Source organism: Jaculus jaculus, chromosome 14, assembly GCF_020740685.1.
Source record: "Jaculus jaculus isolate mJacJac1 chromosome 14, mJacJac1.mat.Y.cur, whole genome shotgun sequence".
Lineage (NCBI taxonomy): Eukaryota > Metazoa > Chordata > Mammalia > Rodentia > Dipodidae > Jaculus > Jaculus jaculus.
Genome location: NC_059115.1, coordinates 33923964 through 34068142, shown reverse-complemented (window position 1 = coordinate 34068142; position 144179 = coordinate 33923964). Strand labels below are relative to the sequence as shown.

General features: G+C 43.8%; 1 protein-coding gene across 2 annotated transcripts; it reads left to right on the top strand.

The window, feature by feature from the left end:
- The first annotated feature begins 46291 nt into the window (after positions 1-46291).
- Positions 46292-114861, top strand: Lmcd1 (LIM and cysteine rich domains 1). Of its 2 annotated transcripts, none has more exons than XM_004651482.3 (6): positions 46292-46422; positions 86603-86691; positions 90917-91172; positions 97264-97599; positions 111482-111697; positions 114246-114861. In XM_004651482.3, exons 1-6 carry the CDS (start codon positions 46381-46383, stop codon positions 114402-114404), a joined length of 1098 nt encoding a protein of 365 aa, XP_004651539.2. In that variant the 5' UTR covers positions 46292-46380; the 3' UTR covers positions 114405-114861. The 2 variants fall into 2 exon arrangements, with proteins under 2 accessions (XP_004651539.2, XP_044989754.1); XM_045133819.1 differs by lacking the exon at positions 46292-46422 and adding an exon at positions 82143-82181.
- Positions 114862-144179: the final 29318 nt, after the last annotated feature.

The window sequence follows — 144179 nt, the reverse complement described above, 5'->3', positions numbered from 1 at the left end:
CAGTCTAGCCCAAAACTAGCAAGGTCCAGGTTCAGTGAGAGACCATGTTGTAAAGAAATAAGGCAGAAAAGGAGTAGAGAATACCAACATTTAATCCTCCTCTGGCCTCTGAACACATGAGTATGGGGTACATACATAGGTAACATAGGTAGATAACACACATTCACACCACCACCACCACCACCATCACTCCTGAGAAACCTTGAGGATTTCAAACATGTTTATTTGCTCAAAGAAAAATATGGAGATCCAAAGCTGACTACTCTGAGGTAGTACTGTACATGACTTCTGAGTTTTGTGCTTAGTGACATTTCCCTTTTTCTTGCTATGCTATGCAGTCCTTCAAAGGAATACCCTCTCACCTGAATCTCCAACAAGCAGCTCAGTGTGGGGTCACAAGCACAGTATGTGCTTAGCACATTTTCTATACAGAGTTCTAGTCTTATCACACATCCAGAATCTAGGTGTTGCAGGTGTTACATCTTAACATGAGTCAGCAGGTGATTTTTTTCAACTCTAAACAACAGTGCACATTGTGCAAATGTTCTAAACACTTTAGGTGCACAAATTCATTTAATCATCACAAGAACACTATGATGTAAATATTATCTTTGGGGCTGGGAACTTGGCTCAGTGGGTAACAGCACTTGTAGCACAAGGATAAGGGTCTGAGAGAAGCTGAGTTTGATCCTCAGCACTCATATATGAAGCTTGGAGTGGCCACACATGCCCATGGCAGGGTAACAGACAGGAGAATTGCTGGGGCTAAATAGTCAGCCAATTTGACAATAAATAAATGACAAAATAAGTGTCGAATCCAGGCTCAGTGAAAGACTCGTTCTCAAGAAAACAATGTACAATAGTAATAAAAATGGACACCAGATGTTCTCCTTTGGCTTCTGTATGTGTGCACTCTGGGCACATGCACCTGCACACACATGTACATCATTATACCTTCACCTATCACTCACATACTGATAAATAAATATTATCCTCTTCACTTTGCAGATGATTAAGTTGAGATTGAAAGTTCCCTTTAGAAAACAGTATCACAAGAGAGCCTCAGTCAGGTTGCTCCTCAGCCAGGACAGTGCTTGCTTGTTCATGGTTGTAAGCTGGCTGCCTAAGCACAAGGAGATCTTCAAGGTCAAAACTAATTTTCATGACACAACATGATGCATTTTTCATTCTCCAGGATGCAACACCTACGTGATGTTCCATGATGACAGTATTACTGATGTTAATAAATGGTGCTGTATGTATAGTTTTGGATTTTCTCAGATGGCTGGTAGGTTTAGGCATGAATATTTCTAGTTATAAATCAACTCCCATTTTAGGTTAAGTCTTAAATAATTTATGTAGCGTCAATGTCATGAAATGGTTTTTTCAAATTCTGTAGCTTGCTTTGTGACCAGAGGTAATATAAATATATTTGGGGGCTGGAGAGATAGCTTAGCAATTAAGGTGCTTATCTGCAAAGCCAAAGGACTCAAGTTCAGTTCCCCAATACCCACATAAATCCAGATGCACAAGCTGGCACATGCATCTGGAGTTCATTATCAATGACTAAAGGCCCTGATGTGCCCATTCTCTCTGTCTCTTTCTATAAAATAAATAAAGAGTGACTTGGAATAATTCATCAAACTATTAAAAAAAGAAAACAGTATCATTACTCACAATACCTGTTGTCCATCCTGGAGTGGTCCACTCTTTGGGAAACAGTATGTTTTCAGTTATATGACTTCATTTGTCCTGTGAAAATAATAAGCGATTTTTGTCATTTCCAAAGCTTTATTTCTTTTCCTTCTGGCCTAAGAGTTATCTCTGTTTCATCATCCCAGAATAAATATTCTGCAGAAAATGACTATATATGACCCATTAGGCTATATAACACAGCAAAGAAAAAACCTTTAGTGTGGAAATCATTGAGATTTGGGGCTCATTGTTACCTCAGCATAGCCTAGCCTAGGCTGACTAATGCACTCCACAAACCTGGTCTTTTTGTAATTTTCCATATCAAATGAACAGATTAATATCCATTTCTCTCTTCTGTGTATATGTGTGAGAATGGATATGCAGACACATGCATACAGATATGTTTATTTGGAGTGTGTGCATTCGTGTGTATCTTCATATGTGTGGGGGTGTGTTTGCATGTGTGTGTCCACAGGTGGGGAGGCCAGAACTTGACCGGATGCTTTTAAAAATCCCTTAAACACTCTCCCCTTTATTCTTTGAGATGGGATCTCTCACTGAACCTAGAGCTCACTGATTCAGCTAGATTAGCTAGCCAGTGAATCCCAGTGATTCCCTGTCTTGCTTCAGAGTGCTGAGATTACAAGTGTGCACCACCACACCTGGCACTTTACATTGGTACTGAGAATACAAATCCAGGTCCTCTTGCTTGCACTTTGCCCACTGAGCTGTCTCTTCAGCCCCACATTCATCTCTTAATACAATTAATGTATTAATCCATGATAAACAGCATCAATCATGTGCTTGAAGTCATTAATACCTTCTTATTGATTTACTTTGGTCACAAGGCCTCCATAAGGCCTGGCTCCTACCTCCTAACCAATCTCTTCTTAGCCTACCATCACACTTGAACACAATAGTCCAGCATTCTCATCTTCCCATTCTCAAACAAGCCACACTGTCTTGATCTTAAGGTTTTGCTATGCTTCCCCCTGGGATTCTCCTACCTCACTGTCTATTACATTATTAAACAGCACTTCTTTGAAGCAGTACCCCCAGGATCCTATACTCTGGGTCAGGGTCAGGCCCCTTATTTAAGTGCCTTATTAAGGCAATGTGCTTTTTTCCATCATAATTCTCACATTTGCATTATTAGATGTATTTTTAAAAAACATGTTATTTATTTTATTTTGCAAGCAGATAGAGAGCAGAGGCAGACAAAGAGAGAGAGAAAGAGAGAGAAGAGAGAGAGGAGAGAGAGAGAGAGAATGTGTGTGCCAGGGACTCTAACTTCTGCTAAAGAACTTCAGGTATATGCACCACTTTGTGCGTCTGACTTTATGTGAGTACTGGTGAATGGAGCCCAGGCCGCTAGGCTTGGCAGGGAAGCACCTTAATCACTGAGCAACATCTCAATTCCCATTAGATGTATTTATAGGGTTGTTTAAATTAAGCCAGCTCTCCACCTAGACCATGAACTTTGTGGTAATGGGCATCGTGTCAAATTCATCCCATCAGCTGGACAGCCAACACTTCTGTAACATGGCAGATACTCAAATACTATTTGATGAATGAAAAAATGAGTGAATAGTGAATGGAGAGCCTTTTCCAGTTATATAATCTAAGATTCTTGCAAGACTTAAAAAAAAATAAACTGGATGACCATTCCCATTAACCAAGAATTAAAATCACCTCTCCTCTGTTCCTTTTGTTAGGTCAGAAACCCCAAGTTATCACAGTTGTAATATTTCTGCCAGTGTTTACAAAGGTGCTCTGCACACCCTCTCATCCACTAAGGCTCTCTGGCCATGCAGATAAGAAGTTCAATCCATAACTGTTCTGAACATAGACCCTGGGCAGAAAGCTAATAAGACATACATGAATCCTGACAAGCAGTCTTGGCTCACTGCAATCACAAAGTTAATGTGGACATGAGCAAAAATGGACTGTTTGTCTTTTGGAATGTGCACTAGTGGTGACCTGAAATGAATTACTAGATGCTATTTTTCCTCAACAACTGACTAGGGCTTTGGGCATCCCAGGGGAATGGTCAGAGTTTAACATAAACAGCTCCAGAGGCCCACAGCAAGGCTTCTCTGTTTTTCTAGGCCACCAGTCAGGACCATTGGTTGTGCCACTGTTCATATAGATAGGGGGAGGGGTGTCAAAGGGAAAGGGTTTGGCTAGCTGCCAAGAGGCTCTGTGATTAGTGAGTCTCTGTTTCTTCATAGTGCTATGGGCTAAATTCTAGAAAATATCCCCTTCACCTTCACAAGACCAGGGATCTCAGGTGTGATGGGATGGTACTAGGAAAAGAGCTGCATTCTCCTTGTTCTTTTTAGCTCAAATCCTAGCATTGCCATTTACTAGTGATGAAATACTTGGCTTGCCATTGCATTTGTCTCAACTATGTTTTCTTTATCTGTCAAGCAAAGATCATCCTTTCTGCTCTGGGGAAGGTGAAATGCATCAATGCTTATGATGCACCCACCATGCAGAAGATTCTCATCAGCCATCCACGTCTTCCCACCAGTGTTAGTCACTTTCCTCATCGTTGCAATAAGGAACCTGATGGCAGCAACTCAGGGAAGAAAGGACTAATTTGGACTCATGGTTTCAAATGGTGAGGAAGGCATGATGGGTAGAAGCAGGTCTGTCCATGGTGACCCAAGCATGTAACAGCAGCTTGTTACAACTTGGCATACCATGTAGCACAGAGCCTAGACCAGCACCAGAAGATGATAAAACTTTCAGGGCCCAGCCTCAACAACCCAATTCTGCTTGGTAGACACCACTCCCTCATGGTACCATATCCTTCTGAAATTGTACCACCAGCTGGGGACAAGTGTCCAAATATATGGACCTATAGGGAACACTTTAGACTCATACCATCCTTTTACCCCTCCTCCAAGTAGAAACATGGTCAAATATTCAATAACCAAGAGAGTGAGTCTTTGGACATGATTTTCTCATCCTCACCTTCACAGACAGGATCAAGTTTTGTTTCTTAGATTCTTTACAAGTATGACAATTAGGGGTGGACACTATGAAAACCAATAGAACATTGTAGACACGGCAAAACATTCAGAAGTCTTCCTGTTACAGAAGCAATAGACTCAATACCCAGCTCTGCCAACATGTCCCCTGTGCACCAGACATTGAAAGGAGTTATTCACTGTGGTGGTTTGATTCTGGTGTCCCCCATAAACTTAGGTGTTCTAAATGCTAGGTTCCCAGTTGATGGAGATTTGGGGGATTAACACCTCTTGGAGTCAGTGGGTTGTTGGGGGCAGTTTTATGGGTATTAATTATAGTCAGTGTCCCCTTGATAGTGTTTGGCACACTTTCCTGTTCCTGCTGTCCTCCTAACATTGGCCAGAGGGTGATGTCCACCTTCTGCTCATGCCTTCACTTGTCCTACCATCATGGAGCTTCCCCTTCAAGCCTATAAGACAAAACAAACCTCTTTTCCTCACAAGCTGCTCTTGTTTGGGTGATTTCTACTAGCAATGTGAACCTGACTGCAACATTTATATTCTTCAGCAAATTACTTATCTTTACATCCAGTGAAACTGCTAGAGTAAGAATAATAATGGTGTCCTTATCATGTTGTTGGGTTAAATAAAGTGCTCTATTTCATGTAGGTTCCCTCCGTGCTAAATGCATAAGAAGTATTCAATAAGTGGTAGATATTATCTTCCTTCCTGAGTTTTCTAGATTCTGCCCATACTAGCTCCCAAGAGCAGACTGGGCACTGTTTCTCAAGCCCGCAGCTAGTGGCATCATGCAGATGGCTTGAGATTAGCTATAGGAGGTGCATTTATCAAATAGAAACCAGAAAACACAGCTAACATTGCTTTTATTTTCAGAGAGCCAGTTTTCACCAGCTACCACCATACCACCTAATTACCTTTTCTGTTTACTCCATGAAGAAAAGCTGATACAGTCAGAATCACACAGCCAGTAAATGGCACAGTTGGGGTGAAAGCAGGTTCATTTGTTCCAAAACTCTTAACAATTTTTTTTCACATTAGAAATATACTAATACTGCAAGTAAGGAACAAGGAAGTAACTTGTATTGTGAGCAGGTACTATGGTCTAAATACAAAGTGTCCCCACAGGTTCATGTGCTCAGTGTTTGGCCCCAGATAGTGGTGCTGTGCAGGGAGGCCCGGAAATCTTAGGATATGGGGCCTCGCTGGAAGAAGTGAGTCTGTAGTATAGAAAGCTGCCTTTGAAGGTTCTTCCTGGTCCCTAGACCACCTCCTTAACTTCTGCTTTATGTTTGTCCTGAGATGAATAGCTTCCCCTCCACATGTTCCCACCACCATGATGTTCCACCTCACCACAGGCCTAGAACCAGCAAAGCCAAGGATGGCAGGCTTAAATCTCTAGAACTGTGAGCCAAGATAAGTCTCTCCTCCTTTAAGATGTTTAGGTCACATTTTGACACAGCAAAGAGAAAAGACTGACACAATAGATTTCTTATATGTTACAAGGTTCTTAATGAGAATCAAAGTATCTAACCTATAATCAAATTACCAAACACTTTACAGCACGTTTTTTCACTCTCAAATGGTGCTTTACAAGTGTCAACTGAGTTAATCCTCTTAACATCTTAGAATGTGGATTTTCTGTTCCACTTCATAGATGAGAGAAATGAGGTAATTACCCAGCACAGAGTCAAGCCTAGAGATACTAACTGCAGCCTCTGTGTTCTTAGCCAAGATGACAGGCAGTGTCTCCATGTTAATAAGTGTTTCCTTCAAGTACCAACACAAAATCTGTTCCCTCTTTTGCCCTGGGAACTTAGTGGCACATTTTCAAAATATTTATGGATGGCCACAGTTGCACCATGGGAGCAGAAGTCAGCTCATACAAAGTTCTAGTTTGTGGATTTCTTTAAACAGTGAAATTCTAATTATCCCCTGAGACTCTGTTTCAAAGTAGCTAAGTGTTGATAGCTGGAATCTCTAAGGAGGCAGTCCCAGGGGGATGTGTGGGAAAGCTCTACACAGCTTTTTTTTATATAGAACATTTAATTTTAAATAAAATATCTACAATGTAGTACAATATGAACGGTCTCACAGAAAGTAATGGCAGATAGATATTAAACATCTGAAAGCGAGGCACATTCTATACATATTTAAAATGCTACCTTTTAATACCCCTAACTGTATTAAGCATGATACCCATGATACCAGTTTTATCCCCACATTATGATAAGAAAACTATGCTACATAGTCAGAGAACCTTCCCAAATCAAACAGCTGTCAAGTGGCACCACTTGGACTTCAGTCCAGTTTGGTTCTAGAACTGGTACAGCATTTATTAGCTGGTGCTCTATTCCATTCTGGTGCTTTAGGTGGTGTGGCTTTACAAAAGGTCCATATTAAAAAAAAAAAAAAAAAAAAAAGGTTTTTAAGGAGAGTACAGGTTTATAAGATTGCAGACTATGGAACAGTTTTAAATGACATAAACACAGTGCCAGGGATAGGATATCTTCCTGTGAGTTGCTGGCCAATGAGGTCCCTGAAGCCTCCCCAAAATTACAGGCTATTGCCAAGGCTTTTGGTTTCCCACCAGGAATAGATGATAAGATACTATTGCTGAAGACTCCACATACTTGGGTTGCAAGGCCACTGAGAAATCCTGCTGGAACTGAGCTGAAAACCTCCTCCAGGTAGACCAGCTGACAGAAAGCTGGAAAAAGCCATGCTGCATGCAGATCCATGGGAGAGAGAGAAGTCATCAGTGGAAATAAATAACAGTGGACTCTGTAAACCATACATTGGGCCAACCAGGACAAAAAGCCAATGGGTACAATAGTGGCACATCTGTTATGGGGGAAGCCAACTGCTCTCTAATTAGATTGGAGGCCCACTCCATGGAAAGGAATGCATGCCTGAAACAAAAAACCTATGACAGGGGAAGTCATGAGCCCTAGGAGTGTAACGCCTGCTGGTGTCTGACCAAAGGCACATATTATGCTCACCAAACTTCCCAGTAACCATTTTTCTTAATGCTCATACCCATATATTAATACTGCTATCACTTTTGGTTAGAGTTTCTTCTCTTTTCAGATGGCAGTGACCTTGGGATGACTCAGAAGGCACCATGGTGCTGGAAAGAAGTGATAGAAGAGTACTCAGCACTGAAAAATCTCTATTACACCTTCCAAGGCTCAGGGTCCACTGAGGAAGAGGTGACAGGAAGAATTTAAGAGCCAAAGTAAGGGTAGGACTCCTTACAATGCACTCTTCCAGGCACAAAATGGCCTGGATATCCATGACCTCACAGTGTCTGACACTACCTACACAAGACCATCATAATAGGAGGAAAAAAGATCATGACATCAAAATAAAGAGAGACTGATTGAGAAAGGGAGTGGATATTATGCAGCATGGAGTTGTGAAGGAGAATGTAAGGGGGGAGGAAATTATCATGGTTTATTGTCTATAATTATGGAAGTTGTCAATAATAAAAAATTAAAATTAAAAAAAAAATTTTTGAGGGCTAGAAAAAAATAAAAAATAATATAAACATATCACTCATATAAGCAGCTATCATTTCTTTAACTACCAGACAGATTTTTTTTTGCAACATAGGAATTGTTTATAGCTTTTTAAACCTTGCTTCATGAAAATCTTAAGACATTCACAAATTAAAGAATTTGATTATTGGATTTAAGCCCCCCCCAAACAATTCCTTCCTGCTGCTGCTACTTCTTTTTCTCTTCTTCCTCTTACTCCTCTTCTTCCTTCTCCTTCTCTTCTCTCTCTTTCTCTTCTATCTATTTTGTTTTTGAGACAGGGTCTGGCTGGTCTCAAACATGCTACAATTTTCTCTGCAGCCAATGTTGACTTTGAACTCCTGCTCCCTGCCTCAGCCTCCTAAATTCGGAGATTATAGGCATATGTCACCACACCTGACTAAAGTCTAATTTCTTTATCTAGTAAGCCTCTAGAGAGTTTTCAATTTACAATGTTGGGAGAAAAATGAGGCAACCCCAAATACGGTTCAATTCCAACCACTTCTTGGCCTACTGTCACTTCCTGAACCAAGCCCAGAGCACCTCTACAGAAACTTGCTGGGTCTCCAGGGTTTCTCTCACATGCCCTCAACTCTGTTCTTCATAAAGTAACCACAGTAAACTTAGTAAGATATAAATTAGGTTACACAGTAATCACTGCTGAAAACCCTCCCTTGGTTTCTCATTGCCCAAAAATCAAATGCAAGCTCTCTGCCACAGCCATATGGCCATAGGCTTACCTATGTCCTCAACCTTTGCTTCCTCAGCTTCCTGTGTCTGTCAGTTCCAGCCCAAGGGCTTCTACCTCCTCAAGCAGGTCAAGTTCCATTTCTTCCTCAGGGCTTCTATACTTCTTGCTTCCTTACCTTCAGAGATCTTTCTTCACTGCCCATTTAAAGCCTTTCTCTGACATGTTCTATTTGTACTTTATGATCCATGTAACATGTCCAGTTACTTGCACATTTCTTTATTTGGTTTATTGGTCTATTATTGTTTCACTCACTTATCTGGAATATTAATTCCAGGAGAGCAGGAACTTTGCCAAGCTCACAACTCTCTTCCCACAGTCTAGAATGGTGACCAGTTCCAACAGGTAATCAGTTAATATATTGTGACCAAACTAACAAGAGATGAAAATCCCATATACAAGCCAGAGATGGTGGTGCATGCCTGCAATCCCAGGCCAAGAGGATGATGGCCCAAGGCCAACTGGGCTACATAGACAGTTTTAGACCAGCGTGAACCAAATAGCAAGACTCTGACTTGAAAAACAAATAGAAAGAGAAAAGGGAAGGAAATGAAAGAGGAAAGATGGGGGTAGGGAATGAAGGGAAAGGAAGGAAAAGAGAAAAGAGAGAGAAAGAGAAAAGGAAAAGAAGGAAGGAAGGAAGGAAGGAAGGATGGGAGGAAGGAAGGATGGGAGGGAGGGAGGAAACAGCAGAAGAGAAGGGAGGGAGGGGAAGAGAGTCCAATACACAAGAGTGACCTACCCACCTAATGTCCCCAACAGCAAGGTCATGGTGGAAATGCCCCTTTAGTGTCATGGCTCCATGGAAGACAAGAGGTCTCTAGAACTAAGTGACAGCCAGTGGAGGTCCCAGAACTGCCAGCTAATTTTGGAAACTTAGAGATACCTATTGTTCTGCCTTGGAGGATGAATCATAGACCAGCCCTCCTACCATTCAACCTTTCTGGAACTCCTGGAAAGGGTGGCAGACTCTGTCAATTGCTTCTCACCAACACAATGTGGCAAACCTACTTCCCCTTGTTACCATGGTTACACAGCAGACAGGAGTGAGAAGATCTAACTCCATTGCTGGCCACCACACCACATGCGAAGCCATGCTCAAGAACTGCAGGTGGCCAGGCATGGTGGTACACGCCTTTAATCCCAGCACCCCGAGGCAGAGGTAGCAGGATCACTGTGAGTTCAAGGCAACCCTGAGACTCCATACTGAATTCCAGGTCAGCCTGAGCCAGAGTGAGACCCTACCTCAAAAAAATAAAAAAAGAACTGCAGGTGGTCTCTGGGAGAAACCAGAGAGAAAACTAGACCTCCACTCTCCAACCTCAGAGATGAACTTTGTCAGCAGCCTCAGGAATCTCAGAAGTGGCTCTTTCCACAGGAGAGATTCTGAAGAGACCAGAACCTGAACAATACAGGCAGTCAGTTCTGATTTAAATAGTTCAGCATAGAATGCTCTGGAGTTATAAATGTGTGAAAGTGAAATGCATTTAGGAAAAACACATACTTGCAATTTGATCTTTTAAAATATTTAATTTTTTATTTGTTTATATGTTGTGTGACTATGTGTATATATAGGTGTGTCAAGATCTCTAGCTGCTGCAAACAAATGCCTGTCTTGTTTTACATGGGTGGGTGGGGAATTGAATGCAGGCCAATAGGCCTTGCAAGCAAGCACCTTTAACCATGGCACCAACTCCTGTACCTCTGGAATTTGGATTGTTGGCTGGCCTCTCAATGTAAGTTTGTATATCTCTGTATCTGTTTCTCTCTCCTCTTCTCTCAGACCCTCCCCTCTCCTTCTCTCCATACCTATCTAGGCAGGACAGTGAGTTAAGGCCCCCAGTCATCCACAGGATCGAGACCATAAATAACCAAGATTGTGGCTACGGTCAAGTGTTCAGTAACTTAAGTGTGCTGAATGGGTTTTGAACCTAGGGCATTTTCAACACATGTTGAGTGCATACCAAGTAATGTAACACCACAGTGATCTGAGGAACATCTCCCCTGTCCTCCTATGTGGGATCTCTGAGTAAAGGAACCAGTTAGACAAGGCTCCAAACTCATAGGGACTTGGAGAAAGTCAACTTTTATGCTTTCTTAAGTCATTGACTTTGTGGTCCATTGTTCTATAACAGAGTGCCAATACAGAGGGGTTAGACTCAACCATGCACTTACAGGAAGGAAGGCCTTCTGTAGGCAGGTTCTCACTAAGGCCAAGCCGGAAGACCTCACGGAGCCTTGAGATCAAGAAGAGAGAGTGCCATGCCAGAAACTGCGGCCATGGTGGGGTGGCTTCTACAGCACAGGAAGCAAAAAGGCTCTGGGAAAAAGAGTATGGAGACCGCTGCTCTTCCCAGCCAGACTGGGGGAGGGAGTGTCCCGACGGATGGGTATGAAGCAGCAGCTCCAGGACTTGTGGGTAAAGGAAGCAACAATTCTTTTGGTGGAATATACTCCCAAAGTAAACGGGGCACGTACCCATAAAAGAGTCACTAGCGGGCTCAGTGCAGCAGGCAATCTTCCCCCTGCGTTCCTCTGGGAAGAAGCTATGAACCTCCTCAGACAACCAAACTGTCTGGCATAGGAGTTCAGAACATGCTTGGGGCACCCATGATTTTGGTGTCCATGGCACCTCAGTTTAGTAAGTTAAACTGGGCTCCCTGGTAGCCATGCCATGGGCCTAGATGTTGCTGACAATGGCTCAAACTCTGAGGGCAAGATGGGCTGCCAAACTCTTGGGTAAGTTTAATGACAGGCTTGTGATGGTTCCATGGGAACCGCTTTTATTCTTCACAAGTTATTAAAGCCAATGTCTTGTGATGGATGCCTCCAGACACCAAACATAGTTTGGAAATAAAACTACAGAGATACAGCACAGATTCAAGAAATACTACATAAACCACAAGGGAGCAGCATCATGGGACTCACATGCTTCCTAGGAAGCCATCTTCATGTCAACTGTTCATCTCGTCCCAAGCGTGGGATGTTTTCCACTGTGGCAGTGACTCAGCTGTCAAGATTGTGACCAGGCTATCTGCTGAATACACCCCCAACCTCACCCTGGGTCCCAGCACCTTCTGAGAGCAAGGAGGAGGGGAGTCCAAGTCAGGATGCTGGAAAGCAGGAAAGAAGGGGTCTTGGGACAGCGCTGGAGAAAGGGGAAGAGTGACTCTGGAGAGACATGAGTCATAATGAGAAGCAGAAGATGCTGGAACAGGACACATGTGAAATGAAAGGGAGAGGTCAAATGCTGTCCGGCAAAACTCAGGACCAACACTAATGCAAATGGGCTTGCCTCCAGACACACTTGTGTTCCTTGAGAAGTGTATCTCCTGAGATGTATTGTGTAAGAAATGCTGAAAGTGATCCTGATTTGGATGCATGTTCAAGGGTGCAGTAGCAGCTCTTAGGTGTTTGGTCATTTCACATTGTCTCCAGGTGTCTTACCTCAATGTCCCATCTAGAGAATCATATGGCCTTGCCTATATTCTTCTCATTCCCACTTGTAATTTTAGTGAGTCCTTCTTACCAGGCTCTCCCACCCCTGCTGTCTGTGGACTGAGCCACCTAATTCCTGCTCAGGTGCCAGTGGTTGTCATGAATTGAATTACTGGCCCCAGTTCTTTAACCTTCCCTGGTTCTGGAGCAATTTTCCATGAAGCCATGCAGTCCTACGAGGGGCATACTAGGTGACCCTAATCCTTCTCTTTGAGATTTGCTTTGCCAAAAGGATATTGACAGGTACGAGGTGAGCAAGGGCTTCATATGTGTTTGTGTCCTTGATCCTACTCCCCCAGGCACATATCACCCCTTTCAGCCTGCTCCCAGAACAAACCCATGTGAAACAACCAACCAACAACCTGAGCCATGCAATGCTCCTTGTGGCATCCCACAAGGCTCTCAGTTTATTCGATACCCAGTACTAGCTACATAATACACTGAGCACCGGTGGGGTTTGCTGTTAGTCTGCTGAGATAGCCATTTGTCCTACAATGTGGGCCATCTAATGTCCCAGTGTCTTGTGGCAAAGGAGGACCTTCAAGCCCTTTCAAGAAGACGGTGGGGAATATATTTCAAGGAGGTCATTTTGAAAAATGAGAAGGACTCTACTTCTCTCCAGCCAAATGTGTACAAGGCAGCCCTGAGGGTCAGTCTGAGGCCAGATGAAGATGACAGATGATGAAAATTACACTGAGGGCAGAGCTGGAGACAGGAGGGGAAGAAAAGGCAAGGATGAGCTTGAGCAGAAAAGCTACCATAGTCTAGGGTGGGAGGAAAGATCAGTGATGAGGGTCGTGTCATACCTCACACTCAATGCTACTGGTCTCCAAAAGATTCACAAATGTCTCCATCCCTGCAAAGCCACATCCAGTCATTCTTGCTCTGACCACGGCCTCCATGGGATTTGCCCTTTGTTCAGCAAATGGGGAAGGAGCCAGGCAGGGCAAGGTTACAGCGGCCCTCTCTGGATGGGAGGTGGCAAGGTGTTCTTTGCACAGACAGAACTACTTGTTCCAACCCAGAACTGCCACCCTTATTAGCTGTTCAGAAAGTGCTTTGTTTTAGATAGGGTGCCTCACAGCAGTAAAATGCCTTGTGCTTCTAAGCATCTGCGTGGGAACTTGGATGATGAGATAGGGAAGGTGGGTTTCATGCAGTCTTGCCATAGCACAACCCTGTCCATACAGGGAAAGAGGAGGTTGCTGGAGATCATCTAGAACACGGCTTCCACTGGGCACAAAGTGGACGTTTGTCCTACAAAAGAGGAAGTAACTTAACAAGCATGTTCTGGGTACCCAGAGGCTGGAGGGAGGCATTTTCAGTCCTGATGCAATGGAGTCTGACAGCTGCAGTTAACCTGGCTTCTTGGGGAAATACTAACACTACCCAGAGCAAGGAACAGGGCTGTCCCCAGCTTCAAAGGGAAGAAGGAAGGACAACAGAGTGAGGAAGGCAGTGAGGGGCAGGCACTATTGACTGAGTACAGTGCTGGGTACAGTACCTAGTGGTTCACATAAATCATTCCTGACTGCAATCTTATACCCATTTTATAGGTGGGAAGTATAAAAGTCAGAGAGTTTGAAGAAACTTGTCCTAATTCTACACAGTTGCCAAACAGGGAGACTTGGGTGAGAGTCATACTGACCCAGAAGTTGTGGTATAATCCATGACCAAGTTCTTATGCATTTTATTATTATTTTACTGTTAATTTTTTCAGGTAAAGAGTCATTCTGGTCTCCCTGGGCTATGTTTTACACACACTGGCTCATCTGATCTTCCCAATACTAATATTATCCTCATTTTGTGCATGAAAAATAATAGAGCACAGACAGGTTAATGACTTGCCTAATGAGTAATAAGAGAAAGAATCAGAATTTAAACCCAAGTCTGATTCCAATCTCTGAATCTCAAGTCATGTTGTTATGTTCCGATCGCACAAGTCACAAGTGGTTATGAGTCAGAGCTTTTTCAGAGCCACAGTGGACACCCAAATCTCATAGGCACATGAACTTTGGTATTATGGATGTCTCTGCAGCCTCGAAGCTCTGAAGTGACTTTGGGAATGCTCTCTGGCCCCAATACAACTGTGTTGCCCTAGCCTTGGAGTTCTGCAAACTGACTGCAGTAGACCTGAGGAAGCATCTCAAAAAGTAACTCACAGGCAGTCATAGTGGCCCATGCCTGCACCTAGGTGTCTGCAGCAGGAGGATCACAAGTTCAAGCCCACCCTGAAATACAAAAGGCCACGCTGTCTCAGTAAACCAAAGGCCAGGAATGTGATATGGCACTATGAAAGCAAACAAAAATGTAGATCACTGTTTGGGTGAGAATATTAAATACTAAAAATACATTCCAAAAAGTCACATTCCTTGGCTCAAAAACATCTGGAAATTGAGTTAGAGAGACAAATGGGAAAGTCACATCCCATCATAGTTTGCCTGATTCATTGGCATTCTTCATGAACTGAGTGGTGTTTCCATGTGGACGAGCCACGGTGGGTTCCACATCTGGACTCAGCGTACATGCTGCCATTGAAAGGCCCACACCCTCTGCTCCGAAGCTGTGCTCTTCTCAGAGCACGCTTTGCTGTCACCTTTCACAAGGGCAACCTCTGTCTCCCATTCCTGTCCCATCCCTGCATAAGGGAGAGCTGCCCTTCCCATCCCAAGGGATCCACAACAAGCTGATGAACACATGGCACTGCTCTGACCAGCGCGACCACATCTCGGTGGAGTCAGGCTTGTCCGCACCGCTCTCAGCAGTCCTGGCTCCTTCCATACTTCTGTCTCCCACAGACAGAGCCCTGTGATGTTTTGTCTTCATTGTCAACTTGACTGGATTTGGAATCACCTAGGAAACACACCTCTAGATATGTCTGTAGGACATTTCCAGAAAGGTTTAATTGAGGAAGGCCCACTCTGGATATGTTATCATTCCATGGACTACAGTTTCAAACTAGATAAAAAGGAGAAAACCAGCCAAACACTAGCATTTCTCTCTCTCTCCTCCCTGACTGCATACACATTACAGCCAGCTGCTTCATGCTCCTGTTGCCATGAGTACGTGATGGACTGTGTCCCCTCCAGCAGTGGGCCAGAATAACCCATTCCTTAAGTTTTGTCAGATACCACGTCACAGCAATGAGTTACTAATACAGCCCTAAGGTTCTCTAGCAGGGTATCCCGAACATTCACACAATGTTCAGAGTCATTTATTGTGGTGAGTCTCACCTGCTCAATGTGTTGAGACCCAGGCCACATTTCAGGAAATCTTTGGCCATTTTTGTAGTTAGAAGTTTCTGCATCCTGGATAAGAATTAAATGTTATTTGATTCAGAAAAATAACTCCCTGGAGCATCACTAATCCTAAACATGCCCACAGATCTCTAGTCAGACTTTTAATTCCCATCTGAGAACCAGAAGTTGCTTCAGCATGCTCTCGGTGTCCCAGAGAGGGTTGCTACCAGCTTTGTGTTCTGTGCCTCCCTCTGTCACGCTGTCACCATGGGGACACACCTCCTTTACCCCAGCAACCCAGCAACTGACCCACCTGCATCACACCTCCCTTTCCCCTCTCAACACGAAGGGCTCCACATACCAACTCCTCTTTCTCTAAGATACAGTGAGGTCAGACAAGGCAGATGGAGGAGGCCACCCTCAGGGCAAGCACATTCCACCCACAATGGGATCTCTGAAGACTGTCTTTCTGTGATGAGGTGGACATTGTTTATAGTATGAGCTCCTCACATTTACTGAGCCCCATCCAATACTGGCAAGAACACATTCATCCATTCCACAGACTATGGCAAGGATGTGGCCAAGCTGAGCAATTAAACAATCAGTATGGTGTGCTGTTGGGCTCCTGAGCTTATCCATATTCTTATCTATAAAATGGGAATGGGAGCTGGAGCCTGAAGACCCAGATTCGGTTTCTCAGTACCTGTGTAAGCCAGAGGCACAAAGTGGCACATGCATCTGGAGTTCATTTACAGTGGCTGGAGGCCCTGGTGTACACATTCTCTCTCTCTCTTTCTCTGTCTCTCAATCTCTCTAACTCTTTTTATGTCAAACAAATAAAATACTAATATGGGAATGGGTTAGTCCCTCCCTCAGGAAGTTGCTGTAGGAACACCAGGACAGTGCATCTGAAGTAATTATGACGGGAGCAGTGATGGTGCTGATGATGATGAGCATCTGCCACACACCGGACACTGCTCAAGACCTTTGAACTTATGTACTTTGCTCTTCTGATTTGTGAGACAAGAATCATCATTGGCCAGATTTTCAAGATGAGAAAATTAATGTGCAGACACTGCATGATGTACAGAGCAGGAAGGACAGAGTTGGGATTTGGATATACGTACTGTAGGTATGAAGTGCTTACATCTTCTTTCTTAACCAGCATTTTCCCAACTCACTGTAACAACAGCAGTTATGGGACTGAGGAGACATTTCAGTGTGTAGAGTGCCAAGCTGAGTTTATACCCATAGAGCTCGCATAAAAACACCAAGTATGACAACATGTGCATGTCATGCCAGTGCTGGAAACATGGAGATAGGATGATCCCCTCGGACTGGCTGACTAGCTTGCATAGCCCAGCTGGTGAGCTCTCAGTTAAGGGAGAGATGCTGTCTCAAAAAAATAACAATGGAGGGCTGCAGAAATGCTTTAGTTGTTAAGGAAATTGTCTGTAAAGCGAAAGGACCTAGGTTTGTTTCCCCAGGACCCACGTAAGCCAGATGCACAAGGGGGTATGCATCTGAAGTTCTTTTGCAGTGGCTGGAGGCCCTAGCTTGCCCATTCTCTCTATATCTGCCTCTTTTTCCCCCTCTCTCTATTTCTCTCCTTTCTATCTCAAATAAATAAATAATAATATTAAAAATAACATGGAGAACTATCAAATAAGATATTCAACATCATCAACCTTTGGCTTCCACACGTGTGCACCATCACACATACATTCATGTTTATAACACACGCGCACATGCACACAAACACACACAAACATACACACACACACACACACACACACACACGTAGTCATAAGATTTCCCTAAGGAGAGGTTGCAAAGATAAGACAGGAGGAGCTCCTTTACACAAAGTATTGGCCTGCTCACCACCCTCCCCTAGCCTGGTCTGGACTCATTGCTTCTGGGGTGACTTAGTTTCAGATTTACAAACCATAGCTGCTCATCACACAAACTTCTTGCCTTAGAATATTTGCAAAACACAGATGTGAAATTGAAAAGACTAAGAAACACAGTCTGGAACCTAGAAAATCCCGCTTGCTAGAAGCCTCCTAGCCCTCATCTTGCTCTGTTGTTTTTGGCCCTCTGAGATCTCCTCATTTACTGGCATATTTGCATGCTCATTCTTTGTGTCTCCCCAATGGAACAGAAGCATGATGAGAAGATATTACTACCTACTCACCATGAGTCTCAAGGCCCACAGAGTGTTTGCTGTTAAGGAAGCTGAGGCCTCCAAAGACTAAGTGACCAAGTCCTCAGAGCTAGCAAAGGCTGGAATTACAAATGCTTTCTCAATCATGTAAAAAATGGAAGATATTCCAAGCATCCCCTTGTTTATCCAATTTTCTGATTACAGCCATTATTAGAATGTGATGGTTAATCTCCATTATCAACTTGACTGGGATCACCTATGAGATATACCTTGTGTGTATGGGGGACACATTTCCATTTAATTGAAGAGGGAAGACCCCACCCTAAATGTGGCAGTACCATCTCATGGGCTAGGGTCCCAGGTGAATAAAAGGGAGAAAGAGGAAGCTGAGCACTACCATTCCTTTCTCTCTGCTTCCTAACTGAGAGCACAACGTGACTAGCCATCTCCTGCCCCCATGCCTTCCTAGTCATGATACGCTACCTTCCCCTGAGCCTGAAGCCATAATAAACACTGCCTCCCTTGAGGTGCTGTTTGCCAGGTCTCTGGTCACCCAAATGCTAAAGACATCAAGGATTCCTCTTGCAGGGAAGCTGGGAAAATTCAGAACAGGTAGCCTAGCACCTCCTCACTGCTGTAACACACAGGAAGCCCATAATAACAGCCAGATATGGGGTGAGGTATTGCATGAATAACAACTCAAAAACAGCTTCAGCTTGCTGTAAGTTAGAAAACAAGCCTCTTTTACACTCTTTCCTTCTGCTTGTGTCTCCCCTGAGTTTATGAGTAAATATGATTTCTTCACTCCCACAAGGTGCATGCTTTTAAACAGTGAACATCTCACCTCATAGCTGGCTAAAAAGACCCAGTTACTTGCAAAGCAGGCTGTTTTTCACAAGGAGCCCTTGGAGTTGCTGAGATGTGTTGACCCTACCCTTTCCTTCCTACCACACTTGCTCCAAGCCTGCTTTCTCACCCTGTTCTTCAGAGAGATTTCACCTGGCTTGGCCTCTCTCTTCCACCAGGCTGTTGGTAAAAATTCTCTTGCTCCTCCCACATGACCCCAAGAACAGAGAAGCCATTTAAGCCTTATAAACACTGGCAGACTCAAAAAGCGAGTCGCCAACCTTAAAAACATGTCTCTGTTTCCTTTGGCAAATTGGCAAATCCAGTAATATTTTCAGATAAGAAGGTAAACAGAGGGTGGAGGGGATTAAGGCAGCCTAGCTAGAGCCCTGTGTCTTTACAGAGAGATGGAGAGAAGAAATACTCCCCAGTCTTTCCCTTTCAGGGAAAAGGAAACGGCCAAGCCCTTGACAGTCCCCCAAACTGGAGAGGAGTGAAGTAGGCACTTTTCTCTGTAACTTCAGGAGAAAAAGGAGGACCAGAGATGGGGTTTCAAGACTTATTTTCAGCAAATCTAAGCCACAGGCTTGGAGACAAAGAACAGAGTCAGAAGGTGATGAACTGTAGAGGGAGAAAGACCCTTTTCCCTCAAAACAAATAAAAACCTATGCTTTGTGTTAACTCTTCTTTGACAAGGAAGCTGGGCAACAAGGAGGATAAAATCTGAAACAGGAGAGCCTACATAGCTGAAGTGACAGTGCACGCAAAGCTTCCACAGGAATCTCACAGAAATGCAGTAGCTGGTAGGGTAGACGACCTTGAGAGTTCCTTCACACAGACCCTAGTCCTCAGACCAAGAATCCTGCACATTCCTAAATTCAGACAGAACAGGTATTTTTTTAAAGATATATTTAATTTATTTATTTGCGAGAGAGAGAGAGAGAGTATGTGTATGGGGGGGGGGGTGTCAGGGCCTCTTGACACTGCAAATGAGCTCGAGATGCATGTACCACTTTGTGTATCTGGTTTTATGAGAGTACTGGGGTATCGAACCTGGGCCAGTAGAATTTGCACGCAAGTACCTTTCACTGCTTAGCCATCTCCTCAGCCATGAACAGACATTTTATGAGGCTTAAAGATACACAGGGCTGGAGAGATGGCTTAGCAGTTAAGGCACTTGCTTGAAAAGCCAAAGGACCCAGGTTCAATTCCCTAGGACCCATGTAAGCCAGATGCACAAAGTGGTGCATGTGTCTGGGGTTATTTATAGTCTCTGGAGACCCTGGCAGACCCATTCTCTCTCTCTCTCTCTCTCTCTCTCTCTCTCTCTCTCTCTCTCTGTCACACACACACACACACACACACACACACACATAAATAAAAATAAAGTAGTTTTTTAAAAGATACACCACACTTGGAAGGTTGGCCCTAGGAAGGCAAGTGATTTTGTATGCCCTATTCACTGTCTGTATATCTGCACACATACCAAATATTTGGAATAAACTATCTGTGGAGTGGATGGATGACCCCAGCAAAAGCCTACATATGTTTTGGCTTATCATAACCCAGAGACAAATGATGCTTCATCTGACTGACATCAGAGGTGGCAGGGTCTTAGCAGCTACTCATATTGGGATTTTATCAGAATAGAGTCAAAGAGTAACATCCAAAATTCTAATAACCCTACCTAAAATATAATGGAATTCCCCAATTTTTTAACCTAATAGAGCACTCCCGAAACGTTACCACATCTCCAAAGCAAAGCCACTTTCTCCAGTGTAGAAAGAAAGGTTGTAGCTGTGGACCTGACAGGCTTCCACTATCCTGGACTTGCAACCCATTGTTGGTACTAAGACCTACTTGTGTTGACCCTGGTCTCCAAGGTAAACAAAGCTTGACAGAGAAATGTTTGGACCTAGAGATTCCTGTTTCCCCCAACTGGAGCCTGATGGCTGGAATCACAAGCATGTCCTTTTAAAGTGCTCTTGGTCTACAACAAGTAAACTGTCCCAAACCTTACCTATTGGCCATTTTCAAAATCAATCTCCATCTGAGTGTGGTGGTGCATGTCTTTAATCCCAGCACTAGGGTGGCAGAGGTAGGAGGTTCACTGAGAGTTTGAGGCCAGCCTAAAACTACATAATGAATTCCAGGTCAGCCTGAGCTAGAGTGAGACCCTATATCCAAAAAACAAACAAACAATAGTCTCTGGCCTCCAATCACTTCCTTCTCTTGTGAAATTCTACTTAGAATGAAAGTTGAAGATCCTGAGTAAGAGCAAAGATGATACAAAGAAGGAGGGGAGGGGAGGAACAAGAGTATGAGGGTCAATAGTTGATAATTTTGTTGTTTTTTCCTTTGTTTTGTTTTTTACTGATGCGGAGAGATTGAACCTTGGGCCTTGTACAAATTCTCACTCATCTGAATGCTTACGGTATTTGAGAAAAAATTAAGTCTTCTTCATATGAATAGTTTCTATGAGTCCTTTCTCCAGCCCAAAGAGATAGGTTTAATTTCCCACACTTTACAGATGAGAAAACTGGGGTCCAGAAAGAAAAGTTAGACCTTAACCACTTGGTAACACTGCCTATCCAATCTTGTTCCTCCTTACCCCTTACCATAGAACTCTTTCTCCAGAATACCAGGATGGTTTATTTATTTTTAAAAAAATATTTGCCTTTTATTTATCTATCACAGAAAGAGAGAGAGAGAGAGAGAGAGAGAGAGAGAGAGAGAGAGAGAGAGAGAGAGGGAGAGAATGGGTATGTCAAGGCCTCTAGACACTGTAAACAAACTCCAGACTCATGTACCACCACATGTATCTGGCTTGTGTGGATTCTGGGGACTCGGGCCTGGGTCCTTAGGCTTCACAGGCAAGCCACCAGGATGGTTTCTTAACTAAACTTGTCTGAAGAGAAGAAGCAATGGCACAGAGTCTATCTTGGTATGTTGAAGATGTCAAAGGCTGGAGATGGATGTGAAGCTTTGAGGACAGGCCACTGAGCATGACCTTCTTCACAGGGCTGCAGGGACCAGGGTGGGTTTGGATAGGGGCAGTGAGTGCATGGCAGGACTGTGTGTAGTAGATGACATGCCAACCGTGGCGTGTACCAGGTCTGCTGGTGTCCCAAGCAAGATAGACATGCTGGGCTGAGGAAGTCGTCTAGCCCACAACTGGCACTATCAGAAGAGGTGTGCCTGGCAAACCTTGGCCTCCTTGTAACCCAGCCTGGGAAGCCAGCCTCTGTTGTGTTTGGCAGAGAGCCCTGGATGAGGTCAGCCACAGAGAATGCAGAATGTCACTGGTTTCCAGAGCAGAAGGCTCTGCTGGACCACAACCACAGTATGGAAAGGCTTGGCAATGTGTCCAGGGTCACCTGTGTTTTCAGACACATGTGTTGTCACAGTCAAACTGGAGTTGGGCTCATTTTTGGGGCACACTGGGACTTAAACTAGACACTTGCTACTCCACATGTGGTCAAGGGGCTGGCAGAAAGAGCATCTTCAGGAAGCTCACCAGAAATCCGATCCCAGGTTCCTCCCAGACCCACGGAAGCAGAATGTGCTTTACTAAGCTCCCCTTGTCATGAGAAGTTGAGACACATTGTCCTTGACTATGCCCTCACCTAAATAATCAGAATTTCTGAAAGCTGCATTCTTCAATCTGTGTAACTGATAAGCTCCTCAGATGAATCACATGCTTATTAGAGTTGGGTAACTGGTACAGAAAAACTTTGAGACATCCCAAGAAAGTTAATATTATAGCATTTAAGCCAATCACATGCATTTCCCTTTGAGAAGACATGGAAAGCATCACCGGTTGATCTGTAATCTATCTTCTTGTTTTAATTTATTAAGTTTTAATCTTTAAATTTAAATTTAATGTAATGTATTTAGGAGATAGATGGGGGAGAGAGAAGAGGGATTCCAGGGCCTTTAGCCACTGTAAATGAACTCCAGATGCATGCACCACCTTGTTCATTTAGCTTACATGGGTTCTGGGGAATCAAACCTAGGTCCTTTGTCTTTGCAGGCAAACACCTTATCCACTAAACCATCTTTCCAGCCCTATCTTATTCTTATAAAGGTCCTGTGATAGCTTATTAGCAATGCAGGTCCTAGGGAAACTTCACCCCCCCCCCAAGCCCACTAAGCCACTCTGGTGGGCAGACCACCTTCTCAGCATGGGTTACCCCTGTGATTGCTTTAAAAAAATGAGTTAGCTTTTGTTTTGCTTTCTGGACAAAAAAGCACACTTGCCCTAAAACTAAGCTGTTGGTGACTCTGGCCTATTTTTCTTTGTGACTATCCATTGGCATCTGTTGTCACTCTACACCCATAGGAAATCCTAAAGGCTCTACTTCCCTCTACCTTCTTGCTGTCATACTGGGTCTGCATGCCTACAAACCCTCCATCCACCCTCTGCTTTCTCTTCCACATAGCACCCCAAGTGGTCCCTGAAGAACAGAAATCAAATCATGCCTGAATCTACCCTAAAGCCAAGAAGAGCCAGAATCAGCTTCCTTCTACCACTAGAAAAAAATGACTACAGGCATGGGGTCAAGGTGATATAACTCCATTGACTCTCAGGTCTGGGCAGCTGAAGGTAAAAAATTAGTCTCACTGGACTGAAATCAATGTGGCCTTTCCAAATGCTCCAAAGAAGCCTTACCTCTTCCAGCTTCTAAAGGTTTCAGCATGGATTGGCTTCAGTCAACCTCCCTCTGATCTCTGCCTCCATAGGCACATGGACTTCTCTTTATTCTGTGTCATCTCTCTGATAGGGATGTGTTTGATGACATTTAGGGCACACATTTTAAGCTCTTTAACAATCACCACCCCAAAACCAGTTTTTGTCTGGTCCTATGACACTTACTGGTACTAGGGACTAGAATGTGGGTCTCTTGAGGAGAGTATCTTTCACTACCAGGTAACCTTTCCATTGCCCATAATGAAACCTAAACACTTTACTATATCCTGAAGGATATAATATGATCTAACCGCTGCATACCTCTTATTAGCCCACCTGCTTCCTCTTCCAGCATACCCTTCTATGCTACTTTCAGATTTTCTAAAAAGGACATGCCTGCCACGGGGCTTTGTGTTTTTTGTTGTTGTTGTTGTTATTGTTGTTTTGTTTTTTTACAGGTTCTTTTGACTCATTTTTTAAAGATTACTTAAATGAGCAAATAAATCAATAAACAAGGTAATGTCTTATTCCCAGGAATTGCAAACAACAGAAGTAGCATCATGGGTAGTGATTAACTTCATCTACTCAGTTTTGCCTCAAGTGTTGTCTAATTAAAGATATCTCTACCTAATCTTCTTTTAGTTATCAAGTGCTTAGAAATACTGTTCTTAGTTATCAGGGGGCTTGTTAGAAAGGAGCCACATAACACCATCATTGAAGTCTGACCTGGGAAATGACAGTGATAATGCCCTGGGTAACCATGCCTTTGTATATATTGACAACTAGTAGCCATTGGGATGAGGCTTCTTCTAGTGGCTGGAAACTACTCTAAGTTGAGAGTGGTCACAGTAGAAGGCCTGCCCACTGCTAAATGACTTTTAAGTTCCTCCCAACTCAGAGAGCAGGCCTATCATAAATGGAATTTCTAATAGACCACTAAGATGTAAACAAACACTTTTTGCCTCCCCAAATAAGAATTTTTTTTAATTTGTTGTTGTTGTTGTTGTTTACTTATTTGAGAGTGACAGAGAGAGAGAGAAAGAGGGGTAGAGAGAGAATGAAAGAGAATGGGAGCACCAGGGCTTCCAGCCACTGCAAACGAACTCCAGATGCATACACCCCTTGTGCATCTGGCTAACGTGGGTCCTGGGGAATCGAGCCTCGAACTGGGGTCCTTAGGCTTCATAGGCAAGCATTTAACCTGTAAGCCATCTCTCCAGCCCCCCAAGTAAGAATTCTAACTGATGTCTAGATATACAAATCAGTAGCAGTCACGAGATCAGACAGTGGGTGGTCTAGAGAGACCAGTAGAACTCATTCTGGCTTGACTGGAACTTTCTCTACTAACATGTTAAATCCTGCATCCTGGGGAAAACCCCTGAGTCCCAAATATACCAGGACAGCTGATCACTCTGGAGGTAATTCACCGACCCATCCCTACCACTTGAGGGACCCAGGGCAAAGGAGATAAGCTAAAGCCCATGCAATGTATGTCTAAATATATAGAAGTTATAAATCAAGCTCACATGCTAAACAAAAATATTCTCTAGCCTCCTACCCATGAGGAATGTTTTCAAAACAACGTGGGAGGCCAGGTTTGAATTCTGAGTTCATGGGCACCTCTATGGTTCTTTGTCCTTCTTCACATTCTCTTCCCAGGCACAGCTCTGTAGTACACCAGAATACGTTTTGCACATGTAAGTGGGGATGCTAGAACTCCACCTATACCTTCAAACATCCATCCCTTGGTCACTCCTTGTTCTTAGGAATAAACTGTGATTAAATCCATTCATGGAGAAGGATAAGCTCATAAGTGGATCAGACTGAGCTGTGCATGACCTCACACATCTGCAATCCCAGTCCCACAGAGGAGCAGAGAACAGAGAATCAAGTTTAGGAATCAGTAAAGGGATTCCAGCTCAAAACAAAGAGCAGGTGGAAAAGTGATAGAGTGGGACACATGACATTCTGCTCCAGCCTCTGTAGATGACCCCGCACCACACTCTGCTACAGATGCGTACCTGGGATGCCACTCCACACACACCCCACATGTATGCACAGTTTGCTCTGGAAATGGAATTAGGAACTTTCACAGGAGTTATGGAGTCTGAAATTCCCAGAGTCTGGCCGAGGAGAAGCAGGTAATCATACTGACCTTCAGAGCTGAAACCACTCTTACTTGGGGCTTGGCTGGTAGTCACCAATCACCAGAATGCCCTCATAGTTGGACACCATGGGGAGAAATAAAATTTTCCAATACTCTACCAGAAGCATGAGGTCAGTTATTCAACATAGAGAAATGAAGTTTGCACAAAACCTGATGGTGAGACACAGCTTCAATGAGGACTGGGATGTTGCATAAAGCAATCCCATGGGACATAAAGCTGATGTATGGATACATCTGCTGCACAACAACCCAGCAGAATCCATGGGGAGACATACAGAGGCATGAATTGTTCACACCTTCCCTGGTGGCACTGTGTCAGCAGTGGCCAGGAGCACAGATACATCCTAGATCATGTGAGGAACACAAGAACAGCTACGAAGAGAGATGACCACGACATTCAGACATACACTCCCCCTGAGTCATTACAGCTAGTCAGTCATACCTCAGCAATCGGAAGGCAGGTCACTCTTGAGCAAGCCTGATTCACCATCTCTTTCAATGACTGTCCCCATCAAACTTAGGAACTACTCAATTTGTGGGTGAATCACTTCTAAGTTAAGTAGGAGTATCTCCAAATTAGCTCAAAATGATCAAACATATCACTAAGATGAAGGAAAGAGACGTGAGGAGTTAGGGGAAAAAATAGAAGGCTACATTCTTTGAGAAAATTTATTTTCTTTTGAAATGCAGGACTATTTTTGTAAAAGTTACTGACTCACCTACTATTTTTTAATCATTGAAAAGGGAAGTGAATGAGTGTAATGAATTGCTTTACAACCAAATAAAGATGCCATGTGGATATTCAGCTTTCTAATTTGGCTTATATTATTCTAGCTACATCCAAAACGCATACGTGAGCCTATGATTGATTTGTTTCTGGGTTGGATTGCTTAAGGGCTTTCCATAGTTACAAGTAATTTCCAGCAAAGCTTTCTCAGGCTTTCTGGGAGGTAGCAGCATAACTTGCCCCAAAATACTCTCTGGCCTGGTCACCCTGAGTCTTTTTCTTGCTCTCATGGGCTAGGAACTGCACTATGGGCTCTTGGAAGTACACCACAAAAGTCCAAAGACCCTTCTTTTGTGTGTGTGCATTTGTGTACAGGGTGCACATATACAATGTCAGGTGTGTGTGTGTGTGTGTGTGTGTGTGTATTGACATGTGGAGGCCAGAGGGCAATATTGGATTTCATCCTTTATTACTCTCTATCTTATTCTTTGAGACAGGGTCTCTTCCGGAACCTAGAACTCACAGATTCAGCTAGAATGGCCAGCTAGTAAGTCCCAGGGATTCCCTGACTTGCCCTTCCCAGAGCTGGGATTATAGACATGCACCACCACGTCAAGTGTTAACCATGGATTCTGGTCTTATTGCTTGTGTGGTAAGCATTTATCCAGTGAGCCATCTCCCTCACCCTTCCTGTCCTGAGTTTCCAGTATCTTTTGTCAAGGTTTTCAGTTCCAGGAAATGGGAGGGAAAGGCGTTCACAGCTACCTCTGTGAGATGTAGAGTCAGGCCCACTGTGGCTTTTCTAGCTGAGATAAATACATGGCTGTGCCTGACTGCAGACAAGCTGTTCAGTCTCTGAACTTCAGTCTCCCTATCTGTGAAATGGGGATACTCAGAGGCCCTTGCCTGGAGGATTATGGGGAGGATTAAGTGTGACTATCTTTGTAAAAGGCTTGGCTCCATGCCTGGCCACATGGCAAGAGCTCCACAAATGTTCACTCTCCTTTCTAATGGAGGACTGTTCGGAGTTATTTATGTCGACACTCTAGAAGTTAAGCCACTGGAATCTGAACGTTTTGGTAACAGAAAACTTTAAGCTCTAGGCAAACTGAACTTTTTCTTTTTATTTATTTATATTTTTGCCACAAAGCCCATACTTCTCCTGTCACAATGTATCCCATTCATCACCTTTCATTCTAGTTCTTTGTTTAAGGTCTGTATTCCCCAGGATCCTGGGTGCATGTCTCACTTTACTGCTGCTTGTCCCACACTTAGCTGAGCAAGGTATATAGAAATAAAATACAACATTTGTCCATTGACTGAAAGACTGAACAACCAATGGACCAATGGAATGTCAGACTGAATGAGTGAAACGTAGCAAACAATAGAATATCTGGCTATCTCAATGAATGGTGAGTGAATGAGTGAACTAGGGATTGAAATTGGCAGTGTATGTCAACTGGGTTTTATGAAGACTGCATTTATGACACAAGAAGATGGGACTAACCATACTAGATATTAGCTTGGAAACAATGAGATCTTCTGGGAAAAGAAGGTAGCTATTTTTGAATAACTTGAAGCATCGTATTCTTTTTCATTCCCATCAATGATAGGATGAGTGATAACACCCTACTGGAAAGCATTACTCACTCCATCCTCACATCCCTCCCATCTTCCATCACAAGCCAGGATCTATCTGGCAGCTGCTAGCCTCAGTGTATCTATTCATGTCAGATGACATCACCACCAAGTTGTGTGTCTTAGACTGTGACAACAACTGGGGACATCAACAGAAAGGTCCAAAGCATTTATTACCTAGTTTCTGATAACTAAGAATCCTTCCTGAAATCTCCCACCCACCCCTCTCCTCTAGGTGAGCTCATCCACGTTTTCCAGAAAGGTTGGATAGTGAGTGGCAAGGCATCGCTGGACTTCATCAAGTGGACTTGGCATATGCAGAGCTTGTGCACCAGCTACTGACATACTCATCTTTCAGTGGCTCTGGAGCCCTGCCTGCAGCTGACTGGATGATTCCTCTCCCTCCACCCCACACAGACCTGGACAATGTGCAGGGTGAATTGGAGGAGATCTGAATTGTGTTTTTCACTGACAACCTATTTTGAACTGACACACTCAAAAACATTATGGAACACCATAATTGCTATCATAGTCTCCTCCAAACATGTGTAACTGAGATGAAATATGCAGATGACATTCCTACTGTAGCAGAGGAAAGTACTCTTAAATTCACCTTAAAGGTTTCTGGGAAGATTTTCTAAGATGACCAACCATGATCACACCTACAACTAGCTAACAATATGCCTCCTTTGTGCCAGGTACTACATTACACACTTTATAGATGTCCACACATGGGACCTGTGTGCCCAGTACCAGATGGTTGGCAACATCATCCCCTCTTATAGACAAGCAAACTGAGTAAAAATAGCAAACCAGGGATTTGATCCAGATTTTTCTGGCTGCAAATTAGGTATTCCTACCCCTCTACTGGCTATACTATAGTCCAATAGACTCAGATATTAACCTGGATTTCCAGAAGCCTAGCTGAAGGAGGTGTCACTGGGGGCAGATCTCATTTCTAGCTCATGTCTGTGTCCCTGCTGGTTGCTGCCCATGTGTGCTTGTTTGTGGTTCTGGCTGGTGTTGGTCTCCTTGTGCTTGGCTCTGTGAAAAAGGGACAGTTCTTCTGTCATTATGAAACTTCCCCTGGATCTGTAAGCCTGAAATAAATCCTGTTTCTCCCATAAACTGTGTCCATTTGGAAATTCATCCTACCAATGTGTAGCTGACTATAATACCCACCAAGACAGGAGGTAAGAATGACAGCCTGTAGGGCCAGAGAGATGGAGCGATGAGTGAAACCCTTGCAGCACAAGCATGAGAACATGACATCATATTATATAAATGGTGGGTATGGCAACCCCCATCCCAGTGCTTACGATGTGGAGACAGGATCCCGGGGAAAGCTGTCTACCTAGAATAGCCAAATTGGCAAACTCTGGGTTCAAGTGTGACCCTGTCTTCATAAATAAGGTAGGGAGCAATTGAGGAAGACACTTAACATCAACCTCTGGCCTCTAAAACCACATGAACATACACCCCCTAAACACACTCTCTTTCTCTCTCACACACACACATACACACAAATACATATACCACACACACACACACACACACACACATGACAGCACAAAGAGTGGGACATACTGTAGAACATAAAGTAGGTGGGAAATGATAGGGCCTAAAACTAGAGGGAAGCAGAGGAGGAAATCTTGTGAAAATACAATCATGGTTTTCTAAGACTCAATATAATCCATCTGTATCCATTATTTTCGTATTGCTGCAAATAAATTCCTAACCAGAAACAATTCAGGGAAGTAAAGATAATTGTTTCGGCTTACAGTGACAGCAGAGTCCATAACGGCAGGGAAAGCATGGCAAGCAGGAAGCCAGCATTACACGCTCACAGCAGCAGGGAGAGAACAGCAGGTGGAGCCAGGCTAAAAATAAATAAAGCCTGCTCCCAGTGGCTCACTCCCAAAGCTTCACCTTCTGAAGGCTCTACAACCTTCCAGAATAGCACCACCAACTGACAATAAAGTATCCAAATACATGACCTTATGGTAGACATTTTATGCCATCCAAGAAAGTTTACTTTGGCTACAAAGAGCCGCTACTTGTTATATACACAAATGCAGCAACATCTTTGCAGAATCAGGCTCAGGTGACAGAGTCATCTCCCAGGGAGAGAGAAATCATTATAGGGAAATTTTAGTGAGAACCTACTCATGGTCAAGGAAGAATGGGGTAGACTTTACAAGGGAGGGGAACCTTGGGAGAGGCAGGACACTATGGGTGTCTCTGTGCGACAAGAAAACAAACAAACAAACAAAAAAAACCTCAACTGAGACACTAGCAACCATTGTCTGGGTGTCAGCCATGTGCCAAGCAAGCACATGCTGCAAGGGTATGGCTCCTTGGTTTAGAAATAAAACGTGCATCATCTCTCACCTCCTTTCCACTTAGCACCTATGAGCTAATTTTATGTGACTCTCCACAACTTAATTATGGGGACTATTTGGGATAACATTCTATTTTAGAGTAATCTTCTGCACATCAGATAATGGGGAATTAAGCTTGTTCAACTCATGAAGAGATCCCTCATTAGTGAAGGGTAGAGGGATGTATTATAGTCTCATTCCCAGGAGAACTGAAGAGACAGAAAGGAGATAAGAATCAGCATATTTAACACCTTCATTAGCATCTTTCCCCATTATCACATTTTTCCATCCTGCTTGCCATGCTGGCATTTTAACTTTCCAAGGCTTGCTGAAACGGGGTTACTTGGTAATGTCACCCTAAAGGATATTGAATTCATTCTCTTCTCTATAAGGAAAAGAATGCCTGGAGAAGATGCATAGGTACATTACCTGGGGAGCAAGAGTGACATTTGTGGACTTTGTTCAGATCAAAATGTGTAAGTACCTGTATAGTCTCACCTATCTGATTCTGTGGTTTGGTTGAGGTCAAAATTAGACTCTGGTGTGAATGAGGGGATGTATGAATTGATCCATGTTAAGATGTGGCTCTGAAATATTCCCTTAGTCTCACTGAACACTTGGTCCCCAGCTGGTGGCATTTTGGGGTCTGGCTGGTGAAGGCTTTGGGCTTTTGTGGTTCAGCCCTGCTTCCAGCCTGTGCTCTCTGTTTCTTGATTCACCAGGATGTGAAGAGCCACTGTCTCATCCTTCCACTGCTGTGGATGAAGGTGTTCTACCACATGCCTTCCCTGCCATGTGGACTGACCCCTCTGAAACCATGAGCAAAAATCAACTTCTCTTCCCTTTGGTAGTTTCTGTCAGGTTTTTGTTATAGTGATGAGACAAGAAACTCATGCATTCATCTCCTGTCTATTGCCTTTCTGGCAGGATTAAGTTCCCTTCTGAGAACCCCACATTGACCTAGTAGTCCTTTTTGATTCAGCCTTGCTCATCTCTTTCTGTCATCAAAGCCTATATGTCCTGAGACCTGCCTTTACTGCCTCCTCTGTGTCCTGAGTGGTAGAAGGTATAGGGAAAATGTAATGAGACTTTACATGTTTAAACAGATCCTGTCAAGTCAGTCAGTGGTAGCTCAAAACAGGCACATGGTATTGAATGCCCTGTATGAGTTGTTTAAAGCTGGGCTGCCTCTTTAACAAGCCATTGCAAACCTATGAAGCAGCCCCTTCCAAGCTAGCCCATGCACACAACCACCCCTTGTTACACCAAGGCTCGTGGTGATGCTTGAGGTAGGAATTTGGGACAAGACTCTTGATGTCATTCTTCCTTAGTGAGTGAGTCACAGCAACATCTCTCTCCAATGTGACACATAAAACATAACAAGGGTATTCTTTGTAGGTATGTGGTGTTGATATGTGTGGGGTGTGCACAGAGGCTAGTGGTTGACATATGTTATCTTCCTCAAGTATCCTTCACCTTATTCTTCAAGTCAGGGTCTTTCACTGAACCTGCTGCTTACCAATTCAGCTAGACTAGCTGGTCAGTAAACCTCAGAGAGTTCTAGTCTCTATCACTACAGCATTGGGATAACAGCTGTGAGCCACCATGCCTGGCTTTTTCATAAGTACTGCGGATCTGTACTCAGGTGCTCGTGTTTGTTCTGAAAGCACTTTACGCACTGAACAACGTCCCTAGCCAAAATAAAACAAGATCAATCTACATGTTGTTTGCAACCTGCAAATTAGTGACAAAAATCCAGTCAGAGCCCAACCCAGAACACTGCTGTGAGTTCTCTAGTGTCTCATCCCAAGCAAAATCCCCAAAGACTACATAAATATCATCACCACTCCATTGAGAAACACTTTACCTGTAAAAAGGTCATTATACTTTAACTATATGCTATGGTTTGACCATGTCCCCAATGTTCCTATATTGAAATTTAATCCTCATGTTCTTATGCTGATGGTATATGAAGATGAGGCCTTCATAAGGTAATTAAGATTAGAAGATGTTGAGAGGGTGGGGTCCCCATGTTGAGATATATATATACATATGCCATATATATGTATATGTATGTCATATATATATATGAAGAAAGACCAAAATTAGCACCTTACTCTGCCTTATCTCATGATGCCTTCCCAGAAGACCGTTTCTGCACACCTAGAACATGACAGTCCTATGCTGCTGGACTTCCCATCCTCAAGAAACATGAGCTAAATATATTCAATTCTTTATAAATTATCTGATCTTAGGTATTTTACTATAACTATAGAAAATGGATTATGACCATCTGCTTTTACCTCTAGCTGCACATTCACTTCTCATAATTACAATTTATATTAATTATTTAATAACAATTGTTTCTCTTCTATCCCCTGACTTACACAGGATTTCTGTGTGTGGGCATTCTCAGTATAAGAAGCCAACAGGTACAGAGCCACCCACGATGTGCATACTGCTATGGATGGAGCTTCCCTGTACAGCATGCCTTCCTCTCCATGTGTTATAGTTCCCTTTTCATTGCTGGGGCAAAGAACCTGGCCAAAGTCAGCTCATGGGATAAGCGTTATTCATTTTGGCTTATAGTCTCAAGTGGAAGTTTCATGATGGCAGGAAAAAGGTGGGTAAAGCAAAAGCTGGACATCACCTCCTTTCCAACATCAGGTGGACAACAACAGGAGGAGAGTAAACCAACTGACAATGGCAAATTGGGGGCTCATAATCCTCAAGACTTATCCCCTGTGACACATCTTCTCCAGCAAGGCTCCGCCTCTCAAGTTTCTGCCAGCTGGGTATCAAGCAAACGTGAGTTTATATGGGGAAGCTGATTCAAACCATCACATTCTACTCCTGACCTCCATAAAATCATGATCATTCATTACATAAAAAGAAGTGTATTCAGTACAACTTTAAAAGTCTTCATCATTTTAAAACTCACAATACTGTTCAAGCATCCCCATAGTCCAAGGTCTTTTAACTATAAGCCTGTAAAACCAAAGACACATAATGGCAAGAGTGAACATTCACAGTACAAAAGATGGCATTGGCCATAGCAAGGAAAGATTGAACCAATGTAAGATCTAAGACAAGCATGGCAAATAGCAAATCCTGCAGTTTGGTGTCCATCTGTGATCCACAATACAACCTCTGCGGTTCCAATTCCACCCCTCAAGCTGGGCTGCTCACAGTCTGGGGAAAATTCCATCCTGAGCTGGCAGATCTCCATGGAAGCTTTCTCATAGTCCTGGCATCTCAAAAAGTCCTATGACTCTGGCCTCCACACAGGGACTCCAGCAAGCCTGCCTCACATTGCCCAGTGGTCATTTACAAAACACCAACTAAGTTACAAATCCAATGACCCTGTTCTTTATGCATTTATTATACTCCAATTGTACCAGGTGGGCACCAAAATTGTTAACCCAGAGGGCAATAAAGCCAAATGAAAGCAAGATGCTCTACAGCATTCAGGTCTCCTTCTTTCAAAATAGTCTGCATTTTTCCTGCTATCCCAATGCAAAATGCTGGCACAATATCAACTGTGATTATCTTTCAAACAATTCCAACTGAAAAAGGCTGTAGTCTCAACCTAAAACTTTCATTTCTTTCTGTGTCATATTCTTTGCACACAACAGTCTGTTTTTTCAAAATTCAACCTGCCTAAGTTCTCAGGACATGGAAAAAAACATAGCTAGCTCCTCAAACAAACTGCTTCCAGCCCAGGCCAGACAAAGTGCTTTCTTCCCCAAACCTCACAGTCTACATTTCTTATTGCATTTAGGTATTTCAACTCTGACCATAATGGTCCATCAGACTCTGTTTACAGAACTGCAAGGTATTTCCAAGTCTCAAAATCCTTTCACATCCCTGCCACAAATCAGTTTCAAATGATTAAAGCCACACAGTCAGGTTTCTAGCAGTAATGACCCATCTCCTCTGGTACCTACTTTGTGTTTTAGTTAACTTCTTGTTGCTGTGACAAAGTACCTATGGTGGTTTGAATTAGGTATCCCCTATAAATTCATGTTTTCTTAATGCCAGCTGATGGCATTTTGGTAAGTGAAGCCTTGCTGGGGGAGGTTTGTTCTATGAGGGCTTAGAGTTGCTATAGACAGTTTCCACTTGCCACTGTTTGGTTCACTTTCATGCTGAAGTGTTCTATTTGCTGTTGCAAAAGTGCTGTTGAGTGTCCACTCATGTCATCTTTCTCCTGTCATCACAGAGCTTCTTTGAATCTGCAAGCCAAAACTAAACCCTTTACTCCTACATAAAGATAACTGCAATAGCACCCAATCAAAAGCAGCTGATCAGAGGAAGTTTTTTACTATGGTTTATACTCTCAAGAGGAAGCTTCATGATGACAGGGGAAAGCATAGCATGAGCAGAGGCTGGACATCGCCTCTGCCACAGCAGGTGGAAAACAGCAGCAGGCAAGTGAGATGAACACTGGCAAGGGGGAACAGGCTATAACACACATAAGCTGCCCCCAACACACCTCCTTTCTTTCAGGGTAACGGTTCACACAAAAGGCAGTCTGCCTCCAAAATTGCCACCATCTGGTGACTAATTGTTCAGAACACATGATTTTATGCAGGACACCTGATTCAAACCACCACACCATGGCTGAGAGTCCTGTATAGCACACTTGCCTAGATTAAGTTCTAACCTTGCATCTAGGGGCCTTTTGCACCCCAACTATCTGGAAGACCTTGGGCAGATGAATTCACATAGTAGAGCTCTGGTTTCTCATATGTAAATAAAGCAACACCTATGTTCATTTTAAGGACTTAACTAATATGGCATTAAGGGCATAAAGAGATATATGTGCTCACACCCATCTGCTTTGAAAATAAGGTAATAGAGATGTGTGTGTGTGTTGTGCAGGGAGAAAAGAAATAGGATCACTAAACATCATATACACATGAGCATGTGCATCTGTACAAACATATATAGACACACGCACACACACACCAAAAATAAATAAATAAGTGGTCATAGCAAGCTTTTTCATCCTAAGAACTAACAGAAAATTAAAACTTCAATGAAGATCCAATGATGATAGGATGATTCTGAAGCATATTTTTTTAAAAAAAATTTATTTATTTATTTGAGAGAAAGAGAGAGATAGAAAGAGATGGAGAGTGAATATGGGCATGCCAAGGCCGGTTGCTGCTATGAACAACCTCCAGACACAGGCACCACTTTGTACCTCTGGTTTTACATAGATACCAGGAAATTGAACTTAAGCCATCAGACTTTGCAAGCAAGTGCTTTTAACCACTTAGTCATCTCTCCAGCCTCCCTGCATTGGTTTCCTACACAGCATAATAAATTATCACACCTTAGCACTTTAATGCTCCTATCATATACAGATATTCTTTGACTAAGTAAGGATGGGGTTACATCCTTTATAAGCCCACCATAAGCTGAAAATATTGTAAGTCATAAATGCATTGAATACACTTGCTCGACACCCTAGCTGAGCAGCATGACACATTTCAGAGTAGATTCTGTTCACTCTTGTGATGACATGGCTGAACAGGAGCTATGGTTTTTCTTTCAGCAATGCCAGAAACTATCATGTCAAATCTTACCAGCCCAGGAAGAGCTCAAGACTCAAACACCAAAGTAGAGTTACCAACAGATATATATCTCTTTCACACTACCATAAAGCTACAAAATTCCTAGATCAAACCATCCTTAGTTAAGGACCACACATAGTTCCCACAGGTTGGGAGTTCACACATGGCTTAGCCAGATTATCATCTCACAAAACTCAACTTCAGGTGTCATCTGAGAAGGAGGTAACTTCTGAGACCTCTGAAATTCAGCTCTGCCTCTAAGTCCCTGTGGCTATTAGCAGAATTCTCTTTCTTATTTATGTAAGACTTATGGTGTGGCTGCTTCTAGCAAGACAAGGGGAAGGGTAACTTCTGCCTCCAGCTGCTAGGACCTGTTTTCATAGGCTCTCCTGACCTGGTCAGGAGCACTTACGGAAACTTCCTCTTTTGGTAGCTTATTTGAGACCTGAATTGTATCTGTAAAATCTTAATTTGTGTTAATTTCAGAATGCAGAAGATGCAACAGGATGGAAGTTATAGGTTAAAAGCAAGTTATAATTTCACCAACTCACAGGAAGGGAGCAATAGAGAGGCTGAGATCATGGGGTCAGCTTGGAATTCTGCTTCCTATAGATAGAGATGACCAAGGGGACACATTTGCAAACAAGGAGGAAGGATCATATCCCCATTTTTCAGAGGCTAAGACTCTAAAGTGGCTTCCCAAAATAACAGCTCCCTTGTGGTGGAGCCAAAGTGAGCACACATGTGTGCACACACAGCTGTTTCCTAGGTTTATATCTGTGCTCTTTCTACTCCCTTCACTAGCTGAAGCAGGAACCAGGTATGTTGCAAAGCTGATACTCAGGACATATTTACCACTCACTGCTGGTAAATCAGAACAAACTAGTTGCAAAGTTGGCATCAGCCACACCAATTTTAGCAGAACTGGGATCAAAATTGAACACTCCAGTACCTTACCCATTCCTATGTAGGACACATGGATTCTTCCTGTGTCCCTGCCAAAGACCATGAGGCAGAACATTGGTTGAGTCCAACAATTTTGTTTTGATCCAGATGCTTTAGCTGTATAGGCAAAGGCTTTCTGGATCTAGGAGGCCATCCAAAAATCTGGTGAAAATTAGACCATTATTCTAAAATTAAAGTTCCTGCAAAAATGGCAGGGAATAAAACCAAAATTTCTGAGTTGTGAACAAATCATAAATATATGGTTAAAATGATGGTTGAAATTAACACAAATTAAGTTATAGTGTGTCACTCATATATATTTATATCAGCTAATTAAAATATATTATGTGATCCATGGACTATTTATACCTACTCACCCTTGAGTGTTAGATGGTTTAATGACTATAATATGTCAAAAGCATCACAACCAAACAAAAGCCATCACTCATGTCAGCACACTGTGATAACCAGGGCCATGACTGCTATAGTGGCACAAGAAAGCATCATTGTGGGGACTGGGATAATGGCTTAGTGAGTAATGTGCTGGCTGCATAAGCATGGGATATTTAGTACCCATATAAAATGCCAGACATGGTGGTGTTCTCCTATAATCCTAGTATTAGGGAATCTCTGGTGACCCACTGGCTAGTCCAGGCACATAAGTGAGCTCTAGGTGTAGCAAGAGACTGTCTCAAAAAATAAGGTAGAAATCAACTGGGCAACACCCTTTGTTCTGTTTTTTTTTAATTTTAATTTTTTTCTTTTCACAATTTTTATTAACATTTTCCATGATTATTAAAAATATCTCATGATAGTACCCTCCCTCCCCGCCACACATTTTCCCCTTTGAAATTCCATTCTCCATCATATTACCTCCCCATTTTGTTCTGTTTTTTGAGGTAGGGTCTTGCTCTAGCCCAGGCTGACCTGGAATTGACTACCTGTGCCTCCTGAGTGCTGAGATTAAAGGCATGAACCACCAATCCCAGGTTCTGTGTACGACTCTTGACATTGACCTCTAGCTTATGTATACACTCACACAAGTGCATGTGTATCCATGCACACATATGTGCCCATACATACACATACACACCACACACAGACATTCCACTTTATTTGAAATTTTTATTTATTTGTATGTATATATGTGTGTGTGTGTGAGAGAGAGAGAGAGAAAGTGTGTGTGTGTGTGTGTGTGTGTGTGTGTGCGTGCATGCACACACACACACACACATGCATGGGCACTTGAAGCTGGAAATGAGCTGCAGACATATGTGATATTTTCTGCATCTGGCTTTACATGGGTACTGGGGAATTGAACCCAGGCTGACAGACATTCAAGCAGGTATCTTTAACCACTGAGCCAACTCCTCAGCCTTAGCAAAAATCTGTAAAACACCATTATGAGACATGATTAGTGGAGATTCATGAAAGTATCAAGCATGAAACCCAAAGATCTGTATTCAAAGTTTTGGTCTCTGTCTTTCCAACTTGGTGACTTTTGGAGAAATCACTGTTGCCCCCCGAACACATAGTAGACCCATAAGTTACTGATTCACAGTCCCAAATTTCTCCACATCCCAATGAAGGGGTGTTAGTTGCCAGTAAGATTTCTGCTAGTTCTTGTTAGTTGTTGTTGTTTGCAGCAGATCTCTGCTTAAACCTCTCTATAAGTACTCTGTCAAATGTGATAGTCACTAGCTGAATATGGCCATTTGACACTTGTAATGTGGCTAATTTCAATGGAAATTTACTGAAAGTATAAGCCATTTCCACAGTTTAGCACATGAGATACAAAGAACATCAAACATCTCATTGATTCTTATATCAAGTCCAGCTGGAAATGACAATATTTTGATATTGTGTTAAATTAAATTAATTAAACATGTTGTATCTGCTTTTTTTTGTAAGCATGGCTGTTGGGAAGTTTAAAGTGTCACACATGGCACACATTATGTTACAGCTGGAAAGTGGTGATAGGAAGCATTGAAACATTCTTCAGAAGAGCTTTAACTTCTTAGCATGTCTTAGAGGTCCCAGTGAGATCCGACCCTGCCTAGTTTCCCCACATCATTCCTTCTTGGCACAGACTCTTCCAATTATCACTCACAAAGCCAGTGTCTGCCCTTTGTTCTCATGGCTTCATGAGCTCCCAGAGACTCTACTCCTCATGGCTACCTCCAACTCCAACTTCAGGTCTCAGCTTACATACCATCTCCTTCAGTCAGGTCTTCCTGAACTATGTGATCTAAAGATGAATGGCTCTGTCATTGTCTACTCACTGATACCCAGTATTAAATTAGCTAAGAATCTGGTCACTCAATGGATGCCATTTGAATTCACTAAAATAGTGATCTATGAGGACAGGGACCTCCCTGTATTCCTGGCTGTTTTATCCTTAACTCAGGACTGAAGCCATAGGTCCCTGTCCAACATTGTTATATCACTGATTCATGCATGAATGACGAAAAGAGCATGAGATTCACTCAGAAGTACCAGGTAAGACAAAGGTCAGGATAGTAGCATGGTCTTATGCAAATGCTCTCTCTCTACCTTATAATCAGTCACTTCTTGTGTTAGTCAGCTTCTCATTGATAGGACAAAATACCTCACAGAAATCAGTTTAAGTGAGGAAGGATTCCTTTCTGCTTAGAGGCCCATGTAACAGTTCATCATGACAGGGAAGGCATAGAAACAGGAGGCAAGAGCTTGAATCAGCTGTTCACATTCAGCCCACAGTGAGGAAGCAGAGAGCTGTGATTGCTGAATGTTCTGCTAGCTTTTCTTCCCTTTTTTATTTATGAGCAAGAAGAGAGAGAAGGGAAACACTCAGAGAGAGAATGAGTGCACCAGGGCCTCCAGCCACTGCAAATGAACTCCAGACATATGTGCCCCCTTGTGCATCTGGCTTACATGGGTACTAGAAAATTGAACCTGGGTCCTTTGGCTTTTCAGGCAAGTGCCTTAACTGCTAAGCCATCTCTTCAGCCCACATTTTCCTTTTTGTCCTGTCCAGGTTCTCAGACCATGGGATAGTACTACCCATAGTTACAGTAGGTCTTCCCACCTCAACTAAGGTAATTTAGAAAATCCCTCACCGACATGACCAGAGATGTGTATGTCTGCTGATTCTAAATCCTTTTTCAAGTTGACAACCAGAGATTAACCATCACACTCTTTCATGATCATTATGAGAGGCAATAGGGATAGCTGAAAGGCAGTTTCAAATTAGAAACTGCATTTGGATTTCCGCTGTGCACTTTCCTACTTGTATGACCTTGGATAAAGCACTTGAATTTTCCATAGCTTTCTCAAAGATCAACTAACGTAAGAGCTCTGTCAGTCTTAAGAGGTAGTTAGTGCTCGAATATTTTCCAAGCGGAAGGATATTTTGAAATTTATTTACCTGCATGTCCCCAGCACCTAAACCATGATGTGACTTAAAGGCAATTACCCTGGAACTGCTTGATGAATGAAGAAATGCTCCCAATAGGTCCAACACCCTAAAGCAGTGCACCTTGGGATAATCAGACCTCTCTACTATTCCATCTGGAAAAAATGCCTTGTTTTTTTTTTTTTTTCCTGCATGCATATGTGTGTATGGTGGGTATGTATAAATGTTCTGTTGTGTGTACAGGATGGCATACAGGCATGTACATGTGGCATGTAGAGGCCACAGGTTGATATCAATGAATTTGTCAGTCACTCTCCATCTTATTTTTTTTATACAGGTTATCTCACTGAACCTACTGCTCACTGATTTGGCTAGAGTAACAAGCCGGCATGCTTTCGGGACCCCTCCATCTCCACTTCTCAAGAGCTGGTATTACAGACACATGCCACCATGACTAGGTGCCAGGGATTTGAATTCTCATCTTCATGTTTGCACAGCAAGCACTTTCCCAGTGAGCAATCTATCCAGCCCCAAATTGTGTTTTCTACCAAGAAGAAAGAGGACCTCAGGGTTGTAGTAAAGCTGGAGGGCAGTAGGACTCTGGGACCTCCAGAGTACATAGATCTGGAGAAGGGATTAAAGGGTTAAAGTCTGCATCCTCAAGCAGGACAAGAGCAGGTTCAAAGGGGAGAGTACAGATAATTGTTTTCCCACAGCAGATCTTTTTTTCTAGAACAGAGGGCACTGGCCACCCACAATGGCAGGTCCTGATGTTTTAGTCTGAGTAGCAGGGAAAGAATGCCCCCTTCACTGTACCCATAGCCAAAGATAAACCAGAGGAAAAGTGGAGGGTCTGTGATGGAAGCTCAACAGTGTTGAAGTCAATAAAATTAGCATTCTCCCTGGAGCAATGATTTCTTAAGATGAGGGGAGAGCAGGGTGTCTGGGCAGGAGTGGGAAATGACTTCACTGCAAAGGCTCTGCCTGCTTTGAAAGGGATAAAGCCTGCCTTTGTTACACTCCTGGCTTCTGTTCCCATTGCTCTAAAACATGAAAGCCTCTGGCATGACGTCTTGCTTTAGCACCATTGTTCTTGGATTTGCTACTGAAAGGGCTGCTCACAGGAAAGCTTCTGGCCCAGGCCAGGCTTCTGTTGGCCACTGTGTATTTACATCCTGCTTTGACATGCAGCCCACCTTGGAAGTCTGCACAAAATACATGAAGTTCATCCTTGCACCAGCTCAACTGGCCCCACCTGACCTGATAAGTGCTGACTGAAAGCCACAATTTAACATAAATGCTTGCATTTATTCATTCATTCACTCATTCCTTCTGAGAGGAGGGTAGAGTTAGGGCTCTTTATCTCTTGCCTAGTTCCCTAGAGACCTGTTTTTCCACAAACAAACAGGACCCCTCCTGTGAGGGAGGTCTCTCATAGGAAATAAACATTGTTGTTGGTCAAGTTCAGTCTCTGGAACTTGGTGCCAGAGCTAATCTCTTCCTGAGTCAGCCCCTAGCCTTAACCAACCAGCTGGCCCTCTGGTTCACCTGGGACAGAAGACAGCCCACCACACTAAGGTTATAAGTACCTTTGCAAGGGGAGGGCTGGCTCTCTGATCACTTGGAAATTTCCAGTGTGGGTGAGTTTTTCCCAAGCCAGGAGGGCCCCCTAGCCCTGACTCTCCACATGGGTTCTTTATCCCCTCCAGCTCCCCACATGGCAAGAGCTCCTGGAACTTTCTTTTCTCTTTTCTTTTCATCCTTTTTCCCCAGGCCCTCCATGTGGGATCTCTAGCCATTTGGGTGCCTTTTCTTGGCTCTACTTCCCTCAATAAACATAATAAGTTAATAATTATCCTTCTCAGTTTTCTTTTTTATTCAATTCTTTGACTAAAAATAGAAATGAACCTAGGGTTTGGGGTGCAAGGACTTTCCTGGACACTTAACACCCATTACACTTCACTCAACAAATATGCTCTGAGCTTCCCTTGTATTCTTGGAAGTTGGAACTACAGCAAGAAGCAAACAAAATAAATTGATTACAGTAGAAATCCATGAGGAAGAAATAAGTCTTCTCTCATCTTGAAAAAGTGAATTGGGGCAGGCTGGAGAAACAGCTCAGTGGCTAAGGACACTTGCTTGCAAAGCCTGCTGGTCCATATTCAATTCCCCAGTAACCACACAAAGCCAGATGCACAAAGTGGTACATTTGTCTGGAGTTCATTTGCACTGCATGGAGGCCCTGGTGCACCCATTCATATTCTCTCTCTCTCTCTCACTCTCTCTGTCATTTACTCTTTTAAAAAAGTATTTAAAGACACAAGCTGGGTATGGCAGTGCATGCCTTTGATCCCAGAGGCAGAGTAGGGAGGATTGTCATGAGTTTGAGACCACCCTGAGACTACATAGTTAATTCCAGGTCAGCCTGGACCAGAGTGAGACCCTGCCTCAACAAACAAACAAACAAAAAAGAGTAAACAAAAGAAAGGTGAATAGTAGACAGAAAGTCCTTCCCAGGAATGTAAAAAGAGAATAACAATTTGGAATCCCTGGTCAATATTTGATATCTGTGGAGGAGAGGAAGGGATAAGGGCTCACCTGCTGTGCTGAGGAGATGGCTCAATGGACAAAGAACTTTTTAGGCAAGCATGAAGATCTGAGTTTGGATCCTCAGCACCTACATAAATGTCTGGTTAGCCTGCATGTAATCCAGGCATCCAGGAGGGGGACACTAGGGATTCTGGGGGCAAACTGGCTAGCTGAACTAGAAAAATGGGCCAGACCTGCAAGCAAATGAATGCCCCTGCCTCAGTAAATAAGGTGGAGAGTATTCAAGGAAGATACCTGGCATTGGCTTTTGGACTCCACATGCATCTGCACATACTTGTGTACCCGCACACATGTAAAAGTGGATAAACATTTATGTGCCCAGAAAAGCTCAGCAAATATACATTAAGAAAAGAACGAACTGGATTTTTCAAAAAGCCTCCAATAAGAAAGCTCCAGAATGCAACCTGAAGTTCCAGTTCTCACTAAATCAATCCTAAAAGACATAACATACTTTCCAATGGAATTTGGGTCTCCCTACAACCAAGTTTTTGTTTTAGCCCACTGGAAACATAGCTCCTGGCATAGGAATCTGGCAAGACAGGCTCTAGAAAGACCACCTCACTTCATGGCACACAGAGTAGTATTCTTTAGGATAAAAATCTTCTCTCCTGGCAGGGAAGAAATGTCCCTGGAAATCCAAGTGTGATAGAGTGATGTGGATTCGCAGACAAAAGCTGGACAGAGCAAAGGAAACTTAGTGAGTTTCAACTTATCAAGGACTCTTGTGTAACTCAATTTACCTAAACGTGACTAATTCCCTAGGGTACCATGTATATCGCTGGCCTCTTTCTACCCAAGTAAGTTCTGTTCTCATTGTTTTATTTTAAAACAAGTCTTGTTGAAGAGTATAGCTTTGGGGGCTGGGAAGATGACTCAATGGTTAAAGGCACTTGCTTACAAATCCTAATGACCTGCGTTCAATTCTCCAGCCACACATGTAAGCCAGATACAAAAAGCAGTGGAAATGGTGTGAGTATGTGGCATTTGTTTGCAGTGACAAGAGGCTTTGGCATGCACACACATGTGCAAATAAATAAATAGCATTTTAGAAAAGAGTACACTTGAGGCCCAGACAATAGGAATGGAAGGGTTTAGTGGGGAGGGAAAAGGGAAGTTGGAGGAAAATAAACACAAAATGAACTGGTACCACAGAAACCTTTCTCCTTGAAGGTAGACTAAAAGAGTTAACCCTCAACAGGAGGACAGGGTGAGCATCTGAAAAGAATGGCCCTAGAGAGAGTGGGATGAAGCTAATCTTAAAAACATTTGGCTCTGGCCTGTAACTCACAGGACCACAACTCTGTTGTTACCCACACTGAGCTATTGATTGGAGAGATGTACAATGTTTCTAAAACAAGACAAGCTTCTGTCAAAGCACTTGTGTACCTGCCTGAGATAAAAGGTTAAGACCTTATTGCTGGAGACACCATATACTGCCTGGCTGGAATCCAGAAGAGAGTCAGTCCCCAGACAGTTAGCCCTTCTAGTGCTGGAAAGCGCTACATGAGCTACTGGGAGAAAGTGACCAACAACAGTGTGAACAAGCAGGGGTCTAAGCTACTCAGAAGCAACCAGCCAGGCAAGATACACACACCACTACAATGGTGGCACACAGCCTTGGCTAACCAATGACTTTCTGATTGGCTAAGAGAGCCACTCAGTGGAAAGGAACCAATATCTGAAACTGGGAACTGGATCTGAATCCTATGAAGACAAAGATTATCTTCTCCAAAGTCAAGCTCTCACTAATATTTTGCTAAAAGAGGGGCTACATCCATCAAAATCTCCTTAAATTAAAAACACTTATCCAATTTAACCTATGCTGATTTCACTCTCCATTGGAAAATATGTTTCTCTTTTTCAGAAGGTAGCAAGACCTGAAGAGATATCCCACCTCTTGTATTTCAGCCAAGGCCCAGGAGAAACCACAGAGGACTTGGGGAAACAAGCAGGAGTGCTGCTTCCATGGTAAACCTGACAATCAGCACCGGGGTGAAGGAGACCAACTCTGAGGATACTCAACACTTAATCAAAGCAAAAATGCAGAGGCTCATCACTGAAGTAGACAGACTAAAAATTCACCCACCAGGGCTCAGGGAATTTTGCACAAAAGGGGACAGAAAACTTATAAGAGCCACAGGTTGGGACTTCATGCCCAGAAGCATCCCCTGCCCCCCCCCCCCGCAAAAAAATGACTGCTCCTCCCACAACACATAATCCACAACCCCATGGGGAATATTACCAGCAACCCCACTGAGGATTGTCCCCAGCAAAATGGGGACAGGGAGGAGGGAAACAATGGTACCAATACGTGATATATCCATACAAAGCATGTTCTTAATAAAATGCTCTTTCAAATAAGGAAAAAAGAAAGAAAGAAAACAATATAGCTGTGGGGTTTTATCCTTGCTGATTACTGTGTCATCACCAGGTTTGAATCATAACGACGCTACATGTATTAACTATGTGCATTCAGTGTAAAAATGTGTCCCTATAAGCTTCAGTAAAATAGAGTCTTCTTCCTCCCAGAATAACGATGTACATTCGAAAAATCATGAGAACAGGGTTTTGTTTAAAACACCAGCATAGGGCTGTGAAGATGGCTCAATCAGTAAAGCACTTTCAGAGCTAGCATGAGGACCTGAGTTCAGATCCCCCACCCCACATAAAAGCCGGGAGTGGTTGCAAACTCCTGTAATGCCTGTGCTGGGGAGGCAGCCAATGCAGGCTCCCTAGGATTTCTTGGTTATATTCGAGTCGAATTGGTGAGCACCAGGTTCAGTGAGAAAACCTATCTCAAAAAGTTAGGTGGAGAATAATTGAGGAAGACACCTGAAGTCGAACTCTGGCCTTTTACACCCCCAAGTGCAGCACCCCCCCCCCCCCATGATCTTAATTCACTGGAGTTTTCTCCCTCTGGTAACTGGGGACAGTGACACGACTCCAAGCTCCTGCAAATCACCTGACTCCGCGCACCCTTAGAACAAGGCGCGCAGGGTGGGAAGGGGAACACAGCTCAGAGTTTATTTTTGGAGCCAGCTCACTAAAAATACCTCGGCTTCCCCCTTGCTCCTTCTCTTTTGACCTGAATGGATCGCTGGCCCCGCAGCCCGCCCCTCCCTAGGCCCGCTGTCCTTTAAAGGAGAAGGGCGTGGGGACGAATTCCTGCCTCCGAGGGGACAGACGCGAGCCACCGCGGTGACAAGTAGGGGCCCCGCAGGCTGCACTGACGTCAGCGCCCAGCTTGGCAGCGCTCGCGGCCTGGGGCCCCGGCCACTCAAAGGGCGGGGCGCAGCCTCGCGCTGGCATTGGCTGTCCCGGAGAGGGCGGCCGCGAGCATTGGCTGGCGAGGTTTTAGAGGGAGTCCGGCTCTCCAATTAAAGCGGGCGGCGGCGGCGGCGGGCCGAGCACGGAGCTGCCCGCTGGGCGCGCGAACCTGGCCATTCAGCCAGCGCTGTCCCCGCCGCGCCGTCGCGCCTCTGCCCTAGAAGCCCGGCGTGGCTTCTGCATCCATCGCGGCCGACATGGCAAAGGTGGCTAAGGACCTCAACCCAGGAGTGCAAAAGGTGAGCGAGGCGCGTCAGTATTACCGGTTCCTTCCCCATCCGTGGGCAGGTCCTTACCTAAAGGCACGAGAGGAAATTCATCAAATTCCCAGACCTCACATGAAACAGAGATAGGTGGGAATACGTGTTTGAGCCGGCAGGCGCATCCTCCTTAAGCTATACTTAAGCCAAGGATTTACAAAGGGTTTGAGCTTTTTGGTGATGTTAACTTAAGTTGAACCGATGTAAAAACCTTTTGGAGAGGGGCACTTTTGCCTGATCAGAGAAAGTGCCCTAGCATCCCCTCCCTGTCCTCTCTGATTCTTGTTCCTTCTGGTGTGACTTTAGTGCAGGTTCGGGGACTGTGTTACTCCCCTTTGCTCCCCTCGTCCGGTTGTGTAGTTTGCCCAGCACACAGCAGCCCTTGTAGCAACAGAGGGCTAATTTCTGTCCCCAGGGTCAGCACGTTTCCCTTTCAAGAAGGGCTGGCCTGGAGCCCAGAAGGTCCTGGGTAAACTGCTGCAGGAGAGACCAACAACCAAGCCTGGGGCTCCAAGCCAAGCCCACTGCTTGCTTACCTGAGCTGCTCAGAGCAAGCAGGTTAGAGATTTGAAAGAAATGGGCACAGAGACGATTTACCATGCACAAAAGGAGAAACTGAGATCCAGAGTCACAAGGAGTTGGTTCCAAGAGCCAGAAACTTGGAGAAAATATCTTAAGGTGTTCAAACCCTGGTCCTGGCCCTTTTTAGCTGTTTAAGAGCAGCCAAGCCACTTTCTGAGCTGCAGTCTCCTAGACCCCACTTCCCCCCCCCCCAACAAACCTACCAGGCTGTGATACTGGGGGTTAATCTTTCCCAAAGAGTAATTGTTGAACTGATTTCAGAGTATATAATCTTGTAGATCAAAGTCCCCCTTAGCTGCTATTATATGTAAGGTAGAATGAGAGAGCAAAAAAGCAAGAAAGGAAGGAAAAAAGGGAGTAAGGAAGGAAAAAAGAGAGAAAGGAAAAGACAATATCAGAATCAAACTAAAGATGTGAGACAACTGCATGGAGGCCCAATTTTCCCCATGTCACAGTTGTGCCCTTCTACACACGACCTGCCCCAGACACAGCTCCCCTAGAGCTCAGTGAATCCCTCTGCAAGTTACTCCAAATCAGCTTTAATCTGGGTATCTCCCTGGAATGTACCATGCCCCATTGCATTTGCCAGACTATTTGTAGGATCGAGTCATCTCTTCTTCTGTGAAATTCCTATAACATTAGATCTTGGGGAGATACCTGTAATTTACTACCTAGATGCAGACCCTGCCCTTACCATCCTGTACAGTTTTCTCAAGTGCTTAAGGGTAAGGCCTTCTTTTTCACCAAAACAACACAAATAAATCACACACATACTGAGCTAGGCTCTACAAACAATGAGAAAAGCACAGAACATGTGGCTAGCCAAGCCCATCAGGTTTGCATGCATGTTTGTATTCTTTCCAATTGTAACACTGTGATATGTGTGTATAGGAACCTCCCCAAATTGAGTCAAAACAGTAGAATTGAGGAAAATTGAGTGTTTCACTGTCTTCAGAAAAATAAGATGTTGCAGGTGTTGAAGACATGCTCTTGATAGCATGTGAGGTGAGAGGCCCCATCTTCTCAGAAGCCTGAGCCATGCCTGGAGAAAGCCTTGTTGTTATTTTCCTTTGCATAGGAGACTGTGATTATCTGGATTAGAGGTGGAACATGTTCTCCTTCTTCTCACCCTTGAGTGCCAACTTTCTTGGCCTGCAAAGGGGTTATTTTCCATTTAGATCCAATTACAGGCTTAGAGAAAGAATGTGGTGGGTCAAGATGAAAGGGCGGGTATTTTTTACCTCTTGGAATTTCCACAATCAGGGAAGATCTCTGCTGCACACCATGGATTAGCCGATTTCTGCAGCCGAAAGAGTGGAGGGAAGAGAAGGAGCCCAGGAAAAGCGGGCCATGCTGAGTAGTGACTGAGCACTGTGTCATATCAATAACATGCTGAAAAGATTTTATTGCATATTTACTTTGTAAATCTGCAACAGGGCTGGGGGTTACAGCATTTGGCTTCAGGATGCATGATCACACTTAAGACATTTTGAAACACTCTCACAGAGTCTTCTAGCCACAAAGGCCCTATTTACAAAATGTGGAATGCTTAAAATGGCATGCACCACTGTCTCCCTGGCCATGGCCCCCAAGAGTTGGGAGGGAATCCCCAGCAGCTTAAAACTCATAAAAAAGTCTTCAAGAGAGAACACAAAATCCCAATCTTGAATTGCCTTAGCGATCATCTGACCAACCTAGACAGGCTATGGCTTCACTGTGGGTCACACACATCCACAGGTTCTCAAGCTCCTCGAACCCACGCTGAGTCAGATGTTCCCATTGGCTACCTTTAAACCATTATTCACTTTTCTACTAGGAGGGAGAAGGTTCCCTAGCACAAACAGCTCCCTGAGCATGGTGAAATTTCCAATCTTCCTTGGTAGCAGAGTTAGAAGGCCAAATGCCATCTCTTGATGGAACCAATCACTTTGATAGATCTGTTCTACTGTTTGCCAAGAATTCTGTTTGCTGATACAGGGTTTGGCCTCATATCTAAGTTCAAGTCCCAGCTCCACCATTTCCTAGCTATGTGTTCTCAGACAAGCTACTTAACTTCTTGGTATCCTTGTCTCATCTGAAAACTGAAGAAACAGTGGTAGCATCTACTTCTCAAGGTGGCCATGATGATTAAGTGAAGTGATGTCTAGAAAAGGCTCAGCATGTGAGTGAGCACTTGGTTCAAGTTAGCAGCTCATATTCCTAGTGGTGATGATACATTTTGATGAGTATGCAGTACTGAAAGAAGTTCTTTGAGAAATGAAAGCTGTGTTTCAATTCCTGACTATCTAACTGTCCGTGTGAAGAACACATAAGCCAGTGGCTGGGCCTTGATAAGCCAGGGAAATCACCAATGATCTTGCTTTCATTCGTACCCACCACTTATACAGTGTGTTTATGTAGATGCGAATCTTTCCTTCTAAATATGGATGGGCAGGCACTGAGCAGTTCACCCTAGAGGTACGGAATTTTAGGCCTGCAATCGGACTTGGAGTCCTTTTCACTTTTTAGATAAAGAAACAGAAGCCCATAGGGGTTAAGCTCCTGACCACAGGTTACTGAAAAGTCTGTTGAACACTGAAAGAGCTCCTTGATGGTTGGCAGCCCTCTGTAAGACAAAGAGATCTGAAAGCATGCACATTCTTGACAGTACATGTGCCAATTGCCTGCTCCCAATAGTTCTCCTTTACAACCCTCAACAAAGCATTCAAGAGCACTAAGCAACAAGACATCTGAGGGCCAGGTTTAGCTAAACACCTCTCTCTCAGCCTTTCTACACATCACGTTCTGCCTGTCTTCCCATATTCCAGGTTAGCTCCCCCTCTGTCCCCAGCCCTTCCTGCTTTCACCTCCAATTCTTGCAGTGTGCAAAACTGTTGGCACATCACTCAGGCAGAACAGTCCAATATAAACATGGCTCCTCAAGAATTGTCGTTGGCTCCCTCAGTCTTAAAAACATATTAAGCTGTCATTTAAAGACCTTAATAGGCAACACACTGGAGGCTTGCCCATAGGTGTATAAAGAAACTTGGCCCTAAAATGAGAAGACAGACAGAATATAATTTAAATCCCTCCTTTTAATTTTTCCTATTAATTGCTTGTGCATGTTTGTGCAGGTACCTGTGCATGTGAAGGTCAAAAGTCAATGTCTGGTGTCTTCCTCAATTGCTGTCCACCTTTCTGTGTTTTTTTTTTTTTTTTTTTTTGAGGTTGGGTCTCACTCTAGCCTAGGGTCTCTCTATAGTCCCAGTCTATTCTCAAACTCACAGTGATTCTCCTACCTCTGCCTCCTGAGTACTGGGATTAAAGGGGTATTTTCAAAGACTCTTCAAACACAAGTGAAAGCCCTTATTTTGTGAGTTGCAGACATCCTTCCTCATGTCCAGGTGTGTGTGAATAGGCTTGCTCAAGACAGAGAACTAGAGCAATGTATCAGCCACCTGAGGTGGTGGGAGGCTAGACTGGCCAGGGGCTCACCAACACTCCTGTAAGGATGAAGCTGGATAAGTGACTGTGGTTCCCTCCAAGGGTCTTGGAGCTGCATCTTCTGGTTACCTTGATCACCCAAAGATGACAAAAGGAAACAAGAATAGGCTGGATTCAACAGACTTGAGGACTAGAAAGGCAGGACTGCCACCTGGCTCTTGTCTATGCCTTTCATTCCCACCTCTGCTCTTGCTGCTTCCCACAGGACCTGGTTAGTTAGGTAAGGTCCTAGAGATTATTGGATTTGATTTAGGGAAGGAGAATCATCCATGCTTTACCACTCATACATCCAAAGTAATCTGTGTAGAATAAAGTGTAGATAAGCCATGATATGCAACAGACCTCCAGAGTTCTTATCTCCCCTCTTGCCCAATACCTTTCTTATTTCAAGAACAGACTTCTGACAGGGACTTGAGTCACTGAAGTTATTACAGGCATAGGTTGGGCTAGAAATGCAGCTTAGTGGTAGAGTACTTGCAGAGTACACACATACCCTGGAGCTATCTCCAGGACCACCAACTAAATAAATTAATTTATTCATTAAATAATAACAACAATAATAATTGTTATTATTGCAAACATTTATTCACTGAGGGACTTTGCATAAACCATTCTTCCTAGGAGGTAGATGAAATCTAATTGTTTTCTGATTCCAGTTTGCTAATTGTTTTATTATTTCTGGATACCTTTTAAGTAACAAGTGATAATAGCAAAATAGGCCTAAAATTCCATTCTGCTAAAATCAGGACTGTGAAGCAATACTTCAAGTTATCACAAACTAGGAGACAATTTCTGACTTCAGTACCTTCTTTTAGAACTTGTCGCACCCCAGCTTTCATTTATAACAGGAGGAGAACTAAGCTGGCAGCTGCCATATCCTCATGAGATATAGAGCAGCTTGCTACTTCTAGGAGGGTTCCTTCAGATCAATTCACTTCCTTAAGTGCATCTGGGGCATTTGTGGTGTCCTCAACCCTTCTTGGTGTCACCTATGTCAACAGCACAAATCAGGAGCTCCCCAAAATTTTTAGTGGAACTTTTGTGGAAGGAATGAAAGAGGAAGTTGGGTCTCATGGGTACGGAGACTCAATGGTCAAAATAGATTTGGTATCTAATCTCAAGTACTTGATGCAGAAACTAATTTTACAAAAGCAGACTTGATAATGCAATTACAAAGTTTTACAAAACTCTCAAATCAACTCCATGGCTCCTAGTTGTAGTGTGCATATATGTGTGCTCATATGTGCATGGGTTCACATATGTGCAGGTGCACATTTGTGTGCATGCATGTGGAGACCAGAAGACAATCTCAGATGCTGTTCCTCAGGTGCACTATCTGCCCTTTTGTGAGATAGCATCTCTCTTTGGTCCAGAGTTCACTGGTCAGGCTAAACTGGCTGGTCAGCAACTCCCAGGGGTCCTCTTTTCTTAGCCTCCCCAATGCTGGGATTACAGTCCAGTACTAGGATTATAGACCAATGTTGGGATTACAGGTATGCACCATTATGCCCATCTTTTTTATGTAAATTGTAGAGATTGTACTCAGGTCTTCACACTTGCAAGGCAAGCACTTTCCTGCCTGAGCCATCGCCCTAGCCCATATTTGCCTTCTTATATGTGACGTAAGCCCTTTCACATTTTCTTCTTCTCAGAAGGAATGTGTTTGTTTTTATTGTTATCAACTATTTGGACTCTTGCCTCCCAACAAATTTATCTGTTCTCCATTAGGACAGACAAGTTTGGAGAAAAGTAAAAAGGGAAAGATATCTTGCAAGCGCATGGCAGACTCTTGACATGTGCTCATACACCATCACATTTAGCCTTAAGGCCTTAAGGACCACCTCAGCCATGTCCTTCTTGCACAGAAGTAAATTAAGACTGAAAGTTTAAAATGGCTTGCTTAAGATCATATTATGACATGCTAAGAAGTCAAAGCCAGGTCTTGCTGATTTCAAAACTTAAGCTCATACATCAGAAGAAGTCTGGTGGTGGAGATGAGTGTTAGCCTAGTTTCACATACAGATTAAGTTCTCCTAGCTCACTGATAGTGTGAGCACAACTTCTCAGCATTTGCCCAAATATCACCAGATATCAGTTCTCCTCTTATATGTCTGGGTACCACAGTGAGTATACTGTCATCCTCACCAAGGAAAAGCCATTTTTCCAGGTATAGAAGAGACTTACTAGATGTCTTTTGCTTTTCTATTAGACTGATAGAACACTCTGAGAGTTTGGTACAAAGACTCATTAAGAAATCACATTATTATCACAGTATCCTGATTCTTAAACAAATCCTAGAGATCCTAGACAAAAAAATGTTTTAGGAAATTCTAGTGTGGGGATAAATGTGCCCTGGGAATGTGTATCTTAACATGCCTGGTCAGCCTGACTCACAGTCCTCCCAGTCATATATGAATCAGAACAAGCAAACCACAGTCTGGCCTCCACTAGAACATACTTTAAAAGGAAATATGATTGCTAAAGGGGAATAAACCAAAGGCCTCATTTGGCGTCTCTCTCTTTTGAAGGAGCACAAGTGTCCAACCCTAGGTGGCTGTTCAAATGAATGTGACTTGTTTAAAGATTGATTTTTTTCATCTCCTCTTATTTTAAAACATTGGATCCTTTGTAAAATGTAACTTTGGAAGCAAATGTGAGTGAATAATTGTGTAAAAGAGAAGAATAGGCTTGCTTGATCTGCAGGCTCAATGCCTGCATGTACAGGTGGGGAATAGGGAGAAATGGCATATTTACAATTAACATGTAACATAACTGAGTGCAGCCAGAACGATACCTTGATTTATTGCATCTCTTATGAATGAAGGAGAAAAGGATGTCTATACCTTCCTAGAGAGAAAGGATGCTACTTCTACAGCTAGTGTACCAATTTTGTGTCAGGCTCATTGAAGATATCAAAAAATTGAAGTTATCAGAGACTCAGAAGGTCAGGTGAACATTCTGGGTGTGGACTCAGATTTGCCCACCAAGATCAAATGGCATTTTGAAGATTAAAATACCACACAGCATTTTCACATATAACTATCTAGATGGGACTCCTGATTCTTCCATTTTCCAGGTCCAACAATCTTTGCAAAGTGCCTTATCTTCCATGGACCTTGGTCCCAGATTTGAGAAAAAATAAAGCTAATAGTGGTTCTACATTCAAATTCAAATTATAGCTGAATGAAAAAGAGCATGTAATAAGCATTTCTTCCTACTGTTATTTATATTCATTCTTATAAGGACAAAGAAACATCTCATAAATCATTAAGTGCTGGAATGTTGGAAGACAAATTTCAGTTTGCTTACATCACATGTAGCTTCTAAGATATGAGATTTCAGGACCTTCTATTTGTAGCTAGACTTGACCTAGACATAAATATCCTCAGCCCACACCATATGTGAAATCATGGGAATAGCAATCATATATCTTGGATGTCACAGCCTTCATCTTGTCCAGCATCAGTCATTAACCCCAACTATATGATCTTACACAGTCACTTATTCTCAGATATCTTGCTTATAAAATAGAGTGATAGCAGCCACTTATTTCTTTATTTAGGAAATATTTATTTAACATCTATTATTTTTTATCCGCTATGTTATCATACAAGACAATTAAGAAAGCTCCAGCTTCTGCCATACAAACTTTAATCTTGTGGAATTCCTTCTTCAAATGATAAGACAAAGTCCAAATAGTATGTTTTCTAGATTTCTTGTATTTCTTGACCTCTTTCTTTCCCAAGTCATACATATCTTAATCTTCTTTTTATACATACCCTTAGGTCTCCCAGAAATGTTTATGTTCAGAGCTGTTTTCTAAACTGACATTGCCTTAGTGTGACAGAGGAATGAGTGTGGCATTTCATTTACCAATTATCACATTTTTAAAGGACGCTTCAGGAACAAACCACCAGAAATATTGAGTTAAAAGAAGTTCCCAGGTCCCATTAACAGTCAGATTTAGCATGCTTGCACAGATGTGTAGGTAGACCAGTTGTCTGTGATGATCACATGCCTTTAGAGGCAGCTAACTACCTTAGATTATTTATTTTTGTGGTGGTGATATCAGAGATACCAAAGGGCAAAAGTACAGGGTAAGGTTTATAAGAAACCTGTCCTTAAGAAGAGAGCATCTATTTAAGCTATATGACTAAGCAGCATTACTAGGTACTGATTTATAAGGCTGACCGTTGAGGTGACTGACCCAAGTACTCTGCTGGCTGAAGGAGGTGGAGGGGAAAAAGGATCCTAGCTTTGTTGCCATTCTGGGAGAGATCCACCTAGCCACTGATACAGTTCTGTGCTCCCCACCCAAGCCCAGTTCTGTGGCTAGCCAAATTCTCATTTATGGGACCTTTGACATAATGGGAGTTATAAATATTGAGGGGAGAGGAGAAGAAGTGAAGTATAAAAGAGAGATTTAAAAAAATAGCTACTCTACAGAGCCAGGGGTATTTTTTTTCTTACCTTTTTCTTTGTTGACACAGTCTCACTGTGTAGCCCATCTGGTCTTGAACCCATGATTTTCCTGCCTAAACCTTCCAAGTGGTGGAATTACCAGCTATAGATATGTACCACAATGCTGGGCTAAAGCACCCACATTTATGTTTTTACTTTTCTAGTACTGGGGATCAAACTCAGCCAAGCAAACCCTCTATCACAAAGCTATATCTCCAGCCCTTTGCTTTACTTTTATTTATTTATTATTTGAGAGTGAGAGACAGAGAGAGAAAGAGGCAGAGAGAGAGAGAGAATGGATGCGCCAGGGCTTCCAGCCACTGCAAACGAACTCCAGACACATGCGCCACCTTGTGCATCCAGCTAATGTGGGTCCTGGGGAATTGAGCCTTGAACCAGGGTCCTTAGGCTTCACAGGAAAACGTTTAACCACTAAGCCATCTCTCCAGCCCAGAAGTGAGGTTTTTAACCAGAGATCTGTGGTTATAAATTAAGAATGTCAGGGAACTTAAATGAACAAAACTAATGCATCTTTATATCCCCAATTTATAACTAAAATTTAGCATTTCCTCATATTAAAAAGTAGGCAAGCACTCTGGAAGCATATCAGCCCCAGGCCCTTAATATGAATGGAAATCAATAATTGTATAAATGACATAAATTTTAGACAAAGAATAACAGCCACTGTTATTAGCTAATTTTTAAAGGCATATATGTTACTAAATCACAGATTGATCTGCTTTTTATATATATTTTTTCATTGACAACTTCCATAATTACAAACAATATCCCATGGTAATTCCCTCCCTCTCCCCACTTTCCCTTTTGAAACTCCACTCTCTATCATATTCCTTTCCCATCTCAATCAGTCTTTCTTTTATTTTGATGTCATGATCTTTTCTTCCTATTATGATGGTCTTGTGTAGGTAGTGTCAGGCACTGTGAGATCATGGACATCCAGGCCATTTTGTGTCTGGCGTAGCACATTCTAAGGAGTCCTACCCTTCCTTTGGCTCTTACATTATTTCCACCACCTCTTCCACAATGGACTCTGACCCTTGGAAGGTGTGATTGAGATTTTTCATTGCTGAGTACTCCTCTGTCACTTCTCAGCACATGGTGTCTTCTGAGTCATCCCAAGGTCACTGCCATCTGAAAAGTGAATGTTCTCTAACCAAAAGTGAGAGTAGCATTAATATATGGGTATGTGCATTAAGAGAAGTGATTGCTGGGCAGTTTGGTGAGCACAGTATATACTTTTAGCCAGACAGCAACAGATGCTACACATCTACGGCTCATGACTACCCCTATTATAGGTTTTCAGTATCAGGGATATAGTACCTCCCACTGAGCAGGCCTCCAGTCAAATTAGTTGGCTTTCTCCATAACAGATGTGCCACTTTGTATTGATATTATTTTAGTATTATTGGTTTCTTTTATGATTTTATTGTATGCATTTAAAACATTGTTCTGATAAGAAATGTTTTCATATCAAATAACCAGGAAAGCCCAAAACTATTCATTCTCTCCCATTATGATTAAAGTTTTAACAATATCATACACATGGACATATAATATATAGATAGATAGATATAGATAGATAGATATCTTTATATAGAGATGGAGATCTGAAGCTCTTGAAGAAGACAAATTAGATTTAAGCCACAGCTTTGTCATTCATTTCCTATGGTGTTGAACAAGTCAATTTAGCTCTGAGCCTTGATTTCTTCATCAATAAAATGGACATAAAATAATTTTAAAAATATTTTGTTTATTCATTCATTTGAGAGAGATAAAGAGGCATACAGATAGAGTGAATGGGCATGCTAGGGTCTGTAGCCACTGCTAAATGAACTCCAGATGCATATGCCACTTTGTTCATCTGACTTATGTGGGTACTGGGAAGTTGAATCTGGGTCCTTAGGCTTCACAGGAGATCACCTTAATTGCTAAGCCATCTCTCTAGCTAAAAAGTAGTTTTATTACAGAATAATCTGTTAAATTCTTGGCATAGTTCTCAATGCATAAGGATTGTGTGTTAAACATAGATACTGGCATTATTAAAATAAGTAATGAACATGAAACTAAAGAGAATAAATCATCAATTTAATGACATTCTCTTATCAACTCCTGATTTGGCCAACTTCAAGAATATATCTTTTGTGAACTTGGGCTATAGCAAGACCCTAACTCAAAAAACATAAGAACAAAAAAGACTTCATCTTTTGAAGGTTGGCATGGTGGAACACACCTGTAATCCAGCATTCAGGAGGCTGAGACAGGAGGATTGCCACAAGTTCAAGCACTGCACTGGTCACATAGCACATGCCAGGCCCATCAGGGATACATAGTAAGACCCTGTCTCAAACAAAAAAAAAAATGTACAATTATTACTTTCTAATATGAGAAATGGAAAAATATCTGATGGTTTCGGAGAAAGAAACCACATAGTCTAATGATCAATGAATCATAGCACTTCCTTGACCAGAGATATGAATATGGGGCCAAGGGAAAACAGAAGAGTAAGCACTTAATCTTTCTTAGGGAGGTCTGGAAAGGCTTCCCAAGGAGGTAATTTGAGATGAGCGTTGCAAGTCAAGGATGAATGAAGATCAGGTCATAGTCCAGTTTTACGCCTTCCAGATCCAATGCTTATACTCTCCACCACACATGACACCTAACTTGGGGATACTATCTGTCTCTGGCTATGGAGAAATACATTACACTGGATCCTCTATTCACAGCTATACGTTTTTTATTTTCTTATCTGAGAACTTTTTCTTTTTCCCTATGGTGGAGCATGCAGAAAACTTCTCCCTTTTTAGCATGTGTATATGTGTATGATGTGTGTATATGTGTTTATATGAGTGTACACAAGTATGTGAAATCCACAGGTCAATGTCAGGTGTTTTCTTTAATCACTGTTCACCTTATATATTAAGCCAGGGCCTCTCACTGAACCCAGAGCTATCTAATTCTGATATTCTAGCCAGCCAGTTTTCCCTGGGAGATTCACTTGTCTCAGATTAACTGAGAGCTGGAATTATCAGCATGCACCACTACACTGGACATTTACATGGGTGCTAGAGAGCTGAACTTAGGTACTCACTCTTGTGTGACAAACACTGTATCCATAAAACCATCTTCTCAACTCCCAGAGAACTCCCAATTGTGGTATGTTGAGATTCTCAAGCCCATCAGTGACTTCCAAAATGGTCACTCATACTGAACTTGAATTTTTGCACAAGCATCTAGACTGTGCATGACACAGGAAGAAAAAAAAAGGCAGAATACAATCCATGTATTAAAGGGGGTGTATCATACCCTCTGGGAAGCTCAGCATACCACAAGTGTGAACAGAACAGGAAAATACTGTCCAGTACCACAGAATGTATGTATCCTCTGAGTTTTTCCTTTAGATTTCAGACTTAGTGTGAAAATATGGATTCTTTGTTGCCATATTTCAGAGCAGGTAATGGATGCATCATCTGTCACTAAACTGATTATTCTTGATTTTTGCCCAGTTGTATCTAGTACTTAAAATAGAAAGGAGCCTCCAAATGATTCACTCCCAGTTTTCTGGTAACTGAAAATATGGACCTCGTCAGCATGTTTGCAAGGGCCTGAACAAAGAACGTGATTTGATGAAGAAACTCTTTTTCATCAACTCTATCTTCCTACAAAGACAAGAGGCCCTGACTGCCCAGGGGAAAAATCACAACCCTGTAAGAAGATTCACAACTAATTAGACTTCAAGTCATAACTACCTCCACACCTTTCCTATGGCTCAGGGTTAGAACCCTCACAGGGGAAATCATTGTATTCTTATTTGAATAATGCATAGGCTATGCATTTCAGCAATTAAAAAGTAATTTTTAATTTGGACAAAAGGCCTTAAAAGAGAGTCTTAACTTTCTTGTTTAATGAGTAACCCAGCAAAGCCAGGTGACTGGTGATTTGCTCCAGGTCACAGAGCTAGTTTGTAGAAGAGCTAGTATTACAAGTTAGGAGGCCCAGAGCTGGGAATGTAGCTCAATGGTAGTTTGCCTGATCTGTATAAGGTCCAGTGTGCCATCCCTAGCACTACAGAAAGAAGAAGGAAGAGGAAGGTAAAAAGGATATAAAAAGAAAATAAGTCAAAGTTAGGGTACATATATATGATACAGAATTGTATTCAGAATATATAAATAACCTTTATATATTAATTATAAAATTCTAACTTTAGAAAAATAGGTGAAGACTTGAATATGTATATCACAATGTAAGATGCCTACATGGCTACTAAGTGTACACAAAGGGACTAAATATCTTTTATTCTTCAGAAAAAATACAAATAAAAAGCATAATGAAGTAGTGGGATGCTAGCAGAATGCTAAAATTAAATACCGACATTACCAAGTATTGAAAAGTATGCAGAGCCCCTATCACACACATTGCCAAAGAGAATGCACAACGATACTACCACTCTGGGATGGTATTGGGTAGCTTCTAATAAAGTTAAATATATGAAAACCACATGACAATTTCACTTCTAAGTATATGTCCAAGAGAAAGGATTATGGATATCCACCAAAAACACTTACAAAAGAGAATTTGGAACCTTTTTTTTTTTCATAACAGTCTCCAACTAGTAACAACTCAAATCTCCATCAACAGAAGGTTGAATAAACAAGTTGTTTTAGATTTATACAACAGACTACTACTAAGTAGTTAAAAACCTAATACACACAACACCTGGGTAATTTTAACCATGACAGACACAAGAGTGCATACCATAGAATTTCTTTTATGTAAAACTTAAAACAGGAAGGCTAATCTCTACTGAAGGAAATCAGAAGAGCAGCTTTCTTTCTAGGTAAGTGTAGTGACTAGCAAAAGACATTTGGAAACTTTCTTGAATATAGAAGGTATTCTGTATTTTAGCAGGATAATGATGTTATGAGCTATACCTCTAAAGAAATCAAGTGAACATGGGAGATTTGTGAACTTTTACACTATGTAAATTCTACTTTGAGGTAATATTAAAATATTTAAGAAACAGTATTTGTTAGTTAAGGATGTGTATCCATGAGTAGAATGAGAGGGCGGAAGGGTAAAGGAATTCAGGACCACGTTCTCACTGCAGCCCTGTATATGTGTCACAAGAAAGGAAAAGTCTGTCTCAAGGAGCTCCTGCTAAATTGTTTTCAAACTTTTCCTTTTCCTTTAGACTGGAATTGGTTTCCGTAGTGGGTCCCTCTGTAGCCAAATCTACAATGATCCACTTCCCCCAAATGATCTGTCACTGATTCCTTAAGCACCCACTTTTCTGCACACACAACCAGATTTCTGAGAGGATTTTATTCTCCATGAGTCCATCTTCCATCTTCCCCAGGTCTTCCAGTAGGCCAGCAATTCAGACAACACTAACTCCTAGCATGGGTCTGTTCTCCTGAACACATGTGCCAGGTTATGAATGACCCTGAGACATCTGCAATTGTGGTCTTGCTGCATAACTCCTGCACCACAATATCCTGTTTATGCTGAAATTCTCCAGACCTTATTCCCCTCTGTGTTGTCCCTGTAAGCTTGGCACCCAGTGAGGGCTCATTAGAAGGGAAAGCAAACAGGAAGTAGGAAAGAGAAGGAAATGCATGGGGTAAGGTAAGAACAGCACTGGCCCCTTTCCTGACAGAGGTCCTCATTCCTGACAGGGAAGGGAAGGTGAGACCTAACGATACATACAGATGTGGAAGAGAGGAAACCATTCACCTCTCCTGATGGTGCCCCTCATTGGGGCCTCCACACGTGTTGCTTACTCTAAGAGCCATAGGAGGATTTTTAAGATGAAAAGGAGATATGAGAGGAATGCTAAACCAGACCCTGGATTTCTTATGTGAATGTCTGAAATTTGACTACTTTACTTGAGACTTACCTAAGAAAGCACTTGGCTGTGCCACACTTTCATATTTCTGCTCTCCAGTCAATCAGCTCAGTCTTTCCTGTGAATCCTGAGGCCTTCACTTTCTGGCCAGAGGTCTCCTAAGAACAAACTTCAGGGATTTCCACAGGCTGGGGAGGCAGTTGGCCTGGATCACCAAACAACAGCAGTCTCATCTCAGAAGATTTGGCCCTCCTGAGGGACGACAGACCAAAAGCTGGCTGAAACTGAGCCAAGCTCCTTCTAGCTCAGACCGATATCTACTTTAAGTTTCTAGTCCATGGTGAATATTTATACCAAAATAGGGCCAGTGGAAAAGTTCCATCTGCATGGATTTTCAGAGTTTTGCCTCTCCTCAGTCACCTTGACCAAACTCAGGAAAATAATGACTATTGCCAAATACAGACTCTTTGAAGTACAAGGGATTCTGAGAAGGCCCTGGACCATAGAATTACTCCTTATCTTGAAGACTCAGTGTTGGCATTCTCTTTTTCAAAAATGCTTAATATCAGTGCCTCTTGGTGCCTTATCATGTTAGCCAAGTCCTCAGTGCCATGATGACAGGGAATAATTTTTGGAAAGTATGAAGAAGTCTATTTAAAATTTTGCTGGGTGAAATTGTTTTGCTCATTGATATTTTAAAATATTGGTAAATATCTACTTGATTAAATTAGTTACTTCCCCGTCTGATTCCTCCCATAGTGCTGAGGATTGAACCCAAGCCTTACTACATATGCCAGCCAAGCACTCTACCACCGAGCTATATGCTCAGCTCTCTCTCATTTACTTCAGTGATAGAGAAATGCCCCAAATTGTCTCCCAAGCTTATGACCAGCTGTTTCCTACTCCTCAGAGCCCAAACACCAGACATCTCAAGAGAGTCCAGCCCTTGAGGTGAGGGTTGATCCAGAAGCCTTGCCCTCATGCAGGCATGTTATGGCCCTTGTTCAGCATGGGCTATATAGGCCAGGCATTGCCTGTATCTTCTTTTTCTAATCTTCTAGGAGCCCCATTTTGCAAGGGAGTAAACCCAGATTTAGAGGGATTAAGTAAGCTGCTATGTATAGCTAGTCATTGATGGAAATTAATTGAGTGTAGGAAATTTATTCCATAGCTCTCTGCTCTGTTCTGATATGTTTTCAGTATTCTAGAAGTCTGGCTCATGAATATAGTCACAGGTTGAATTTGATCAATAAGCCATCAAACATTAAGAACACTAAACTGTGTTAGTCTCGCTGTGTAGCCTGTAGTGCTACATAGACCAGGCTGGCCTCAAAGTCACAGAGATCCACCTGTTTCTGTCACCCAAGTGCCAGGATTATAGACATGTGTCACCATGCCCAGCCCTAATTCCTGTTTTTTTTTTCTTTCTTTAAATGGTGCTTAGAAAAAATTTAACCTAAAAATTCCTTAAGGCCCTTTCAGTTCTAAAGATCTATAATTTTCTTACACACAGGAGCCAGCTATATATAATATGCACAAGTAGGTCATTATGCACAGGGAAAATTCAGGGAAGAATGAAATATTTGACCTAAAAAAGTATACTTAATGTTAGTTTTTAAAACATGTTACCAAACAAAAGAAAAGAGGAGAGTCATCTATAAGGGTGCCTGTTTAAAACCAGAAAACCATCTTGCTAAAGGCACGACACTGAAACACATGTGTTATTTTACCAAGGAGGCATTGATGCTGTTTGGAAGAAAGCATATGTGTGTGTGCACACATGCATACATACACACAAAGAGACACACACATGCATATATGTGGGCATGTGTGAAAACTTCCATTGTCACTGAGCTAGCCTACAATTTAGTCCTGAGATTCCTAGCAGGAGGCATTTGAGTAAAAGAAGCCTGCAAATATGTGATAAATGAATGTGTAGTGCACTTAGCATATTTCTTTTTAAGATACTAAGACTCAGGCAAGATTAAAAGATCCTCCAACTTGGTTTGCTCCATCTCCCCCATTCCAAAACTAACTGCAATAAAAGTGTGTTGTCCTTGGACAGATCAGTAGTGGTACAAATTTAGAATCATCCCCATACCCCAAATTATATTCCTGTAGGATGACATTCTTAAGATATCACGCTGCTAAAATCAGAAGTGTCTCATAAAATTGCTATGTACAATAAACAAACACAGCCAGCTTCGAAATTACAGTTTATGAAGAGCTGAAATCAAAAACCATGAAATGAATTACATTTAAATTTCAAGTGTAACCTGAAGACATCAGACTTGGGGGCACTGACAGCTTGTTTTTAGTTAGGAAATGGGCGTGAGGGGAGGAAGGGATCCTGTAAGAGACTTTGTTTTATCTTCACTTCCTCCAAGTTACTTGGATAAGATTCCCAGGGGGTCAGATAACCTCTGGTTCATAGTGAGGCCGATGGCTTTGCTGTAGCTTTCCCAGAGCTGTGGAGTCTACCCAAGGAAGAAGGATAAGTCCTAGGACAGGATTGGGTCAGAGGAAGAAGAGCATCTGGAAGAGGTCAGGGTTCCAGGTCAGTTCCTGCCCTCTAGGAAGCCCCTTCATAGGCAATGGACCAGTGTCTGCCTTCTAGGATAGGAGTGACCTCAAAAGACCCCTGACACACACCAGATTTGGTCTGAGGAGATAGCTCAGTGCTTTCCTTGAAAGCACAGGACCTAATAAATGAGCCATTGTGGTGTGGTTTGTAAACCCAGCATTGGGAAAGCAGACATAGGAGGATGCTCTGGAGCTCACTGGCCAGCCAGTCTAGCCCGGTGTTAAGGCCAATGAGAGAGCCTGTCTCAAAAACAGGTGGATGGAGTACATAAGGAATGATACCTGGCATTATTCTCTGATCTCCACAAGCACGTGCACACACATGCATCTGTACATGCATGTGCCCACATACATATGAACATGCATACATACACATACAACACACACACACACACACACACACACACACACACACACACACCAGCAAGTATAAAAGAAAACAGAGCTGTGTGTGGTGGCTCACACCTGCAATCCCAGAACTCAGGAAACTGAGGCAGGAGGATTGCTGAAAGTTAAAGACCAGCCTGAGCTACATGGTGAGTTCTAGGCCAGTCTGGGCTACAGTGTAAAAACTTGTCTCAAACACAACAAATGGACTGGAGAGTTGGCTCAGCAGTTAAGGCACTTGCCTCCAAAGCTAACAACCAGAGTCCAGTTCCTCAGCACCCATGTAAGCCAGATGCCCAGAGTGGTGCCTGTGTCTGGAGTTCATTTGCAGTGGCTAGATGGCATGCCCAATATTTTCTCTCTCTCTCTGTCTTTCTCTCTCTCACCATATATATATATAAATAAATAAATAATTAAAAAACACTTTACATAGGTGAAAGGAGGAGCAAGGAATTAAGAGAATCCTCTGCTTCTTACAATTCCCTGTTCACATTTGCCTATGTTATACCAGTTACTAGTTCAAAGGCAGTTGGGGTCAAAGGAAAATATGAGTTCAGTCTTAAAAATCCTATCACATCAGCCCAGCTCTCTTAAACATAAGATTTGTGGTCCCGCTTTGGATACAAAAGTTTGTAACTCAGCTATCAGCAAGCCCTTGGCAGCCCAGGAGGCTGGTTTCCTCCATCACCACCGTGTGCACCCTGCCAACAGAATGTTAAGCAAAGCTGTCTGAATCCAGGGCCTGAACTGCCAACTTCTTAGACTTTCCATGTGCTGTCACTCAGACCCACTCACTGATCATGAATCTCCCAATGTGGGATTTGGAACTTTTTGCCTTCTAAATTCCTTTGGAGGGGGGACACAAGAAATATTCAGGGGACATGTCCAGCCTATACACCTTAAAGGACTCCCAGCAATGCCATCTAGGAGAGAGAACCCAGCCTTGAAGATGGTTTCATAGAACTCCTGTAACCCTACCATCCTGATGCCCCTTGTCTAAGGACTTTTTAAGAACTAAAACCTATTGGAAAATGTGCTGAAATCATTTCCCCTATTTTTTATGTAAGAGCTAAAAGTACAAAAACAGTGAGATAATTTGAAAAGTCACACAAATGAAAGAAAAGGGAATAGACAACCTCCTACCTTGGCTAAGCCCATCATTTGCCAAGTGATAATGCAGGGGGAGAAGACATTACTAGTAGACTCAGGAAGCAGACAAGGCAACCAAGTAGACTGTGATCGCAACACACAAGCCCACACTTTTCTGTGGAGGAAATGTTCCAAACCCCTCCTCCCCGCTGGACACATGAAGCCATGAATAGTACCACCCCACAGACACTTTGATTCCCTGTGCATGCATACATACAATAAGGTTGAACTTCTAAATCAGATACATAACCATAACTGCTAGTAAAATAGAACAATTATAACAATGGGCTGTAACAAAATTGTTAGCATCACTAATTTTGTGATTTGGGGCTACTATAAAGTAAGGGCAACTGAACAGAAATGACACGACAATCAATCTGCTAACTGAAAGGGTTACTTCAGTGACTGTCAGATGGGTTGCATGTGGCATATACAGCATGGACATGCTGGACAAAGGGATTATTCACATCCAGGAGGATGGAGCAGAAGAGTAAACGATTCTATGACATTATTCAAAACAATGTCCTATTTAAAACTTATGCAATGTTGATTTCTGGCACCTTTTCTATTTCTATTTATTATATTTGTGTGTATATGTATGTTACGTGTATAAATGAACATACATGTACCACTGCACACATGTGGAGGTCAGAGGACAGCCTAGAGTGCTGATCTTCTCATATCTTGTTTGAAGCAGGGTCACCAAACTCCAGACCAGCTGGCCCACAAGCTGTAGGATTCTCTTTACTCCATCTCCTATTACCTTAGGTGCATTAGGATTACAGATACAGAAGACAGTTTGTGTCTGACTTTCCATGGGTATTGGGATCAAATTCCGGCCAGCAGGTTTATAAAGCAAGTGTCTTTAACCACTGATAAATCTCCTCAGCTTCTATTCCTGGAAATTTCCATGTAATATTTTTAGTAATATGATAAAGCACAAAATAACTGAAACAATGAAGAGGTGAGCCACAGATATGGAGATTTCTGGAGTGAGTTTTCAATCAGGAAGAGGTCTCCTGCATGCAGACTGTGGACCCAACTGTTGATCCACTGTTGAGCTGAGGAACAGTTTTCAAAGCCACCATCACTGTCAGCCACCCTTACAGCAAGCCTCCATCCATATACTTACTGCTTACAGGGCTCTGGGAGTGGACATTCCCATGCCACTGGGACCAGCTTAAAATCTGTGAAGATTGTCTTGCACAGGCGGAGAGAGGAAGGCAGGGCCATGATCTTGAATAGAAACCTTCCTTCTTATATTTCCTTGCCACAGAGGACTTGCTTTTGTACTGTTTTCATGTCCAGATTCATCCTTTCTGTTCTCAGATGATGTGACCCTTCATAGTATCTAGAATACTTCTTTCATGGAGGGGAAGACAAGACAAATGAAGGATTGTAAGTATAGAAGGGCTCCGTGAAGGTATACGCTAAACCGGAGACTAGGGGCAGGAGAGTGGGAACTGGCCTAGGAGCACTGTAGACCTCCTAAAGGAAGTGATGGGTAAACTAGCTGATCTTCTCTCTGACTGCCCTCTGCCACGGTTGGCACATGACTTCAGGGACAGGGTGTGTAAAACAGCCAGAGCAGCAGGCTAGATTCACCACCTCTCAAAAGGACTGGGATTATCCTCCATCCCTCTCACATCTCACTCATGACAGAGAAGCAGGTTAGGCTTCCATGAGTGTAATTCTTCTTCATGGCCACATTAATTTTAGTTTAAGTTCATGTGGTAAATATTACATGTTGAAATGGAATGGGAAATAAAAGAGAATATGATATATATTTGCCCGAAAACCCTCATTATACCAAAATTAAATCTGGTCATACTATCTTGAGAATGAATAAAATAAATAAGTATATGAATGAGTGGATAGATAGATGAATTAATGAAAACTAAGCTTTTAAAGGAAACATTTCTTTTTTAACTTTTTTATTGACAACTTCCATAATTATAAACAATAAACCACAATAATCCCCTCCCCTCCTACATCCTGCTTCACAAATCCACTGTCCATCATATTAGTCTCTCTTTTATTTTGATGTCATCATATTTTCCTTCTACTATGGGGATCTTGTGTAGGTATTGCTAAGCACTGCAAGGTCATGGATATTGAGGCCAATTTCTGTCTGAACAGTTGCATTGTAAGCAGTCCTACCCTTCTTTTGGCTTTGCCACAGTGGACCCTGAGCCTTGTAAGACATGATCCAGATGTTTCAGTGCTGAACATTTCTCTGTCTCTTCTTCTCAGCACTATGGTGCCTTTTGGGTCATCTCAGTGGTCACCACCATCTGAAAAGAGAAGCTTCGCTCATCAAAAGTGAGAACAGCATTAATATATTTGTATGCATGTTAAGGAAAATGCTTACGTGGCAGTTTGGTGAGTATAATATATGCATTTAGCCAAACAAGAGCAGGTACTATACTCCTAGGGCTCATGATCTCCCCCACCATAGTCTTTTGGCTAGGATTTCAGTACCAGGCATGTATTCTTTCCCATAGAGCATGCCTCTGGTCCAGTTAGAATTGGTTTGCCCTATAAGATACATGCCACTATTGCACCCATTGGTTCATTTGGCCCAGCTGGCCCAACTTAAGGCTTGAAATGTTCACTGTTGTTTATCTCCTGATGGCTTCTCTCTCTCTCCCATGGAGCTGCATGCAACATAGTTTTTTCTTTCCAGCTTTCTGTCAGCTGGTCTACAAGGAGGAGGTTTTCAGCTCAGCTCAGCAAGACTTCTTGGTGACCTTGCAGCCCAAGCATGTGGGGTCTTCAGCAATAGGGTCTAGTTCAGGTGGGAAACCAAGAACCTTGGCAATGCCCTGCAATGTTTTGATGATGTCATGGATCTTCCTGGCCAACAACTCACCGGAAAGGTATCCCATCCCTGGCACTGATTTATTTTAATAGTCTATAGCCTCTGGGCATGCCTTTTTCCAAATAAGTGGGTTTCCATATGGCTTATTCATAACATTTTGAATTTTAATTAACCCTCCTTCCACCCTTCTTTTACTCAATCTCTTTTCCTGACCTAATTAGGTATTAGCAACCCCAGTAATCTATTCATGTACTAACATAAAATAGAAAAAGGTTCCAGAAATCAACAATGCATAAATTTTAAATAGGACATTGTTTTGAAGAACGTCATAGAATCATTTACTCTCCTGCTCCATCCTCCAGGATGTGGATAATCCCTTTGTCCAGCATGTCCATGCTGTATATGCCACATGATACTCATCTGATAATCACTTAGTAACCCTTTCAGTACCATTCCCTTAAAGCCTCCCTTCTCCTCCCTCCCTTATAGCCCTTTACTAGCCTGTGATACCCGTTTTTACTTCAACTCATATACAAGTCTAAACATTTGTAGCTAGGATCCACAAATGAGAGACAACATGCAATGTTTGGCTTTCTGGGCCTGGGTTACCTCATAGTGTAATCCTTTCCAGATCCATCCATTTCCCTGCAAATTTCATAAGTTCAGTTTTCTTTATCACTGAATAGAACTACATTGTAAAAATGTAGCATATCATCATTATTCACTTATAAGTTAAGGGACATCTAGGCCAGTTCCATTTGCTAGCTATTGTGAATAATATTGGCAAGAAACATGGCTGTGCAAGTACCTCTAAGGTAGAGAAAAGTGTCCTTAGGATATATGCCTAGGAGTGGCATATCTGGGTCATAGGGTAAATCTAATTTCAGCTGTCTTAGGAAACTCCACACTGATTTCCACAATGGCTGTACCAAATTTCTTTCCCACCAACAGTGTAGAAAGGTTCCCCTTTTTCTGCATCTTCAACAGCATTTATTGTCATTTTATTTCTTGAGTTCTTGATGATTTGATTTCTTGATGACAGGAGTGAGATGGAATCTCAAAGTAGCTTTCATTTATACTTCTTTGATGGCTAAGGATGTAAAACATTTTAAAATTATTTGTATCTGTTTTTTCTCTTTTGAAAATTCTAATTCCATAGCACATTTTTTATTAGGTTGCTTTATTGGTTATTAAACAGTTTTTGGAGTTCTTTGTATATCCTGGATATTAATCCTCTGTTGGATGTATAGCTGGCAAAGATTTTCTCCCAATCCTCTTTGCTGTGTTCACACTGTCTTTTTGCTGTGCAGAAGCTTTTTAATTTCATGAAGTCCCAGTGGTTGATTAGTGGTTTTATTTCCTGAGCAACTGGGGTTATACTCAGAAATTCATTGTCTATGACAAGATGTTGGAAGGTTTCCCCTACTTTTTTCTCTAGCAGTTTCAGGGTTTCAGGTCTGATATTAAGGTCTTTGGTCCATTTGGACTTGATTCTTGTTCATGGAGAGAGATAATGATCTATTTTCTTTCTTCTACATATAGATATCCAGCTTTCCTGGCACTATTTAGTAAAGAGGCAATCTTTACTCCAATGAAAGTTTTTGGAATTTTTGTCAAAATCAGATGGCTGTAGCTGCCTGGATTAACATCTGGGTCCTCTATTCTGTTCTGTTGATCTACATGTCTGTTATTGTGCCAATACCACGCTGTTTTTGTTACTATGGTTCTGGAATATAGCTCAAAATCAGGTATGGTGATACCACCAACCTTTTTTTTTTTTTTTAATCAAAAGTGTTTGACTACTTAAGGTTTTTTTGTGCTTCCAAACAAAATTTAAGATTGCAAAGAATGCCACTGGAATTTTAATGGGGGAGTTAAATGTATAGATTGCTTTTGGTAAGATTGACATTTTCACAGTATTGATTCTTTCAATCTAAGAACATGAATGTCTTTCCATTTTCTAGTGTCTTTTGCAATTTCTTTCTTGAGTGTTTTAATGTTTTCATTGTAAAGATCCTTCACATCCTTGGTTAGGTTTATTCCAAGGTTTACTTTATCTTACTTTCGTGGAGGTAATTGTGAATAGTAGTGATTCCCTGATTCCATCATCATCATGTTTGTTGTTAGTGTATAGAAAAGCTACTGATTTCTGTGTATTTATTTTGTATCCTACTACATTGCTAAAAGTGTTTATCAGCTCTAACAGTTTGCTATTAGAGTCTTTAGTGTTCTTTATGTATAGAAGTATATCATCTACAAGTAACTTGATCTCTTCCTTTCTAATTTATATCCCTTTCATGTGTGTTTCTTATCTTATTGCTATAGCTATGACTTGTAATACTATATTAAATAAAAGTGGGGACACTGGACACCCTTGTCTTGTTCCTGATTTTAGTGGAAATGCTTCAAGTTTCCCCCTATTTAGTATTATGTTTGCTGTAGTCACAATAGCTTTTTGTTATGTTAAGATATGTTCCTTCTATTCCCAGTTTCTATAGAACTTTTAACATGAAGGGATGTTGGATTTTATCAAATGACTTTTCTGTATCTATTGAGATGATCATGTGATTTTTGTCCTTCAGTCCACTTATATAGTATGTTACATTTATCAATTTGTATATGTCAAACTGTCCCTTCATCTCAGGGATAAAACCTACTTGGTCAGGGTAAATAATCTTTTTGATAGGGTAAATGATCTTTTTAATATATTCTTGCCTTCTGTTGGCCAATTTTGTTGAGTATTTTTGCATCTAAGTTCATGAGGGAGATTGATCTGTCATTTTCATTTTTATTTTGTCTTTGACTCATTTTGGTATCAGGGTGACGCTGGCTTTGTAGAAGGAGTTTGGTAGGATTCCTCTTGTTGTAGCCAGGTTCTCATTGTTGGCAGAAATCACCTGACCATGAGCAGCTTTGGAGATAAAAGAGTTTATTTTGGCTTACAGACTTGAGGGGAATCTCCATGATGGCAGGGGAAAACAATGGCATGAGAAGAGGCTGCACATTGCCCACTGGCCAGGATAAGGCGAACAACAGCAACAGGAGAATGTGCCAAACACTGGCTACAATACCCATAAGCCTGCCCCAACAGTACACTGCCTCCAGGAGGCATTAATTCCTAAATCTCCATTAACTGGAAACCTAGCATTCAGAACACCTAAGTTGGTGGGGGAAACCCTGAATCAAACGACCACATTCCACCCCAAGACCCCATAAATTGATAAACATCTATGATGTAAAATGTAATGCATTCAGTTCATCTTTAAAAGTCCCCAAAGTTTTATAATCCTAATGATGTTGAAACATCCCCATAGTCCAAAATCTTTTAACTGAGCCATAATACCCAAAAATTTCCCCCTAAAACCCATAATGGCACAGAATAAACACTCATACTACAAAAGATGGCACTGGCCATAGCAAAGAAATATTCAACCAACACAAGATTTAAAACAACCAAGGCAAGCATCAAACTGTGTAGCTCTAATTCCAACAACTCTAGTCAGTGGAAAGTCTCCAAGTCTGATAATTCTAATCAGCAAAAAGTCTGTGGAGTTCCAATTCCACCCTCCAGCTAGGCTACTCACAGTCCTGGAAAACTTCATGTCGGGCCAGCAGCTCTCCTTAGCAGCCATCTCATGGCCCTGGCATCTCCACTGGGTCTTCACTGCAACCCACAGTTCATCCTCACAGTTCCATTGTGTCTCCATGTAGGCATCCAGCAAATCTACTTCACACTGTCCATGGCCATTTCCAAAACACAAGACCATGTTGCAAATTCAATGACCCTCTCTTTCCAACATTTCTCATACTCCACAATATCAGGTAGGGTGCCAATTTGTTAATCAAGGGCGGGGGGGGGTTGGATGAAGCAGACTTTGAAGAACAGGACACTCCTTGAGCACTCAGGCACCTTCAAAACAGTCTATATTCTTCCTGTTGCTCCAGTGCAGGTCAGCTGGCCCAATCTCAATGGTTGTAATCTCTCATATAAATGCAGCTGAACAGGCAGGAATTTTGGCCCAAATATTTCTTTCTGTGCCATAGCCCTCTGCACACACCAGTACTTTTCTATACAAGTTCTCAGGACATGGACATAACAGCAAGCCTCTCACACAAACTACTTCAATCCCAGTCCAGTCAAAGCTCCTTTTCACCCTCATAAGCCAAACCTCACAGTCCATAGTTCTTACTACATTCAGATCTTTCAACTCTGACTAGAATAGTCCATCAAGCTGTACTTACAGCTCTGCACAGTGTCTCTTAGGCCAAGGTTTCAAATCTGTCCACATTCCTCTTGAAAATCAGTTCCAACAGGCCAAAGCCACACAGTCAGTTGTCTAGCAGCAACACCACTCTCAGTACCAACTTCCCTGTTGCCATTAGGTTCTCATTGCTGGTATAAATCACCCAACCAAGAGCAGCTTTTGGAAAAAAAAAAAGAAAAAAAGGATTTATTTTGGCTTACAGACTCAAGGGGAAGCTCCATGATGGCAGGGGAAAACGATGGCATGAGCAGAGGGTGAACATCACAACCTGGCCAACATGAGGTGGACAATAGTAACAGGAGAGTGCGCCAAATACTAGCAAGGGGAAACTGGCTGTCATACCAATAAGCCCACCCCCAACAATACACTACCTCCAGGAGGCATTAATTCCCAAATCTCCATCAGCTGGGAATCTAGCATTCAGAACACCTAAATTGATGGGGAAACCTGAATCAAACCACCACACCTTCCTTTTCTATTTTGTGGAAAAATTTTAGAAGCATTGGTGTTAGTTTTTCCCTGAAGGTCTGACAAAATTTACCAGGGAATCCGTCTTGGCCTGGACTTTTTGTCATACAAATTTTTTTGTATATTTATTTATTTATTTATTTATTTATTTGAGAGCAACACAGAGAGAGAGAGAGAGAGAGAGAGAGAGAGAGAGAGAGAGAGAGAGGGAGGGAGGGAGGGAGGGAGGCAGAGAGAGAGAGAGAGAGAATGGGCATGCCAGCTTCCAGCCACTGCAGACAAATTCCAGATGTGTGTGCCCCCTTGTGCATCTGGCTAACGTGGGTCCTGGGGAATCGAGCCTTGAACTGACATCCTTAGGCTTCACAGGCAAGTGTTTAACTGCTAAGCCATCTCTCCAGCCCTGGGCCTGGACTTTTCTTAGTTGGGAGATTTTTTTTTTATATATATATAACTGCTTGGATCTCTATACTCACTATAGGTTTATTTAAGTGGTTACTCTCATCTTGATTTAATTTTGGTAGGTCATATAAATCTAGGAAATCATCTATTTCAGATTTTAAACTTAATGGAGCATATGTTCTTAAAGTATGTCTTTATGATTTCCTAAATTTCTTTATTATCTGTTGTTACAGTAGCTTTTTCATCTCTAATTTTATTAATCTATATCTCTTGTCTTTTTTTTAACAGATTTTCTAAGGTTTTATCAGTCTTGTTTCTCCTTTCAAAGAACCAACTCTTTATTTCATTGATTCTTTGTATTTTTTTCAATAATTTCTACCCTAATCCTTATCATTTCTTCCATCTACTGATTTTTGGTTTGCCTTGTTCTTTTTCCAAGGCCTTAGGGAGAAGCATTAAGTTGTTTACTTGCAACCTTTCTAATTGCTTAATATAGGCAGTTAGAGCTATAAACTTCCCTCTTACTACGGGCCTTCATTATGTCCCAAAGGTTTTGATTTGTTGTGTTATCATTATCATTTGATACTATGAATTTTTTGATTTCCTTTTTTATTTCTTCAATGACACAGGTAGGAAGAGGGAGAGAGAGAGAGAGAATGTACTTACACACAAGAGACAGCAAGAGAGAGAGATTCATTTAGTAGTGTACTGTTTAGTTTCCATGATTTTGTATGTCCATTATAGTTTTTATTGCTGATTTGTAGTTTAATCTCATTGTGGTCAGATTGAGTACAAGGAATTACCTCAACTTTCCTGTATTTGTTAAGATTTGCTTTGTGTCCTAACAGATGGTCTGTGTTAGAGAATGTTCCATGTGTTGCTGAGAAGAATGTGTATTCTGAAGCATTGGTATAGAATGTTCTGGAGATATCTGTTAGGCCCATTTGTTCTAAGACATCACTTAAGCCAGGTATCTCTCTGTTTGTTTGTTTATTTATTTATTTATTTTGCTGAGATGACCTGTCAATTGGTGAGAATGGGATGTTGAAGTCACCCACTACAATTGTCCTTGTTGTGATCTGTGACCTTAATTCTCTAATAATGTTTGTTTGATAAAATTGGGAGTACTCATGTTAGGTTTACATGTGTTTGGAAATATAATTACTTCCTGTTGAATTGTTCCTTCAATCAATATAAAGTGACCTTCTTTATCTTTTCTCTCAAATATTGCTTTGAAGCCTATCCTGTCAGATAATAGTATAGCAAGACTTGTGTGTTTCCTAGGTTCATTTGCTTGAAATACAATTTTCCATCCTTTCACCCTAAGATAGTCTCTGTCTTTTATGAAGAGGTGAATTTCTTGGAGTCAACACACAGAAGTACCCTGCCTTTTAATCCAATCTGCAAGCCTGTGTATTTTGGTTGGGGCATTGAGGCCATTGATACTGAATTCTTATTGAAAGGTATGTATTCTTGGTATTTTTCTTGTTTTGTAGTTCTTCCTGTTTTTCCTTTACTCTTTTGTATTAACTACTATTTAAGTATGGTTTATTTTTTCCTGTTTCCTCATGTGTGTTCTATCTTTTCTCTTCAGTGTGGAAGAGCCCTTCTAGTATTTTCTGTAGAGCTGGCTTAGTGGTCCTAAATTCCTTCAGCTTGCTTTTGTTGTGGAATGCCTTTATTTCTCCATCAATTTGGATACATAGCTTTGCAGGATAAAGTAATCTTGGTTGACAGTTGTTATCTTTCAGAACTTGCAACATACCATTCCAAGGCCTTCTGGCTTTTAAAGTTTGTGTTGAGTAATCTGCTATTATCCTGATGAGTTTGCCTTTGTATGTTACTTGCTGTTTCTCTCTAACTGCTTTCAATATATTTTCTTTGGTTTGTGTGTATGGTAGTTTATAATATGGCGAGGAAAATTTCTTTCCTGGTGTTTGTTTGGTGTTCTAAAAGCTTCCTTTATCTGCATTGCCATCTCTTTCCCAAGTTGGGGGATGTTTTCTTCTATGATTTTGATGAAAATAACTACTATACCCTGAATTCTTGTCCAGATGAGGAATCAAGATGCCCATGGTGAAAACTTAGAATTTTGTATGTGCACACACATGTGCTTGCACACACACACACATGCACCACAAACACTATGTGCATATGCACACATAGAAAGACATATATGCCACATACTGAAACACAGATACACAGGTAGGAAGAGGGAGAGAGAGAGAGAATGTACTTACACACAAGAGACAGCAAGAGAGAGAGATTCCTAGAGAATGCCTGCCATATATGCTGTAACTCAAACACAGTCTGTGAAACTCTGCAGTTTTCAAAGCCACTGCCATGGTTGATTTCCAAGGCTTGATGGAGAGCTCAGGTCAGAGAGCCACTTAAGTAAGGAGAAAATTATCAGCTATCCCTACACACACCCTTGCTCTTGTCAAATCCAAACCACTCATATCCAGACCTGATGGAAGCCTCAGCATATGGCCTGCAAGCCTCGCTCTTTCACTCCACCCTAGTTGGGAAAACAGAATTCTCTTAATCACAACCTAAAACTCTTACTTGGGATTTTCCAAAGCCTGGGGTAGTGAATGGAAAAGAAGCCAGAGGATAAACTGAGAGCAACACTTCTGTTTCAAGATTGGAGGGAGCAGGATTGGGAGAATTCATTCTGGAATGTATCTGGAAAACCATGCTATAGAGTATTATATAAAAGGGCAGTGTTTAAGAGCAGAGTCTGGGTTCTGTGCTTTCCTCCCCCTGCATCCTTGGTTTGCTACACTAGGTCTACTCCCCTGGTGGCACACAGGACCTGTCACAGGGAGGAGGGCTGGGCAGTAGGTACCCATGCAGAAATGGCAAGTATATTCTTGAAGGTGTGAACGGTGCATTGATTAATGTTTTGATTTTGTTACTTTGTTTTGTACCTTTTGGACAATCCATCTTTGTTTCTAATTGTGGAATTGCCCAAAGTGGAAATATAGACCTTTATCATGACCTCAAGGTCCGTTAAGTGTAAAACAAGGATGAAGTAAAAATCAAACAGGGCTGGATGGATGGCTCGGTGGATAAAGTGCTTGCTACTCAAGCATGAACACTTGAGTTTGGATCCCAGAACCCACATAAAGCTTGACACTGTAGCATGAGCGTATGTAATCCAAGAGGTGGAAAATCCCCCCAGGAGTTCATAGGCCAGCCAGCCTGGCAAAGGGAGCCATGAATAATGAGAGACTCTACTGGAAGCAAGATTGAAGGTAAGGACTGACCCCTACAAAGTGTCCTCTTACATTCATGCCTACCATGTGTACCCACATTCACACTGCCAAAAACATTCACACGAACAAAACAGAGAAATGAAGAAAGCATCCCCAACCATTCTTCTGACCCCAAATACCATACTACTTAAGAAAAAATAAAAAGCAATGGCTTTGTGTAGTTCACAGCCATCAGGTCTCACATGGGTCTGGATTAGGCACATCCATGTGGCAGGATATCTCAGCTTCCTGTATCTTACAGCTTGGGGCATGTGAGAGCTGAGCTCTGGAGAGCTCAGGCAAAACAGAAGGTTTCAGTGAGAGAGGCACTCTGGAGGGGAGACAGCCAGCCAGCAACATTCCAGGGAAGAGGAAGGGCTGTGGTTTCCCCTCAGTCCCATTAAGAGGACAATTACTGCACTTAACTTACTGTGCTTAAACTTATGAGGCAGGCTCTGGTCAGTGAAGAAGTAGCCAACATAAAATGACAACAACCCAAGTCAGTCTTGCTAAAGGTTAGAACTGGAAAATAGAAATTGTATGTTCACAAGTTGATGATTTGATATCTATATACAATTTGAGCTTGTCAAATGAACCTGGCCCATAGTTACCATTTTTTTGAAATAAGAATATCTAAGATTCATCCTCTTAGGAAATTTCAAGTAAACACATAAAATCAAAATGTTGCATAACTAAACTTTTATGCCCTTTAATGATCACCTCCTCATTTCCCCACCCTCAGCTCCTGGCAGTGAACATCTACTGCGGCTCTGTAAGTTTGTCTGATTCCACTTGTAAGGGAGGTCCTGCATGTTTGTCTTGCCTTCTAGGTTCATCCATGCTTTCACAAGTGGCAGGATATCCTTTTTTATTTTATTTTTGGTTTGTTATTGTTTGAGACAGGATCTTGCTAAGTAGCCCAGGATGGTCTTGAATTCACTTTACAGCCCAGGCTGGTTCAAACTTATAATGCTCCTGCCTCAGATCCCTGTACTGCGATTACAGTCATGTACCACCACAGCTAGACCAACCAGCCAGGATCTCCTTTTTTAAGGGTAACACACATACTATTCCAGGGTGGGGAATATAAACACCCCCCAGTTTGTTTATTCATTCCTTTGTTGACTGACAATTAGTTTGTTTTGGTATCTTGGCTATTGTTAATGGTGCCATAAACAAGGTTGTATAGCTATCTCCTCAAGAGAGTGATCTCATCAGATATACAAATAAGCATATATAGAATTGGAATTGCTATATTGTATGACAGGTCTATATTTTAATTGTTGGGAGAACCTCATGCTGTTTTTCATAATGGCTATTCCAATTTACACTCCTACCATCAGTGTGCAAGTGCACAGGAAGGAAAATTATTAATCCAAGAGACTGTAAATCTGAGGTCTAAGTTGGAGCAGTGGAGGGAACACTGGTGATGCTGAGTGCTTCCTAAATTTGTCTGCATACTGTAATCCCCTGAAGATCTTCCAGAAATAGTGATGCTTCTGCCCAGGCCCAACCTAAGGTTCACCTTGCACATTGGACATATTAAAGCTCCCCAGAGGATCCTAGGAGCTCCTAATACTCAGTGTAGGCTGTAGACTAGATCATTGGCTTCTCAAGAATGTTGGTGAAACTATGAAATGCCAGCCGTGTGCAGGCTTGTTGACCCAGGATGTGCACTTGAGACAGACCCCAGGAGACTTTTATGCTTGTCAGAGAGGCTGGTGAACTGGAAAGCAGGGCCCTCCATACACTTGAGACAGACCCCAGAAGACCCTTATGCTTGTCAGAGTGTGTGGTGAACTGGAAAAGAAGGGTCCTCCATGCATACTCAAACCTGGTCAAATCCCACACTAAAGCACAATTGCATGGAACGCTATTTTCTCCTTCCTAGCACCAACAACCTTTGAAATTCAATATCCTTGCCAGTTATTTGAGAAAACAGAATGAGGACCCACAGTATCTGGAAGAGGCATCTTGGCCTGGAACTACAGTTTGTTATATTAAATTTAAATTTGGATGTCAGGATTCAGAAAGACTATGTTCAAATCTAAGCTTTAGTTTAATCCTTAGAAACCTCAATGAATCAGGAAGACCATCTCTATATCAGTTTATCCCAAGCTCTCCTGACTTTACTGCTCAGAGTCCTTTAACCAGACAATAATCACATATGGGCAAGCTAGGATGCTCAGTTACCCTGCAGTTAATTCATGCACCAGTGGGGTGCAAATAATGTAAATGAGGCTCTCATATGTCCAGATCACATGCAGGTTTGGGACAGAGATGGCAGAGCCCCACCACGGTGTCTGGTTTCTTAGATCCTAGATGAAACATAAGAATTTGCAGTACTCTGGGCTGGAGAGATGGCTCAGCAGTTAAATGCACTTGCTTTCATAGCCTGATGGTCTGGTTTCAATTCCTCAGTACCCATGTAAAGCCAGATGCACAAAGTAGCTCCTGTATCCAGAGTGTATTTGCAGTGGCCAGAGAGCCTTGCACACCCATACTTACTCTCTTTCTGGCTGCCTCACAAGCTCCCAGATGTTGCTGCTGTTGTTTTGGCTATAGCTGGGGGACTCCTTGTTGGAAACCACCACAAGACACCTACCTCAGACAGTTTAGCTTAGCTTAGTACCCAGAAAACCACAAACCTAGTACAGCTGACCCTCAGCATCTGGAAAGAAACTGGTTGCAAGACCACCTCAGATACCAAAATTCAAGCACATTCAAATTCCTTATATAAAATGATTTAGTATTTACATAGAACCTAAGCACATCCTCCACTATACTTTAATCATATTGGTTATCTAACATACCTAATACAGTATAAGTGCTATGTAAACACTTCTTCTGTATTATTTAAGGAATGAATTTTTAAAGCCTGTACAAGTTGAGTAGAGATACAAGTTTTGTTTTCCTAGCATTTTTGATTTGCTGTTGGTTGAATCTCTGGATATAGAACACACAGATACTGAAATATGACTCTGCTTGTTGCAGCTGCTGTGATCTCTTTATTATGAGAAATAAAGGACTTAAGCTAACTGTGTGCTTGCAGCTCCCTAAGGCTTAGATCATGTATTACTTTACTCATAGATGTGATCAAAACCTGAGCAGAAGCCACTTAAGAAGGGGAAGGGTTTGATCTGGCCTACAGTTTCAAGGGGGTATATTCCACCATGGTGGGGAAGGCATGGAAGCAGAATCAGGGTCGTTCCTGGTTTCACTGCATTGGCACTTAGTAGAAGGTGAGCTTGAGGTGAGGCCAGGCTCAAATGCCTCAAAGGCTCACCCCAGTGAGGATTCTTCCAACAAGGCTCCACCTCCTAAAGGTTCTTCAACCTTCCCACATGGCACCACCAGCTGAAGACAAGTGTTCAAACACCAGAGATGTTTCACATCCAAATCTCAGCAAAGTATGAGCAAAACCCTAGAGTGTATTGAGGACTTTCAGAGGATGGGCTGATTGGTAAGAGAATCTAGGTAGAAATGATAGGTAATGTGGAAACAAGAGTGGAAATAAAAATAGATACATTGGGATAAATGAAGTGAACCCCATGGAGGGATCCCAGAGAGATTACCCTCCAACAAACCTTTATTAAGAATTGAAAATGGCCAGGCGTGTGGTGCACACCTTTAATCCCGGCACATGGGAGACTGAGGTAGGAGGATCGCTATGAGTTCAAGGCCACCTTGAGATTACATAGTGATTTCCAGGTCAGCCTAGACTAGAGCGAGACCCTACCTCGAAAACCAAAACCAACAACAACAAAAAAGCATTGAGAATGAACTCAACAATTACTATCTTCTTGGTTATTATGGGGTTCTTTCATATGTTTTTAAAGTGATAACTGTTTCACTAGCAGTCATTTGTTAACTAGGAATAATGATTGCCCTTCAAAGAGTGCCTCCAATTCCAATTGTTAACCAAAAGAATAACTACTAAGTGAAGTCACTTCCTGGAACAGAGTTTCAACATATAGTCCCCAAACCATTGTCTGCCCAACCATCTCAACTATTTAGGTCTGAGTCAAGGGCCAGATCCATGATTGAGGGCACTAAGTGTTCCCAGCCTGGGGCCTTTCTAAGATTCCAGAAAGGGATATAGCTCCTGTGGCCGATGGTGCTGACCCACTTCCTCTGACCTGCCCCCTTCCTAAAAGTCTTATCTGTTGCCTTGATCATCCACATTTTGCCTTCCTGAGCAGAATATGGTTGGGTGGTAAAAATCCTGAGGTCACAGACAATGTATCTCAACCCTATCCTACTGCTCATAGCCCTGACCTCTCAAACCTCTGATCCCACAAACATGTTGCACCTCCTCTTTGCACCCAGATGTCCAGATTCAAGGCCAGATTTGTTGGCAGCTATTGGCAGCTGGATATTTCCAGGATTGTAGGAAGTCATCAAATATGCATTCTAATAATGAGTGTATGTCACTTTTGCATTGCTGTGAACAAATACCTGATGAGATGCAAAAGAACAGGGTTTATTTTGGCTTGTGTTTTAAGGGAATATAGTTCTTTTTGACAGAGAAAGCAGAACAGCCTCCCTTATCACATTTCATTTAGGGAGCACAGGACAAAGAAGAGGGTGGACCAGGCTAAAAAACTTCAAGGCACAAGCCCAGTGACCCACTTTCTCCAAGGCCGCACCTCCTGAAGGTTCCACAACTTTGCCTAAGGGCACCATCAGCAGGAGTCACAGTGTTCAAACGCATGAGTTTGAGGGGGGCATGTCACATTCAAACCCCAGCAGTATGAAATATGTCCTCAGAAGCAAGTGCTATTAGTCCTTTGAGCGTGTTGTGAAAACCAAATAAGATAAGGGATGTGAATGTACTTTTAAAGTGTAGTACCACTGGTGGAGTTTGCTCTCGTCAGGTGGTGAGGACAAACATAAAATACAGCCTGTCTGTTTACACACACTAACCCCTACCACTTAGTAGCTACTGGATCTTCAAGAAGAGGTTTAACATCTCTGGGACTCAGTGTCCACATGTAAAAATGAGGTCAATAAACATAGTTAAGCTGGGCGTGGTGGCACGTACCCTTAGTCCCAGCACTCAGGAGGCTGAGGTAAGAGGATTGCTGTGAGTTCAAAGCCAACCTGAAATGACACAGGGAATTCCAGGTCAGCCTGGTATAGAGCAAGACTCTACAATGAACCCTCCCCCACCCCACAAAAAAAAGAAAAGTACAGCATGGGCAAGAGAAGACTTACACAAATCTATCTCCTCCTGTGGGCTTCATTCCAGACTAATCTCCATGTTCAGAACGTAGAAGTCGTCTATTAACTAGTAATGGTGAATGTCCTACAGAGGGTGACTGTTGACCAAGATAATGACTAAACAAGTGAAGTCACTTTGTGGATTGTAAAGTTGTTATTATCAGGATATGTATAGTAGCAGGCTAATTTTGAGGCCCATTGGCTGTATGTAATACCAGTTCTTCTCTGCTTCCTCTCATAACTTCACCCCACCCAATCCTTCTGCCTCCTTCTCTCCAGGAACCCCTGTGAGTTTGTTTTTAAGTAACATAATATACTGACCAGTAATCCTCAATAACATCCATGTTTGTAGGACTTACTTATAATAGGCAGATTCCCCACTGAATATAATTCTGAATCCATTTGGAAGATATTCAGAAGCAAACTGAGGACAGACATGGAGCTATGTGACAGTCCTAGGCTACAACTGTCAGAAAGGTAAGGCATGATTCTCATGTAGTATAGGCTGAAACCCATCACTTCCCAGATTTCACTTCACTCAGTAAACTATAAGACATTTAGACCAGTTCAACAAGCCTTTGAGGAACTAGGTCTTTGAGAGTAATTTAATGTCAGAACATGATGGATAAGTTCTTTACAAAGCTACTTAATGTCTTCCAGGACAATAAACCATAATCTTAAGGGTTATTTTTTACAAAAGAAGAGAAATTACTTGTATCTCCTCTGGACCAAGAACTGTGATTTAGCATGCAACATCACCGAGTCTTACATCTAAGCACAAGAAATTATCTGAGGTAATAACTTTGGGGCAGAGGAGAGCAATAGTCAGTATCTTACTGGAACTATATGACATTGAAAAGATGTGCCATTTTGCTTTATTTCCAAAAGTTAGGCAGTATTTGAAACAGTGGTAAATACAAACATCATGCAAACAGCTTTTTAATTTTATGATATTTACAGGTGTCCTATTGAGACATAATTATCAATTTTTCAGAGAAGAAAACTGAGTCTCACAAGGAGGAAGAAGCTGAGTTGGGAGAACACCCATTTTCTATTATGCTCAATTTAAAGACTACATTGAATTTCCCGTTTTAAGTGCTTCTTAATCTCAACCCTATATTGTTCTGGATGACATTTACCCACTAAGACTTCCCTAGGAGGTTCACCTGAAGACAGGTGCTTAAAGAGGACCAGAGTCCCCATGCTGTTCCTGCTCCTGTCATCCCCTGAGTTTCCATACTGACCCAATTCCTTTAAAGTTCCTGTTATGATGCAGTTGTGCTACATTAGAGGCACCACATCCTACCAACCCAAGCCAAAGAAAATCGTGAAAACATTTCTTTTTAATTTCTTTTGTTCATTTTTTATTTATTTATTTGAGAGCGACAGACATGGGGAGAAAGACAGATAGAGGGAGAGAGAGAGAGAGAATGGGCGCGCCAGGGCTTCCAGCCTCTGCAAATGAACTCCAGACGCGTGCGCCCCTTGTGCATCTGGCTAACGTGGGACCTGGGGAACCGAGCCTTGAACCAGGGTCCTTAGGCTTCACAGGCAAGCGCTTAACTGCTAAGCCATCTCTCCAGCCCGTGAAAACATTTTCTTTCTCCCCTCAGGAGAAAGGTCTGGTTAGACAATGGTGCATTCCAAGAAACCTTTCTTTAAGTAATGGTTCCTTTTAGGCACTTCTTGGCTACTGGGAGAGGCTAGGAGACATGGTGCCATCTGTTAACAGACAGAGTCCACATCAGAGAAATGGACTGTTTATAAACCAAAAGATCTTGTTTAGAACACTGTTTCTGGCTAATTTTTCCCCTCCTCAATAAACAGAGTCATCATTTTCTCTGTGTTGCAGATATTTGGGTCTGCCTGGCTCCAGTGAATAGAATGTAAGGAACAAGTGACTATTTATTGTGTTAAACAGTCAGCCAGGGAACTGGCTGCAAGTGTGGCCTCATGGTCCACATGTATCTCTTCCTTGCAAGGCCATTTATTTCTTTTCCTACAACATTTGTTGCCATGGAAACTGTCCCAGTAGCAGGATAGAGGCTAAGCTCTGCTTCTTCAAAGTCCATTATTATGGAGTCCTGTCTCAACGCTGGGTCTCCTGCATCACTTGCCTGATAACAGTGGCCTTTCTTGGTTAGGGACAGCTTCACATAAATAGTTCATCAGAGGCAAAACCTAGAATTATTCATCACAAAGTGTGGAACACATGCAAGCCTTGTTCCCTCCCCCCCCATCTAATGAGAAAAGCAGCCAATATACAAGAAAGAAAATGGAGAACAAGCAAGCATATGGGTGAGCACTTCAAAAAATAGTTCCTCAGAAGTCCTGTAGAGTGTTCAAGCTGCAATAACTGTTTTGAGAACAACTGGTTTGAAATCTCTCAAATTGTCTTTCAAAAGATAGAGCGACACTCAGGGCCTAATAAGTGTATGCTATGCTGTTCCCATGCAGCTCCCCATTTGAGCTTCATAACGACTCCACTCAACAAGCCCAGTGTAGCAAGAGAGGGACAAAATTAACTAAAACCCACACCAGCCTGGTCCCAAAGCCAGGATTGCCTCCCCATGATATAGCTGCCAGTTCCAATTCTCATTCTCTTGTTGCATATAGCATAGGCTTGGGCCTTGAAGATGCAGTTACCTTTGCACATGTGGTGCTTGTCATTTTTGTTTGATCATGTAAACCCCCTCCCCCATGAACTCACTCTGTAATGTCTTTCAAAATAAGTATCCTGAGGAACTTGACTTGAGCAACCTTGACCCAGGGCAATTTTCCCAATTTACAACAGAGAAACTTTGAGCAGAGAACTGACTCTCCTTCAGCTACACCGCTAATAAACGTGTGTGCTGGCACTGAGACGTGTCCCCACATCACAGGTTGCTGCTCCATAGTACCGCGATTTCTTACATCTCAATTTCTCTACCTGACCCAAGACAGTAGATGCAATCGTAGCTTAGCTCTTTTGGCTAATAATCAAGACTAATCCTCTTGTAGAATGGTGGCTAAACCAGCCTCTCCTTAGACTCTTATGCTGAGGTGGGCCAGGTACTGTGCCACTTACGAAATGCTTCTGCATCTCTCTTCTGTTTCCAGGCCTATGGGTATATCTGAAATGCTTAAACAGTGAAGCTTATTCATAAGTTAAATAAACCTGGAATCACTCAAATATTAAGTAAGGAAAGATCACTATATTTCCACTGGTAGAACTCATGGTGTGGAGAAGATGAGGTAGGAATGAGTACAAACATACAACAATGGCCTTAAGGAACCAAGTTCTGCCTGTGGAATACAGCTCCAAGTTTAGGGAGATGAAGTGGTGGTGTGAGTCAACTCAGTTCTCACATTTCACATGGATCTGTAATCCAAACAATAGGCTGAGGCATGAGAGTCACAAGTTTGAGGCTGGGCTGGGCTACAGAATGAGAAGCTATCACAGGAAACACACAAAGTATCATGTGAAAGCACTGACCAACCCCAGATGTCATTTTGCTCTCCTGCACATGCATCACCTCAACTCTTGGTCCCTCCACACACAGGTGTCTGCTGTATGAAAAGTGTCAACAGCATTCACCAAATATGAGGGGCCGACTCGGCACTGTCTCAGAATACTTAGGGTGTAGGTTAGAGGTCTTATGAAGAATGCCTGTGCCTTCCTATATGTCTCTTTGAATTCTTCTAATACTGACAGTGAGGATGGTCAATAAGCTTCATAAAGTGTCTGCCCCCTACCACACACACACACCTCTTGAGTGCAGTCAACATTAACTAGTAACGTCCCAAAAAGTATGTCCTCACAAATTCTCTTCCTTTTGTAGGCATCCTTCTCCTCCCTTTTCTCTCTTGCATGATCTGAATCCAGCCTTGCTTCACCCAGTGTTGACTTTGTACTCCCTGCCTCTCTCCATGGGCTTATTAGTAGATACCTTCCTCTGTGCTTCTGAAGTGCAAAATCTCAGCACTTAACATCTCTGAGGCCTTATGTGGCCAGGCACTTAGCATATATTATCTCTATACCCACTAGGCAGGTAAGGAAATAGGAACTCAGTTTGCCCAAGGCCATGCAAATCACAAGCTGCATAAATCCCACACACTAGACTTGCAATCCAGGTATCCCAGGTCCAGGGTCCATCCTGACTGTTACATAATAATGGCTTCCCCTAACTGTGTGCAGAACCAGGTGAGAAGCATATGCTCCCCTCTCTATAGCCCCTGTACTCTGCATCCCCTTAGGGTGCAACATGTTGTATTGTCCCTGTGTGAGGTGCAAAATTGGCACTAAATAAATGGCAAATGGGTCAATACATTCTTTGAACAAGCAGAGAGTATGTCCATTACATAAGGAGCTGGTTGAGCCCTGCTTTGGATGAGAGCCCCATAGTGTACACATCTCCCCACCCTGAGGGAGATTTTGGTAAGTTTCTCAGCCTTCAGATCCATATACCAACCTGTTACTTCTCCAGTTTTGATGTGATATACCTCTCCTGGGAGTTCTATTGAAGTTCAGAGTGTAGTGAAAAGAAGCCAGGGTGGGGTCCTGAGGTTCTGCATTTCTGCTGAGTTTGTGGGAGATGCTCGTGGCTGAGGGAGCCCATTTGAGAACTATTTGGTCTAACCACAGCAGCGATGCAAGCCAAATACACTTTTGTTACCTCTGGCTCAGACGGATTATAAAACCTGCTTTGTGCGCTGTTCACCCAGAACAGATTTCAAACACTCGGGAGATTTTCAGTGCATTAGCAAAATATTTAAGTTATGCTCTGGGCCATAAACAGTTGGCAGTGTGCTCATTTGTTTGTGCCTGTAGCTTTGGTTCAATCACACCCTATCGATAAATCAGAGGGAAATGAGACACTGGAAGATTCCATTCCAGTGACAAGTGGTTTAAGGAGTGGAGGAGAGAGGACGAGCACATGGCCTCTCAGCCATCTCTCTAGCCAGTCTTGGCATTTGGTGGCAAACCTGAAGCCTGGCAATAAGCCCCGGTGGAGTTTTTATTGGGAAGGGCTCCACCCTTCACCGCTTGCTGCCTATGGCCCAATTCCCAGCCCTTCTTCTCTGTTCCCAGTAAACAGTGAGTGACAGTGCATTGATCGGGAGCCCTTTGAACTCCATGCAGTCCCTTTGCTGGGATGCCAAGTCTTCCAGAGGTCAAGCATCCCCAATGCAAGACGTTCCAAAGGCAAACACCCTATCTTCTGTCTTTCTCCAGATGTCTCTGGGCCAGCAACAGTCAGCAAGAGGAGTGGCTTGTTTGCAGTGCAAGGGGATGTGCTCCGGCTTTGAGCCTCATTCGTGGAGGTAATGGACTTGGCCAGGGGGATTCTGCCTGCCTTGGATGCCCATCTGTTCTTTCTGGGAATCTGGGTGTTTCTCTCTGCTGGCAGTGCTTTGTATGCATGCTGGGGAGTGACTGGCCTCTTGCTTATCCCAGGAACAAGTTAAGATCCTATGGGGAGGGGGGCAAAGATTTGACGAAGTTGTTTAGCAGCTTGTAAGCCAGTTCAAGGTGAAGGCCACCAAGCCAGCCCAACAAGGATCATGTGTTCATTCACTTCTTATTGCTGTGACCAGATGGTTGGTAAGAAGCAGCTAAGGGGAGGACAGGCTTCACTGGCTCCCAGTTCAAGGTGAAAGAATCCATCATGGAGTGGGAAGGTTTGGCAGCAGGAAGCTCCATGGTAGGAGGGTATATAGCTGGGTCTTTTCACATCTTGGCAGAAGAGGAAGCAGGAAGTAGGGCCAGGCTGTGAAATCTCAAGGCCCTGCCCCTTAGTGACACACTTCCTCCAGTGAGGTGGGAGTACGCACCAGTTCAGCACCTCATCACCTTAGCAGACAGGAAACACAGGAGAATAGCAAACTGGTGGGACTAAAACACCCTGCTTCCTCCAGTAATGCTCCACCTCCTAAAGGTTCCACAATCTCCCCAAACAGTGCCGCCAGCAAAGGACCAAGTGTACAAGCACACGAGCCTTATGGGGCATTTCCCGTTCAACGCAACACACTCCGGTCACAGTACTTGACAACCAAGATCTAGAATTGGGGTCTGTGCAGGAGTACCATCGAGATCCAGCTGGGCTTCCGGAGCTTGTCTTTCTGCTTTATCACCAAGGTCTGTGCAGTGAGGGTGAGCTAGCTCTGCAGTTGTGCATGGCACTGCCAGCGTGGCTCCCGGAGCCACAGACGGGAAGCCGTGCACCATGCAGGATGGTGCAGGGCAGCCGCAGTGTAGCTCCGGGACTCTGGAGGAGCCGAAACTCTCCAGATGTTCCCTCTAGTACTGATTTCCATTGAGTGACGGCAGTTACAAAAATAGTTACTGTTCACTAAACTTGTCTCCACAACAGATGCTTATTTATGATAGATATACTCAAAGGGGCCTGTGTAGTAGCTAGCTCTGTTTTGATTTTGTAGATGCAGACATTAGTTGGGTAATAGGGAGACATCTACTAATTGGCAGGACTTGAACTCAGGTCTTCATGAAACCAAGTCCTCTGCTCTTAACCATTCTACACTATGGCATGGTGTGAGCTTCTGAAGCAGGGCCCTGTTCTCCGACTTCATTTCCTCACAGCCCTCACACTCAGAGGAGCCCCTCTGGTCTTCTGTGTGGAAGGGACCCTAGAAGTCACATAAATCAGGCTTTCATCCCCTGTAAAACTTCTTCCTATAGCTGAAACACTTCCAGGAGGGAGAGTTCCTTCCACTTCTACTTGGCCATCTGAGCTGTTTGTGGCCTTGAGGAAAGCTACCGTAAGCATCATGTCAAGTCCACTGCTCCCAAATCTTCTTTCTGTCAGGGCAATGTTAATTCTTTTTATTTCCTCAAAGACAGCTAGGATGTCTTTGTAAAGTGCTCAGAGCAGTGAACTTTACAAGCATTCCCGCAGTACACAAGGGCCGTAGCCCTTAGCTGCTAGCACCCAACATTTGCATGGCCTCCTTCAGTGTGCTTGGTTTGGCTTTCTGTCGGATTATGGAGGGCAGACAAGTCTAGCCCTATTCCTCGTGGCTGTAAGTGGAAGACTCTGCTTTGTTTTAGTTCTTGCATTTCCTTACCATCCTCCCAGTGGTGACTTTCTCTCTAAGAAATATAGGTGGCACTTGTATGTCATGCACAAGAGGTAGGTTCCATTGGAATCACCTGTGTAGGACCTTAATTTCAACCCACATTGAAGCAGTGATGTCACAGAGCCTCAGAGAGGAAACACTCAGAAATTATCATGTTCCAGTTTCCATAACCAATTGCTTCAAAGATGTTTAAATGACTTTAGTTCCAGCCAATCTGGCTAGCAGGAGAATCCCTTGAATCCATCGCAGGACAGAAAGCAAGTCTAAGCTGTCCACAATTATAGCAGAAGTGACCATGATAATGGCACTGGGGCTCTTTCAGCATGTGGCTGTGCCCCTATAATAAGGGTGAGAGTGAGGTGTGAGGGTATCTTCTTCATCTATAGGTACCAGCCATGTGCCTGACAACATGAGGAATGTGAATAAAAGAGAAAATGATGTGGACAGGACCTCAAAGAACATGTCAAATTTGTTAGCATTCCCCATTTCAAAGTGTTTTGCATTCCAACCATCTCAGATAGCATCCTGGGATTCCACACTAACCAAAACAATAGGGGACCCACTTCCTCATCCGGTTCCATGTATGGGAGGCATGGGGGAGGCCAGATCACATGGCACATGGAGGATTCACGTTCAGGTCCACCTGTATCCCTCCACACTGCCTCTCCTCTCCCCTTCTGTGGCAACTAGTTCTGGCTCTCACCAGCCCTGCACTCTGGTTCCCAAAAACGAGGGCCAGGAGACCTTGAGGAGTCATGAAGAAAATGCAGCCTTTCCACACAGCAGACAGCCACTCCCAAGAGACCAAACTCAAGATTCCCATTTGTGCCCTGCAGTCCCTTGAGGACCTTTCCCTTTGCTGGTGCTGGATTGAACCCTTGCGATCCCTGATTCAGGGACTATGCCCTTGAGAGGCAAGCTCCTTGGGTACCACTGGAAATGTCACACTGCTCATCGGTGTAGTAAAGACAACCACATCAGGCACTAAAGCAAAGTAATTTGCCTTTCTTAACTCACTGTCTCCCCAGCTCCTGACCATGGAGCACGAGGTCCTTGTCTGTGTCCCACCTTCCGACATCTGGGGGAGATAGTAGAGGCCAGCAGGACTACCCCAGGTCCCTTGCACCCCTGCCACATCCTAGCTTTCTCTTACTTTGTGTTACACTCCTAGTTTCCTACCTCTACCACCCGCACCACAAGCTCCTGTCGTTCTCTTCAAATGAGATGTGGCTTCTCCATTCACTTGTTGAGGCTGATGGCCTTCTGTGGTGGGTGCTTTTGTCAGCATCTCAGCCTAAAAATGCCAGCCTTCTATGAAATGGACTGAAGACATGGCTTCATGTCCCTGAGGGGCATTGTCTTGCCTGAGAGGACCACTGCTCTAGCCCATCCCATCTGGCCCCAGTGATGCATCTTGTTCATCTCCTGGGTGTAGAAGAGCAAGGAGGTGCCTTCCTGCTCACCTGCTTCCATGCAGCTCTGCATCTGCAGCCAAGCCTCCCTTGCCTGACCCTTCCTCCTCCCAGTCCCTGAGGTTGGCCATCACGTTTTAGTTTACAGGCTCTTAAATCGCAAGTGCTGGAGAATCTGAGACGAAGCACAGCACCCTGGCCAGGGAGGACAGCACTTGTCCTCTCGTGCTGAGGAGCTCCCTGCAGTTCTGCACCTTAGACTCCTGAGATAAAGCAAACAATTGTGAGAGAAGTGTCAGGGCTTATGAGTGAACTGGAAACTTCCTCAGGATACCTTTCCTTCTCCCGGGCCCTGACAAAGCAGACCTTGAAAACAGCAGTGTCCACGTGGAGGGCTGCACTCAGCTCATCCCAGCCTCTGGCTCCTTCTTGCCCATGGGATCCTCTCTTCAGGGGTCAGGCTGAGGAGTTCTAGAGAAGTCCAGGGCTCATGACTCTGGAGACAATGTTAATCTTTAGAGCAGGGAGATTAACACACTTTTTGGTAAAGAAACAATCAATAATTATCTTAGGCTTTATGGGTCAGATTATGTATGATGTAACTATTTTAACTGTGCCATTCTAGCCCCAAAGCAACCAAAGGCAATGTGTGAATGAACAAACGTGCCTATGTTCCCATAAAGCTTTATTTATAAAAAGGCAAGTTGTGGGCCAGGTTCAGGTCACAACTCACCCAGATGCTAGCTTCAGAGCATCTGTACTAAATGAATCAGCCTGGAGGAAAATGTGCTGCTCTTTCACCTACAAACATGGACCACAAGTTTCTCAAATGACATTCACATGCACATCCCCACAAGACAGGTGGGTACCTGACAGCTAGAAGAGTGTCACTCTCTCACAGTTCCCAGTCCCAGGGGCCTTCTTGCCTGTCTGCTGCTAGCCTCTCTGGGTTAACAAAGTGAGGCTTTGTGCTGGCTATCAAGGGCAGGTGTGCCTCTTTCCTGGAGGGTGAGCTCACTTGTCCTCACCCCCTCCCCCAGGAAGATATGCAAATCTTGCAAGTGCAGTCAAGAGGAGCACTGCCTGACCTCCGACCTAGAAGATGATCGGAAGATCGGACGCCTGCTGATGGACTCCAAGTACTCCACCCTCACCGCCCGGGTCAAAGGGGGAGACGGCATCCGCATTTACAAGAGGAACCGCATGATCATGACCAATCCCATCGCCACAGGCAAAGATCCCACCTTTGACACCATCACCTATGAGTGGGCTCCCCCTGGAGTCACCCAGAAACTGGTAAGGCAGCATCTTCCCCTGGAGTGATTTTCCTACTTTTATAAATATTAGCTGTGTCATGGAATCCTAAAATGCAAAGAGAGGACAGTGAGAGGGCAAAGTTACAAAAATTGTAGGGACTGCTATGGTTTCAACTCTGTTCCTGCATCATGTCATGATGGAGTGAAGACAGGATGGACCTCAGTGTTCCACATCCATGGAATGGGCAGAGTTGCTCTATGAATTCTCAAAGGCTTCCCCCTGTACTAGATGTAGGAAGCCCTTGAGAATTCATATGAGCAATTCTACCCAGTTTATAAGAGGTGCCACCCATCCTTCATCTCTCCATTACATTTTGTCTCTCTTGCCATTCTTTTCAAAACTTTTACTGTGAGCTGTAAGGACCTTATGTGATCTTCTCTTCCCCAGTTAAGGTGAAGTAAAGGCCATGAGGGCAGGCACCATAACTGCCCCACATACCACAGCCATCAGGGCTCATCCTGATGGTCAGTGTGATTGCACTAAGATGTACCTGGAAGATCAGCAAAGCATATCTCTGGGGATGTTTGTGTTTACAGAAACAACTAGATCATAAGAGCTCTGACCTAATGTATGGTTTAATCCATTGAAGGGATAAAATTTTAAATAGACTATTGTGGGAGGGGGAGGAACTATGGAATGTGAGGCCAAGAAAAAGGAACTGTGTCCCTGGAAGTATTCCCCTTCCTGTTACCTGCGTGCTTCCTGGTTGACATGAGGTGAAGTTTTTATCATTGTCATGATGCTTCTAATGCTGGGGAAAGAGTAGACCACATTTTAAAAGAACACTTAAGAGGCAGGCATGGTGGTTCATGGCTGTAATCACAGTACTCAGGAGGACTCTATCATAAATAAATAAATAAATAAACAAACAAACAAACAAAACCAAGGACTGAAGATAGGGCTCAGTGGGTAAGCACCTGCACAGCACACATGAAGCCTGGAGCTCAACCACCAGCACTAAAATCAATGACTGAACAAATACTTAAGCATTCATAAGTTCCACTGCCCTGCAAAGTAGGAATTGCTTTGCACATCCAAAAAGCAAGAAAAGTTCCTTGGCATTATGACATTTTCCATTCTAGGCAGGGATTGATCACTGGTCCCAGAGCAGTGGCAGATCCAGGACATGTCAAGGGGTCCAGATCAGGGTCGGCTTCCAGCATCTGATGTGGGCAAACCATCAAGAGGTGTTCACAATATCAGAGGAAACAAAATACAGTGGTTCATACAGAGCTGGCTGGAGACAGCAGGACTGAGCTGGTGAAAGCCCCGGATGTTCTAGCCCCATCTAATCAGAGGCAGGCATCAGTGAGTAGTGATTAATGCTGGTTCATAAAAACGCCAAGCTACAGAGCCCTTTTGTCTTCCATGCAGCTGGACAGATGGCCCAGACTCACTTCTGACGTTAGCCAATGCTCCCTCACTGTTCAGCCTCACAACTTTTTTGATTACCAAGTGGTCAGGCCTGATTGTGTTTTGGAAATAGGACAGAAACTTGCTGTCTATCATCCTTCCCAACCAGATTAAGAGCCAGAGAAATTTGTCAGCCTTCAAGCTGAGATCCATCAGTCTGTTTATCAGTTGCTTACTGTGTGCTGGCCACTGTACTAAGAGCTTTCCACCCACAGCCCCATCTAATTTCCAAATACTCTAGGAACTCACTATTATTGTATTCATTTACAGACAGGGAAACAGTCTCAGAGAGGAGATGCATCTAACCAGATGCCTCTTGGCTGATGTAACATGGTGGAAAGACCTTGATCTTGTGCCATTTTCATCCCCAAGGCCCTACCCACCTCACCTCTCCATAGGAATTGAGGCTGATAGGAATGTTAGTGTGTTTTAAGGCAGGCTTCAAAGAATGGAAAGAAGCTTGAGGGGTCTTTGAACACTTGCCAGGAAAGGAAGAGTGTGTTACTTCCTAGCTGTGAACAAGTAATCAGAAGCAACCTAGAGAAGGAAGGGTTTCATTCAGCTTATATTTCTAAGGGGAAGTTTCATGACTGGCTCATCACATGGGCAGACAGGAAGCAGAGAAAGAAGAGCCAGACTACAAAAGTTCAAGGCCTACTCCCCGTGACCCACTTCACCCTGCAAGGCTCCACCTTCTGCAGGTCCTACGGCCTTCCAAATGACACCACCAGTTGGCACTGATGTGTTTAAACACATAAGCCTATGGGAGACATTTCACATTCAAACCACAGTAGGATGATTGCCGTGAGTTCAAGGCTATCCTGAGACTCCAGGTCAGCCTGGGCTAGCGTGAGACCTTACCTCAAATAACCAAGAAAAAAAAAAGGAAGATGATGAAGGGAACCAGGATCTGGTGAACACTTTGGGTTTATGTCTCCAGGACACTTTGCCACTCCTTCTGAGCCAAGTATAAGGCAACCTATTTTACAGGGGAGCAAACAAAAGCCTGTGAAGAGCCTGCAGAGGGTGCCTCCTCATATCCCATTCTCCGTTGCCACACCCAGGATGGACACTAATGGACAAACAGCAGTGATCTGTCTCCTCTTGAGCCCATGTGGCTTCAGCATCCTGCTTAACGTAGCATTCCATGTGATCACTGTCACCTGGAACTAACATGTAACGTGGTGGCATTTATTGTCCTGTCTGATAGCCAGAGAAGATTCAGGAGAGAGGTCTTGGACCTGGGTGTCCTGCCCCTAGGGCTCAAACAAGAGAACAGAGTGGTCCCGAAACTGCCTCTTTATTCTCTGCACAGTTGATTTCTCTTGATGCTGATGGATTCCAAAAGCCTCTCCACCTGAGCTGTCATAGCCTGACTGAAGAAAGGACAGAATGGTCCTTGGAGAAAATTTCAGCCTCAATCCAGTCTTTACAGCTAGGCTAAGAAAGCACTTCTTACTAAAGGTTTGGGTAGCACAACCTCAGCCGCCTTTCTAGAGAGACACCTGGATAGACTCTCCTGTAGAGACTACACTAGGACCCAAACCTCTCTCTGTCTGCCACCCTTTTCCCAAGTCTGTGCCAGTGATAGTGACTTCCTGGAGGTCTGGAAAGGGTCCTAAAGCCTTTACCAGGGATTGATTGGTGGGGCTCGGGAGATGGCTTAGGGGATAAAGAACTTGCTGTGCAGGTGTGAAGAAATGAGTTTTGATCCCCAACACCAATGGAAATGCCAAGTGGACATTGCAGCCTGCCTGTAACCCCTAGCACTTGGGAGATGAAAACAGAGGATCTCCAAGCTGAATGAGCACTAGGTTCAACTGAGAAAATCAGTCTGGTAAATGAAAAACAGTCAAGGAAGACAGTGGAAGTCAACTTGCACACATGCAAGCACACCCCCCCACACACACACACACACAAGAGCAAAAAGGAAAACAAAAGATTTGATGAGCAGTGTGTTCCATGAGTGTGGGTGAGGAGCGATGGCAGGAATCTCAGGCCAGCAGGGCAAGGCCAGACCTCACAGTACATTCTAATGGCCAGTTTGACAATTCAAAGATAGGAAGCCATCACACAGCTGGGGCTTTGAGGTGCAACAGGAGCAGTGGGTCCTTAGAAAGGAAGTCTCCCATTCTCCAGACTGTGGCTGGGAAGCCATCTATAGCCACAGACACCATGAGTGGCATGGAGCTGTGAAGGGATGCAAGGTTCTGTGAGTACCTGGCTGGGCCAGTGCTGCAGGCATTGATCTGGGCTCCACATAAGCCTCTGAAGGCCTGAGAAACAGACGTACTCAGGGAATTGGGCAGGTCCCAATGACCTAACGGCCTCCCACTAGGCCCCAGCTCCTCAAGTCTCTACTACCTCCCTATAGCACCAATCTGGGGGCCGCATTGAGAGTTAGTCAACATGGAGATTTTCCCTACAATCAGAGAGCAGCTTGTGAATTTCATTGTGATTTTTCATATTGATTCTTACAGTTCCAAATGAGTCTAGATTTGAGCAGTGAGGTATGGGGAAGGTGGATTCACAGGGGATCAATATGGTAGCTGGCACAGGACAATGGGAGCCAGGAACATTGGTGGTGAGGTACAAGGGCAGAGATGAAAAATAGTTACCTAAGATTAACAACCTGCTTATCTCTCTCAAGACTATTGTGGCAAGACTATTCTTAGACCATTCCCAGAACCGTGACCTCCCCATCTCTGGGACTTATCAAGGGAAAGATAACTGTTCATGAAATAAAATTAGAGCTGGCAGAGGGGTTAAAGAAGCTTGCTTGGAAGTCTCCTGACCGAAGTTCGATCTTCCTCACCACCCACGTAAAGCCAGATGCCAAGTGGTGCACACGTCTGTAATCCCACCTCACCTGTGGCAGTGGGGGCCAGAGCCAGGAAAATCTGCAAGCTCACAAGAGGCAACAGCTAAACAGTGAGAGGTCTGTCTCAGAAGAAAGTGGAAGGAGAGGAGAAACACCCTGAGGTTGTCCTCTGCCCTCCACACATGTGCCATAGAATGTGTACACACACACACACACACACACACACACACACACACACACACACACTGAAAACAGCAAACATATCAGAGAGTTGACAATTACCGGTCATGTTCATGCGGAAATACTGTGTAATTGAGATGTAGTCTAGTCTACTCTTAGAAGATACCTTTGTGTATTTTAAGATTAATAAGCCTTGAAATTCCATATATCTTAATCATCTAGTTACACTTTTCTAAGAAAAGCAATTTTAAACTAGACTGATTTTTTTCTTTGCTCAGGAGGGTTGCCCTTGAGGCAAATGCAGTGAGAAATGCTCCATTTGGCAAGGAACAAGACCCACCTAGCTAAGGCAGGGAGTCCCAGATGAGCTTCTACGTGAACTGCCTGCTTCTCACCTGTGGCTGTGCCCTGAGTTGGAGTATAAACTCACTCAGACCCCTTTCGGGCATTACCAACACTCATGCCATTTCTTCCTGGGGAATTCTTAAGTTTTCAAATACCTGAAGCACTGGGAATTCTTGGGCAGCCTTGCCTCAGTTCTCTGATATTTTCCTGAGGTTCCCAGTAGATTTATCTATTTCTTTCTTTGACATTGTTTCATTGAAAAGTAGTTTTATTAGACACAATCTAGTGTTTCTTTCTCGCCTGTCAAAATTGGGCAGGTATCTTAGTGCTGGGCACCTGCCTTTCATGTATGAGGCCCTGGGTTCAGTCCCCAGGTAGGATTTTTAAATGTCTTTTAAATCAAAGTATAGTATGCTTATAGAGCAAGCATCCTTGATCACACAGGTGGATGAACTTGGCACAAATACACAATGTGTGTATTTGTGTGTGTACGTGAGCATGTGTGTACATGGATACCACCAAGGACCATTTCCATACATGCAAGTGAGCAAGAAGCATTATTTTTCTTATCTGTGTACTCTTGTATGTGAGAGGTAGAGGTGTGTGCGTGTGTGTGTGTGTGTGTCTGTACACATGTCATAGTTTGTATGCTGAGATCATAAGATAAATTCAGAGTGTTGGTCCACTTGGTTTGAGACAGACTCTCTTTATTCTTTTGCCACTGAGAAGGCCAGACTAGCTGCCCTGTGAGCTTCTGGATTCTCCTGAATGTACTGCAGGTGCATTAGGATTATAGACACATGCATCACCATTTTTGTGTTCAGCTTCACATAGGCTCTGAACATCCAAACTCTGTAAAGCCAGTAGGCTTTACAGCATGCACTTTGCACCAATGAGTCATTTCCCCAGCCCCTCGCCTGTGTATTCTTGAGACGAAGGACAGGTATTACTTTTGTGATTTTTAAAAATATTTCATGTATTAGATAGCGAGAGCACACACTCCCTAGGGCCTCCTGCCACTGCAAATGAACTCCATACTCATGTGCCACTTACTGCAGCTGTCTTTTCATGAGTACCAGGGAACAAAGCTGGGCCATCAAGGTTTGCAATCAAACACCTTTAACCACTAAACCACCTCTCCAGTGGTGCTTTTGTGACTTGTACAAGAAAAACTACATTAAGTTAAAGGCTATGTATGTATGTTTATGTCATGGATGACATTGACAGATCCAGATTTCGTATTCTAGGTGGATTCTGTCCAGCTGCTTTGAGTAATGTCCACATGACACTGTCTCTTTCCCTTCTTCCTAGGGCCTGCAATACATGGAACTCATCCCCAAAGAGAAGCAGCCCGTGACGGGCACTGAGGGCGCCTTCTATCGCCGCCGCCAGCTCATGCATCAGCTCCCCATCTATGACCAGGACCCTGCTCGCTGCCGTGGACTTTTGGAGAATGAGCTGAAAGTGATGGAAGAATTTGTGAAGCAGTATAAGAGCGAGGCCCTTGGGGTGGGTGAGGTGGCCCTGCCGGGACAAGGCGGCTTACCCAAGGAGGAGGGCAAAACACAGGAAAAGCCAGAGACTACGGAAACCACTGCCCCAACCACCAATGGCAGCTTGGGTGACCCATCCAAGGAAGTGGAATATGTGAGTGTCCCCCATGTCCGGTCTGGCTTAGTTGCACAGTCAGGTTCCCATCCCATAGCAATGTCCTACTCACACAGGGCCTTGTTGTTTGTTAGTCTGTGTTGGGTGCTACTCAGGGAACATGATACCAGGGTACTCCCCTGAATAGACTCATAGTCCAGGGGAAAACCACCAATGCAGTCACTGCCTAGAGAAAAGGTATGTAACCTCCTTTGGGGTAGGTGTGGCTATGGAAAAGTGACAAGGTACAAGCAGACCTGTGAAGAGTAATGAGGAGCCACCCTTGCCATAGACTTGGTGAGGAAGCTGTGGACACAGCCTAAAATAACTTGCCAGAAGTTCAAGAGGTCAAGGTGCAATTAGAGGATGAGAAGTAGTCATGTGTGAGTGACGCTGCAGCATGCTGGGGGAGTAGGAGGGTGAGTCTGAGAAGGTCAGCAGGCGTGTTTCACGTTGCCCACCCACTCATCAAATATCAGAGAGCTGGCACTGTCTGTCACGGCTCAGGAAGTCTCACAAGTGGAGGACACTGTCCCCATATTGGCAGAAGCTACAGACTTAAGAATTCATCTTAATGGGCAGGCTGGCAGTCAAAGATGTCTCAGAATCCCAGCTGTGCAATTGCACATTTTCCTAGTCACACTGTGGAAGGCTTGAACATCTGGAGCCGTTGGGAGAAGGGACAAAGGAGAACCCAGTGTCGGTATGATGGCAGTCACGTGGATAGGGTTGTCTTAAACGCCCCATGGAGGCAAAAGGACTAGTCAAGACGGGGACCATAAGGCTTGATGATCACCAGGTTTGCCGTCTGCAGGGCTTTGTACTCACCCATTAGCCAAGTGGCCTTGTTTGTCCGTACTTGGCATCTGAAGAAAAAAAGCCACAATACATAGGATGTTGTTAGTTATCTTTTCATGGCTCTGACCATATTACCTGACACAAACAACTTAAGGAAGGAAAGATTTATGTTGGCTCATGGTTTTCAAAGGTACAGTCCTTGGTCTCTTAGTCCCATGTGCTTGGGCAGAACATCACAGTGGAAGGACTGTGTGGCAGAAGCTCATCTTCACCTCTTGGTGGACAGAAAGCAGAGAAATGGAATATAAGAAGGGGCCAGGGCAAGATATAGGACCCAGTGACACACTTCCTCCAGATAGACCTCATTTCTCCACCTCCCAACACCACCATTGTATTATGAGTCCACCATGGACCAACCCATGCACTAGATAAATACCTTCATGACCAATGTAGATGACTTCTCGGACGTGACACCTCTAGTTACAGTGCTTAGTGTTGTAGCTATATAAATGACCTCTCGGACGTGACACCTCTAGTTACTGTGGTTAGCGTTGTAGCTACATAGATGACCTATCGGACGTGACACCTCTAGTTACAGTGCTTAGTGTTGTAGCTACGTAGATGACCTCTCGGAAGTGACACCTCTAGTTACAGTGGTTAGCGTTGTAGCTACGTAGATGACCTCTCGGACATGACACCACTAATTACAGTGGTTAGCGTTGTAGCTACGTAAATGACCTCTCGGACGTGACATCTCTAGTTACAGTGGTTAGTGTTGTAGCTACGTAGATGACCTCTCAGACGTGACACCTCTAGTTACAGTGCTTAGCGTTGTAGCTACGTAGATGACCTCTCGGACGTGACATCTCTAGATACTATGGTTAGTGTTGTAGCTACGTAGATGACCTCTCGGACGTGACACCTCTAGTTACAGTAGTTAATTGCAGCTACCTTCATGTTACTGGGAAAAAGCAGCTAATGAGTAAAAGGGTTTAGTTCAGCTTACAGTCTCAAGGGGAAGCTTTATGATGGCAGGGGGAAGCATAGCACAAGCAGAACCTGGACATCACACTCTCACTACAGAAGGTGGAAAATAGCAAGAGAGTGAGCCAAGCTCTGAGCTGTCTGTACCTCTCCTAAGCCCACTCCTAGTAACACACCTCCTCCAGCAAGGCTCTACCTTTCAAGTGGCCACCAGCTGGGGACATCTTATTCAAACCACCGGTTAGTTACCAGAAGTGTGCATTGATAATGTCCTAGGCATCTCTTAACCCAGTCAACTTGTCAGTCAAGATTAACCATCACAGCCCTCAGGCTGGAAGAGGCTGGTAGTCGCTAGCAATCCAGACAACCCACAGAAATGCAGCCAAGGGCCCAGGTAATGTTGCTCTTAGTTCTTTCTTCCTTTAGTGCCTTCAAACTCCAAACTGCCATCCTCTTGGCCCAACATAGAATTGCCATCTAAGGAACCACAACCTTTTAACATACACTTTTAGCTCAGAAATCTGAGATAAAAAAGACAATTTTTTTTCTTCTCTACAAGTTTGGCAAAAATACTTAAAAGGCCCATTTCTCAAGAAGGATATTTGTGCTAACAACAACAACAAAAAAGAAATTAGCTACTTACCATAGTGACCAGTTTCATAAACTGATCTTCCCAACCCCATCCCAGTACCATTCTGTATCTGCCCTCCAATAGTTGTTTGTGATGAAAGAGTAAACTTTGGAAAATTCTAAGTTGGAAAAGAATCCAACAATGTCCCTTGATATCACTGTGACTTGTCCAAATTGCTGTTCTTGAGAAAGAGAGATAGGCAAGAGAGAGACTGAGCACATATCTTGTCCTTGACTGAGCCTCACATATTTGTTCAGTAAGGAACTGGGGTAAAGGGAGCCTGAGATTTTGGTTCTTTGCCCATAGTTAACTTTAGGGAATACTTGTGACATTTTGGAAGCATTTAAGTAACAACAGTGGGCAGATTCCATAATCAGAAATGAGCAGAAAAAGAGGAAGAAGCATTGGGCTGAGCTTGGGTACCTACAGAAGACAGAATTCTCTGTCATTCCCCAACCATAATTTTAGTAACTCATCATATGCTTAGGAAAGTCCTTTCTGTCACCCTGTAGAAAGTGAGATCCTGTTCATCTCTGGATCAAAAGAGGGTGTGTTGCAGTCAGGTTTGCATTGCCAAGAGCAGCTTGTGGGGAAAGGGGTTTATTTTGGCTTACAGGCCCAAGGGAAAGCTACATGATGGCAGGGGAAACCATGGCACGAGCAGAGGGGGGACATCACTTCCTGACCAACATCAGGTGAACAACAGAAACAGGAGAGTGTGTCCAACACTGGCAAGGGGAAACTAGTCCCAATACCCCTAAGCCCTCCCCCAACAATACACTGCCTCCAGGAGGTGCTAATTCCCAAATCCCTATCAGCTGGGAACCTAGCATTCAGAACACCTAAGTTTATGGGGACACCTAAATCAAACCACCACAGGGTGTCATTAATGTAGACAGTTGGTTCTTGTAGCAGTTACTTTCTTGTTGCTTGCACAAAACAAACATCTTGCACAAAACATGCAGTCTATGGGAGGAAAGGGCTTATTTTGGCTTACGCTTTTAAGAAGAAGCTTCATCGTGGCAGGTAAAGCATGGCAGAGCAACAGCAGGGCATCATATCTTGTCACATCAATTGGAAAGAATCACTGACAAGGGTTATTGGACTATAAAGACCCAAGGCCCACTTCCACTGACACACTACCTTCAGCAAGGCTCTGCCCCAAGGACTCCAACAACTGGGGATTTAAGCATGAGGTTTAATAACACATGAGGCTATAGGGGACATTTCACACTCACAACACCCAAGTGCTCAACAAATACATGATCAACAAGTGAATCAATGATATCTGAACTATACTGCATGCCGGAAGGTTAAGATAATTTGGATGGCATCGGTGCGACAGTATGGTGACACAGTACTTAAGCCCCTACTCTGTGCCAACTACTACACTCTTCCCTTAGGACCTTTTGAAATTCTCAGTTACTTGGTAGGATGACTTCTTTTTTTTTTTTTAATTTTTATTTATTTGAGAGCGACAGACACAGAGAGAAAGACAGATAGCGGGAGAGAGAGAGAATGGGTGCGCCAGGGCTTCCAGCCTCTGCAAACGAACTCCAGATGCGTGCGCCCCCTTGTGCATCTGGCTAACGTGGGACCTGGGGAACCGAGCCTCGAACCAGGGTCCTTAGGCTTCACAGGCAAGCGCTTAACCGCTAAGCCATCTCTCCAGCCCAGGATGACTTTTTTTGTTGTTGTTTGCTTTTGTTTTATGTTTTGTGTTTTGTGTTTTGCTTTTCCAGGTAGGGTCTCACTCTAGTTCAGGCTGACCTGGTATTCACTACAGAGTCTAGGATGGTCTCAAACTCTTCGTGGTTCTTCTACCTCTGCCTCCTGAGTGCTGGATTAAAGGCACGCACCACCATGCCTGGCGACTTTTTTTCTTAGGCAAGCCCAACAGACCGGCCCTTTTGTTTTTATGAGAGACAGCAAGAGACAGAGAAAAATTGGTATGCCAGAGCCTCCAGCTGCTGTATTTGAACTCCATATGCTTGCACTACCTTTTTTTTTTTTAATTTTTTTTTGGTTTATTTTTATTTATTTATTTGAGACAGAGAGAGAAAGAGGCAGAGAGAGAGAGAGAATGGGGACGCCAGGGCTTCCAGCCACTGCAAACGAACTCCAGATGCGTGAGCCCCCTTGTGCATCTGGCTAATGTGGGTCCTGGAGGAATACGAGCCTCGAACCGGGGTCCTTAGGCTTCACAGGCAAGCGCTTAACCGCTAAGCCATCTCTCCAGCCCTTGCACTACCTTTTGCGCATGTGCAACCTTGCGTTCTTGTGTCACATTTTGCATCTGGCTTACATGGGATCTGGGGAGTTGAATATGGGTCCTTAGGCTATGCAGGCAAGTGCCTTAACTGCTATGCCATCTCCCCAGCCCAAGGATGATTTTTTTAAATCAAAAATCATATGACAAATGAGGAATCTGACATACAGTAATGGTAGGTAACTTGTCCAGGACCCCTCTGATTCCAACAGACATACAATGCTTAGTTACAGCCTCTTGATAACTACTTGTCCTTCCCCCACAAAAAGAGAATGCTGACTGGGTACTCTTATGTACCTACCTATTGCTTTCCTTGAATCAGGGGAGCGAGTTCCAAAGACGGTTGCTCAGCAATGCTGCAGGCCATCAAGCTGTGTCCCAAACAGTGCTGCTCACTTGTCCTGGTCACTCCTGATACAGACCTTGCCCAGAGAACAGCTATATGATGCAACATATGTGTGCTGGCTGTCCTCTGAGCTTATGCTCCTCTCATGTGTCATGAAAAGGCAGAGAGAAATTGCTAGAGCCAGCAGCAGGCTGGAAGTCTGTCCTCTACTCCTCCAGGGAAGGACATTGACTTTAAGAGAAGTAGTCAGAGCATTTGACCTGAAGACACAAGTGTGTGTAGGTCAGTGAAGGGTTTCACCTTGATGTCTCCAAACCAAGCAAAGTTATGAGGGAGAATTGAAAGTCAACAGTAGAGTCAAGAAATACTGGGGGACTACTCTAGTGACTCCTGGTTGGCTGTCATCAGCATGGTGGCTGTTTAAGTTATTTTCTCATTGCTGTGACCAAACATCTTACTGGAAGCAATGGAAAGAAGGAACAGTTTATTTCAGCTTATAGCTCAGGGTTACATCCATTGTGGCAGGGAAGCATGGTGGGAGGGGCTTGAGGCAGCTGGTTACTGTCAGTCCACAGTGAGGAAGCAGAAAGGGATGAATGCTTGAGTTCAGCTAGCTTTCCCTTTTTTAACATAGGGCCCCAGCCCATGGAATGGTGCCATCTGCATGTAAGTGGGGTCTTTGTGCTTCAGTTAACCCTGTCTAGATGGTCCCTCATAAACGTGGCCCTCATAGTTTGTCTCCCAGGATCCTAAGCCAGTCAAGCTGACATCAGTGCAGACTATCACCGTGGTCATGGTGGCAGCATCAGCCTAGTGAGCAATGCTCTAAGCCAGGACTGTACTCAACATGGGAGTATCTGATACAAAGCACACAGCCACGAGCTGTGTGACAAGATGCACAAACCCAGGCTTCTGGGTCCCAGAACTCAAATGCAATTTCTGCCAGATTCCAAATCCATGTCTTTCCCACCACCCAGGCTTATCCCTAAGTGAGCTAGCTGATAGTCACATTGTCATGTAAGTTTAAGAAAACGTAGGGTGAATACAAAGCATGGGTTTCTCTTGAACATGACTTCTCCAGAGCCCTTAATACATTCATTAAATGGTTCGTAAGATTACTTAGAAGGCTATTTTCAGTCCAAGTGGCAGCTGAGCATGATGGTGCAATCCTGTAAAGCCTGAGACAGGTGGATCTTGAGTTCAAGGCTACACAGCTACAGATTGAGTTGAAGGCCACCTTGAGCTACATGTGACTTCATCTTAAAAATACCTTCAGCCATCATGCCTTCAAGAAGGCCTTTCCATGAGGAAATACTGGGGCAGAAACACCCCAGTCCTAGGAACTAGCTTACCTGCTGTCACCCACAAAGAGAAGCACGCCCTTTTAAATATATGAGGACCAATCAAAACTGAAAAATAGGGGAGCTGAGGAGATGGCTCAGCCAGTAAGGTGCTTGTAATACAAGCACGAGGATGTGGCATGAACCTCCAACATTCACATAAAAGTCTGGTGTGACAGCATGTGCCTGTAACTCAAGTCCTGTGGAGGCAGACAGCAGGATCCCTGTGGCTCAGTGGCCAGTGTAGCCAAATTGGTGTGTTCTAGGCTCAATGAAAGATCCTGTGTCAAAAAGTAAGGTAGAGAATGATTGAGGATAATGCCCAACAGTGACCTCTGGCCTCCATAAGCCGTGCCCCCCACCCGCATTCATACACATATGAACATGCACACACACACATACACGTAAGTCACACACATCTACATATGTAAAAAAAATAAACCCTGAAAACAGTCTTTCTTTCTTTCCTTCACTTGCACCATGCTGTATGTGGAGGGCCAAGGCAAGAGACAAGTGTTCCTAGGCAGCAGGTCCTTTGCAGGGTTTCAGCCTCTTTAAATCTGTGATAACTGTGAGCAGGCTTGGGTTGTCAGACCTAGTTCCCAGCTGAGGAGCCTGAGGCCAGACGCATTCACTTGCCTGATGAGGAGTGGTGGCTCTGACTGGATCCCAGGCCTCTGTCTCCACTCTCAGCAGTCCTGGGAGGAGGCCTGGGCAGTAGGTTTGACCTGTATGTGAGCTCTGGTGTCTGCTGGAGGTGGGCTGCGGTATGTGGCATGCCCCATAGCCCAGTCCACAGGAGAATGAGACTGTTTTCTGTGTACCAGGAACAATGGAAAGAATCCTATCCCTATCCGCAGTTCTCCATGGTGGGGCTCAGTAGCATTTGTGAACTCTATGGCCTGGGAGCTGTGGAAGTCAGCAGCCTGAGCCGTCACTGGTCACACAAGGGCCTGCTCCGAGCCCCTCCACCGCTCCCCAAAACCCCTCCCACCTGGATTCGATTTATGGGTGCCTGAGCTGTACCCATAGTGCTCTGCATGTTTTGATTCCTGACGGCTCCATTTGGACAGCTCACTGAATGTTCACTTGGAAACTAAGTATAGAGTTCCTGAGCACCATCTCTGTGCTCGGCATTTCCGCTCTTCACCGCCCCTCCCCCCCCCCCACACTTGTAGCTGAAGAAAGGGGACAGGAAGCCAGAACACAGTATTGAATGTACTCTTAGCTCTTTAGTCTTAATCATTCCTGCCAGGAAGCCACCCCCCCCCCATCACCACCACCATCACCACTGCCTTGGCCCTCCTCAGGCCAGTGTGCAATAGAGAGGAAATTAGGAGATGTGGAAGTAACCTTCACAGCCCCGAGGAGAGGTCCACAGGGCCCCACATTACCCACCAGGATGTGGAGGCCAGAATTTGGCTCTCCTTTTCCCATCTCCCCACAAGAAATGCAGAGGGCTTCACAGCAGCCTCGGTCCCCACCCTCGGCTACAGGACGGCCTCTCGGATGGAAACTTACAGCAGCTGGCGACTCAAATCAAGTCCAGCTCCAGGAAGGACATATTTGTGGGCAAAGGATTTCCAAGTTTTTGTCGAAGCAGATGTTTGGCTTGTGGGCTCTGCAGGCTGGCTGGCCAGCTGGCTTTCCTGGCAGCCCCACCTGGGGGACTTGAAATTACCCAACCCCCAAAATGAGCCACCTATTCCTGAGCTGGAGGAAGAAGGGTAAGGAACGTAGAGTCCAACGTGGGGCCACTGAAGCCAGAAGCACCCTTTGTCCCATCATCTTCCTCTCACAGGTACCCATAGGTGGGAACCTGCAAAATCACCATGGTGACCAGGCTTTTCAGCATCTGTCCCCTTCCTTCTTAGTGGAGATAAATTTAATGACATTCAAAGAGATCTTTTTTCCAAAGAAAAATGTCTTTATCCAACTCTTTATACTATAAATACTTTTCCATGTTGCCATGTGACCTCCACAAGCATTTTATTCTTCTTTTTTTATTTTTTTTTAATTTGAAAGTGACAGAGAGAGAGAGAGAGAGAATGAGCGCGCCAGGGCCTCCAGCCACTGCAAACGAACTCCAGATGTGTGCGCCTCCTTGTGCATCTGGCTAACGTGGGCCCTGGGAAATTGAGCCTTGAACCGGGGTCCTTAGACTTCACAGGCAAGCGCTTAACTGCTAAGCCATCTCTCCAGCCCTTTTATTTCTTCTTTTGAATAGGCTACATAATATCCCATTAACCAAAGCAACAACTGGCAAACAGTAAATAATTAAGGCTTTGGGAATCCAATGGCCTCTGTCACCTCTTTTCAACTCAGCCCATAGCATTTAGCGGCCATAGGTGACATCCAATCAGATGACCTCCATGGCTGTGTTCCAATAAAACTTTATTTAAAAAAAAAAGGTGTTGGGCAAGGCATGGTGGTGCACACCTTTAATCCCAGCACTCAGAAGGCAGAGGTAGCAGGATCACCTTGAGTTTGAGGCCACCCTGAGACTATATAGTGAATTCCAGGTCAGCCTGGGCTACAGTGAGACACTATCTCTAAAAACCAAAAATAAAAAAAGTAAAGGTGTTGGGTTAGATTTGATACATGGATAGATGTAGTTTTCTTACTTTGATTTTGGAAAAAAATCATGAAAAGCTTCAACATATTCCCAAATACTTTGGTTTTACCTTATTTTCTCTTGTTCTTATAGATTAATTAATAATGATGACAGTTGGTGATATAATGGTGACATTGTCATTACCTGTCACTCAAAGCCATGCAATAAAATTCCCATGTCAGCTTGTTTAGTCCTAAACTTCACCCTACAGAGTATATTACATCCTTTGTTGCACCACATGGAGGTCAGAGGACAGCCTGGGGTGTCAGTTCTCACCTTCCACCTTGATGGAGACAAGTTCTTGCTTCTTGACTGCTATGAATGCCAGACAGCTGGCTCACAAGCTTTGGGGTTCTCCTGGCTCTGCCTCCCATTACCATAACATGAAGGGAGTGCAGACATACATACTACTTGTGTCTGGCTTTATGTGGCTTCTGGGGACCTAAACCTCCTTCACCAGGCTTGTGTAACAAATGCTTTCAACCATGAGACATCTCCCTGGCCTTATCTCCCTTTTGTAGATGAGGAAACTGAGATACTCTTAGCAAAGTTTAACTGTTTTTCAAACGTCAGTTTACAAACCATGAGTAGATAGCACATCAGTTTAGTGGATGTCAGCAGAATTGTTTTCAATTGAAAGGGAAAAAGAGTGTTTGTGGATCACAGACAAAAATAAAATTTCTATGGAGTGGTTAAGGCAGGACTATAACCCAGAGCTACCTCACCCCAAATCCCACATAGCTGCCAAGTAAACAGCTTCCATCCCCACAGTACCTGGGAGGCTGTAGATGCCACACCCAGCCACAATGGCAGAGGAGCATGGGAAAGACTTCCCTGCTCGTCTACAGCCCACACAGCCTTTCTGAGAGGCTGGTCCTCAATCACAGTCGTGAGAGTTGATCTGAGAACAGATCCTGATACTTTCTCTCCCACCAGCACAACTTTTGTGCTACACACACACCTCAACACCAAACAAGCCAGGGCAACCCAGTGAGAAACACATGGCATTTCACCTCCCTTGGCAAAGCCCTCACAGCACATAACCCATCTGCCCCAAGAAGACCCATAGGTGAAGAAGCTTATCAGCAATGAAGCACCTCCTGTCAGCCAGGGCCTGCCCCATCACCAGTGTAAAACTGTGGCTTGGAAAAGTGGGTAATTTTCCTAGCACTTCCCTAGGGATGGTAGCAAGCATGTTCCAGACTGGAGACCCTAACCACTGTGCACCCCGTCTGTTCCTTCTATACCCTTGGAGGCCTTGGGGAAACAGAAATCAAGAGGGCTAAGCTAGTAGAAGTGATGCCACACCAGAAAAACAGGAGGAGGAGGAGAGGGGGAGGTAGGGAAGAGAAGGAAGAAGAGGATAGAGAGAAGCAGCTCCAGCCACCACCAACAAACCCCTTTGGGTGCATAAGGCTACAAAGTGAAGATGGGTACTAAGCACCATAAGAGGAGATGGAGATGCAGTTTATAAATAAGATGTTGAGTGTTTGTGTTGGCACGAGCCCAGCCCCTGAATTCAAGGACTTGTGTTAATATTTACCAGAGTGTGATGGTGAGATTTTCACAAGGCATTCTGAGTTTAGACTGGGTAGGTCTTTGGATAGAGTCTTCCAGAAGAAAACAGTGTGACTGGGACAAGCCTGAGGCAGAGATTACTATGGCTGCAAAGGCTTCTCCAGTCCACGGGTCCCTCTCAGAAGTCCAGTGTGGCTCAGTCCTTAGAGACAGCTCTGTAGCTGCATAACCCTCGGCCTCTGTCCTGAACCTGCTGTGGCCTGAAACGCTTTGTACATTGCTACTTCTATTTCAGAAGGCTTCCAAATTCCACGAGTCCCCATTAAAAGTTGCAGAGCAAGTCGTCAGAGACACCATGTCTGTTTAACTCACAGACCAGTCCTGTGGGCAAGACTCTAAAGGGCAGTTTGTCTCTGTCCACCCGGCTTCACTTGGACCAGGGTCTGGAGTGACGGAAGCTTGTCTGCGCAAGGCACAAGAAGACGTGCGCAGCTGGAAGGCTCTGCCTAGAGCCTCCGCAACGCTGCCCCAGGCTCCTCTTCCGCATGACTGCCCGGGGCTGGGAGATTCAGGATGCTGCATCTCTTTTTTGTCCTCTCAGGGGTCTCAAGAGGTTTGTACTTAGAGTCCAGGGCAAAGCTGCATGGCTGGTCCTAAACTTATGATGGCTCCACCTAAGATTTTTCAGCTCTACAGTGGCACAAAAGTGGCATGCGTTTAGGGGAAGTTAAGGTTTGATGTTTTTCTGGGACGGCCATAGGAGTGCTTCACGTTCCTGAGCTCAGTCCATGGCCACTGGTCCTCATCACTTCGTGTCTGTAGTGAGGAAACGCCTCATGGCTGGAGTGTGACTGGGAGGCAAAGATATAGAAGGAGAGGAGGGCAGCCCGCAGACCCCGCTTAAGCCTACACCCAAATAACCAGCCTCCTCTCACCAGGCTCCACCTGCTCCACGTTCAGTGTCAGCAATGCCACAGGCTTGAAACAAAGCATTTGACACAGAGTTTGGAGGGCTATTCCAGTTCAAAATTATATCAGCTTCTTGACATATACCCCCTGTCATTACATGGTAAGACTGTAAATACTGGTGCTTATTGAGTTAAAATTATCATCTATAGACCAAGGTCAGCAAACAGCTTCTGTAGAGGGCCAGGTGGTAAAGAGTTCACCACTGTGAGCCAGCAGACAAGACTGATGACATCCTGTGGGCACTTTATATAACAAGATAGAAAACAAATTTCCATTTGTATTCATGAAATTCAAAATACAGCAATTAAATACAGTTTGTACAATACCTATGCCTGCTAATGAGAAAAACGTATTTCAGCGGATAAAATATTTACTGCACTGGAGAGCCCCAGGTGTTGCTAACACAGAGCTGTGACTGTGGAGGCCTGGTATGACTGAGCAAATCCCCACATCTGTCTGTGTATGGGCTGTGCTGTCTCTGGGATGGGAAACCGTGATTCTCCCCAGAATCAGGAAATAACTGTGAGATCTGTTTACTGATGTTTGTAATGAGTGCTCATACTGAGCCCAGTACAGGACACAGACACACCCTCAGGACATGATAGCCCTCATCCTGGGGCTTTGGAAGACAAAAATGGCTCATAAGATTTTATTCAATGAGCTTCTCAAAGTCTCATTCTTTTAAAAAAAGGCTGGGACTAGAGAATTGGCTTAGCAGTTAAGACACTTGCCTGCAAAGCCAAAGGACCCAAGTTCAATTCCCCAGGACCCAAGTAAACCAGATGCACAAGGTGACACATGAGTCTGGAATTTGTTTGCAGTGGCTGAAGACCCAGGCACACCCATCCTCCCCCACCCCCCCCCCCCATAAATAAAATTAAATTTAAGAAAAGGCAAGTTGAGCTGGAGAGATGGCTTAGCAGTTAAGGCATTTGACTGCAAAGGCTAAGGACCTCAGTTCAATTTCCCAGGACCCACATAAGCCAGATGCATAAGGTGGTGCATGTATCTGGAGTTTGTTTGCAATGGCTGGAGACCCTGGCGTGCCCATTCATTTCCTTCCTTTCTTTCTCTCTCTCTCTCTCTTCTCTCTCTCCCTCCCTCCCTCCCTCCCTTCCTCCCTCTCTCCCTTCCTCCCTGTGTCTTTCTCTCTCTCAAATAAATAAATAATAAAATATTTTTAAAGGCAAGTTATAAACATGGGTTGGGTAACAGATGGGTGGGTGGAAGGGATGGTTGGATGGCCAGACATCCTTTATGGAGTACAGAAACAATGTCACTCATTAGTTCTCAAAGTATTTTCTGGGGTTTGTGAGGTCAAGGTCATGCACAGGTTGTGAATACCACATGTAGCTACTTCCACCTAGAGAAGATAGAGGACTCTACTTGTAGAGCATGCAATGACTTCCTTCCATAGAAAACTGTACAAAGAGAGGAAAGAAAGAGTCACCCCACAGTGGAGAGGCCTGGGATCATAGCCTGGAGGTGAGCTACAAGGTCAGCAGTCACAGAGTGGAGGCATAGTGATGGCATGTGCCACAGGTAGCCTGGGGCCCTCCTTCCAGTGTAACCCCATGACGGTGACATCAGACAGAGTACAGCTGAGGAGTATCCCACCAAATGCCTGATCAGAACTCCCCCAGGTGGCTAAGATCCTACAAATAGGAATGGTCTGAGAAACTGTCACACACCCCACCCTACAAGAAGCCTGTGAATCCAGAGGACTGCATGTGAAGTCCTGGCTGGCTGGGTGGGGTGTGGGATTCAGGAAGAATGTTTTATGAAATCTAAGAATATCTGAATGAAGTTTGGACTTTTCTTAACACTGAGTTGCTATTGGTTCATTATGCCAAAATTATAATATTAATGGATGTTGTTAAGAACAGACAAAACAGTAAGGAGTATGTGGGAATTCTCTACTATTTTTACAATTTTTCTATAAATCTAAAACTATTCAAAATTTAAATGCTTATTAAAAACAATGGATGCAGAACAATAGATCTATTTAAGGGGGAAAATAGACCAAGGTTTTCACGTCCCCAAATATGAAAGGCTCCTATAATCTCAGGCTTCACACACCAACAGACTTGAGAAACTGCTATTGTTGGATTTTGATGACTTGTCAAAGAAGCATATGTAGGGCTTGGGAGGGGGCTCAGTGACTAAAAGGCACAATCAATATGAGAAATTACTGGTGTCAATAAACAACGTCATTTGGGCCTCACATGTAACCTCTTAGCCATACAATATAGTTATCCTGTTGTGTAAATGACAAAACTGAGGAACAGAGAGAGGTCTTTTAATTTGTCCAAAGTCACACAGGAAGCAGAGGCTAGAGCTAGGAGTCAAACCCACATCACATGCCCTTCTAACTACCCTGTGTCCCTGTGGTCATCTCCCCCAAACCTTCTAGGTCTGTGAGCTGTGCAAGGGAGTGGCCCCCGCTGACAGCCCTGTGGTGTACTCGGACAGGGCAGGTTACAGCAAGCAGTGGCACCCTGCCTGCTTCGTGTGTGTCAAGTGCTCTGAGCCACTGGTGGACCTCATCTACTTCTGGAAGGACGGGGCGCCCTGGTGCGGCCGCCACTACTGTGAGAGCGTGCGACCCCGGTGCTCCGGCTGTGATGAGGCAAGAACCAGGGGGTGGTGGGGAGAAGGGGCACACCTGTGTTGGGGAGGAACCCCGAGGAAAAGGGGTATGGTTTTGTTGATAGGCTGTTCCTCAGTTGAGGCAACTGAGCTAGGCTTCATTGCATACCCTTACCTTCATTTCTCATCTAAAAACTGACTGATACTTGTTCCTGTGCATCCCATGGGACACGTCAGACACAGCACCACACAGTCCCGTCTTCGGCACAAGGTCTCACTCAGTAGCAGCGGAGACAGACTGCACAAGTTTAGAACTGGAGTTGCATTCATGGGCCCTTATTAACGAATGCCTGTGCCTCAGTGGTACCACTTGCATAATGGGAATGAGACCAGAATACAGCCAGTGGCTTGGCATGAAGATAAGATAATGTGTGAAAACGCGTGGCACAGGGCCTGGCCTAGTGGTGATACACAGCAGCTGATGACGTCTTGCCATGAAACACTACTGCACAATACGGTATGGTACAGTTAGTATGGCACAATGTGATATATGATACACATGCTATAAATGACATTACAGATATATAGGATATGGTATGGTATGCTGTAAGATGTTATGAAAGGAAGCCAAGTCTCCAGTATGGGCATGGATGAGAGACTACAGTGTATAAATAAAAGAAATGTAAGTATATATAACATATAATATAATTATCAAGTATTACAGCACTAAGTGCTGTGTGCCTTTGAAGGCAGAACCACTCTTTATCTTTGGTGCATGTAAGGACAGAGAGGTCTTCTTCAGATTGGGCCCAAATCTCCAGCCTTCCTCCATGTGCATGCTGGTTTCCACAGTGAAGTTATGATCTTACAGTCCACTAGCTGCAGAACCATGTTATCAAGAACATTAAGAAGGGAAAGAGCCATGTGTGGTGCCTCTGGCATGCAATCCCAGTACTCATTAAGGGTGAGGCAGGAGGATTCCCAGTTAGAGGCAAGTCTGGGCTACTTTGTTGCCCTATTTCGGGGGCACAGGCCTGAATTTAGGAAAGACTAAGTACTGGGTGAACTGTTTCTAGGAGCAGAGCCTGAGAGATGAGAGAGCGAACTCTTGAACCCCTGTCCCAGGCCTGGGATAGCTGCCTCTAGCAGCAGCCTCGGGGAAAAGGAAACAGAAGAGAGGTTGTGTTTATGCCATTCGTAAACGTGCTGCATCTGCTGTCACCACGGCTCTGATGTCACTGCACCTGTGGCTTCCTGTGCATACAGGACCTCATTAGCACTTTCATTGAATGGCAATAAAATAAATTAGTAATACATGAACAAGCAGTACATGAGTAAAGGATAAGGAACTGTTGACCTTGGATAATCTGTAAGGATTTGTTAAAGGGAGGGGCTTAGAGGTCGGACCTACTGGACTCTGCTGATCCAGAACACACACACACATTCTGATCACAAAAGCAATCACACTAAGTTCACCTGGTGCCCTCCACAGTTGTAAGATTAACTTCAGAGCAAGTTACAAGTAATGAATTTAGCATCTTACAGCAATGGTAGCAGAAAACTTATCTGTGAGGTCCATAGGAAATATTCCCACAGTCCTTCCCCATAGTTCATTTCCATATTTCATTCTCATAGTTAATTCCCAAGGTTTATTCTTATAGATCATCCTTACACATTGTGAATTGGATATGGGATACAAGCTTTGTCTACATATTAACCCCCTATCTCAAAATAGCCAAAACAAACCAAACATAAAGGACCATGGGAGGCCAGTGCCACGGGTCATTGAGCAGAGTGCAGTGTGCTCGGTCACAGTGCTGCATCATGAAGTCTCACAGTACGTCAGGCATTTGCTCCACACTACAGCTGTATCTCACAAGGCTCCCGTAGAGCCAGACTAACTGGTGTCCAGTTTGCAATTAGGACAAGGATAGATGAGAAAGGTCAAGAGGTCCATGATAGTCGCATACTGCCGACCCTGTGTCAGTCAGTCTTCCTTTATTCCACATCATGTGGCTTATTTTTCAGTCTTAAAAGTCCAAGGGTACAAAGTCCTAGTGTCCCTGGCTTACAGATTTGAAAGTGGAGGCTCAGGAAGATAAAGCAATTGGGCAGTTCATGAAGCTGGCCTGTGCAAACTCTTCCCCCTCTTTCATTCCACTCCCAAGTCAGAAGACTTCCCTGCCTGAAGGTTACTCTTAAGGGTCAATTTATTCTGAGCCTAAGAGGACCCTGTGTTCTTCCCTTTGGAGATTTATACATTGGCTGCTTCTCTGTAATTAGCTGTTTTCAAAGATCACACTGGGTATGTGATCCCATCCCAGAACACAACTGGCTCTTATTTTTTCCCCAGGGGTTTCATAAATAGATAAATGAAACATGTCAGGAGTATTTTTTTCCCCCACTTGAGGAGCTAAGATGCAACCAAGACCCTTAGCAACAACTACACCGACTGCCTTAGATTAGGTCAGATTGCTACATGCAACCATTTAAAGGTCAGAACATGAAGAACATGGGATGAACTTGTCCTGTGTACTCTGCCTCTGCCCAGGGCCCAAACATGAGCCATGCATTTTTTCTGTTTACAGATCATATTCTCAGAGGACTACCAGCGTGTGGAAGACCTGGCCTGGCATCGGAAGCACTTTGTCTGTGAGGGCTGTGAACAGCTACTGAGTGGCAGGGCATACATTGTCACCAAGGGTCAGCTCCTGTGCCCTACTTGCAGCAAGTCCAAGCGCTCCTGAAGGGCTGTCAGCCACAGCCAGATCCCACCAGGACATTGAAGCCATCCTATGGGGCGGTTGCAACAGCACGCAGGCAGCATATACATTGTTCTTTCCAGTGAGACTATATATATTATTCATTCTAGGTTGAGTGACAGTAGACCCTCGAGGGTCAGTAGTTCCAAAATCCAGAAGTGTTCTAAGGAGTCTTAGAACGGATTTATTTGTTGTCATGATTTCCTGGCTGCAATCAACTAAAGACACATTGACATCCTGCTCTAAGGAAGAATTTCCCAGAACGCAATTCTGAGTGATCTAATCATGTAGCTGTAGGATGTGCTTTTCTGTGGACATGGGGGGCAGGCCAGGGTCTCCATTGTCACTTGTTGCTTCTCATCAGGTGGGATTTGGATTTTAAATAAACAATATTTGGGCCATGATAAGCAAATTAATAAAGGTTTTATGAAGTTCACAGACACTTCTATCTAATTATTGATGCCAAGACATTAATTTGCAGTATCCACTCGACACTGTGACCCTGAAGACTGATGATGGCCATGAATGCCAACGAGCTGCTCCATCAACGTGTCTCATCAGACCTCCACTGAGAAGCAGCTTTCTGGCCCCGCTGTGCATGCTCCCAGGTCCCTGGTGGAAACACGTTCATGCTTCCTGCTGCCCCAAAAGGTGGCCTCTTGGGAGCTGATGAGAACCCAATCCAGTCGCCCTTAGAGACCAGGCAGGTCATGAGTAAAGCTGTGTGGGGTGACACCAGGCAGTGTGGGGAAGCTGCCTAGGCCACCCACCCTCAGCCAGGGGTGCCACTTGGGGCATATGCCCAGTATGAGCAGACCTGTAAAACAATGGGGTGTTACGAAAAAGCTTTAAATTTTCACATGTTGCCAACTGAACATTTAGTAAGCTAAGTACAATAATTCTTTGGGTAGGATTGGTTTTTTGTTGTATTTTAGAATTTATTATTTACTTATTGATAATTTCATATGTATTTAGATCATCTTCATCTCACATTATCTTTTTCCCCTCCCAACCCCACTGAACCCAACTATTTTTTTTCTTTACTACCCATTTATCTATGGATTCTAACCTGAAACACCTCGAGTTGCTGGCATACCTGACAGGCAACTGGAGGGCCAGGTCATAGAGAGGTGAGGGTCGGGAGGAGGGACATGGGGGCTTGGGGAAAAATAAACCCAAAACTAAGCCCAAAATAAACTGGTGCCATAGAAATATTTCTCTTTGATAGAAGACTGAAATATATAACCATCACCAGGAGTATGGGGACATCTTCTGGTAAAAAGGGCCCTGGAGAAGGTGGGATAAAGCCTAACCTTAAAATACTTGGCTCTGTCCCATAACCCCCACTACCAACCAGAAACAAGTTGCTACCCACATTGACCTGTTGATTAAACAGACCTGCAAGTTCCCCAAAACAAGACAGGCTTCTATAAAAAGTAAGACACTATTGCTGAAGGCATCACATGCTGCGATGTATAACACTGAGTGACCCTGCTGGAACCCGGAAGAGAGCCAGTTCCCAGATGGTTAGCCCATTTAGTGCTGGAAAGTGCTACATGAGCTTCTGAGGGAAAGTGGCCAACAACGTTGTGATCAAGTAGGGGTCACAGTTACTCAAAAGCAACCAGCCTGACAACATGTACACACATGTACAATGGTGGCACACAGCTTTGGTGGGTAACCATTAGCTTTCTGATTGGCTAAGAGATCTGCTCAGTGGAAAGGAACCCATGGCTGGAACTGGGAACCAGGTCAGAATCCCTTGGAGATCAAGATCTCCAATGACAAGCTCCCACTAGTCTTAGCCCAAAAAAGGAGCTACAACCATCAAAACCTCTCTAAATTAACAATGCTTATTCCATTTAACTATGCTGACTTCATTCTCCATTGGAGAATCTGTTTTTTGTTTTTTTTTTTGTTTTTTTTCAGAAGGTAGTGAGACCTGAGAAGATAAACCACCCCTCGCATTTCACCAAAGCCCAGGTGAAACCACAGAGGAATTGGAGAGATGAGCAAGAGTGATACTTCCATGGTGAACCTGACAAACAGTGCCAGGGTGAAGGAGACAGATGCTGAGGGTACTCAACAGCTACCAAAGCAGAGATCCAGAGGCTCCTAAGAGCTCATCACTGAAGTAGACTTAAAACACTAACCATGGTTCAGGGAATTTTCCATTAGAGGGGGCAGAAATATTGTAAGAGCCACAGGTGGAGAAGGCATACCCAGAGGCATCCCACCCCAGTGATTGACTTCTGTTCTCACAACACATAACCCATAACTCCATGGGGAATCCAGCAACCCTGCTGAGGTAGGCCTTCAGTGGATTGGGGACAGGGAGGAGGGAAATGATGGTACCAACACACGATGTGTCCATACGAAGTATATTCTTAAGAAAAAACAAGAGGGCTAGAAAGGTGGCTTCGCTACTAAGGTGCTTGCCTGCAAAGCCTAAGGGCTGAGGTTTGACACCCAGAACCCACATGAGCCAGATGCACAAGGCGATGTATGTGCACAAGATGTGCACACATCTGGAGTTCGATTGTGGTGGTTAGAGCCCCTAGTTTACGGTTTCTTTCTTCTCTCTCTCTCTCTTTCTTTCTCTCTCTCTCTCTCTCTCTCTCTCTCTCTCTCTCTCTCTCTCTCTCTCTCATAAAAAGGGAAAAATTTTAAGAAAAGTAAAAGAGGTTCATAGGAAATTGGACCTAGTTGAGTACATAGAAAGTGGTGACCCTTGACACTTGAACTAGCATGAGTAGGCTCTGAGTTGGCCAAAAAGGAAGAAATTACAGCTGAAGATGCATGCATAAATGGCATGTGCAAAGTCCCCAAGGTAGAAACCATATCTATTTATTAAACATTCACTTTCTGACACTGTAGATACAAGGATGAACATGGCCCTCAGCATGCAGAGATGAAAGCAGATTTGTGTGGCAAGAGCATGTTAGGGGATGAAGAAAATGGGCCTTGGGACAGCGTGGACAAGGCCGACCTGCTCCATCCTTGGGATCAACTGAAAAGATTATCTCTGTCCTAGGAACAATAGGGCGCCCTGAAACAGTTATAAGCAGAGGTTCACAAAAGTGTACAAAGAGATTACTGGACACATGTTCCTTTCTTTGTTGAAACCCCACTATGATAACTGATTGCCTCTAGCTACTGAGTGACTGACCAGTATATTCCTCCCCCAACTCCTCCTATCAGCAGCACTTGGCACTTGACCTTGCATTTGGGGCCCCTGGGCTCTCCACTAACCAGGGACTTGGTGATGGACTACTCAGTCCAAGCCTTTCCACTGTCTCACTCCCATAATCCCCGAGGTCACATTCTGCCTGGCTCATATCCTGGCAATGGTCCCTTAGTGAGTCTCTCTGGAAGAACCTCTGTGTCCCTACACACTGCTTTCAGACAAGCTGCTCAGACACCTCGGACCTTCCCATGCACTGGACTCAAGAACAGAGATTCCGGGTAGCACACCTGCAAGCTGAAACTTCTTTATCTTACAGTCAAGTTTCCTGTTTGTTTGGTTTTTTTCCGGTTAAGGAGTTGAGGTAGGAGTTTCACTCTAGCTCAGGCTGACCTGGAATTCACTCTGTATTCTCAGGGCAGCCTGGAGCTCTTGGTGATTCTCCTACCTCTGCCTCCCAAGTGCTGGGATTAAAGGTGTGTGCCACCACGCCCGGCTAAGTTTCCTGTTTTAACTACTGCCTCTTCCACGAGGCCCTGGAGCTGAGGGCCCCTGTCCCAGAGTCCCTTAGTATGTCCCAGTGTCACGTCTTGTGTGGTTTCATCCCTGAGTCAGCAGGGAGAGCAGCTGTCACCTCCATCACTCCTGTGATCTACACACCCCAGGTTGATGGTGATCCTGCACTTTTTTGTTGCACTATAATTATTTGTTTGTGAAAATCTCCACTTACAAACTTTTTTAAAGTTCTATTATTAATGAGCTAATAATCATTATGAATATTTATTGGGAACAATGTAATCTCTTAATATAGGTGGCAATACAGAATGAGCTATGACTTCTTCGGGATAATCTTTTCATCTTTGCTCCCCTCATCTTGTGCCCAAGGCCTGGAAAGCAAATGAAAGTATAAAAAGCCCAAAAATTTCAGGCATTTGCTAATGGCATGGTGTTCCCATCAGGGCAAGATGGAAGGAAGGAGGATTTCAGACACTGCTAGCTGCATGTGCCCATTTCCAGTCTGCACTACCTCCTCCTTCCTTCTGAAAAAGATCCACTTCCTGTGGTATGAACCTGCCTTCATAGCCTCCTTTTCCCCCAGAGAATTGTTCATACTAAGACCACCACCATGCCTGAACTTCCCCCACAGTTACAGGGATGGAACCCAGGCCCTTACACATGCCAGGCCATCACTCTGCTTGCTGAACCCCACCCCCAGCCCTCCCCGGACACATTTATATGAAATCTCAACCGACAAAGACATTCTCCTCCATAGCCACAAAGAGCCCTTAAAATCAGGAAATGAACAAGAAGACATGTCCATCTTATCACCTTAAAATCATCATCAATGTCACAATAACACTGTTATTGGTTTGAGGGATGGTCTCACTCCAGCTGACCTGGAAGGCACTCTGTAGCCCAGGCAGGACTTGAACTCAGTACAATCCACCTATCTCAGTCTCATGAGTGCTGGGATTACAGTCATGAGTCACCACACTCAGCTCACTATAACATCTTCTAAAGCAAAAAGACAGTCCAGGCCACGCATGGTCCCTTTAGTTACACTGCCTCTTTAATCTTATTCAGTGTGAAATGCTCCTTGTTTCCTTGATGTTTGTGACTTTAATGCCTTAGAAAACAAAAGGCCAGTTATGAAGTATAATGTCCACCACAGTGGATTGGTTAGATGTTTCCTAATAACCCCACTGGCTTGTAATTTGGAGAAGGAATTCAAAGAAGTACTGCTGTTTACCCCACATTTCTCAGACTAGTGCAGGTCCCTTCTCCCCATTTCTGTCAACATTAATTTGCATCATCTGGTTATTCTGCCAACCACCAGGTTTTACCACTATAAAGTGACTGTGGTGGCTTGAATCAGATGACCCCCACCGCCCCCTCATAAACTCATGTGTTCTGGATGTTTGGTCTCCAGCTGATGGCAAGTGAAGGAGAACCTTGCTGGAGGAGGTGTGTTGTTGGAGGTGGAGCTGGGAGTGTCATCACCACCTCCCCTTGCTAGTGTTCAGCTCACTCTCCTGCTGCTGTCATCCACATGACGTTAGCAAGGAAGTGATGTCCAGCCTCTATCTACTGTCTTTTTTCCTGGCCACAATGAAGCTTCCCCTTGAGACTGTAAGCCAAAATAAAAAACTTTCCTCCCATGAGAAGCTTTTGGTTGGGCACTTTGTCCCCACAACGAGAAAGGAACTGTCAGAGTTACCTTCGCTCCCTCTGCATCTAAGAAGCATTTTGTAAGAAGGAGCTTTAAGTCTGTTAATATTCTATTTCTCATCAAAATTTCACCCACAAGTGCTTAGTGCCCAATAATGTTAATTGGATGAATTATTGCTTTAATTGCTAAATGTTTATTTTGTACTTCAATCATTCTTTTAACATTTATTAATTAGCATCTTATTGTCAGGAAAAGCTCTGCCTCTTCCCCGCTTACTAATCCATTCATGTGTGTCAGGCTTGGAGTGGTAGATTTTTATTTTATTGAATTATTTATAATCCTCTGCTTCCCTTATTTATTGTTCACATGGTCCCAAACTTGGCCCCAAAAGGATTTTGTAGTTTTCTGGACTGCTCTTGTGTCAGGTCCCCATCCTTCTTTGAACACTTTATGCATTCAGGTGTGATAAAGTGCTCGGGGCCAACTGTTACTTTCCTCAGTGCAGTTTTGGAATCAGGAGATTTTCTAGAATTCTTTTTTCTAACACCAAGTAGTGCTGGGCTGGTACTCCTGATAATATCTCAGAAACTTGAGGTTACAAGTTGTTAGGGTTTGGAGGGGTTCCATGGTTTTCTGAGTGATCATCCCAAAAGGGTGGTCCCTCAAAAAGGCTTCTGAGGGCCTGGGGAAATGGCTCAGTGATTAAAGGCATTTGCTTACAAAGCCTGACAACCCAGGCACTTGACTGCACAGCAAGAGAACCTAGCATACCCCCTGGCACACACACATAAGTAAAGAGATATTTAAAACAAAATAAATAAAAGGCTTATGAGAGGAGAACTTGATCTCCTGGTGAGGACAGGGAAACTTTAGGAGGTGAAATTTGGCTAGGGGAAATAGACACTGGGGGTGAAACCCTGGGAATATAATTTCTTTGACCTGTTTCTCTCTCTCTCTCTTCTTTCCCCTCTCCTTCCCTCTCTCTGTCATTCCCTCTCTTGCTCTCTGTCTTTTCTGTTTACCATGAAGTAAACAGCATCTTCCTCATCCTTACATCCCCACCATGATGTTTTCCCACACCATAAGCTCAGAATCAACACAGCCAAAGACTATGGACAGATATTCTGAAACCATAAGCCAAAATAAATCTTCCTTTAAGTTGTTCTCTAGGCCCACAGAAGTCACGAACATACAAATGCATCAAACCAAATGAGCTGAGGATGCTGGCCTGAGAGCTGAACACAGGAGAGCACTTGGAAAGTCATAGAAAGAGCAAACAAACCCCTGGACTTCTGGTTACACATGACAATTCTTTGTTCTTTACACAGGGATAAAGTTTCCTTGTTTAACATAATTCTTCATGAAGGTTTTTGTGACTGGAGATTTTTTACCCACCAAAACAATATGATTCCCAGCACACTTCACCTTGCAGTCTGCAGGATTACACATCTGAAGTGAATGTTTTCCAGGTTCATCTGAATTTTTTAAATGATAGATCAAAAACTATGTAGTTATGATGTTCAACATGAGATGTTGATGTAGTTATGAGTCATTGATTACAGACAAATATTTTGATACATGCATCATTAAATGCTTTCATCAAAGTAAGTACCTCATGAACTGGCTTAGCCACACACAGATGGTGTGGGTCCCTCACTTAGTGTGCCTACCTGATGCAAACCGAGATAGGTAAGCAGATGTCTGAGGGTGAAGCCAGTGCAATGTGACTACAACTTCATGGAAACCTTGTAATTCAAATAGGAGGAGTGTGAACTAATGATTAAAAGTGCAATATAGAAGATTAGGTGGCCCAGTAGTTAAGATGATGGACTTCCAAAACTATAGTATAGTAATATACATCAATGACATTTATTATCAACACCAAGTAGTAGATGCTTGTCACGTGAAACTTTTTCCCTGGGGAGACATGAACACATGTCTTTTCACCACAGGTCAGGCACAGATTACAGCCCTAAGCATAACTGCACTAAAACCAATGTTGGTGAACCAGTGAGTTTACTGGGGTTAGGGAATGTTTTCATTCAGAAACAATTGCTACATAACACTGGTCGGAGTCTGCCCTTCAACAATTGTTTACTGCTCATATGACCTTGGGAAGTGGTCCTGTGACCTTTATGTTTCAGCTTTCCCAGACTTGACCTCCTGACCCTTTTCCCTCCAGGAAGAAATGTTTCAACTTAAGGAACTTGCTATATAACAAACAATGATGTACAAAATTTAATGCTGTATAAAAGTATGTGCCATTCTTTTATAACTGGCAGTTCAGTATATATTTGATTCAATTTTAGTGTATAAAATAATAGGATTCATGACATTTCACATCCGTAGTAGAAGTTTTCACACCAGGATCACCACCAACACCTAAGCACTACATTGTGACATTGTAATGTTGTGATGGTGTCACTATGGAAGAGAAATGTACTAGCTCCATTATAAATCTCAAGGGAACATCATCATGTATATAAATATGGCCTCTTATTGCCCATAATCTTATTCCATGGTACATGACCATGTGTACATACCTTTGGAATAGATATAGCAAGCTGGTCAATGAATCCATTACCTCATATACCATTTCTTTGTGGTAAAAGCAGTACGTGTTTATGTTTGTGTGTGTTCATATGCATGTAGGTGCACGTGTTGTATTGTGTGAGTGCAAGACCAGACATTGAAGGCGGGGTCTTTCTTAAATGCTGTCTATCTGATTCTTTGAGACAGGGTCTCTCATTGAACCTGGAATTCACCAATTTGCCTAGAATACCTCACAATGCATCCTAAAGATTTCCTTTTCTCCACCAACTCAGCACTACTATTATAGGCACTCATCAACATACCCAGTGTTTTACACATGTGCTAGGGCCTCAAATTCGGGTCCTTATGCTTGTGTGGCAAGCACTTTAACCACTGGGCAGTCTCCCCAGTAAGAACATGCAAATTCATTGTCTTTCTTATTTTCCATCCAGTCCATCCCGTAGACAATCAAGTGATGGTGCAATTGAGAGTTTGACTCACTGGGTTATCTCACTTTGGCTCCAAGTCTGGATTCCAGTATATAAGAAATTTCCATGAAACATGAGACCATACAGTGGCATGCAGGGTGTATTCATAGCTTCCTTTACCTCTGACAAGCCAGGACTGGAGGTGCTGCTGTTGACATGGGTTTTCTTGTTTTTCAACCATCTTTCACAACGAGTCAGATTCTCCTAGCTTGACACAAAATGATCCTCCAGTCTCACTCTTAGTTTCATAGTTATAGAAACCAAGGTGTCAGCATTAAGTGTTTCTTTGTCTGCTTGAGGCATGGGTTCTTGAAAGCCAAAAGGATTTAAACTTCTGAACAAAACAAATATCCTTACCTCTCTTGTCATAAGTGATGGAAATCTAATTCAAGCCAACAAGAACAAAAGTAGAGGGGTTTGATATTACAGAATCTACTTTCTAGTCAGCATTCAAGGAAAGGTCCAACTTCAGGAACACCTGGATCCAGGAGTTCAAATTACTAGAGGCTAAAGCTCCTTCTTTTCCCCACCTGCTAGTCTGGTCACCACTGTTCTCCTCCACACTGGCTTTGCTTTCAAACAGCCTCACTCAACAGTAGCCATGGTGGCTGCCTTATTAATACCAGGTAGGCTCACCATCCTCCTTGGAGATAGAGAGCCCAGTGAGACCAGGGTGTTCTCTTTCCAGGGCTTTCCAGGGACATTTCTGGTGGACACATAGTGAGTAATGTGCCTACTTTGACCAGTTCAATGAGGAGGGGAGGGGTCCCTGACTGGCAATGCCATGATCATGGATGGACCAGGAAGCAAGTTCTGAGTGGGGAGGGAAGGATGGAAAAAGACAGCTCTGGTACTCTCAGAGATATTGCTTAGTGGTTAAGGCATTTGCCTGCAAAGTCTAAGGACACATGTTCAACTCTCCAGATCCCATGTAAGCCAGACACACAAAGGTGAGGCATGTGCAAGGTCTCACATGCCCACTAGGTACCATAAGCATCTGGAGTTCAATTACAGTGGCTGAGGCCCTGGCACACCATTCTCTCTCTTGCTCTTTCTCTCTCTCTGTCTGTCTCTCTCTAAATAACAAAGAAAGAAAAGAAGGAAGAGAGGGAAGGAAGGAGTAAGGAAGGAAAGAAGGAAGAAGACAGCTGTGCCCATGACCACAAAAAAGGGCTTGTTTTGAAGACAAAAGCCCTGTTATAGGCAGAGCAGAGCTGCCTCAGTTTACCAAAGGTGCTGGAAGGTATTCCAGGTAAATGAAACCATAGGAATAAGGCACAGAAAAGAAGCTACTAGAGACATGGAAAGAAAACCAAGTCAAAAACGTCAAGATGTAGAGGCTGCATGCCCCAATTGGGAAGTGAAGTTCACAGGAGGCTCAGAGGAAGCCAGGGAAGCCGCAGCATGGAGCCAGGCTGGAGGCCAAGTCCCAACACTCATCTTGAAGTAATTAGAACTCCACTAAAAATCTCATTTGTCTTGATATTTTTTAATTACTGGCAAGGTAAGACAAATGTTTTTAAAAGGTCTAAATAAAATGGTATTCTCTGAAGGAAGTAGCTAAAGAATTTTACAGTGGCCTTTTTTATTTTCCAACTGTGAGAGATGATAGAGACTTACTAAACTGTTTTATGGGAAAAGTTTAATAAACAAGAAGGATATATGTCCATGAATTCAAATATGGAAAGTTTTAAAATAGAAGAGTGACACAGTCAGCTAATGATCCCAGGATGTTAGATAGTGCAGGCTGTTGGCGCAGGCTCGGGGTCTTAATCAAATGTATAAATTATGAAATATTGCTTTGAGGCAGAGTAAGCCTTTGCCCTACAAGGGAATGGCTTGGGCTATAGCTGACAGAAGAGCTGTGTGGAGGTCCTCTTCAGCTGATAAGGGAAAGGAGCTCACAGGCAAGAATCCTAGGGACTGTCTGGTGCCAAAGCTGGATAGAGGACATGCTGTAGACTCAGCCAAGGAAGATGTTTGTCTTCTCAGTGCATTGCCTGTGTGGTCCTGTCCTCAGGGGAGGTGGCTGTGACATCTTGGACCATAGCATGCAAGCACAGAGCTTTGAGCTTGTGTTCCCACCTGAAACACCTCTCTTCTACTGCCTCTGCCTTTAAGATTTAGCATTCCAGGAAGCCCTCAGTGATGGCTGTAGATGTTCCTTCAGCTTCTAGTAGTATGTGATTGCTAGGATCCTTGATCAGACTGTACTTATGCTACACTCTGTGGTTTGTCTCCCAAATGATAGGAAGCTCACTTACTCACTGGTTGGCTCTTTAATTTGCCAAATACTTACTCAGTGCCTCCCACAGCTGAAACATGGGGCTAGGCCATAGAATTGCATATAACAGTGATCAAAGCAGACAGTTTAGCTGAAGAGAACAACTATCACACAATTTTCTACTTAACCAAACTTCACAGAATTCTGAGGTTCAGTCCCCAGAGATGCCTCACGGTCAAATCAAACAGGTTCAGAGACCTGGTGGCCCCACAGATCCAATACAGTGGGCAAAACAGCACGTACCAGATATTGAAGCTAGAGAGCCTCAAATCATGTCCCAATCCTACTGTGTCCCCTACATAGGTCATTTCACTTAGTCCCCAAAGCTTCTTCATGAGTAAATGGCAAGAGTGATGAGGATCACTGTTTGAGGTGGTTCTAATGATGATAGTTACAGTCACCACTTCATTGACAAACATCTGACCAAAAGCAGCTTATGGGAGGGAAAAATGTTGATTTCAGTTTACAATTTCAAATGGCAGTTAAATTATGGTGGAAAAAAAAACAATTTTCATGTTCAAATATCAGCAGTAGGGCAGGAGCAGCAATAGCAAGCAAGCTAGTGAACACCCAGTACGCTAGGCAAATAAAATTCAAGCTCTACCCCTAATGAAACACCTCCTTCAGCAAGGCTACACTACCCAGAGGCTCCACGAGTATTGAGAGAGAGAGACTCGACCATAAATAAATGAGGCAATGCAGGGATACTCTACATTGAAATCACCATAATGATACTATAAAGTAGTTCTGAGGATGATGATATGACTGCATGGAGTGTCCTGAAGATGACAATATCATTGCATGGGTTGGTCCTGAGGATGGTTGTATCACTGTGTGGTGTGGTTTTGAGGATGGTGGTGTCACTTCATGGGGAGGTCCTGAGGATGGGGTATCACTGCCTGGAGAGGTCGTGAGGATGGTGATGTCACTGCATGGGGAGGTCCTGAAAATGGTGGTGTCACTGCATGAGGTGGTCATGAAGATGGGGTATCACTGCATGGGGAGATTCTGAGGATGGTGGTGTCACTGCATGGTGTGGTTCTGAGAATGATGGTATCACTGCACAGGGAGGTCCTAAGGATGGTGGTATCACTGCATGAGTGGTTATGTGGATGGTGGTATCTCTGCATGGGGTTGTCATGAGGATAGGATATCACTGCACGGGGAGGTCCTAAGGATGGTGGTATCACTGCATGGGTGGTCATGAGGATGGTAGTATCCCTGCATAGGGTGGTCATGAGGATGGGGTATCCCTGCATGAGGTGGTCATGAGGATGGGGTATCACTGAATGGGGTGGTTCTGTGGATAATGGTGTCACTGCATGGGTGGTCATGAGGATGGGGTATCACTGCACGGGGAGGTCCTAAGGATGGTGGTATCACTGCATGGGTGGTCATGAGGATGGTGATATCCCTTCATGGGGTTGTCATGAGGGTGGTGGTATCACTCCATGGGTGGTCATGAGATGGTGGTGTCACTGCCTGGGGAGGTCATGAAGATGGTGATGTCACTGCATGGGGTGGTTCTGAGGATGGTAGTGTCACTGCATAAGGTGATTATGAGGACGGCTCTGATACTGCATGCAGTGGTCATGAGGGTGGTTGTATCTTTGCATGGGGTAGCCATGAGCATGATGGTATCACTGAATGGGGTGGTTCTTAGGATGTTGGTATCGTTGCATAGGGTGGTTCTGAGGATGGTGATATCACTGCCTGAGGTGATCATTAGGATGGTGGGATAACTGCATAAGGTGGTCATGAGGATGGTAGTGTCATTGCATGGGGTGGTCCTGAGGATGGTGGTGTCACTGCATGAGGTGGTCCTGAATATGATGGTGTTACTGTGTGGTTTTGTGATCCAGGTGTCCTCCATAAACTTAGATGTTCTGAATGGTAATTTCTCAGCTGATATAAATTTGAGCATTCATGCCCCCTAGAGATAGAGTGAGTTGGGGGCTGGCTATGTGTGGTATAGTCAGCTTCCTCTTGCCAGTGTTTGGCGCTTTCTTCTTGTTGTTGTCCACCCTCTGTTCATGTCATTATTTTCCCCTGCCATCATGGAGCTTCTCCTCCAGTCTGTAAGCCAAAATAAACCTGTATTTTCCCCAGAATATGCTCTTGGTCTCCCATCAACTTAGGTGTTCTGAATGCTAGGTTCATAGCTGATGGAGATTTGGGAATTAACACCTCCTGGAGGCAGTGTATTGTTGGGGATGGACTATGGGTATTATAGACAGTCTCTCCTGGCCAGTGTTTGGCACACTATCCTGTTGCTACTGTCCACCTTGTGTTGACCAGAGGGTGATGTCCACCCTCTGCTCATGCCAGCATTTTCCCCTGCCATCATGGAGCTTCCCCTCGAGTCTGTAAACCAAATTAAACTTTTTTTCCCCCACAAGCTGCTCTTGGTCAGGTGATTTTTGCCAGCAAGCAAACCTGACTGCAACAGTTGGGTAGAGGCAGGAAGGCACATAGATAAGAGAGTAAAGTTATTACTTAAGTTTGCCTCCTAAAGTGGCCACATCTATGTCCTAACAATCAGGACTACCAACACTTTGCACCCAGAAGAAACTTCATAGTATGCTTTAGTGGATGGACTTGAATCTGGGTACAAAGTTGTAGTTTTCTTTCAGAAGCTAAATGCCACTTATGGCCTTGTGGATTGCACCTAAGGAAATCAATTCAGGAATGGTTGAATTGTCACAAAGATCAACATGGCAGGACAGTTTGAAAGAAGAAGTCATGACTACACCTATATATTCACATTTGTAAAAGAAGGTTTTGTTTTCTTGTCAAACAAAGTACTTTTAAAGGGTACTAGAAGAAAAGCTAAAGAGTCTAGATCAAACACCTATAGCCTTAAAAATAACACCTTATTTTGGAGTGACCAAACAACAGTAACAAGTCCAGAGACACTAGTTATGGCACTGAAAAGCCAAATCCCTATGTAGCAGGCTGGCACAGCCTGCAGAACACCTGCCTTTCTTTGTGCTTTCATTTCTCTTTCCACAAAGTCATGGACTCCATCTGCTGAGGCATAGAAGTTTGGATCTGAGTGGTTCACCTCCCAATCACAAGTAACAGTAAGACCATCTACAATGCACCAGTGCTATGATCCTGTTATCTGCAGAGGAACCCTCTCTATGGAAGAACCCACACGTAGTTTTTGGGTAGCCATCTATATTCAACAGGGAGTAACTTCAGGGCTGATTCCATTTAGGGGTCATGGCACAGGAAACCTCTTTACACTCCAAAATTTAAAAGGTTTGAGGACATAATGAGGCATCCTCTGTGCTAGGAAGCTTTCCAAAGGGAAAATAATAAACATAAAAGACAAGGTCAATGTGGTTGATATTGTCTGTTTTGTTTATAATGCAGAATTAGAGCAATTTTCTCCAAAGATGGCATTTTTCAAAAGAGCAAGCCATCAGCAGGCAATTGGGCAATAGGCATTATAGATGCTAAGCAAAAGAACTATGAGCTTGATGGGTACTGTGAAGTTAGCATCAGTCTGGTTTTCTATGCTGGACAAAGGGTTGGTCTCTCTCTCTCTCTCTCTCTCTCTCTCCACACACACACACAAAGAGAGAGAGAGAGAGAGAGAGAGAGGCCCTTTACTTGAGGCTAGACATCTGAGCTGTTCTATTATGAGCATTCTATAAAATTGGGGGCTGGAGATATGGTTCAGCACTTAAGGCATCTACCTGAAAAGCCTAATGGCCTAGATCTGATTCCCCAGTACCCATGTAAATCCAGATACACAAAGTGGCATATGTGTCTGGAGTTCATTTGCTGTGTCTAGAGGCCCTGGTGTGTCCAGTCTCCCTCATGCTCTCTCTCACTTGCTCTCTCTCTCCTTGCAAATAAATAAATGAAATATTTTTTTCAAAAAAATGGCAAACACTATGACTCTGTAACAAATGAACCCTCAAAGATGTCAGGCCCATAGATGCCATGTTCCTATGTTTCCTGACTGGACATGCAATGTGACCAGCTGCCTCCTGTTCCCACCATGATAGGCTGTACCCTAAAACTGGGAGCCAAAACAAACCCTACCACCCTTCAGGGGCTTTTGTCAGGTACTCTGGCACAGCAACAAGAAAAGGGCCTCATATGCCTTCCCGTTCCTGACCTGGGACTGTTGCCCTGCCACAGAGAGGCTTGAGCTTTTTGCTAGCCAGAGAATTTATTTTTTATTTATTTATTTTTAGCAACCCAGGTACCACCAGTCCTTCCTGGGGGTTGTAGATAAGAAATCAAAGAATATATGACCAAATTCTGAACTTCACTACAGGATGGGAGTCATAGAATTTCATGGACAAAATATGTTGGATGAGTGTAGTGGTTTGAATTAGGTGTTCTCCATAAACACGTGTTTTGAACACTTGGGTCCCAACTGATGGCAACTTGGGAGGTAGAACCTTGCTGAAGGAGGTGCATTGCTTGGGGTGAACCTTGAGGTTCATTAGCCCCAAGCTTGCCAATGTTAGTTGGGTTACTCTCCTGCTGCTGTTGTCCACCTGATGTTGGCAAGGAGGTGATATCCAACCTCTGTTTATGCCATCTTTTCCCTGCCATCATGGAGTTTCCCCTCTGTAAGCCAAAATCGATCCCTTCTTCCCATTGGCTGCTCCTAGTTGGGTGTTTTGTCTCAGCAATGAGAAGGTGACTACCACAAAGGGTTTACAAGATAGAAAATTGAACCATGGAGGCAGTGTGACTTGCTCAAGACAACATGACTAAGGAGTGGCATCCTAGCTGGCCTGGTCTCTGCTTATGAGGTTTCTACGTGACTCCTTGTTAGCAAGGCAGTAGCAACCACAGTAAGACAATTAGCAGTTATTAATGACATTGTCACTATATTCTCATTATTTATGGACCAATGTTCAGATGATTTAATGAATGTAGGTAAATAGAGGATGAATTGATTCTGATCAAACAGTCATTTATCTTGTCTTATAATTATTCATATCATCTGTAACATTTGGCCCTGAAACCTCAATTTGAAAGCAAACAAAAGTCCTGCCACCCTGATTACTTGAATGTACATTGAGCCTGGTCTCTGCCAACTGATAGAAGAAGCCTGGGGTTGGCCAGAGTTTGACTGCTGTCTGACGAACTCCAACAGATAGTCTGACCTCTGTTCTCACAAACACCTCACGAGGAAAATGACTTGCCTGGGAAAACTGTTACATATGTTCCAAAGGAAACTTGTGACAAGAAGCAGGGCCCAAGATCCCAGTGGAGCCACTCAGAGTCAAGTCTTAGACTCAGGGTCCTGAAGTCTTGATCACATTTCACCCAAATGGCAGTGGAGAAGAGAACTCGGGGCCTAGAAGCTTTCAGCATGTGCTCTTCCAGAGAGCGGTGGCCCTGACTCTACAGGAAGGGGAAAGATGCAGTTCCTCAGGAGGGTCTCCCAGACCACTTCACTAGCTCTTTTGATTTCTCCCGTCAGGAGAGCTCCCTGGGAAAGAAGCCTAGGACTTGGGAAGCCTGGTGACCTGGTTTGAGAGAGGAGGCTTGCAAAGCTGGTGCAGGGAGCACACACCACTTGTACGGGCTCCTATTTCATGTGCATCTGTTCCCAAAGGTCACCTCTTCACCCTGGAAGCCCCTGAGGACCAGGAACATGATGCCTTCAGTGCCTGGTGTGGTGCTGAACATTCAGAAGTCTCTGAATTGAGAAGCATTGATTACCTGGCCCACTTCAATATTCCAGTTGGTTTCCTTTACTCTGTGACCCATCTTCCACTAGCTAGTGACTAACAAGTGCCAGTTCAAATTAACTACTGACCTGCAGCTTTGTAACCTCCCTCATATACAACTGAGTCTCCTTATCCTGGCCTCTAAGATCTGCTATGTACAAACCCCTCCAACTTCCTCTCCCACTCCTTTGAGGCTTTCTGTTTATGTATATGTGTGTGTGGTGTGCACACATGTTCACATGTGGATGGGCACATGTGAACATGCACATTTATATGTACATATGGAGGGCAGATGTATATGTCGGATGTCTTCCTCACTTGGTCTTTACCTTATTTTTTAATTATTCTCATTTTATTTTGCTCGTGTGTATAAAGTGGTATGTGTGTGTGGTGTACTTGTGTATTTGTGTGTGTGTATGTGTGTGTGTGTGTGGTATATGGACATGTGTGTGCACAGAGGATATACTTACCTGTAGTGGCTAGAGTGGAAAGTGAAGTATTTCACTCCATTGCTTCTCTGCCTGTGCTGGTTTGATGCCAGAGTATGCTGTCTGCTCATAAGCCGCAGCAATTCTGCTCTCTGCTTCCCTTTAGGATGAGAGATACTGGCAGTTACAACTGCTCATAGCTACTTAACAGTGCTTCTTGAGATTTGACCTCAGCAGGTCTCAGCACCCCCTCAGGTATTCATGCTTGTGCTGGAAGCTCAATTAACTGCTGAGCCATCTCTGCAAACTTTTTTTTTTAATAGGGACTCTCACTGAACCTAGATCTCACTAATTTGGCTCAACTAGCTAGCCAATCAGCCTGGATGATCTAGCTCTCTCCACCTCCTCTGGGTGTCTCCACCTGTGCTGGGATTACATGTGCACGCCATCATGCCCAACTTTTATATCGCTGTTGGGGATCCAAACTCAGTTCCTCATGCTTGTGCAGCAAGAACTTTACTGAGTCATGTCCTCAGACTCTTCCCCTCCCACTTCTCCACAGCTCACTACACTCCAGCTGCAAGGACCACCTTTCTACAGTGCCAGAGACATAACATGCAAATTCTGTTCCAACCCTAGGACCTCTGTACTTGCCATTCCTAGGTCTGGATGCCCTATTCTTCTCCAAATCATTATGTGACTGGTTCCATCTTGCCAAACACAGAAAACTCGGATCTCACCTCCTCAGAGGTCATCCCTGGCTACTTTATACAAAAGCCCAGGGTCCTCTGTGTCTGTACTGCTTCCCCTACCCTGTGTGTCACGACGGCAGATCTTCTCTACCCCCTTGTTTTATTACCACCTCTCCATGAGAACACAAGCTCATGGGTCTTGTCTGTGTGCTTTACCTGGTACTTTGCACAGTAGGCCATTAACAATGAGTGATGAATGAATGAATGGGTAAATACTTAATGAAGAAATGGATGGGAATGTAATTAACTCTACTACTGCTTCCTGCCAATAAGCCTGGAAGCTTCTTTAGGGAAGAACCATGTCTGATTCATGCCAGAAAACATGTCTTTGGATGAACAGTATTTTCCTATGTTCTATCTTCCTGACACCCTGGCATCTAGGGCTCCTCCCAGGCCTAGCCAACCCTGAGAAACACAAAACACTTTCTAGCAAGCAGGCCCTGGATATTTAAACTAACAAATCCTGTGTCCATACAACTTTCTCCATGACCTCCTTTATGAGGATCCTATAGTCAGAGACATAATCCTCATGTCCTATGTCAAAGACAGGTACCAAAAAACTAGAGTGCTCTCCTATCAGCCAGAACCAGCATGATTTTAACTGGCTGTTGGCCTGTCCAGCTTGCTAGCCTTTCCTCCTTATTCCTCCCCAATATAGACTTATGTTCATGCTTTCCAACCTCCCTTCTGCCCCTGACCAACCCTGGAAACTCTATACAAATGGCCATCCATACATGGTGTGCCCTCTCCTCATGACACATGAATAATAAGCTGTTTTCCATGAAATTTGTCTCCTAATTTGTGAATATTGCCTAACCTGAATAATAAAAATTCTATTTGAGTCCAGCTTCCATCTGTACACAGAACCGGCACTCAGCAAACATACCACAATGATCAAAGGAGGGTAGGAGGTACCTAAGTTGACCATTACTCTACCTCCCCCCACCGAGAGCCTAGCACATTGGAACACTGGTGTATAATAAACCCAGGCTGAACAGATTACAGCATAGTTGAAGGCCTACTCTATGTTGGGCACATTCATGCTGGCAATATAACACATTGGATATTAACCACTAACAGTAAATCCTAAGTCTAAATCCTGGACCTCACATTACCTGAATAAGCAGGCTTTGACCAGTTACTTAATGGATATGGGCCTCATTTTCTTATGTCTTATTTTTCCTATTGCTGTGAACAAACACCTGAAAAAACAGCTGAAGGGGGCTGGAGAGATGGCTTAGCAGTTAAGGTGCATGCCTAAAAAGCCTAAGGACCCATGTTCTACTCTCCAGATCCCACGTAAGCCAGATGCACAAAGGTGAGGCAAGAGCAAGGTCACACATGCCCACTAGGTGGCAAAAGCATCTAGAGTTAGATCTCAGTGGCTGAGGCCCTGGCTCACCAATTCTCTCTTCTCTCTAAAAAAAAATAACAGCTAAAGGAAGGATTTTATTTTAGCTCATGGTTTCAGAGTTTTCAGTGCACCATGGTAGCAAAGACGAGGGGAATCAAGAAGCATACATCTGGCCAGGGAGCAGAAAAGAAACATGAAGGAGCCAGGACAAAATATATCCTTCATGGATACTCCCCACTGACCCACTTCCTCCAACAAGGCCCATTTTGCAATTTCTTTTACTTCCCAACAGTCTGTTCAGCTTGACTTCATCAATGGACCAACCCATCTGTTAGGTAATAATCTAATTATATCAAAGAATCTCCCCACAGATACACACAGAAATCTTCACTAATATCCTGGGCACTGCTCAATCCAATCAAGTTGTCAATTCAGATGAATTATGGTACCCCATACAAGGAAAGAAGGCATACCAACACCCTCACAGAGTTGCTGTGAATTTCCAGTGAGTTCTCTCAGATAAAGTATGTAGAACACCATGCAGCCTGCTATCATCATCTGTGAGTAATTACATTTTCTTGTTCACTCCACCAAGAAGCTCTGAGAAGTAGGATTTACTATTCTCAATATGCAGAGAGGCAGATAGGTTCCAAGAAGGAAAAAAGTGGCTTAGCCAAGTTCATGAAGACAGGAATTGGCAAAGTCGTATACATCCTGACCATTAGTCACATCTTCAGATCCAAGGTTCCTCCAAGTAAGGGCAGAAGAATGGGGTTTTATCTCCCCATGGAGCTCATAGCTCCCTCTGCCTCTTTGCCCTCCAGGCTGCCTGTTCTCTTCTCTGGATGATGCATTTGGGACTGAGTACATAAAGCTTTCAGAGCAGTGCCCAAGTTCCAGTATTCAAGTGAAGTTACCATTAATGCTTGTGAAATCATGGCTATAGTATGCTTTGCCGAGAGGCAGCCACTGTGACAAAGCTGTCTAGTGGGGCTCAGGCTAAAGCTGTCCTCACAACACAGATTAAGCATTTTTATTAGTGGAAAATTTATTACAATCTAGGTAAAACATCTAAATGTCCTCATTATAATATAAAATCAAAAAAGTCTAGCCCCACCAGCCTTCAGGGATCTGCTTCCCCACTAAAGTTCCCCCAAAGCCAGGCCATCCATCTTCTCCCAGGCTGTAGCAGCAACATCCAGACCCAAGCCCTGCTCCTCAGAATTCCTTCATATCACCTCCCTCTATAGAAGGGCTCAAGGAGCTCCACTCCCTGATCCTACCTAGGGATCTTATCATCAAATGCCAGTGTTATCAGGTCAGACCCTGGCTCCAAACTTCTTATTATAGCTATCTCTCATTATAGAGGTTTAGGACATCTCTGGTTGTATTTTTTCCTTATTGATATGCTTTATAGAAATTTTATTTTCAAGTTACATGAAACTCATATTTATACCCAACAATTACAAGTAGTTTTTATTTGGCTTTATCTGGAAGCCACGTTTCTGTTTCCTATGTATTGCGTTTCAGGCTTTGAGGGTGCCTCTTCTCCTACTCTCTCCCATTCAGGGCTTTACCCTCACTCTCCAGGGATTATAGAAGCTAGCTTTGGTTATCAGACCAAAAGTTTGGCTGTATTTCTACCAATGTGTTAGCTAAAATTCACTTCTTTATGACTGCCCTCTGTCTTCAAAGCAAAAGACATAAAAACTGAAAACCTAGCTGGCAATGGTCCTTTTTTTCAAGTTCTGAGGGAAAACTGAGTTGTTGGGAACCTACTCTGACATTCTAGAAATGGACTTCCCTTACATGATTTTAATGTCTCTGATTAAACAATTATTAAAAACAAACACAAAAATCGAGAATAGAAAAGGTTGGTAGGGATGCAAAGAAGCTGTGACTCCTGTTTTTTACCAGCAGGAAGATGTGGCATATCCTCTGATATAAACAGCAACGTAGCTCCTCAAGAAATTAGCATAGCATCAGCACAAGGTAGAGCAAGCCCATGTGTAGGTCACTACCAAAGCATCCAAATCAGATTCCAGTGGTACTCTGCTCCAGTACTTAGGGTGGCATTATTCGCCATGACCAGTAGATGGAAACAACCCATTACTGAAGGAACAGATAAATAAAATGTGTTATACACACAAGGGAATATTATTTAGCCTTATAAAGGAAAAAATCTTTATATAAACTATGTTTTCCAGACTGTCAAGCAAAATACTGCAAGCTGAGTGATATAAGCAACACAAGTGGATGCTCTTAAATTTACGAGGGGGTTGGCAAGGCTGGTTCCTTCTCATGACCATGAGGGCAGAATGAGCCCCAGGCCTCTCTTCATGGCTTGTAGACAACCACCGTTCTCCCTGTATCTTTCATCAAGCAGTCACCTCACTTCCTTGCACCTGGGTGTTCTCAGCTGTGAATAAAGATGATGACAGAGGGCTGGAGAGAAAGCTCAGTGGTCAGTGGCCAAAGAAACTTGCTTGCAAAGCCTGATAGCTCTGGTTCAATTTCCCAGTAAATGTAAAGCCAACTTCACAAAATTCACAAAATGGTACATAGGACTGGAGTCTGTGTGCAGCAGCACTAAGCCCTGGCACTCCCATTCTCTTTCTCTCTCCCTCTCTCTTCTCTCCTCTCTCTCTCTCTCTTCTTGCAAATAAAAATATTGATAAAAACAAATGATATAAATAATCTGGAACATGCTAAGCATTCAATAAACCTGAGCCAGTATTATTACAGTGATGGGGCTCACGTTCATGTCCTCTGCAGTTTGCCAAGTGCTTAAGTATATTGCCACCCACTTTGTCCACCTGTATGTACATATAGACATCCAGAAAAGGGGAAATGAAGTTCCAAAACATGGTTTGCACAAGATTTCACCAAAAACCAGTTTGTTAGTTTTGAAGTCTAGGCCTTTAGACAAAGATGTGACCTCAAAAACCCAGTTCCAGGTATCGTTTGTCTTTGGAGGATAAGTGAGGGGAGTGGGACTTATCAAACCTAATGTGCCCTACCTGGCCTCTGTTTCCTCATCAGAAGATGGGAATAACCAGTCTCTGCCTCCCCTAAAGCTGGATGCATATCAGCTAGAAGGCTAGCCCATCCCAATAACACATTGCTGTGGTTTGAGTAAATGATAGCCAAGACACATGTGCTATGAGTTAGTCCTCAACATGGCCCTAGTAGGAAGTACAGCCTTTAGAAGGTGGGGCCTAGTAGATAATTTTAGGTCATTGGGGATGTTCCCTTGGACTAGATTATGGAAATCCATCCTATTTCTCCTCTTCTCTTTCAGATATGGCCATGAAATGAACAGGCTCTCATTACCACATTCTCCCCACCAGGTACACTGCCACCCCAAAGACAAAAAGCAATGAAACTTATCAATCATGGACTGAAATCTCCAAAACCATGAGCCAGAATCAACCTTGACTCTTTATAATTTGGTTATTTCAGATATTTGCTGTAATAATAGAAAGCTAGCATACCCATTAAATACAAAACAACTTTGGGGCTGGAGAGATGGCTTAGCAGTAAGGCACTTTCCTGCACAGCCTAAGGACCCATGTTTGATTCCCCAGATCTCATGTAAGCCAGACAACAAGGTGAAACATGCTCAAGGTCGCACATACACAAGGTGGCACACACATCTGAAGTTCAATTACAGTGGCTAGAGGCCCTGGCGCATCAATTCTCTCTCTCTCTCCCCTCCCCCACTCTCTCTCATTAAAAAGACAAGTCTGTTGGGCTTGCCTCAAAGAAAAACAGCTTTGTAGGGCTGGAGAGAAGGCTCAGCAGTTAAGATCCTTGCTTGCAAAGCCTAACAGCCAGGGATTGATTACTCAGTACCCAAGTAAAACCAGCTGCACAAAGTGGTGCAAGCATTGAGTTCATTTACAATGGTTAAAGGCCCTGGTGCAAACCTTCTCTCTCCCTCTCTGTCTCTCTTCTCTTTCTCTCCTCCTTTCTGTGCTTGCAAATAAAGAAATAAAATATTTTTTTTCAAAAACAACTGTTAGGAGGAGAGGTGGCTTGCCTGCAAAGCCTAAGGACTCATGTTCAACTCTCTAGATCCCACATAAGCCTTAAAAAATAACTGTGAATTGGAAAGCACCCACAAAGGCCCAATGCTATTATAGTATAGTATATCCAGGTCCCACCCCATCTCTCAGCCTCCAAAACCACAGGAGTTCTTTTGGGACAAGGTCCACATCTGTCCAGAATGGAAAGTCAGCTTATGATGAGGCATACTTACACTTACGTTCTACCTGTGACATATTTCGCCTTTGTCAGCTTGGCTTTTTAACCTGTTTTCTAGTCAGAAAAAAAAATGGAACCATAGCATTTTCCTTCTAGGTTTGGTGTGAAGATCAAGTGAAACAAACTGACAGCAGCTGACGTTTATTAGATGTTTATATTAATTTGAAAGTTGATTTATCCCTCTCTTTTGTTTCAGTATACTTGTTTTTATAACCCAAGTTATCAGGACAGGGCATGTGCAGAGTGTGTGCCAAATTACTGCTTCGTAAATAAATAACTTGGTGCTCAGCAGACACTTGTTCCAGGTTAGCTGACTCCTTTGCTAGGCCTTGCAGTGAAGCAGAAGTGTCATTTCCTGCCCCTTCATCCCAGTGTTAATGCTTGTATTGTGGGCAGTCCAGGGCAATTAAGTAAAGCGTGCCCTGTGTCTACTAAAAGTTTACCAGACTTCAGTGGTACAGTATAGAAATAATCATTAGCACCTATTAGCCCCAAGCCCAGGTTCTTCCTGAGATCTCTACAAATATCCATTTGCTTCTTGCGGCAGCTCACTAGATACAAAATTATCAACAATCCTTACATGTGAGGACACCAGTGTACAAAAGACTTGAAGCAGTTCTCCAAGCATATGAAGGTACAACACAGCCTCTAGGACCAGGAACTGAATTTCTAGATATACACACATGTAACATATATAAATTCACACACTGCACCTACATAGTGAGAGAATGCTGTCCCCAAGGTTCCCTTCATTTTTGACACCAACTGTATATTCAGCAGGTTCTCAAAACCCTTTAGTTCAGTCATTTTCTAGAAGAGCTGATAGAACTCATTGACAGCCATTATCAGAAAATGGATGGAAATTTAAAATTAGTCAAGAAAAGAATGGCATAAGACAGAACCCAGGGAAAGTGCTTCCTCTCCCTATGGACTCATGGCTTTTCTCCTAGCCCAGAGCATTGCCAAACAGGAATGCCCACTCCAGCCTCAAGGTTCAGAGTGTTTATTTTAATGGATAACCATTGTGTAGACAGGATGGATGGATGGGTGGGTGGTAGGTGGATGGATAAATGGAAATGTGGATGGATGGATGGATGGATGGATGGATGGATGGATGGATGGGATGGAGTTAGCCTCTTGGTCAACTAGGACTGTGTGAGCTACAGTTCTGCTGCAAATCACACAAGTGGTTCTTCTGGTGTGGTCAGTACCACCCAAAACACATCATTGCTCTCTCGCTATACCAATAAACCAGGCAAACAAAACTCATCTCCTATAGTTGAAGACAAAGACCAAACTTCTTTAGGGGAAGGTTACCCTTCCCTTCATACACACAGCAGTGCCATTCACACAGATGATGTAAATACTGCAAAATTCACAGAAAAATAAAATAGAACAAAAGAGACCAAACTTCTGACGGTGCTGAATGAAGGAGGCCCTGCACATGCTTTTCTCTGTGCATTCTGCCTCTATCTCTCTATCCTTAACACCTTTGCTAACGAGGCCAGACCTGCATGGTGCCTGTGAGTAGAACTTTTAAGAATATAGAGAATAAAGAAAAAGAGAAAGTCTTTGGAGGCTGCCAGGCCAGCAGCCATGGCATCAGGTCTGAATGGGCTCATCCTTCTATAAATAGGGTGAAACTGCTGACTTACCTGGGTATGGAATGGCATGGGGTGGCCATGTCACAAGAATTCAGAGTTGGGAAATCCTACTGAAACAGCACGATTGGTACTCAGGAGCAAGTGGAAAAGAATCTGTCCAGAAGAGACATGATCACCACACAAGGATCAGGTCGGCTTGCCCAGAGCTGGCAGCAAGACTGGCCCACGTCCTGCCAGAAGGGAGTGGGGACAGTGGCCAAGATGAAGGTCATGGAACTTGGGTTGTGGCCTTGAAAATGGGAAAAGAAAGGTGAAGTTGAGGGAACATGTGAATTCTCCCCTATTCTGGGCCTTTTCTAGACAGGAAACAAATATGAATTTACAAAAAGTTGCCCTGTGAAAAACACAAATTAGGGCTGAAGAGATGACTTAGCAGTTAAGGTGCTTGTTTGCAAAGCGAGATGCACAAAGTGGCGCATACATCTGGAGTTCATATGCAGCGGCCAGAGGCCCTAGAGTGCCCATTCTGTTTCCTTCTCCTTCCCTTTCTCTCTTGTGCTCTCTCTTTCTTTCAAATTAATAATAAAATAAAACACAAATTAGAAATTATTTTGAAACTGCGATCCAAGCACACTGTGGAGTCTTCAATATTCATGTCTCCCCTGTTGCTTTCTTTTGTAGAAGAGTCCCACACAAATTTTTCAGGAATATTCCTACAAGCAACTCAGTGAAAAAATATAATAGTCTATTATCCAGCAGGCTGGAAATTCATTCAACAAATTCTCACAGTGACCCTGCAGGGGGAAGATGCCCATTTTATGGATGTGGAATACTGAGGCTAAGAACCTTAAGGCCTCATAGCCAGGAAGAAGAGCAGCCGCAGTCCAAGCCTAAAGCTGTCTGATGTGATGCTAGTCTCCACTCTTGCCAGAAGGTGTTGTGAGCTGCCAGTTCTCCCAAGCTCATCCCACAGCAGTCCTTCATCCTCTGACCTCACACTTGCCTCTGCTTGGTTAGGAGTACCAGGCTTTACCTCCAACTCAACAGCATGTTCAGTCTCAACATGACCTGTGCTGACTAAGGTCACCTATCACAGGGATACATATTCCAAACAGAGAAGCAAACTGAGGTCATCAAAGGAATTCCACTGTCTTGCATGTGAAAGGCTGTCCTTTGACTGCCAAACTGTGGCTGTGGTAGGGACAGGTGGGCAGTCTTGAAAAGTAACAGACAAAGCTGGGAACCCTTTGGACCCACCTCTTACCACAGGCATGGAGGTTAGTGATTGACACATGCCTCACCCAATGGCTGGTGAGCAGGAGGCCAGAGGCTATGTCCTGGTTGCTTCTGCATCCCAAGCACTGAGACCATGCTGACTTCAGAGATGGGGAAGTCAATAACTGTCAAAAGGAGGAGGAAGGAAAGCACAGGAAGGAGGGAATGAAGGGGAGGAGGAGGAGGAGGAAAGAAAGGCCTAGGAGTGAGCCCTATTGACCCTTCAGCTATGAAACTACCAAGTCCAGGTTCTGGAGGGATTCCACTGGTCAAGAAGGAAACTCCCCTCTCCCACTCCTGTAACCCAGGACTCACCCACCTGGCTCTCAGCCAGGTATCTTTGCCACCTGCCACCGAGTCCCTAGGATCCCACAGGAGATTGCCTGGCCCAGCAGTGTCACCTATATATAGCTCTCCCCCTTTTGCATCCAGGCAGAGCTGGGGATATGATGACCCACTGTATAGATGGTAAGATGACTGGCGTTGGGGTCGGGGGGCAGCAGGAGTTAGCAGTGCACAGTCCATGGGGTCACTATAGGATGCAGCGACCCCACCAGGGTTCCCGTGCAGATGAGGAGGATCACCATTGCCACCAGGCTGCTCTAAGTGCCTGCCGACTGAATGACAAAACAGAAGCTGAGTGGCTGTATGCCTGTGATGTGCTGGACAAACATCTCCCAAGATGACCAATGATGGCTCTACATGAAAGGGACACACGTGCCCAGCACACACAGCATGCTACCAGTGACACGGGTGACACAGGATGGCGATGGATGGTGAGAACTGAGAGGTGTTACCAAATGCTCAGTAAGAGAATTAGGATCCCCAAATATGCAGACAGCTTGGAACGAATGACGTAGTATGAATCCAACAAGATGAGTTTTGTGTGTATGTGTGTGTGTGTATGCACATGCACACGTGTGCACACACACACACTCATGTGGAAGACAGAGGACAATGTCGTACATTAGTTCTCAGATATGATGTCCACATCTTTTTGGCACAGGCTCTCTCGCTGGCCTAGAGCTCCCCAGCTAGGCTGGACAGGCTGGCCAGTGAGCACTAGGGATCCTCCTGTGTCCACCCCACCCAGCACTGGGGTCACGGGCACATTCCCATGCCCAGAATTCCTATCTGGGCTCTGGAGGTTGAATGCAGGTCCTCATGTTTGCAAGCACTTTATCAATGAACTGTCTCCTCAGCCCAAGGTAAAATGCTAATGGGGATGGATTGTAGCAAGCTCTGAGTTTGGGCTCTGAAAAGCAGCTATAGAAATCCAAGATGGGGTGACACGGCTCATTAGCAGCACGTGTGAAGAGATGGGGGCAGGGCTCGGCACCTGCACACGGCACTGGGGGCCTGGCTGGCGAGTCTGTGAGAGGAGATGCAGGGACGTCAGAAGGGTGGAGGCACCTGCTCTCCTGGGCTTGGAGCATCAAGGACTGGAAATTGAAGAGGGCAGTGGGGGCGGACGGACAGAGCCACGTCGTGTAAGCAATGATGGAAAGCGCTATGTTTGGCTTGGAGACGCAGTGCTAGGGTGGGGGGTTGCAGCAGAGCTGCCTTCACATGTGTGACGGCTGTCACAAAGAAGAGGAATTGAAATTTTTTCCGTCTGGCGCCACCCAGTGAAGCCAGGGTAGTGATGTTGATATCACAAGAAATCTGGACTCTGGAGAAGGAATACTGGTACTGACTGGTAGGCTAGGCTGCGTAGTGACAAGATGGGTTGTCCCCAGAGAGACTGGGCTCCCTGTCACTGGAAGTAATCAAGTGATAAGGAGTACTGGTGTAGGGATGAGCTAGCGAGGTGACTTTCCGTGAGCCTTTTAGCACCTGGGTCTGAGCCTTCTCCTTGGAGCTCAGGACAGACCCGACTCTGTGCCTCTGTAGCAAGCGTCTGAAAGTGCCCTTTACTCAATTCCCTGGCTGAACAGAAAAGCCACAGACTTTCAGCTGCTATTCTCCACTGGTTCCTTCTCTTAGGGCTGGCTCTCTTGGGGCCTCAATTGGCTGAAGCCCACAGACAAAGGCCCAACACAGTCCAAGAAGTAACTAAGTCCATGATATGAGCCTGTGGCTTGGAGAGAACCAAGTTTTCTCAAATTACCATTCTTACAGCAGATTCTTGGACTTTGTCCCTAAGGACCTAGGAATCAGCAAGGCAATGCATGCCAAAGGGTGACGGAAATAGAGCTGAGTGCTGGCGCCCAGATGGCACCCAGGAGGTGCTCAGTCCAGGACAGGGGCCAGCCGCCTCCACCTTCCCTGCTCACTTCTCTTTCCACTGACCTGCAGGTACTCAGAGTCAGGCAAGCCAGCAGTGGCAGACAATGTCTGCTGAGCCTTGGGCTGTGTTGATCAAGCAGCCTCAGCACAAAGGCTTCCTGAGGAGGATGAGCTCTGCTCATCTAGCAAGTGTCACCTCAGACTCAGTCCTAACATGGGGGAAGGAAATAATGAGTGGTGTTCTCTCTTGTGGCATCTAAGGACACCGGGACCCAGAGTGGTTGAATGTCTTTGTTAGGGTCACAGAGCAACAGCAAGGCTGAGGATGAGAGCCAGGTCTCCCACTCTAGGAGTTCTTAGGAATGCCAACCCATGGACCCAGGGGAAACAGGGGGCCCTTACCTTGTCATATCTGGGACCTCCTTTATCAGGGGATCCCAATGTGTTGGGACCAAAAATTCTTACAGGAAGAAAAATACACAATCTGATTGTGCATAGGCAATGGGTGGGAACCCCACAAAGCAGACAGCACCTAGGAGAGCTGGAAGTTCCAAGTATAATTTTGCCTCATTCCCAATGTCCCTTACTGGGGAGACTACTAACAGAGGGGACATGAGGACTGCAGATGGAGACGTAGGAGGAGATGAGCAGATGAAGCTGCTGGGGCTGGGGAAATGGTTCGCTTCAGGCATAAGGGCCTGAGTTCCATCCCCAGAATGCACATCAAAATGTCAGCACGGTGGTGTGCATCTACAATCTCAGCACCTCAAAGTCAGGTGAGCAGTGTGCCTGAGGAATGATGCTCAAGGTGTGTGCGCACTCATATGCCATATAAGCCAAAGGACACCATCACATGCCATCCTCAGGTATATGGTCAACTTCTTTTTGAGACATGGTCTTTCACTGATCCGGAGCTCATGAATTAGGCTAGCCTGACTAACCAGCAAGTTGCAAGCACTGACCTGTCTCCAGCGCCCCAGCCCTGGGAGCACAGCATGTTCCGCCATGTCTGTCATTTACATGGGTTCTGGGGATTGAAATCTTGTGAAGCAAGTACTTTACCAATTACAACTTCTCCCCAACCCCATGAACCAGGTTTGAATTTTCAAATAAATATATAATAAATAAACCAACTGGAAATGGATTTGTGGATCAGAAATAGCATAAGATTTCAACCTGGTGTATTCTGAAGCACTTGCAATGAACTGACATAAGCCCACAGAATAAGCGAGTAAGGTGCTAGGCAGGGAGTGGTGAGAGCTGAAACAATAACTATCGATAGTGGGCCTGGGGATAATGAAGACTTGTACTAATTCTCTCTGTCTCAGGTTTGAAATTTTCTCTAACTCAAGAATAGATAAAGGACATGTTATGGATAATCTGAATACTGCTGCTAATGTCACAGCCTAGAAAGAGAATTTCAAGAGGATGGAATGCTCAGCCAAGGTCAATATGATTATCCATAATTATGTTCATGTACAAATGT

Coding starts and splice junctions, on each gene's coding strand:
- Lmcd1 (XM_004651482.3), top strand. CDS start 46,381: ATGGCAAAGGTGGCTAAGGACCTCAACCCAGGAGTGCAAAAG. Junction 46,423..86,602: donor TCAACCCAGGAGTGCAAAAG/GTGAGCGAGGCG, acceptor GTCTTTCTCCAG/ATGTCTCTGGGCCAGCAACA. Junction 111,698..114,245: donor GGTGCTCCGGCTGTGATGAG/GCAAGAACCAGG, acceptor TTCTGTTTACAG/ATCATATTCTCAGAGGACTA.